The sequence below is a fragment of the Bufo gargarizans genome, chromosome 6, assembly GCF_014858855.1.
Source record: "Bufo gargarizans isolate SCDJY-AF-19 chromosome 6, ASM1485885v1, whole genome shotgun sequence".
Lineage (NCBI taxonomy): Eukaryota > Metazoa > Chordata > Amphibia > Anura > Bufonidae > Bufo > Bufo gargarizans.
Window position 1 is genome coordinate 110,382,175 of NC_058085.1, and position 144,179 is coordinate 110,526,353.

General features: G+C 44.2%; 3 protein-coding genes across 3 annotated transcripts; all 3 read left to right on the forward strand.

The window, feature by feature from the left end:
* The first annotated feature begins 14,657 nt into the window (after positions 1-14,657).
* On the forward strand, positions 14,658-15,434 carry LOC122942374 (heat shock protein beta-11-like). The gene has a single exon (XM_044299952.1). It carries the CDS (start codon positions 14,722-14,724, stop codon positions 15,346-15,348), a length of 627 nt encoding a protein of 208 aa, XP_044155887.1. The 5' UTR covers positions 14,658-14,721; the 3' UTR covers positions 15,349-15,434.
* Positions 15,435-29,437: 14,003 nt separating this feature from the next.
* Positions 29,438-64,025, forward strand: KAT2A (lysine acetyltransferase 2A). The gene is made up of 18 exons (XM_044297227.1): positions 29,438-29,723; positions 31,142-31,265; positions 33,633-33,778; positions 34,873-34,962; positions 36,895-37,076; positions 37,294-37,485; positions 38,159-38,265; positions 40,123-40,233; positions 41,803-41,939; positions 45,020-45,228; positions 45,336-45,462; positions 45,706-45,816; positions 52,205-52,348; positions 53,849-53,963; positions 54,556-54,592; positions 54,877-54,940; positions 57,217-57,301; positions 58,248-64,025. The coding sequence occupies exons 1-18, from the start codon at positions 29,475-29,477 to the stop codon at positions 58,439-58,441; spliced, it is 2,424 nt and encodes an 807-aa protein (XP_044153162.1). The 5' UTR covers positions 29,438-29,474; the 3' UTR covers positions 58,442-64,025.
* Positions 64,026-66,496: 2,471 nt separating this feature from the next.
* Positions 66,497-105,715, forward strand: LOC122940892 (probable ATP-dependent RNA helicase DHX58). Its single transcript, XM_044297784.1, has 13 exons — positions 66,497-66,635; positions 74,911-75,078; positions 85,405-85,609; positions 87,128-87,318; positions 87,402-87,518; positions 95,091-95,217; positions 95,913-96,104; positions 97,994-98,250; positions 99,702-99,851; positions 99,942-100,103; positions 100,369-100,556; positions 101,332-101,425; positions 103,561-105,715. The coding sequence occupies exons 2-13, from the start codon at positions 74,911-74,913 to the stop codon at positions 103,750-103,752; spliced, it is 2,043 nt and encodes a 680-aa protein (XP_044153719.1). The 5' UTR covers positions 66,497-66,635; the 3' UTR covers positions 103,753-105,715.
* The last annotated feature ends 38,464 nt before the right edge of the window (positions 105,716-144,179 follow it).

Below are 144,179 nucleotides of genomic sequence, written 5' to 3' on the forward strand. Positions count from 1 at the left end.
GACATTAATATCTGGATCTAATAACACTGAGCAACATAATTCTTGGATTAAACATTAGAAATTGACTCAACAAATTATAATGTCAAATTTTTATTTTGTCAATAAAATATTAAAATTACATACAATGTATACGTTGGTTCAAATGCGGAGCCCACACATAATAAACTAGAAAAGCTACAATTTCTGGGGAAATTGTGTGAAGTGTTTTTGCCTCCACCAGTCGTCTACAACTGGAGTGGTCGGAGTAACTGGGTGGAGTGGCTTGAGTAACTGTGGAAAGGTTGGACTGGGCAGAGTAACTTTATGGAGTGGGCAGAGTAACTGTTTGGAGTGAGTAAAGATAGTAAACATTACACTAACCAATTGATTGATCAGATTTAAAAAGTGCACATGGCAAGCTTGATAGATTGAGAAATGCATTTCAACTTTTATTTATTTATATAGCACATTTAATTGCAATGTTGTTTCCCAAAGTGCTTCAGTTACATTAAAACATACATTTATAAAAACATTAGCAGCCGATTTGTGTAGGTGGGCTTGGAAATGAGGGAGTGGTGGCAATTTAGAAATTATGTCCTAATTTTTCAGCTTACACTCTAGCTTTTGTCACTCTGCTGGCTGCTCACACACCTGGGTTCCTACGGCAACTCACTCTACAGCAAGGGCAGAGAAGAGCGGTTAAAAACAAACTGCTCCAACTTGCTTACTTCACTGGCGGTAGCCATCTTCAAACGGTTGTAGTTTAAAAATAAAATTATAAATCCGAAGAGCGAAGCAAAGAGCTTTATATTGTCAGAATCCAAAGACCCAGAGCTACATTGTGATGCATAGTATGTCTTTGAAATATTAAAAATGAAGGCACAGTCGCAGTTTAGAAATTGCCCTTCAAAGTTGAGGTGGCTAGAGTGGAGTTTCAATGAATGTCAATGGGCGTCAGGAGTTGCAAACAAATGGTCATATTGGGAAAACTATCAGGACTATGGCTTAGCCGTAGCTAAGTGGCAGCAGGGATAGCTGAACGTTTTGATATAAGATTTGTGTAGGTGGGCCTGAAAATGAGGGAGTGGTGGCAGTTTAGAAAGCATTTCCTGATTTTTCAGCTCCCACTCTAGTTTTGAACATTCCGCCATTCATTCCTATGGGACCAATTTAGCCACAAAAACGCTGATATTTCGTGAACCATTCAGCGAAACGTTCCACAAAGTATTAGCACACCAATCGGGAACAATCTGCACGTTTCGGTATAATACTATGTAGTGTAAAAACTGTGGGAGGAGTTAGGGTGGTAAATTTGGCTATAATAATAAGAATATATATGTGAGATAACAGTAAGTGGTCTTGCCATGCAAGAACACTTAACCATTGTATAAAAAAGCAGTATGCAATGTAATAGTGCCACTTTATTATATTATAGAACTGCACTATAGTGCCAAATAGCCATCCAAAACATAAAAAACAGTACAGTCTTAAAAAGTGTCCGTTTTTAGCTGAAATACCACCAATAATACAATAGCTTCTGACCTGGAGCAGTGAGTAATCAAGATGCTAAATGCCGATATCTGTGCTGACCGTTTAAAAATGCTGCTCACCAGCTCTCCTATGTAGCATAGATGTCCTTATGGGCCCAGTCACATGACCGTATTTCTGACACGCATCTGATCTACAAAAAAATGCAGACAGCACACCGTGTGCTGTCCGCATCTGGATGTCCATTCTGCAGCCCTGCAAAAAAGATCCTGGGATGTGACACCCTCTGCCTTACCTCACAAATGCCGCAATTAGCGTTGATCGTAACATCTGAAGGGTTAAATAACAGGGTTCGGCATCATCATCATTCCCCATCATTGCGGCCAGGTGCCAGCTGTATGATACAACCTGCACCCGACGCGTAGTAAGCGGGCTCACCATAGCACCCCGCTCCATACAAATGTGGGTGCATAATGCCGTACATGTACGGCATTATGCTTTAAGGGGTTAAAGCGGGTTTCTGATATTGATGACCTATCTTCAGGATAGGTCATCTATATTAGATTGGCGGGGGTCCTGGATGTTGGACAGCTGTTTGAGCACCGTGGCCTCCTCCTAGGCCAATGACGTCACGTTTTTTGGCCACGTGAATGGGGCTGAGCTGCAATACCAAGTACAAGGTTCTTGAGCAGTCACATGACACTGCTGGCTTGCCAAGGGGACTGAGCAGTGGTATCCATGTGGTACCACAAATTCTGCTCACTTTAGGGGTTTTTAGATACAGTTGTACACACTACTTATAGGAGTTGTCTAGGGCTAAAATACTGATGACGTGCTCCCAACACCCCCGCTGATCATGGTTGGTCTGCGGCCTCCTGACTGTATATCAGTCACAGTGGTTTCAGGGGTGCATTGTGCATAGAACCTACAAGGAAATTTCCTGTTGAGCCAATGCCTCCTCACGGCGACCATCCAGGTACTTAACGATTAGATACTCTGCATTAATTAAAGGGGTTATCCAGTTTCAAGAACCCCCCCCCCACACACACACACACACACATATGTGTCGGGCCCCTCGCCAGTAATATACTTACCCCACTCCCGTCGCCGCTCCTAGTCCCCGCACCGCCACTGGTGCTGCTTCTCCCTGCACATGGACAAAAACATCCGGTGTCGAGGATGAGCAGCCAATGACAGATGGGGACGAGCCTCCCTAGCATCATGGGGGATGCTAGGGAGGCCTGTCCCCACCTGCCATTGGTTGCTCGTCCCCGACACCGGATGTTTTTTGTCCGTGTGCAGGGAGAAGCAGCAGTGCGGGGAGCGGGGTAAGTATATTACCGGTGAGGGGCCCAGCACATGTTGAGGGGGGATCTTGAAATTGGATAACCCCTTGTATGCTAGGAGCATCAGGTACTTGTGTTACTGGCCAACAGTCATAGTTCCCCCTCCTGATTTCAACTGGATTGCCGTCTTTAGGATGGTGATCCAGTTGAATACTGTGGTGAGGGCGGCAGTATTCTGTGCTGCTCTGTGATAGTTAATTCTGCTGGGGCGGTATTTTGTGCTGCACTATGGTATACAGCCCCATCTACTTTCAATTTGGACTCGCCTAAAACATGAGGCAAATTTTAGTTTTTTTTTCCAGGGCCACTTTAAGTTTCCAGTCTGTCCCTGAGTGGTTTTAGTCAGTATTGCAGTTCAATACCATCCATTTGAGCGCCGTAGCCCCCTCCAACAGCTGATTGGCTGGAGTACCAGGAGTCCGACGCTGTTATAGACAGTAAAGTGCATTATTGTTCCAGATAATTCCTTTTCAGGGAAAGATCTGGACTTATCTTGGAGAAGTAATAAAGGGGCGGTGATCACTCCCCTCTGTAATTTGCACCTCACGGAGTTGTGACAGCTTGCTCAGAACCAGTGGAGATAAAAGAAGATGCGTCACTCATTAGAGTGTGTAAAGCCTATGTTTAACGGCAGTGACTAATGTAGAGGCAGCCTGCACAGGCTGATTATAGCTCTGATTAGGGAGCAGGCCAATGTTAACCTTTTCAGCCGCCACCCCCCGCTTTTAACCCAATTATTGAACAGACATAAAGAATGGAAGATCAGAAGCGAAGAGCTGGGTATTATCGCACAGTATCTCGTAATATTTTTATGCGCTCATTTAAGGCTCTCGTTAACAAACAAGTACTCATCATTCTAGTGGTCACTTATTATAACTCACTATGCCAGTTTCTAGCGTAAAAAAGTCGCATGGCCCTGTTTAGCAACTTTCTAATCATCTGTGCACCTAAATTTAGGTGCGCACAGGATTTTTACACCGCCTTTAATACTGGGGATTGGTGGAGATAGGGGCCATCCGCCCCCAGCAAAGTCCTTAGCATTTCCATCAGTTCACTAGCGTAAATGACAATTGAAATCTATTCCAGACAGGACACGGAGTAGATTTGAATCTAGACGCAGAGACTAGCGGAGGAGACGGCTAATTTATAACGAAACCTGTGTCTCGCCATGAATTTAGAGCATCATCAGGCAGTGCAGGGGATATCAAAAACCGGCGTAAAAAGCTAAATGACCCCCACTGAAGTTAGGGCTACACTAAGGGTCTGGCCACACAGCGCAGCCATTCAGTGGCTGAGACGCAGCCGAGACGAATGGCCACATATTTTTGTGGATTACTGCGCATCCATTAAAGGGCATCTGTCAGCAGTTTTGCACCTATGAAACTGGATGACCTGTCACATGTGTTCTTGGCAGCTGAGGGCATCTGTGTTGGTCCCATGTTCATATGTGCCCACATTGCTGAGAAAAATTATGTTTTAATATATGGAAATGAGCCTCTAGGAGCAACGGGGACATTGCCATGACACCTAGAGGCTCAGCTCTCTCTGCAACTGCTGTACCTACATCATCATACCTGGCCCTGGCTTCTCCTAAAGTCTTGTCCTATCTGGCACAGGCAAGAGGCTTGTTGGCAGTTCTCTTCAGTACTGCAAACCTCTTTCCTGTACTGCACCTGTGCTGGATTCTGAGATACACTGCGCAGCGTGAGACTTTAGAAGCCAGGGCCACACGTGATGACACTTAGGGCCAGTGGCGTATCTATCACGAGGCAAACAAGGCATTTGCCTAGGACGGCACTTGCCAATGGGGAGGCAAAATACCTTGTTTGCCCCCTTGTCCCATCCGTCTTATATTCCGGTATACTCAGAAGATCCGATGGTATATTCTAACCCATGGTGACGGGGACGCTTGCCTGGGGGTTAGAATATACCATAGGATCTGAGTTTTCATGTTCTCAGTGAGATCATGAAAACTCAAATCCGATGGTATATTCTACCCCCCAGGCATTCCCGTGGTGACAGGGATGCTTGCCTGGGGGTTAGAATATACAGGGCCACGCCGCTCACAGGAGTACATTTATAAACTAATCAGTAACTTTAACTTTAATCATTGCTGATCTCTCTTTACTTGGATACCTTACTCTGTCTTAGCTCCGGTAACAGCAGGCAGTGCGGGCGGGCGGCGCTCACTCACTGACGTCAGACGCCTGCTCCTCCCACTAGGCGGCGCAGGCGCCTGACGTCAGTGAGTGAGCGCCGCCCGCCCGCACTGCCTGCTGTTACCGGAGCTAAGACAGAGTAAGGTATCCAAGTAAAGAGATCAGCAATGATTAAAGTTAAAGTTACTGATTAGTTTATAAATGTACTCCTGTGAGCGTCGGGGAGGGGGATTTGTGGATGTTACTGTTTAGGGGAGGGGGATCTGTGGATGTCACTGTTTAGTGGGGAGATCTATGGATGGCACTGTTTAGGGGAGGGGGATCTGTGGATGGCACTGTTTAGGGGAGGGGGAATCTGTTGATGGAACTATTTAGGGGAGTGGTATTTGTTGATAGCACTGTTTAGGGGAGGGGGATCTGTGGATGGCACTGTTTAGGGGAGGGGGATCTGTGGATGGCACTGTTTAGGGGAGGGGGATCTGTGGATGGCACATAGGAAGGGGTGGGGTTTAGAGATAAAGGGGTTTGGCCTTGACAGGAAGGGGTGGGTCAAATTTATATTAGGGGGTGCCCAAGTTTAGTCTCGCCTAGGGCAGCACAAAACCAAGATACACCACTGCTTAGGGCTCTTTCACACGAGCGGATCCTGTGCGTGGAATCCGCTGCGTGAAAGAGTGCACAGAGAATTATCAATCATGTTAATGCTCCGTGTCTCTGCTGTCCAGAGCGCAGTTTGGCACTCTTTCACGCAGCAGATTCCACGCACGGCATCCACTCGTGTGAAAGAGCCCTTTCAGTGGCAGTTGCAGAGAGAGCTGAGCCTCTAGGTGTAATGACAACACCCCGTTGCTTCTAGAGGCTTATCTGCTTATGTTGAAACATTTTTCTCAGCAATGTGGGCACATATAATCATAGGACCAACACAGATGCCTTCAGCTGCCAAGTGCACATGTGAAAGGTCAGACAGCGTTACAGGTACAAATCTGCTGACAGGTGCCCTTTAACAATGAAGCCTGAATAAACTGTGTCTAATGAGTTAATAGAATACCGTCATGGCTTTGAAATTTTTGTAGTTCAAGCTGCAGCCTGTGGTCATACCCTTGGACTCCTTACAGCATGGATGTCAAACTCATGGCCCTCCAGATGTTGCAAAACTACAACTCCCATCATTCCCTGATAGCTGTAGTATGCCCAGGCATGATGGGAGTTGTAGTTTTGCAACAGCTGGAGGGCCACGAGTTTGACATCCGTGCCTTACAGTATTACTAATGTGTTAGCTGCAGTCCAAGATTTCAGACTCCTTGACGGCACACAAATACTAATGTGACTGCACATAGACCTTGTCTTAAAATGCACCAATTCAGCACAGTTTGGTGAATCTAGCTTTAGAAAAATCCACTGCATGTAACTCACAGGGTGTGTAGCTTGGTGCCCTGGGGTACCTGTCCCTCAAACCCCCTCTAAACATGCTTCTTCGGAACTTACCATTGCAGAAGTATGCTAATACAGTATACGTTCAAAGTAAATGTATAAGATGGTAAACCATTAAAGGTATAAATATAGTAACACCATCCATGCTGCTTCCAGGACGGATCCAGACCCATTTTTTGGCGGTGAATGGGCCTCCGTTCCGTACAGCACCTCCAAGTGAGCGGACCCGCTGTTTGGGGCAACGGCCGTGTGCATGATGCCTAATTCATTTGTACCTGCATACAGCCACCTCAGTGAACAAATGTAAGGCTGCAGAAAGAAGGAAAGTTAAAATAAAAAAGCTAAAGGGGTTGACCCAGCTCACAAATTGGTGGCATCTATTGCTAGGACATGCCACCAATGTCAGATGCCACCTCTGGGACCTGGACTTCTAGAGCATAGCCTCTAAAGCGAAGGAGGGTGTGCCACGCATGAGCAGCATGCTTGTAGGGCCAGTGCAAGCATTTTTGCCGCCCTAGGCAAAGATCCATTTCGCCACCCCCTCATGTCACTCACTGATAGACACACACACACACACACACACTGAGAGACAGACAGACACGCACTCAGACACTCACTGAATGACGTACACATACACTCACTGACAGACATACACCTACCCACTGAAACACACACACAGAAACTCACTCACTGGCAGACAAACATACACATATACTCACTGACAAACACACAGACACTTACTGACCGACAGACATCCACACTCACTGACATACACACACAGACACTCAATGACAGACACACATACATTTACTGACAGAAAGAGTTTGCCTATATGGTTGCACCGGCCCTGCATGCTTGCCATTCACTTCTATAGGAGTTCCAAAAAGAGCTGAGCGATCAAATCTAAGACAAGTCTCGTGACAAAAACATTTATGTGAATTGTATGTCGCATGAGTATGTCAGAGTTGTGATTTGGCCAAATCTCAAAAAAGTCGCAGGCAAGTCGCAGGTCACACACAACTTGTGTTGTGGTCTGTTATAACCAAGGTGGGTGCGACTTGCGAACATACAGTTGTGTTCAAAATAATAGCAGTGAAAAAAAAGTTAATAAAGTTCAAAATCCTTCTAATAGCTTTTATTTCCATACACACAAATGCATTGGGAACACTACACATTCTATTCAAAATCAAAACATGAAGAAAAATATATCAAATTTGTGTTTTTCCTCTAAAAAAAATTGAAAAGTGAATATTAGACTGTTCCAAAAAATAGCAGTGTTTGTATTCTTCTTTATAAACTCGAACATTGACTATATAAACTGAAAAATGTTTGAAGATTTTGCTTTGCTTTGAATCACTTTGCTAATATTTTGTTGTATAACAGCTGTTTCTGAGAACTGCTGTACATCTGTGTTGCATGGAGACAACCAACTTCTGGCCCCTGTGAACAGGTATTCCAGCCCAGGATGATTGGATTATATTCCCCAGTTCTTCTCAATATCTTGGTTTTGCCTCAGAAACTGCATTTTTGATGTCACCCCACAAGTTTTCTATTGGATTAAGATCAGGGGATTGGGCTGACCACTCCATAACGTCAATCTTGTTGGTCTGGAACCAAGATGTTGCACGTTTACTGGTGTGTTTGGGGTCGTTGTCTTGTTGGAACACCCATTTCAAGGGCATTTCCTCTTCAGCATAAGGCAGCATGATCTCTTCAAGTATTCTGATGTAGTCAAACTGATCCATGATCCCTGGTATGCGATAAATAGGCCCAACACCGTAGTATGAGAACATCCCCATATCATGATGCTTGCACCACCATGCCTCACTGTCTTCACAGTGTACTGTGGCTTGAATTCAGTGTTTGGGGGTCATCTGACAAACTGTCTCCGGCCACTAGACCCAAAAAGAACAATCTTACTTTCATCAGTCCACAAAATGTCTCTTTAGGCCAGTCAGTGTGCTCTTTGGCAAATTGTAACCTCTTCAGCACATCTTTTTTTCAACAGTGGGACTTTGCGGGGGCTTCTTGCAGATAGCTTGGCTTCACATAGGCGTCTTCTAATTGTAACAGTACTCACAGGTAGCTTTAGACCTTCTCTGATCTTCCTGGAGCTGATTGTTCGCTGAGTCCTTGCCATTTTGGCTATTCTTCTATCCATTTGAATGGTAGTTTTTTGCTTTCTTCCACATCTTTCAGGTTTTCGTCTCCATTTTAAAGCATTTGCGATTATTTTAGCTGAGCAACCAATCATTTTCTGCACTTCATTATATGTTTTTCCCTCTTCAATCAACTTTTTAATCAAGGTACCCTGTTCTTCTGAACAATGTCTGGAACGACCCATTTTCCACAGAATTTCAGAGAGAAATGCACTGTAACCAGCATGTACAACATTTGCTGCCTTCCTTCCTTAAATAAGGGCAATAATTGCCACCTGTTTTTGAAAGAATGAATGACCTCACTAATTGAACTCCACACTGCTATTATTTTGAACATGCCGCTTTCAATAAGTGATTGAATTACACAGAATCAGCAGCATGCATGTCATGACTGTTGGGTTTCTATTACTCTACTACACCCAGGGGCGGACTGACCGGTCGGGCACTTCGGACATGGTCCGAGGGCCCGCCGCAGAATAACATAACATCGGGCCCCGCTCACTGTAATACTAATATTCATATGTGAATAACTTGAAATCCTCTGCGATCCTCTCCCTCTGACTGGGAGCGTGTGTGACAGTTTAATTTTCAAGTTACTTAAATATTGCGTTCAGGGTCTCTTCACAGCAGCAGCGGTGACTGACCAGGACCCTTCACATGTGATCTAATTTTACTGTCTCCTAAAGTCTCCTGGTGTGTCTAGGATTCGAACCCACAACCTCCAATGTATCAGTGGCAAAGCATTAACCCACACAGCCATAAAGGCTGCATTGCAACTGATGAAAACTATGAGACTTCTACTGTTATAGCTGGCTAAATGTACATCTATACACATGACAGCTGCCCCAACACACCCAGCACTGCTATATCTCTATTTCTGAAATACAAGCGCTGTTGGCACTATGATACTGGGACATGGGGGGGAGGAGGCACTTGATACTGGCACCTGGGGGGGAGGGGGGGTTGGCACCTGATACTGGCACATGGGGGGGAGAGGCACCTGATACTGGCACATGGGGGGGGGAGAGGGGTTGGCACCTGATACTGGCACATGGGGAGGGGGGAGAGAGAGAGGCACTTGATACTGGCACTTTTTCTGTGGGGGGGGGGGGGGAGAGAGGCACTTGATACTCGCACTTTTTTGTGTGTGGGGGGAGATTGCACTATGATACTGGGACATGGGGGGAAGGAGAGAGGCACTTGATACTAGCATGTGGGGGGGGGGTTGGCATTTGATACTGGCACATGGGGGGAGATGGCACTATGATACTGGGACATGGAGGAGAGGAGAGAGGCACTTGATACTGGCACCTGGGGGGGAAGGGGGTTTGGCACCTGATACTGGCACATGGGGGGGAGAGAGGCACCTGATACTGGCACCTGGGGGGGGGGGTTGGCACCTGATACTGGCACATGGGCGGGAGGCACCTGATACTGGCACATGGGGGGGAGAGGGGTTGGCACCTGATACTGGCACATGGGGAGGGGGGAGGGAGAGAGGCACTTGATACTGGCACTTTTTTTTGTGGGGGGGGGGAGATGGCACTATGATACTGGGACATGGGGGGAAGGAGAGAGGCACTTGATACTGGCACTTTTTTGTGGGGGGGAGATGGCACTATGATACTGGGACATGGGGGGAAGGAGAGAGGCACTTGATACTGGCATGTGGGGGGGTTGGCACTTGATACTGGGACATGGGGGGAAGGAGAGAGGCACTTGATACTGGCACATGGGGGGAGAGAGGCACTTGATACTGGCACTTTTTTGGGGGGAGATGGCACTATGATACTGGGACATGGGGGGGATACAGAGGCACTTGATACTGGCATGTGGGGAGGTTGGCATTTGATACTGGCACATGGGTGGGTTTGGCTCTATGATACTGGCACATTGGTGGGTTTGGCACTATGATACTGGCACATGGGAGGGAGAGGCACTTGATACTGCCACTTTAGGGGGGGGGAGATGGCACTATGATATTGGAACATGGGGGGGAAGAGAGAGGCACTTGATACTGGCACATGGGGGGTTTGGCACTATGATACTGGCACATGGGGGTGGGAAGGAGAGAGGCACTTGATACTGGCACATGGGGGGGGGGAGATGGCACTATGATACTGGGACATGATGGGGGGGCATCTATGGGGACACTTACTGGCACATTATTGGGGGGCATTATGGGGGACACTAGGCCTGCAGCCTATCAGATGCCGGACACTGAGGGGCATCTACTGGGGCACTATATATGGGGCATTTTATACTGGTACATTATGGGGGGCACTAGCAGAAGGGGGGAGAGGAGCACTATGGGGGAATTTACTGGGGGCACTATATAGGGGTATTTTATACTGGCACATTATGGGGGCACTATGGGGACATTAGCTCAACTGGGGGCATTACAAGGGGGTATTTTTGCACTGTCACATTATAAGCAGAAATATTATTACTGGGGGGGCATTATGGTGGGCTTTATTACACCCCCATGGTATGACCCCCTAGTAGCAGCACAGCCTCTCCCTGCTCTGCTATCCCTCTGCCCCTTCTCCAAATCCTTATTATGAAATCTTTCTCATTAGGATAAAACACAACATCAGCTCCGCCGAGCCCCCGGCCAAAGTGTGGAAGTGGTGTCCGAGATCCCCAAGGGCCAAGCCAAGTAACTGTAAGTGTTCATGTGAAATATGTTTATGTTATACACATATAGCCTACACTGTGCCCCACAATATACAGTATACCACTACACTGTGCACCACAATATACAGTATACCTCTACACTGTGCCCCACAATATACAGTATACCTCTACACTGTGCCACACAATATACAGTATACCTCTACACTGTGCCCTACAATATACAGTATACCTCTACACTGTGCCCCACAATATACAGTATACCTCTACACTGTGCCCCACAATGTACAGTATACCTCTACACTGTGCCCCACAATGTACAGTATACCTCTACACTGTGCCCGACAATATACAGTATACCACTACACTGTGCCCCACAATATACAGTATACCTCTACACTGTGCCCCACAATATACAGTATACCTCTACACTGTGCCCCACAATATACAGTATACCTCTACACTGTGCCCCACAATATACAGTATACCACTACACTGTGCCCCACAATGTACAGTATACCTCTACACTGTGCCCCACAATATACAGTATACCACTACACTGTGCCCCACAATATACAGTATACCTCTACACTGTGCCCCACAATATACAGTATACCTCTACACTGTGCCACACAATATACAGTATACCTCTACACTGTGCCCCACAATATACAGTATACCTCTACACTGTGCCACACAATATACAGTATACTGCTACACTGTGCCACACAATATACAGTATACTGCTACACTGTGCCACACAATATACAGTATACCTCTACACTGTGACAAAGGAGTGGGGTTTACACAGGAGGAGGGAGGTGCGAAGCGCGCTGGGAGGCCCTTACAAATATTTGCTGTGGGGCCCAGTCACTTCTAGTTACCCCCCTGCCCTCTGAGTTCACTGTACTCACAAACTCAGTAGCAGGCCGGGCGGCACTCACTGAGATCACGCACCTGCTCCTCCTACTTTATTCATAAAGTGGGAGGAGCAGGTGCGTGACGTCAGTGAGTTGCGCTGCCGCCCGGCCTGCTACTGAGTTTGTGAGTACAGAGAGGGAGAGGATCGCAGAGGATTTCAAGTTGTTCACATATGAATATTAGTATTACAGTGAGCGGGGCCCGGTGTAATAGAATACAGTGACTGCAACGGGCCCCGCTGCCATTACAACCACAGATGCCGGCCCCCAGTCCCTGTATTGGGGATTATTCACTCACAGGGACACTGTTATGGGGGGGCTCTGTGGATGGCACTGTTATGGGGGCTCTGTGGATGGCACTGTTATGGGGGGATCTGTGGATGGCACTGTTATGGGGGTCTGTGGATGGCACTGTTATGGGGGCTCTGTGGATGGCACTGTTATGGGGGCTCTGTGGATGGCACTGTTATGGGGGCTCTGTGGATGGCACTGTTGTGGGGATCTGTGAATGACACTGTTATGGGGGGGATCTGTGGATGACACATATATAGCATAAGGTGCTATATATGTGTCACCCACAGATCCCCCCCCCCCACAACAGTGTCATCCACAGAGCCCCCATAACAGTGTCATCCACAAAGCCCCCATAACAGTGCCATTCACAAAGCCCCCATAACAGTGCCATCCACAGATCCCCCCACAACAGTGCCATCCACAGAGCCCCCAGGCTATTCCTCACCCCTCTTGTAATTGTTCCGCTACTTGTGGGCTGCGCGGGAATGAGTTCAGTCACTTCGGTGGGCAATCCCATCCTGCAGCGCGTGATCCCGCAAGACCTGCCGCTGTAGGTCACAGGTCTCGCGGGATCACGCGCCACAGGATGGGATTGCGCACCGAAGTGACTGAACTCATGCCCATGTAGCCCGCAAGTAGCGGATCAGTGGAACAAGGTGTGTGGGGGGATGATCTGTGGGGTTGCCCAGACGGCTAGGCCCTTCACAGTAGTTATTAACCCCTTTCAGCAGTCCCCCATTCACTGAAGGGGGACTGCTGAAAGGGATTAATAACTACTGTGAAGGGCCTCCCCCCCTTTCACAGTAGTTATGCCCAGATATGTGCCCCCTTCACAGTAGTTATGCCCAGATATGTGCCCCCTTCACAGTAGTTATGACCACACTGCTTCTAACAGAGGGTCACTAATGGACGCTGAGATTAGATCACCCCATACAAGAGCATTGAATCAATGCTTTCCTATGGGGAAAAATTTGACCCTGGAGGTCATCATGCAGGGTGTGAGGAGGTCCAGTGTCAGATACCGGACCAAAGGTCTGTTTTAATCCAGGAAGCCCTCAGGTGGCTGCCGGTCACTAGAGGCTGACTTATTGCTGGAACGTAAACAATGCCGTTTCTCTAGAACATTGCAGCTCGATTTGCAAAAGGGACACTGTACCCAGACCACTGCAATGAGCTGAAGTGGTCTGGGTGCCTTTTGTGTCACTTTAACTTTGAAATCTTATTAAAGATTGTGTAGGGTGTGGCTGGAGGTGGGGCATGGAGGCGGGACAAGGGTGGGGCTTGTAGCAGAACATGGGTGGGGCCTGTAAGGGGGCCCTTGATTTATTTTGCACGGGGGCCCTGAGAGTTCTCAGTCCGCCCCTGACTACACCTGCTAGTAAATTATTTGCCATGTAGAAATATCATTTCTACCAAAAACTGTGATTGATCAGGTTAGTGATGCCTGACTGCTATTATTTTGAGCACAACTGTAAATCCATCTGTGTTAGATTATTTAATACTGTCACATTTCAGTTGCATCGTGTGGCCTCGTGACCCGATTCACAGTCATTACATGTGATGTCATGCAACACATGTCGCCTGTAGCCTCAGCCTAGGGTTCAAACAGGCCTGGTCATTAAGAGGTTAATGGTCATTAAGGGTGCTGTTTAAAAAAGCAGTACCTACTCCATGCTGATGCCGCACGGTTCCCCTGTGCTCTCTGCTTCCTGGTCCAGAGATGATTTTTCGACACAAGGGCATGTGATTGCTGCAGCCAATTATTGGCTGCAGCAGTGACTTACTACAGTCAGTGATTAGCTGAACATCAACTCTGGACCAGGAAGCAGAGAGCACAGGGGAACGAGGCATAGTCAGTATGTGAGTGCAGGAAATCTAGTGAGTACTGCTTTGAAGCACCCTCAGCACATTACTGTATAATTTTTTTAAGTAATATCCCTTTAAAAAAAAACTGTATAAAAAAAATCTAATTCAATAAAAACCTATACACAATTATATAATTGCGATTTTTCTGTTTGACTTTGATATCTGTCTTTGGCACTTTATGTTGTGTGCAGTCACTGTGATATTTTAAGTTCAGATGCTCGCACAGTTGGCTGTGTTTAGTGTGCTGAGTAGTGACAGAAGACTTCACGTCTGAGTCATCATGGGGTTGTGTTGTGTACTAAAAATGGGACATGAAGACCATTTCTGAAGAATGTAAGAACCATCTGGAAGTGTTAGAGTCAAGTATAAAACCAGCCCTTGTAGTTTAACCCACCAGACTAGAAAGCAAGCACAGAATTTACTCTGCAAAGAATCAAGAAGCACCATGCTGAGCCTTCAGCTAGCTAAGAAGTCTTCACCAAGCCCTTTTAGGCCTTTCTTCCTGCCTCTCTGGCCACTGTCGATAGACATCTTTTCCAGCCTGGAGAAAGATATGATACGTACTGTAGGAGAAATAAAAGCCAATATGAAGCTGATGGACCAGTTTTACCAGCAGCTGCTTCAAGAAACCACTGAGAGCAAGAATCTACTTGTGCTAAATTCCAGCGATACAAAGTCCATAGATAATAAGGCTGAGATTGGTCCAGCCATCAGCAATGTAAAGTTACCAGAGGGTGGTCTGACAGTTTTCCTTGGAGTCCAAGATTTTACTCCTCAAGAGCTGACAGTCAAGCTAGTTGGAAGGAAACTGCTGGTGAGTGGAGCCAAGGAATGCAAGAGTGAAGATGGGAAAGGTTCATTTTCCTACAAGTGTCAGATCTTCAGAAAGGAGGTGGATCTTCCTGAAGATGTGCGAGCAGAAGACTTGAGCTGTACAGTGGACAAGGGCAAACTGCAGATAGAGGTTTCCAAGAAAGCTGCTCAGGAGAGGACTGTGCCAATACAGCATACAGCCCTGCAGGCTAAGACCAAGACCCCGGTCTCCGGCAGCAGCAAAGACTCTAGATCCTAACTCCAGCTTCGATATTTATGTCTGTATGCTTGATATATTACTTTGTCAAATCATTGAAATAAATGTGCATTTTTCTTAAACATTAACAATTGAAAATGTTTGCTTTTAAAACTTTATTCATAATTTTTTTAGTATTTGTTTGAAGGACGATGCACTCAATATCATGTATATTACATATGATGCCCATCATTTGTCTATCTGCCCCATCGAAGGGGTCGGTCTCGGGGCTCATATCGGGGATGTGACAATAGTTTTTTAGGGCAATCAAATCAGACCCTAGAATTCCCACTTCGCAGTCGCACACAACTGCCCCCAACATAGCGTAGGGACCACAGGTAGTTAATCTATCCTCACGTCCTCTTAGCCAGGATGAAATTAAGACCTTAGAACTAGGTCTATCCTTTGTACCTACCCCTAAATTTGACAGATTTACTACGGTGAAGGATCTTTCTTAACATGGTCACCAAAGAATTGGAAGACCTCAAGGTTTCTTCACATTATTCCAATTGCACTGAATCGGTGACCACTGCCATCTCCACATTATCTGATGACCCCCATATCATTATCAAACCCTCTGACAAGGGGGGCAATATTGTGGTCATGGACTTCTATTGCCTCCCTAAAATCCACAAAGGGATGTCATCCCTAAAAGGGAGACAGTTAGTGTCGGGTGTAGGCAATCTTAATCAAAATTTAGGGATCTACATTGACCGTATTTTGGCCCCCTTTGTTACCGCGCTGCTAACTCATACAAGGGATACTACAGACCTTCTAAAACGTCTGGAGGGTCTGGTATTGAAGGAAACTTGTCTCTTGTCAAGTATTGATGTGGAGGCTTTGTATTCCTCCATACCGCATAACCTGGGTTTGACAGCAGTTGAACATTTTCTTAGGTCTCGTGGTTGTCAATATCGCGCCCACAGCCAATTTATCCTCTGTATCCTTGAGTTCACCCTGACCAGAAATTTTTTCTCCTTTGACAACAAAATTTACAACCAGCTCAGGGGTACCGCGATGGGGAGCCCTTGTGCCCCATCGTATGCTAATTTATTCCTGGGCTGGTGGGAGGAGACTCTGGTATTCAGGGATGAGGAATCGGAGGATATATCAAAAACTGGTCTGTGGGCGCGATATATTGATGATATCTTCATTTTATGGAATGGCAACAAATCACAGTTCGAGTCCTTTGTGTCGCACCTCAATCGGAATGACATAGGGATGCGCTTCGACTGTAAGTCACACTGTGCTAGTTTGCCATTCTTGGATATCAAGATCACTAAAAACACCAAAGGTGAAGTAGACACTTCCATTTATAGGAAACCAAATTCCACGAATTCCCTCCTGAGGTGGGAGAGTAGTCATCCTCTCCCATTAAGGAGAGGGATTCCGAGAGGACAGTACCTTCGGCTGAGGCAGAACTGTTCAAACAAACAGGAATTTGTCACCCAGGCAGCTGACCTGAGGACGCGGTTTCAGCAAAGGGGATACCCCGACCACGTCCTCAGGTCCGCATACAAGGCAGCTTTGTCCCAACACAGACCTTCCCTTCTTACAAATTGTCCAACGTCATTGGGAGGTCCTGAAAATGGACCCTGACTTAGATGAAGTATTGGGTAAATACCCTCAGATCACGTACAGACGAGGCCGCAATTTACGTGACAAGTTGGTTCACAGCCATTTCTCCTCTAATATAATACATCCCACATGGTTGCGGTCTAACATCGTAGGGTGCCATAAATGTGGCAATTGTGTGGCATGCAAACACATACAGAGAACTAAATCCTTCACAAGTTCAGTCATGGGCAGACATTACTCCATCTCACAGTTCATCAATTGTAAATCAAAGGGAGTGATTTACTGCATCCTTTGTGAATGTGGGATGGAGTATATCGGCAAAACTATACTTGAGTTCAAAAGGAGGGTAGGTGAACACCTGGGAGACATTTCACACAAAAGAGACACCCCGGTGGCAAAACATGTACACATAACACATAATAGCAGAGCCCAACTGGTGTTTATGGGCATTGACTTGGTTAAACCTCCATCCAGAGGAGGTGACTGGGATAGCAATCTCCTCCAGCGCGAATCACGCTGGATATTTTATCTAAAAACATCTGCCCCTCTGGGTCTGAATGAGAGACTCGACTATGGTTGTTTTATTTAAGTATACATCTGCCATCGTAATTCTCTCACTATGCATAAAGTGGGGATTACAACAATATAAGATCAGGGGTTCACTATTTAGGTCCTTTGCCCCCAATATCATCTCGTGTGTCATTTAATTGCCTTAGACTTCCCTCTTGAAGTCCTCTTGTCGACAGTCCTGCAAGGAATGCCATTACTATTATGTCGTGGTTTGAATTCACAGCGTTACTATGGACGTGCTAGACCTATGCGTGCCCCATGTGGTTTCCTGTTTACTTGTTTCCATGCAACCATCTGCACCGCCTCTCCCTATCCGGTTATTGGCCGCCCGTCCCTTGTGTCTGACGTCATGCGCGGCGCTCGCGTCTGACGTCAGACGCAGATGCCGAAGGTGAGGGGGGGGCGTTTCCTTTAGGAGAGGCGCAGGCATGTACTATTTAAACCCCACAGATAGGTGCCTTATCGCGGCTGGTAGATTATTATGTTATTTATTCCGCCAACCATAGGGGATCTGCCATGTAGAGGACAACACATCCTCTTATACCGACCAGCATTGGATTACCAACTCCTCTGCAGATTTGCATCCCAGCACCTAGGGGTGGCAAATACAAGTTTATTCACTTGAACCAGTTATTACTGCAGGGTTTATACCTGCGTTTTTTTTGTCCTTCTTTTCCTTTTTGCACCGTCTTTTCTCATGAAGAGTCGACACAGACAGAAACGTGGGAGGTCATTAGGAATTCATTAACTGGCCACGTTCATTTTTAGAATTAGGGATCAGGTCCGGGGTAGCGACAGGTATCTGGACGGGGTTGCCCCTATCAGGGCGGGTGCTCTGTATAGATAGGCAGAATGAAACTAGTCCCCTTCCCCTTCCATAGGGTCATTTAGGGTATAGTTCTGCATTGCCTTTACAGACGCCACCCCACTGAGTGACCTCGCATCCGGCCTACATTTGATGTCCTTGGACAGACCCACCTAGAAACTCTCGCTGATCCCAGCATTTCCATTGGTCTGGTAAGACTGCTCGCATCTTTCACCAGGTGGAGCAAGTTTATTACTTCTCTACCAGTACTGGTGTACCAGGCTTGGACCCCATATGTTTTTAAGATATTGCATCTAAGTGGTGTGTTTTAGTTGCACATTGAATTAAAAGTTATATTTTAGTTAACGTTACTCCTCCCCCTCTGGGGGCTTATTTGCTATCTGTCCCACCGTCAAGCGTTTCTCTGCACAGTCAGAGGGAATGGAGACTTCTCTCAGGAAGATCTGACAGAGGAAGAGCAAAGTGACAAAAACAGCATAAATATCTCTCTTAAGAGTTTTCAAACCACAGATTAATACGATGCCTATAGGAAATGCTACAAATTGTGCAGTGACCCACTGGATCACTGCAAAAGGGTTAATGCTACATTACTCAGGTTAACTACTTTAAAATGTTTACTGTTATGCCTCGATTTATGCATCCTGTAATCTAGAACAATTAACTGTCAGTCTTTAGTTACAGTTGGCGGGTGGTGGGCGGTCCTGATCCCCTCTGGTTACTTGTGGCTAGTGTACAAACCAGTCTGAGCTCAGCCTTGGAGCCTAGCAGAAGCATGTGAGTGTGCCTGAAACCTGTGGGTTGTGTGAACATCTGACAAGTAGCTGAAGCAAAATTTATCCAGGGAACACATCATCCCTATGAGTTTAAATCTGCCAGAAAAAAAACTCTACTGAGGATTTACTTCTGAGGAAAGAAGCATCGAATTTGTATAGATGGCTGAGGACCAAAAAACGTCAAAAAGGCCATGTATGGACTGAGACAGTAAAGGTACGACTCAAAAATAGGTTTGGACTTTACTGCATGTGGTTAGGGTTACGGACTGACCATCCGTTATAGGACTGCACCCGAGAGTTAGGAACTGCAGAAATATAAAGGATTCCATAAATTGTCATTTAGCAGGATTGCACGGTATATCTATAGAGACAGGGGAACCCCTGCTCTGCTGTCTTGCACCCCGCAATCGATCCAACACCAGGGACACTCAAGCCACCACAAGGCAGGATACCCCAAATCCAGGGTGTGACCTGAGGAAAAGAATGGTTGTGCTCCTCCACTCACTGCACACGCGACCTGAGGAGCGCCAAAGCGGGATTAGCCACCGCAAGAACTAAGACCACCCTCATTGCCATTCTCTTCAACCCCAGCCACCACGCGTCCCCTGAGGGCCACCACACTGCAGACATGCAGTCCTCTTCATTATATACAGTCATGTGAAAAAATTAGGACACCCTTTGAAAGCATGTGGTTTTTTGTAACATTTTTAATAAAAGGTTATTTCATCTCCGTTTCAACAATACAGAGAGATTAAAGTAATCCAACTAAACAAAGAAAACTGAAGAAAAGTCTTTTCAAGATCTTCTGTAAATGTCATTCTACAAAAATGCCTATTCTAACTGAGGAAAAAGATAGGACACCCTTGCCCCTAATAGCGAGTGTTACCTCCTTTGGCTGAAATAACTGCAGTGAGACGGTTCTTGTAGCCATCTACCAGTCTTCGACATCGGTCTGAGGAAATTTTACCCCACTCCTCAATGCAGAACTTTTTCAGCTGTGAGATGTTTGAGGGGTTTCTTGCACGTACAGCCCTTTTCAAGTCACCCCACAGCATCTCAATGGGATTCAAATCTGGACTTTGACTTGGCCATTCCAGGACTCTCCATTTCTTCTTTTTCAGCCAATCTTTGGTTGATTTACTAGTATGTTTTGGGTCATTGTCATGTTGCATGGTCCAGTTCCGCTTCAGCTTTAATTTTCTAACTGATGGTCTCACATGTTCTTCAAGCACCTTCTGATACACAGTAGAATTCATCGTGGATTCTATGATGGTGAGCTGACCAGGTCCTGCTGCAGCAAAGCAGCCCCAAACCATGACACTTCCACCTCCATGCTTCACAGTTGGTATGAGGTTCTTTTCTTGGAATGCTGTGTTTGGTTTACGCCAAACATGTCCTCTGCTGTTGTGTCCAAATAATTCAATTTTGGACTCATCTGTCCAAAGAACATTATTCCAGAAGTCCTGGTCTTTGTCAACTTTATCTCTGGCAAATGTCAGTCTGGCCTCGATGTTTCTCTTGGAAAGCAAAGGTTTCCTCCTTGCACACCTCCCATGCAAGTTAAACTTGTACAGTCTCTTTCTGATTGTAGAGGCATGTACTTCTACATCAACAGTAGCCAGAGCCTGCTGTAGTTCTCGAGATGACACTTTAGGGTTTTTGGAGACCTCTTTTAGCATCTTGCAGTCTGCTCTTGGGGTGAACTCGCTGGGGCGACCAGTCCTGGGCATGTTGGCAGTTGTTTTGAAAGCCCTCCACTTGTAGACTATCTTCCGGACAGTGGAATGGCTGATTTCAAAATCTTTTGAGATCTTTTTAAATCCCTTCCCAGACTCATAGGCTGCTACAATCTTTTTTCTGAAGTCCTCTGACAGCTCTTTTGCTCTCACCATGGTGCTCACTCTCACTTCAACAGTCAGGAGCACACCAAACTAAATGTCTGAGGTTTAAATAGGGCAAGCCTCATTCAACATGCAGAGTAACGATCTACTAATTATGTGCACCTGGTGTGATATACCTGTGTGAGATCTGAGCCAATTTAAGAGGGAATACATGTGAGGGTGTCCTATCTTTTTCCTCAGTTAGAATAGGCATTTTTGTAGAATGACATTTACAGAAGATCTTGAAAAGACTTTTCTTCAGTTTTCTTTGTTTAGTTGGATTACTTTAATCTCTCTGTATTGTTGAAACGGAGATGAAATAACCTTTTATTAAAAATGTTACAAAAAACCACATGCTTTCAAAGGGTGTCCTAATTTTTTCACATGACTGTACAATGTCCACTCTGCGCTGTACCTTTTTATTACAAGGGTCATAGGAATTTAGCTGATCATAGGCTGCCCCACTGCGGGTACCCCAGAAATCAGCAGTAATCTGTGGAGGAACCAGAAAGCAAGTGTTCATTGGCCTTTCATTTTGGTAGGATGTGCCGTCATTTTATGATTGGCATTTTGTTTGACCTCTGAGACCCCCACTGATGCTGAGAATGAAGGGGCCGCAGTGCTGCTTTAGCTTTTTGTTGCACAGCTGAGCACCAGCTACTCACTGTGCCAGTAACTGCAGCATGGCCCTTTTCGCTTGAAGGGGATACAGCTGTAAAGTAGTGCAGGAACACCCTCCTTCTCAAGATCAGTGGCGATCCCAGAGGCCAGACCCCTTTCCTGCAAAAAAAGATGGCATATTCTAGCCACATGCCAATCTATATATATAAAGAAGGACGTATATATGTGTGTGTGTGTGTGTATGTTCAGCGATCACTCTAAAACGCAACCATCGATTTCAATGAAACTTGGTATACACATCCCTTGCTACCTGGAAAGAAATCTTGTGGGGGTCACAGCTCTCTAGGATGTACCATTCCTGAGATATTCCCATAAAATGACCTGCATTAGCCAATACAAGCCTTCATATCCCAACTGCCATACACACGGTCACATGTCCCTTATCAGCCAATAGAAGCTCGCCGGCCCTTAGTCTCCACATACACACAGTTTTACTCCAGGTTTCCATAACAACCCAGCCATTTTTATTCACTGCTGTAGGTCAGAAAACCCTTATGAGTACTCATAGAGAATAACTGATAACAGGTGCAGTGCTGTATACCAAGTATTTCTAAACTTTATTAAAAGAAAGCAGAGGTTAATATAGCGATATTCTGGATAATTTCCAACTGAAGACGTAGTTAAACATTTACATCATTAACTCATTAAAACCACAATCTGAAATGAGCATCTCTTAGCTATACACCCAGAGCGTCTTCCTAATCCTAAGACGGTTATTAATCACATACCAGTCTTCCTAGCACTTATTGGAATTCCTTACCAGACCAGGTGGTGGGGGCTAGGAGTGACCTTGAGGTTACAGTATCCTTAGCAAAGAAGTTATTAATATTTTTTTTTATTAAAGCGCCATTCATTCCATAGCGCTGTACATGTGATAAGGGGTGCACATACATAATACAGACAATTGCACTAATCATAAACAAGACGAGTTACAGACTGGTACAGACGGAGAGAGGGCCCTGCGGGCTTACAATCTACCTGGTATGGGAGAAGGACACAGTAGGTGCGGGTTAAGTTGGTCATGGCAGTATAGAGGCAGCAGGGTCACTGGTTGTAGGCTTGTCTGAAGAGGTGGGTTTTCAGGTTTCTTTTGAAGTATTCCACTGTAGGTGAGTTCACAGTTTATAACATAAAATGGCAGTATGAAGTACAACATGGAGGCTGAGGACACAATATGAAGTTTCAACCCTCACAATTCCCCCCTTTTGAGATATTCACTCACCACAGGTGCCAGATACACATACTTCAGCCGGACATTCCCCTTGCTGCTGGTTTCTCCAGATTCTGCATAGCTGTACCTGTGTGAGGGATCATCCTAACATGTCTCATAGTCTTTTCTACTACTATTCTTGTTACACACTCTGCTCAAGCACATCAATATGAGCTTAATTACAATATAAATGAATGCAACAATTAACAAAATCTGTATTATTCCTTGTACTATACCCATAAGCCACCCACCAACATTTTTAAACAAATGCGCTGGGTTCAAGAAGGAAAAAGTATCTGACCACTAAGAGTCATTGTCAGCACTATGTGCATCCAGCCATTTATCTCCCATCTCCTTCATTTTTTTCAATACCTGCCCTTATTTGAAGATTACCTTGTGGATCTATGTAATGACAGCAGGTTGGTCCTATCACCTGACACGTTAAGCTTATCATGTGACAGCATAAAAGTGGCTGAGTACAGGCTCCAGGTGGGATCAACTGACATGCTGCCGCCCCGCAAGCAAAATAAAGATCATCAGGAAGAGTATAATTATAGGTTACATGATAGAGGAGAGTATAAGCAACTGCAGTAATAGTTACACTTTTATTATATAAACACCATTTTTGACCACCATGGTTATCACTACCTATTTCCCCTCCCAAGCCGCAGGAATAACTGTCATGGGTTTCAGGAGTCAGTACAGCCCAAGGATTGTCCTTACCTATTACAATTTCTTCAAACTTATTATTATGTTCCCATGATGCATTATGAATAGAGATGGCCTTGCAGTTCGCCCGGCGGTCATTTCTCGGCGAACTTTGCTCATTCGCGGTTTGCCAACCTGGCGAACATATGGCGATGTCCGCCGGCGCCATATTCTTTTACATTGTGAAAAACTTTGACCCATGACACATCCATCGGGTGGGACAGGACAGCCAATTGAGACGTTTCAGCACATGGACATACCCCCTACCTTATAAATAAACCTGATCTGGCCGCCATTTTACATTCAGTAATTTGCCAGTGTAGGGAGAGGTTCCTGTGTGGAGCAGGGACACGCTGTTAGGGACACCAAACACTAGGTAGTAGGGCCACAAAAGTCCTTTTAAGGACTGGTATAAGTGTGCTATCGATAGGTGTGACTTTCAGAGGGGTGTGATATACTTATTATATACTTTCTAACATAGAAAGTATATTATAGTGCATTTGTATTGTGCAGCAGTTGTGTGCGGTTCTGCTGTGATACTGCAGCTATACAGAGGGACAAACGCTATTGGAACAAATAATTTCAACTGGTGTGATATAGCAGTTGCCCCCCCAAAAAAACTGATTGAGGCAGGGGTGTGATATACCAATAATATACTTTCTATATACTGCATTTAGGTAGTGCAGCAGTTGTCTGCGGTTTTGCTGCGTTACCGCAGCTATACAGAGTGACAAACACTATTGGAACAAATAATTTCAACTGGTGTGATATACCAGTTGCCCCCCAAAAAACTGATTTCCTGCCTGCACCGACACGCGCCATTTTTAGAAGGAACCAGGCAGTATACACCCAGCTGCACTTAAACTGGGGTGACACAGACTTGATAAAGGGGTCGTCGAGACCCCGAAATGCGTTGTCTCGTAATAAACCTTGTTGTGTCCTGCATCGGGTTGTGGTTATGCGCCTTACGATAGTCTATTGGCTGGATAACTCCACCGTGACAAGCTGAAATATGTTTTACAAAAAACTGATTGAGGCAGGGGTGTGATATACCTTCTTACATAAATACTGCTCCTCTATAGGGACTTTGTCACAAAGTCATTTTGAAAATGACAGGCAGAGGAAGAGACAGGCCATTCCGCAGGGGAGGTAGGGGTTGGGCAGGTGCACCAGGCCAGAGCCTAAGTGGGAAGTTGCAGTCAAAGGACGCACCAGAGTTGCTTGAGTGGCTCACTCAGCCTTCCGCTTCTGCACCCTCCTCATCCTCTCTATCTGCACCCTCTTCACTCACTGCTGGGTGCACCCCCAAAGACACCACCACCACCACCATATACCCTCCACTCGAGTCAGAGGAATTATTTTCCCATCCATTCCAAGACCTTACCGATACACAGCCATTCTTGGCATCGGATCAGGAAGAGGAGGTAGCAACGGCCACTACCCAGCGGTCTGACGGCATTACCCAGATCAGCCCAAGGAGGGTGGTCCCCGCTGTTGCAGCCTACTCCGAGGTCTCTAATGTCAGTGGTGGCGAAGGTGATGATGATGATGACGTGTCAATGGACATCACGTGGGTGCCCATAAGAGAGGAAGAGGAGGGGAGTTCAGAGGGAGAGACAAAGCAGCAGATAGGGAGGAGAAGGAGGAGAAGCAGGCAGAACTTACAATGCACAGGAGGCAAAAAGCAGACTGCTAATATATCTGGAACACGCCATCCACCATGCACAGTCACATCTGGTGCTCCCAGGACATCGGCACATGGCTCAGCAGTGTGGGCTTTTTTTAACGTGTCCGCTGCTGACAATAGTGTTGCCATCTGCAGCCTGTGCTGTCAACGCATAAGTCGCAGTAAGCCGAACACTCACCTAGGGACGACCGCTTAAGAAGGCACCAGGCCTCCCATCACCGAGCCCAGTGGGAGCAACGCCGTCAGAACCCACAAAGCCACACTCCCAGCACTCTACGTCCTGCCTCTTCTCCTTCTCTTCTGTCCTCCCATTTGTCCTCCACTCCACCTTCCACTGTGCCGTAGTCTCATTCATCTGGCAAAGGCAGAACTCCGTGGCCCAAATGTTTGAGCGTAAAAAGATGATGACGCCGTATAACCCTCTTGCCCAACGGCTGACTGCAGGCTTGTCTGAACTGCCATATAAACTGGTCGACTCAGAGGCCTTTAGAAAATTTCTGGCCATTGGCACACCACAGTGGAAGGTCCCCGGAAGGAAATATTTCTCCCAGAAAGGGCATCCCGGAGCCATATGGTCACGTTTAGCAGCAAGTGAATGTATCTCTGGCACACAGTGTCGGTGCCAAGATACATCTGACCAGAGACACGTGGTCTAGCAAACACAGGCAGGGAAGGTACATAACTTTTACTGCCCACTGGGTGAACCTTCTGACAGCTGTCAAGCATGTAACCCGTGGCACCCGTGTGGATTTGGTGTTACCGCCACGGATTGCATGCAGGCCTGCCTCTTCTTCTCCTCCTCCTACTCTATCCTCCGTCTCCTCCTCGGCTGAATCCTCCTTTTACACTGCTACCGCCTCTTCCGCTGCGCCCCCCAAGCTCCCCAGAACCTATTCGACGTGGCAGGTGAGACGTTGCCATGCTGTGCTGCGGCTGTTGTGCCTGGAAGCCAAGAGCCACACACCGGTCCTGCACTCCTTTTAGCTCTGCAGTCACAGGCCGATCAGTGGCTAACCCCGCTCAATTTGACAGTTGGTAAAGTAGTGTGCGACAATGGTGCCAAAATGACACACGTGCCGTGCATGGCACACGTCCTGAACATTGTTGTGCAGTGATTCGTTGCCAAATACCTCGCGGTCCAGGACGTCTTGCAGCAGGCCAGGAAAATATCTGGCTATTTTAGAAGATCTTACACGGCCATGGCCTGCCTTATTGACGTTCAGTGGCGACACCAGCTGCCCGTCAGACGTCTGATTTGTGACTGCCCGACGCGCTGAAACTCCACCTTGTATAGGCTTCTCCAGCAGAAACGTTAATGACTACCTGTACGAACTCTGCAACAGGACAGGTTCTGGGGAGCTTGTTTTTTTTCACCGCGCCAGTGGCTGCTCATGCGTGACGCATGCAGACTTCTGCGGCCATTTGATGTGATCACCAAACTGGTTAGTCGCAGCTAGGGTGCCATCAGTGACATCGTACCTTACGCCTTCTTTGTGGAGCTTGCATTGTGTCGTGTCATTGATCAAGCCGTTGAGGAGCAGGAAGATTAAGAAGTCGCAATGCTGGATGAATTCCCAGGGGGGGCTACTCCATCTGAGACAAGTCAATAGGAGCCTGAAGAGGAGTCAGAAGAGGATGGTGCCAGGGCGGAGGAGGAGCAAGAAGAGCATGCTTTAAACTTTTCTGGGATCCCTGGGGTTGTCCGTGGCTGGGGGGAGGAGACCAAGGACGACATTATCCTGGACGGTGAGCAGGAGCCAGGCCACTCCGCTTCCAGTTTAGTGCAAATGGGGGCCTTCATGCTCCAGTGTTTGAAGAGGGACCCCCGTATAAAAAGCATAAAGGTAAAGGACCTGTACTGGGTGGCAACCGGTACAAACAGAAAATGGCGGACATGTTATCAGCATCACAAAGGGCTGTCAGAATGCAGCACTTCCAGGCAAGGCTTAGAGAAATGATGCATTCTGCTTTTGCGGGCGCTGGCAGAGGAATTTCTACTCACAGAGAAACAGTTGCGGGTACCAATCCAACAGTGCCTGCAAGAAGAGGGCGGTTTAAAATGTGTTGGTCACTTCGAATATGAGATCATTCTTGCAGCCAACCCATCGACAGCCGCCCTCTGGATCCAGCCTCAGAGAACGCCTAGACCGACAGGTGTCCGACTACATCAGGTTAACGGCCGATGTGGACGCTATGAGAAGCGAGGAACCCCTGGACTACTAGGTGTGCAGGCTTGACCTGTGGCCAGAGCTGGCACAATTTGCCATGGAACTCTTGGCTTGCCCCTCATCCAGTGTCCTGTCCGAAAGGACGTTCAGTGACCATGATGAGAGCTAAAAAATCCATGAGTGTGAGCTCCCGGGCCTAGCTAGATAGTGTGTTGTGACTGTCTTTGCCAGGGCTCCATAGAAACATAGTGTAATTCTCATAGACTCCAATGCTAATGCATTAGAGTCTATGACTGGAGCCATAAAATGATTGCATGTTCAAATTCCCTAAGGAAACTTTAGAAAGTATAAAAAATGTTTTTAAAAATATAAATAGTTTAAAAAAATGTAAAAATTAAATACCCCCCCTTTTCCCCAATATGACCGTAAACAATAAAAATAAATAAACATCATGGGAATCACCGTATGTGAGAACGCCCGTACTTATCCCATACAGCAAACTGTAAGATGGAAAAAAAATCTAAATGGCTGATTCGTAGTTTTTTTTTCACTTTTCTTCCCCTCATAAAATTAAATACAAAGTGATCAAAAAGTCATACACACCCCAAAATAGTATCAAGGAAAAATACAGAACGCCTCGCAAAAAAAATGAGCCCTCACACAGTTCCATACAGATAACTACAAAAACATTACAGGGACCAGAATAAGCCAATGAAATAAATATTTTTATTTTTTTTCAAAGTATATATTTTTTCAGTATTATAACACAAAAAATGATACATATGTGGTATCTCCATAATTGTACTGACCCAGAGAAGGTAACAGGTCAGTTTTACAGCATAGGGAATGGGTGAAAACAAAACCCAGAAAACTTTGTCAGAATGGAATATTTTTTTTTCAATACCACCCAATTTGAAATGTTTCCAGCTTCCTGCTGCATCATATGCAATATTAAATGGCGCCATTAGAAAGTTCAACTTGTCCTGCAAAAAACAAGCCGTCATATGGCTATGTGAATGGAAAAATTAAAAAGTTATAGCCTTGGAAAGGCAGGGAGTGAAAAATGTAAACGCAACAAACGTAGAATCCTTCATGGGTGAAAGGGTTAGTTTGACTATTATGGAAGAAATAGGGGGCCAGTTGCTTCACAGCTCTGGGGCTCGTTCTGAGTGCGATCTTTCTACGTATATGTACTCCAGATAAGGGTCCATTCACACGTCCGTTGTTTCTTTCCTGATCTGTTCCGTTTTTTGCGGAACAGATCTGGACCCATTAATTTTCAATGGGTCCTGAAAAAAATCGGACAGCACAATGTCTGATTTTTTTTTTTTTGGACCATTGAAAATGAATTGGTCCAGATCTGTTCCGCAAAAAACTGAACAGATCAGGAAAGAAACAACGGACGTTTGAATGGACCCTTAGGCTCCATTCACACATCCGCAATGTGTTTTGCAGATACACGGAGACACGGATCCGCAAAACACGGAAAGCGGCAATGTGCGTTCCGCATTTTGCGGACCGCACATTGCCGACATAATAGAATATGCCTGTTCTTGTCCGCAATTGCGGACAAGAATAGGACATGTTCTATTTTTTTGCGGAAACGGAAGCACGGATGCGGAAGTGCGGATCCGCAAATGTGGATGCGGACAGCACATTCCGTCCCCATAGAGAATGAATGGGTCCGCACCCTTTCCGCAAAATTGCGGAAAGGATGCGGACCCATTTTGCGGACGTGTGAATGGAGCCTTTTAGACATAATGGGTGCGGAGAGCACACTATGTGAGCGCCACCTAGTGGCCACTACAATGTTTTCTCGCCCCAAGAAGAAGGCGTTCAGCGTCTACTCCCCTCTGTCTCTGGGCTCAGTAGAAGTCGCGTTGTCTGCCTACAAATAAGAAAAAAAAAACATGATATCCCGGGGGGAGGGGGGAACAAAAGAGGGGGGAAAACTACAACTCCCGGCGTCCCTTGTATAGTGCGCATGTGCGCTCTCTTCTTTGAACTGCACAGCTTTATTGATACAGCACGCGGCGTACATCGTTGCCATGGCTGAGCTGGTCCAGGCCTCGCAGTCCCGGAGCAGTGTGCAGTCCCCACCTGCAAGTGGACAGAGCGGAACCGCTGCAGCTGCAGCCGCCACCGCCGGGGCCACAGCTGGAAGTAGCGCGGGCAGCAGCGACCCGGCCAGGCCCGGGCTGAGCCAGCAGCAGAGAGCCAGCCAGAGGAAAGCTCAAGTCAGGGCCCTTCCCCGGGCCAAGAAGCTGGAAAAGCTGGGGGTGTTCTCTGCCTGTAAGGTAAGCAGCTGTGGGAGGGGCGGGGCTGCTGCTCTGTGCAGCCTTTGTCCCATTCTGTCCCTGCAGAGTGCGGCAGTGGTGCTGGGATCTGTATCATGGGCTGCAGTGATGTCTCAGCACCCATGGGTGCAGTGCCCCATAGAGGATGAATGGCGCGGCAGTGCACGCCTGGAACCCTTTTCTCATGATCAGCGGTTGGACCCCGCGATCAGATATTACCTTTCCTGCCAGTAGGTGATACGTTTCCGTAGTGCGAAGAGCCCCTCATTGCATGGGGGTGTGGTCCTCCAGCCGCTGTGAAACTACAACTCCCAGCGTGCCCCCATGCACTTCTGTAGGAGTTCTAAGAACAGCCAAGCAGTTGTGCATATTGGGAGTTGTGGTTTGACAACAGCTGGAGTGACGGAGGTTGCTGGTCCCAGTAGTAGACCGGCTTTTGAGCAGCACATTATCACTGGATGACAGATGTGCACCTATGACACAGGCTGACCTGTGCACTTGGCATCTGAGTTGGTCCCATGTTCCTATGTGCCCACATTGCTGAGAAAAATTATGTTTAGTATATGCAAATGAGCCTCTAGGAGCAACGGAGGAGTTGCCTTTACACCTAGAGGCTCTGCTCTCACTGCAACTACCGCGCCCTCTGCTGGCCCGGCAGTGTAAATGTCATCATTACACCTGGCCCTGTCAATCAAAGTGCAGAGAGAGCAGAGCCTCTAGGTGTAACGGGGCTCTATGATGGGCATGTGATTCTGGGTTGGCATTGTGCTGAAATTGACTCCTGGCAGCACAACAAGATATCCGACATCGTATATTACACTGACAGTGATTGGGTCCTGGTCATAGTCCTCTATAACAGCTACAATAGGGAAGAATGGAGTCACTCACTGCCACATGCTGAAACCAACAGGATTCTGTGAGAGCAGACGGGGCCAAGGAACCTTTCATTTAGGATTTAAAGTAGTATTCCAGGAATTCAAGATGATTGCCTATGTACAGGATAGATGATCAGTATGAGATCGGTGGAGGGGGGGGGGGGGGGGGGGGGGGGGTCTGACTGCAGGCTCCTCTGCCGAACAGCTGTATGAAGAGGCAGTCAGATGGCATAGGCGCAGCTCAAGTGGCCTGGGCTGCAATACCAAGCACAGATGCTTCCCAATGGACGGCGCTGTGCTTTGTAAGCTAAAAGGGGCCACCGCACTCGCCAGAACTCTGATTTGCACCGCAGCTTCAACAAACAGCTGACTGTCAGGAGTCGGACCCCTGTCTATTTTATATTGATAGCCTATCTTCAGGATAGGTCATTGGTATGAAAATCCTAGAAAACCCCTTTAATGGATCCTTGCCGCCCAAAGAAATGCTGAGTGACCTGCGGTTATGACCTCTGTGATTCACTTCTGTCATTTCTCTTACTTCAGGCAAACGATGTCTGTAAATGCAATGGATGGAAGAACCCCAACCCACAAACCGCACCTAGGATGGACCTTCAGCAGCCTGCAGCCAGCCTGAGCGAGCCCTGCCGGAGCTGTAGTCACTCACTGGGTAGGAAATGATCATGGCTAGAGATGAGCGAATTCCCGCTTATGAAATTCGTTCATGCTTTGTTTGGTAGTAAAAGGTGAATTACCTTAATTGCCTTATAGATTCTGTTACCACGGACCATAACGCAATTCTATGACGCAATGCCTTTTTCTTTATTCCGTCATAATAGAAGACTATGGGCTGCATAATGGTTTACGTTATGCAGGAGAGGACTCAGGATCAGACGAGGACTCCAGCATAACGTAAACTGGACGGATCCGCTATGCAGGCCGTAGACTTCTATTATGACGGAATGCCTCTAAAGGCATTCCGTTATGCAGTCCGTCATAAAATTGCGTTATGGTCCGTGGTAACGAAATCTATAACGCATCTCACCTTTTACCACCAAACGAAGTGTGAACGAATTTCAAAATATGAATTTTGCTCATCTCTAATCATGGCAAAAAAAAAATATGGAAAACTGAATCAATGTGATTTATCCCAGAAGGATCCGGCATATATTTCCTATTACTGCAGACAGTGGCATAGGGTAAAATGCCGAATGGTAGCGCCCAGATGTCAGTTTATTTATTCATTTCCAGTAGGAATAGCAGAGGGGCATGATGTAGAAAAGATGCTCTAGAATTATTTTCTGTGGAACATAAGCATTTACTTAACTTTCACACTGGCGTTTCTGGGTCCGCCTGTAAGATCCGTTTCAGGGCTCTCACAGGCGGCCAAAAACGGATCAGTTCAGCCCCAATGCATTCTGAATGGATAAGGATCCAATCAGAATGCTTCAGTTTGGCTGCGTTTGGTCTCTGTTGCGGTCACTAAAGCGCAGCTTGCAGCGTTTGTGTCCGCCTGGCGATGCAGAGCCAAACGGATCCGTCTAGACTTACAATGTAAGTCAATGGGGACGGATCCGTTTTCACTGACACGATATGGTGCCATTGAAAACGGATCCGTTTTGACTTAGACTTTTTTTTGAATGAATAATGCAAACGGATCCGTTCTGAATGGATACGAGCGTTTGCATTATTGGTGCGGATCCGTCTGTGCAGATACAAGACGGATCTGCACAAAACGCAAGTGTGAAAGTAGCCTAAGGCCTCTTTCACACTTGCGTTGTCCAGATCCGTCGTGTACTCCATTTGCCGGAATTGCACACCGGATCCGGAAAAACGCAAGTGAACTGAAAGCATTTGAAGACGGATCCGTCTTCAAAATGCGTTCAGTGTTACTATGGCAGTCAGGACGCTATTAAAGTCCTGGTTGCCATAGTAGTAGTGTCGAGCGGGGGAGCAGTATACTTACCGTCCGTGCGGCTCACGTCATCCATGCGCGTGGGGCGCCCTGACGTCACTCTGAAGCGCCCCGGGAGCCGCACGGACGGTAAGTATACTGCTCCCCACTGCACTTTACCATGGCTGCCAGGACTTTAGCGTCCTGGCAGCCATGGTAACCATTCAGAAAAAGCTAAACGGAATTATCGGATCCGGTAATGCGCCGAAACGACGTTTAGCTTAAGGCCGGCTCCGGATTAATGCCTTTCAATGGGCATTAATTCCGGATCCGGCCTTGCGGCAAGTGTTCAGGATTTTTGGCCGGAGCAAAAAGTGCAGCATGCTGCGGTATTTTCTCCGGCCGAAAAACGTTCCGGTCCTGAACTGAAGACATCCTGATGCATCCTGAACGGATTTCACTCCATTCAGAATGCATTAGGATAAAACTGATCAGGATTCTTCCGGCATAGAGCCCCGACGACGGAACTCTATGCCGGAAGAAAATAATGCAAGTGTGAAAGAGCCCTTAGCCAGATTTGTCTGGAGAGCGGACAGATCTTCTTGAAGGTGTCTTACAGGTGAAAGGAACTTTAGGCCCCTCTCAGACGAGCGAGTTTTCCGTACGGGTGCAATGCGTGATGCGAACGCATTGCGCCCGCACTGAATCTGGACCCATTCATTTCAATGGGTCTTTGTACATGTGTGTTGTTTTGCACGCATCACTTGTGCGTTGCGTGAAAATCGCAGCATGTTCGAAAAATGCATACGCAAGCAAGTGCGGATGCAATGCGTTTTTCACTGATGCTAATGTTGTTTGTAAACATTCGGTTTTCTATCACTCGTGTGAAAAATGCATCAATGAGCATTTCACCCACGCGATAAAAACTGGACAACTGAACGCAATCGCAAACAAAACTGACTGAACTTGCTTGCGAAATGGTGCGAGTTTTCCTGAATGTAACCGGACCTAATCCGTATCGTTCATGTGCAAGAGGCCTTACCGTGTAGGTATTGTCACATCTTCCATTAGCGATCCGCAGCATTGAGTCCGTTCTTTAGCTCTATATGTTGGTCTAAGAGCCTCTTTTCTCTCTACCTGTAGCGGACCACGTGTCACACTTAGAAAATGTATCTGAAGATGAGATCAATCGCTTGTTGGGCATGGTGGTGGACGTGGAGAACCTCTTCATGTCCGTACACAAGGAGGAGGACACCGACACCAAGCAAGTGTACTTCTACCTGTTTAAGGTGAGTTTTACAGGTATGCCTCTTGTAACACATCACTAGGATAAAAAAAAAGGGAAAATGTAAAGGATTATGGCACTTTCTGTGGTGATAAGTGAGCGCTCCGTACAGTATTAGGCCTCATGCTCACGACCGTGTGCATTACGTATTTTGCGGAACGGAACAGCTGGCCCCTAATAAACAGTACTATCCTTGTCCGTAATGCGGACAATAATAGGACATGTTCTATTTTTTTGCGAAAGGGAAATATGGACATATAGAAACGGAATGCACACGGCAGTAACTTTATATTTTTTTTGTGGATGTGGACCCATTGAAATGAATGGTTCCGTATACGGTCCGCAAAAAAACCCTGAACGGATATGGAAAGAAAATACGTTCATGTGCATGAGGCCTTAGAATGTATTGGCTCCGATGATCCGAAGTTATTACTTCGCAAAGTCTCACTAGACTTTGCATAATAACTTTAGAAATTGATTTGTACTGTAAAAAAACATTTCCCGAACTCTGGTTCGGTTTCAAGGTACCACTTGGAACCGAACCCAAGTTCGGGCAATTTTTTTTTTTTTTTTTACAGCATAAGGCTACATGCTCACGACTGTGTGTGTTTTGCAGTCCGCAAATTGCAGATCCGCTAAAAAATACGGATGACATCCGTATGCCATTTTGTTTTTTGCGGATCCATTGTAACGATGCTTAAAACGGACAAGTATGGGACATGTTCTATATTTTTTTTTTTTTTTTTTGCGGGGCTACGGAACAGACACGGTGTGCTGTCCGCATTTTTTTGGGAACCCATTGAAATGAATGGGTCCGCATCCTATCTGCAAAAAAAACAAAACTGAAACGAACAACGTTCGTGTGCGTGTAGCCTTAATCAATTTCTGAACTTATTATGCAAAGAGAGACTTTGTGAAGTAATAACTTCGGCTCATCAGAGCCAATACATTCTAATACTGTACAGAGCGCTTTCTCCATACAGTATTGAAACAAAGTTTTATGGGAATCGACTTCGGATGTTTCATCCGAAGTCGATTCGCTCATCCCTAATTGTAATATAACTGATCTCACTAATTTGGTTATTTTATTGCCTGCAGCTTCTTAGAAAGTGTATCCTGCAGATGAACCGGCCGGTGGTTGAAGGCTCTCTAGGAAGTCCACCATTTGAAAAGCCAAATATTGAACAGGTGATACTGGCATGGAGAAGCTTATAGGTGAAAGACCATCGGACATTATACAGATATGGAGTTCTAAGATGAAGCCCTCTGTAGAGTAGTTGTCTGCAGCATGTGGCTTCCTAGTTGTCGGAGGGACATGGTTAGAGTCCAGTTATTTTAAAGGGGGTTTTCTGACTTTTTTTATACTGATGACCTATGCTCAGGATAGGTTATTAGTATCCAGGGGCGTACATAGAAATCATTGGGCCACATAGCAAGAATCTGAATTGGACTCCCTAACTCCACCCTCTACCCATCCCTGTGCCCCACGTTCAGCACTCCCCTTGCAGGCCAGAGGGGGTACAAGCTTACACACAGACCCAGAGAATAAAAAGTTTAAGCAGTGACGTCACCTCCTTCTGCAAAACAAGAACTTATCTGAAGACTCGAATCACAGGACGGGGGAAGACGATGACAGCGCCCCCTGCCGGCCACAAGCAGAACAGCATGCCCCCGGATGACAAAAGTCAGCAGTGAGACTCCCCCTAAGAAGACTCACCTGTGAAAAATAGAGGTTGAGGAGACACAGGGTGAAGAACTGCAGGCAGATGGGGGCGCAATAGAGCAGCCAGAGTGGGAAAGGCTGCAGTGCATTGGCCTGGGCACAGTTCGTGTAGAAGGAGAAGAGGACGGTTCTGCAGACGGCCCAGAGTAGGAACAGGTTCTGCTAACTCAGCCGCTTCTGCTTGTAGCGGAGGAGCAGCCAGAGCTGCACGTAGACCGCCAGGAAGAGCAGGGAGCACAGCACCGTCAGCCCCAGCTCCACTGCCCAGGGGATGGCAGCGGGCATGGTGAGTCAGGCAGGACGGGGCATGTCACCGCACCCCCGCTCTCCTCTGCAGTTCTCCCTCCCTTCAAAACAACTCCGCTGGAAGACATCAGCTGAGCCCGACCATTTTAGGTACTCTGCAGCCAGCTGATTGGCGAATCATGCCCCCCAGCGTTTCTGCTCTCTTATAGGAAGTGATGTCTCAAGGGTCGGGACATCAGCGACGCGTGCTCCCTTTGTGTACACAATGGGGGGACGGGGAGGTTCGGAAGGGGGCCCTGACTGAGCATAGGGGAAGCAAGCAGGCCCGGCCAGGACTGAACAGAGGATAAGTGGGCGGGCTGTCTCAATGCCTGATAAACTAACTCTGAGTCTGCAGATGTAGGGTTGTGGGGCCTTCCACGTGCTCTGGGCCCCCGTGCCACGGGCCTCAAAGCAGCTGCGTTATCTGCTTATATTGGTGGTATGCTACTGTTAGTATCTGATCAGTGGGGGTGTTGGACTGGAGCACCTGGGCCTCCTCACAGCTCATCAAGCATAGCGCCGTCCATTGTATAGTGGTTGTGCTTGGTATTGCACCTCGGCCTCATTCACTTGAATAGGGCTGAGTTGCAGTTGGGCCACATGACCGATGAACGTGATGTCAGTGGCCCTAGGATAAGCTGTGAGAAGGTTGTGGTGCTCACCAAAGCGGCTTAAGCTGCTGACTGGTGGGGGTCGTGGGAGTTGCACCCCCACCGATCAGATACTGAGGATATAAAAACTCAGGAAAACCCCTTTTAATACTGACCATGTATAAGAAGCTTTTAGAGGATTTGTGTCATCAGAGGCAACTCCTTTCAGAATGCAGGTGCCAGGGTGATCATCCCCAGAAAACAGCTGATTTTGCAGGGGGTTGTCAGCTAGGCTTTCCCCTGTAACAACCGCTGCAGGTGAAATGTAATATTACATGGTGGCCATTCCGATAATGTACAAGGACAGGAGCTGCGTGTACAGAGCAGCACTCTCTTCTGAATCCTAGAATGGGGCATATGAGGAAACACCTTTAAGGGTGTTTCAAATGATTTAGCCTAAATCTGTCACTTTTATCTAACAGGTTTGACTTTTAAGCCTTTTTTTTGATCCGTCCTCAGGGGGTGTTGAATTTTGTGCAGTACAAGTTTAGTCATCTCCAGCCAAAAGAGCGGCAGACGATGTACGAACTGTCCAAGATGTTCCTTCTGTGTTTAAATTATTGGAAGCTGGAGACCCCTTCACAGTTCCGTCAGAGGTCACAAAGTGAGGATGTGGCCACGTATAAGGTTAATTACACAAGGTAAATATCCTGGGATACCTTCTGTAATGTCCATAGCACTCCGTTTTTCATGGTGTGAGGTTAAAGAGGCCTTCTACTTCAGGCAGCCTTTTTCCATGTATCTTGGGGGTTGCATAACTAAGCAGATGTGCCGTTCAGGAACCGCTTAGTTACAGGGACATCACAAGTTATATTTCAGTGTAAGGGAACGTCCCCTTATAATTCTTCTCTTTTTCAGGTGGCTGTGCTACTGTCATGTCCCGCAGAGCTGTGACAGCTTGCCCAGATATGAAACTACACATGTCTTCGGAAGAAGCTTGCTCCGCTCTATCTTCACAGTTACGCGTAGACAGCTGCTGGAAAAGTTCAGGGTGGAAAAGGACAAATTGGTTCCAGAGAAGAGGACACTTATTCTCACGCACTTTCCCAAGTGAGCGTACATGATGCTTCATTGAATGCTACGTGCATGAGACACGTTCATAGTGTGGGCCATGTGATAGGACATTTCAGGTAACCTGGCACATGGGCTGATGACAGAAGTAACTATTGGGACCAGTGCTCTAGTGCAGGGATGCCCAACCTGAAGCCCTCCAGCTGTTGCAAAACCACAATTCCCAACATGCCTTGACAGCCTACAGCTATTAGGGCATGCTGGGAGTTGTAGTTTAGCATCGGCTGGAGGTTTAGCATCCCTGCCCCAGTGCATGCAAAAACCCGTACTGACACATCTGTCATGTACTGTAGCAGACCAGACATTTACAGGTAGGCAGGGCTCGGGCACACAGTCTTGGTATGGATCCATGATTATGTCTTCTGTAAATTGCTATGGACCTGTACGATGTCTCCGATTTTACATGGTTCTGATTTACATTTTGCTATATACTCTTCTATGCTGCATTATGGTGATACTGCCCCCTAAAGCACAGCTTTTTGGCATGAGTGCCTCATAAAGACACCATACAGACTCCCATGAAGTCACCCGCAGGTTACTGACCCTATAGGGAGTTGATGTGCAGCTCTGGTGTTATCCTTGCCGTGTCTCCTCATCAAAGAGCAAAGAGGATGGGAGTTGTATTCATTCCACGCATACTTTGCCGTTGTAGATTTCTTTCGATGTTGGAAGAAGAGATATATGGTGAAAGTTCTCCTATCTGGGAAGCTGATTTTACTGTCTCTAACACCGAAGGTCCTCAGCTAGTGTCCCGCCCCGGTAAGGTGTAAACCAGTTGGATATTTGTTAATTATTCTATTATAATTCAGTTTAAAGTTCACAAATATACACTGGTCCTAATCACACTGCTAAGCTGTTAGCATATTACATGACGTTAAAGGGGTTGTCACATTGTAGAAAACCCTTTTATAGGGTCGCTCATGAAGGCGGGCCCACTTTTGAGACTTCTGTCAAATAGCTGATTTGCTGCGGCTGCCACAACCAGCCAGGGTCAGCAGCAGCTGCGGGGGAAATTTAGTATTACTAATGAATGGCCATTAATGTATTACATGGATAGCTCGAGTCCATCACATTGCAGACGGCTTTTGCTCATAGAGGTGGATTCCCCTCCTAAGGCCTCATGCACACGACTGTTCCGTTTTTTGCGGTCCGCAAAATACGGAAGCCGCCCGTGTTGCCTTCTGCAATTAACGGAACGGGTGCCAGCAATATAAATGCCTATTCTTGTCCGCAAAGCGCAGAGAAGAATAGGACATGTTATATATTTTTATTTAGCGGGAACGGAGCCACGGATGTGGACAGCACACGGAATGCTGTCCGCATCTTTTGCGGCCCCGTGGGAGTGAATGGGTCCGCATCCGAGCCACCAAAACGGCGGCTTGGATGCGGACCCAAACAACGGTCGTGTGCATGAGGCCTAATAGGGCAAATAGTCTCTTTAAAGATAACAAAATATTCTACATAACCAGTAACCATATGACAGCGCTTGTTATATCCAGTACAATGTACACAGAAGCATTTGTATCTCAAGCTGCCAGTCATACAATTATTAAAGTCGGGAATGAACCTGTTTTTCTGTTTTTGGGCTTTGCATGGGTAGAGAGATCCCATAGGAAACTGCTCACTATGCACCCTCAGTGCTTCAAGGCACCAGAGCTAGCCATTGATTGTATGTGGAATTCCTCCCTACTGCGGAAAGGAATTTCATACACAATAGACAGTATATTTCACTCCAGATCCAAATGTATACTTTTTTTTTTTTTTTTTTTCGCAGCATGGGGGAAGGGGCAACTTTTATGTACAGCAATAGTAATAACTTAAAGGGGATTTCTGACACTTTTTTCTACTGGTAACCTACACTCATGATAGATCATCAGTATCTGATTGGTGGGGGTCCAACACCCGTGCTGATCAGCTGTTTGAGAAGGCACTGGCGCTCAGAGTAGCACTGTGGCCTTCTTGCAGCTTTCCCTAGGCCATGTGACTTCATGGTTGGTCACATGGCCTTGTCACTGCTCAGCCCCATTGAAGTTAAAGGAGCCTGAGCTGTGATACCAAGTACAGCCGCTATGCAGTGAGTGGCGGTGTACTTCGTGAGCTGAGAGAAGGCAGGAGTGCTGGTGCCTTCTCAAACTGTTAATTAGCGGGGGTCCTGGGTGTCAGACTCCCACTGATCAGATACTGATGATCTATTCAGAGGATATGTCATCAGTAGAAAAGTCTCGGAAAACCCTTTTAAAGGGATTCTGCCGTCACTTCAGCAAATTACATTTATCATGTATAGGATGTTAATACAAGTCACTTACTAATGTATTGTGATTGTCCATATTGCTTCCTTTGCTGGCTTTATTGGCTGTAACACCTGCATATGAGCAGTGTATAATGTGATGGAAAAATGAATTAAGCCAGCACAGGAAGCAATATGGACAATCACAATACATTAGTAAGTGTCTTGTATTCACTTTCTCTACATGATAAATGCAGTTTGCTGAAGTAGGACAACCCCTTTTGAAATCAAGACTTGGTCTTGGACTAGTTAGTATGATCCTGTCATGTAATATTCCTCTGTGATACATGATTTTGTTGAGAGCTGACCGTTGCTGTTTGTATCCCTAGCTGCTGTGAATACCACCACTGCTCCCAGTACACCGCTCTTCAGCAACAGCCTGAACAACAACTCCTCCCTAACATCCAGTGGAGACACTGGGAACTCGGAACCCATGCCAGGTAGCATCCCAGCTCTCACATTCTGTGTCTCCAATTACAGCGCCTTTCATTTCTACTGGGTAGAATACTTTTGCATGTCTATAACTCTATTTTTTTATTTCTTCAAAATGCTCTCTGGTCTTGATGTACACTGCTTTTCTTCCAATTCACCGTAATTTCTTAAAGGGGTTTTCACATCTCAGACAATGGGGGCTTATTGCTATTACCTAGTAGATTTTGTGCAATTAGATGACAGATAAAACATAAAAAATAAAAAAATGTAAGGGAAAAACTGGAAATTATGCAAAAAAATTGTATTTTTCCTAATTGTTAAAAAAGATTTCAAGACAAAATACTTTTCCCAGAAAGCAAAAAGGAAAGTGTGTACGTTTGTACATGTATGTACAGGCAGGGCAAGAAGGGGTTAATTCACAGCCTGCAGGCTCTGTTAATTTTACAGCCATCTAGGGGCTCTCTCACATCAAGGAGGGCGCTCCCCTGCTGACTTTTACAATTTGCACTGTAGCAGGGTGCTACAGCGATGCCACGCATAGACTGCTTCTGCTGGTCTAAAGGCTTTATTACACCAGCAGATAATCGTGCAGATCACGGCTAACAAGCGTTCGTAGGAATGCTCGTTAGTGATGATCTACATGGGTAATATTGCTGATCATTACCCGTTGAATGAGCAAACGCTCGTTCATCGGGCAGTCGCAATTTTTAAGCTTGAAAATCATTGTTTGCCGGTGGCAGATAGTGCTGTCTAATCAGTCTGCTGCTGGCAAATAATGATTCTGTACAGAGACGAGCGATGGCATTAGCGATCACTCCTCCCCATACTGTGGAGGAGATTGCTGCATGTAATAGCAGTGTTATTTTCTGCTGATGAACAGGCGATTATTGGGATAGGAAGCATCGGCCACACCTGCTGATGTAATACCAGGCTTGGGCATACTCGCTGTGACTGCAGCTGTCTGATGCACCACGGGGTGCCGGGAGATCGCAGTGTAACCCAACATTTTTATACGTCGGGTTAAGGTTAAAGGGCATCTGTCAGCAGATTTGTACCTATGACACTGGCTGACCTGTTCCATGTCCTCTTGGCAGCTGAAGGTATCTGTGTTGGTCCCATGTTCATATGTGCCCGAATTGCTGAGAATTATTTTTTTAATACATGCAAATTACCCTGCCAATCAAAGTGCAGAGGGCGTGGCAGTTGCAGAGAGAGCTGAGCCTCTAGGTGTAATGATGACGCCCCCGTTGCTCCTAGAGGCTCATTTCCATATATTAAAACATAATTTTTCTCAGCAACGTGGTAACATATGAACATGGGACCAACACGGATGCCTTCAGCTGCCAAGTGCACATGCAACACGTCGGCCAGTTTCATAGTTGCAAATCTGATGCCCTTTTAAGAGCCTTGCGCCATGACTTATAAAGTTGTGTGGCAGTAGGCAGAAGTTTAAACAGTTTTTTGCTATGGGGTTGGCTAGTGTGACATGTACATATATTTTTCACTATGCAGATTTATTTCCATGCAGCTTCGGAGTGTTATTTCTCTGCCAACTGACCACCATTTATTTAATACAGGAGAAAAACGGAAATTATCAGACAGCCTAACTCTGGAGGACGCCAAAAGAATCCGGGTGATGGGCGACATTCCCATGGAGTTGGTGAATGAAGTCATGCTGACTATCACTGATCCGGCTGCCATGCTGGGCCCAGATGTAAGGCTACTGCTGGTCACCGTTTCACTTGCTGTGTAATTGTATGTGTGCATCTGTGCCAGTCCTGGTCTGGTCGCATTTCTACTTTGTGAATATATTAACCACTTCAACCCCGCTAGCTGAAACCCCCTTAATGACCAGGTCACTTTTTACACTTCTGCACTACACTACTTTCACCGTTTATTGCTCGGTCATGCAACTTGCCACCCAAATGAATTTTACCTCCTTTTCCTCTCACTAATAGAGCTTTCATTTGGTGGTATTTCATTGCTGCTGACATTTTTCCTTTTTTAGTTATTAATTGAAATTTAACGTTTTTTTGCAAAAAAATGACATTTTTCACTTTCAGTTGTAAAATTTTGCAAAAAAAAGACATCCATATATAAATTTTTCGCTAAATTAATTGTTCTACATGTCTTTGATAAAAAAAAAATGTTTGGGTAAAAGTTATAGCATTTACAAACTATGGTACAAAAATGTGAATTTCCGCTTTTTGAAGCAGCTCTGACTTTCTGAGCACCTGTCATATTTCCTGAGGTTCTACAATGCCCAGACAGTAGAAACCCCCCACAAATGACCCCATTTCGGAAAGTAGACACCCTAAGGTATTCACTAATGGGCATAGTGAGTTCATAGAACTTTTTTTATTTTTTGTCACAAGTTAGCAGAAAATTATTATTATTTTTTTTCCACTAACTTGTGACAAAAAATAAAAACTTCCATGAACTCACTATGCCCATCGCAAAATACCTTGGGGTGTCTTCTTTCCAAAATGGGGTCACTTGTGGCGTAGTTATACTGCCCTGGCATTCTAGGGGCCCAGATGTGTGAGAAGAAGTTTGCAATCAAAATCTGTAAAAAATGACCGGTGAAATCCGAAAGGTGCACTTTGGAATGTGTGCACCTTTGCCCACCTAGGCTGCAAAAAAAAGTGTCACACATCTGGTATCGCCGTACTCGGGAGAAGTTGGGGAATGTGTTTTGGGGTGTCTTTTTACATATACCCATGCTGGGTGAGAGAAATATCTCGGCAAAAGGCAACTTCCCAATTTTCTTTTACAAAGTTGGCATTTGACCAAGATATTTATCTCACCCAGCATGGGTATATGTAAAATGACACCCCAAAACACATTCCCCAACTTCTCCTGAGTACGGCGATACCACATGTGTGACACTTTTTTGCAGACTAGATGCGCAAAGCAGCCCAAATTCCTTTTAGGAGGGCATTTCTAGACATTTGGATCCCAGACTTCTTCTCACGCTTTAGGGCCCCTAAAAGGCCAGGGCAGTATAAATACCCCACATGTGACCCCACTTTGGAAAGAAGACACTCCAAGGTATTCAATGAGGGGCATGGCGAGTTCATAGAAATTTTTTTATTTTTTTTTGCATAAGTTAGCGGAAATTGATTTTATTTTATTTTTTATTTATTTTTTTATCACAAAGTCTCACTTTCCGCTAACTTGGGACAAAAATTTCAATCTTTCATGGATTCAATATGCCCCTCAGCGAATACCTTGGGGTGTCTTTCCGAAATGGGGTCACATGTGGGGTATTTATACTGCCCTGGCATTTTAGGGGCCCTAAAGCGTGAGAAGAAGTCTGGAATATAAATGTCAAAAAATTTTTACGCATTTGGATTCCGTGAGGGGTATGGTGAGTTCATGTGAGATTTTATTTTTTGACACAAGTTAGTGGAATATGAGACTTTGTAAGAAAAAACAAACAAAAAAATATATATATATATTTCCGCTAACTTGGGCCAAAAAAATGTCTGAATGGAGCCTTACGGGGGGTGATCACCCATATAGACTCCCTGATCACCCCCCTGTCATTGATCACCCCCCTGTAAGGCTCCATTCAGACGTCCGTATGATTTTTACGGATACATGGATACATGGATCGGATCCGCAAAACACATACGGATGTCTGAATGGAGCCTTACATGGGGGGGGGATCAATGACAGGGGGTGATCAGGGTGTCTATATGGGTGATCACCCCCCTGTAAGGCTCCATTCAGACGTCCGTATGTGTTTTGCTGATCCGATCCATGTATCCGTAAAAATCGTACGGACGTCTAAATGGAGCCTGACAGGGGGGTGATCAATGACAGGGGGGTGATCAGGGAGTCTGTATGGGGTGATCAGGGGTGATCAGTGGTTCATAAGGGGTTAATAAGTGACAGGGGGGTGTAGTGTAGTTGTGTTTGGTGCTACTTTGCACAGCTGCCTGTGTCCTCTGGTGGTCCCTTTTGTTTGGATCGACCACCAGAGGACCAGGTAGCAGGTATATTAGACGCTGTTATCAAAACAGCGTCTAATATACCTGTTAGGGGTTAAAAAAAAAAAATCACATCTCCAGCCTGCCAGCGAGCGATCGCCGCTGGCAGGCTGGAGATCCACTCGCTTACCTTCCGTTCCTGTGAGCGCGCGTTCACAGGAAATCTCGGGCTATCGCGGGAGGACGCGTATATGCGTCCACCCAGAAGAGCAGGGCCGCCGGCAGGACGCAATCCTGCTTACGGCGGTCCTGTAGCGGTTAAAGAAGGATATGAGGTCGAGATTGTATTTCATCCCAAAGTGCAGCATTAATTGGGGTATTCAAGGTAATGCATGGCATTAGGTACTAGTGCACGTTCATCAGCAGGAGGGACCTGTCAGCTTTCCTGACATGGCTGTTTTTAGTCAATTCTTTCTGCCTAAAGTAGCCCTGCTAGACCTCCTTCCTTAGAACTATGTGCCACTCCTCTGTTATCCCCCCAAGAAATGTGTGAATGAATTGATAACCTGTTAACTGCCTCTTTGTTAGCGGGGCATGTCTCTACACACGGCCTAATCCATGCTGGTAGAGACGCACACTATTAGTGTGGAGTATGATAATACGCAGTTATCAGTTTACTCATACGTTTCCCGGAAGGAGTAACAGAGGAATGGCAAGATGCAGTGTTGTAAGAAAAGATGCCCTGTTTTGTAGAGAATTCAAGAAGTAACCTGACAGTAGAGCTGACAGATCCGCTTTAAGATGATTTTCTATATCTTGACAGTGTTTTGACATTCAGCATTTCTTATTCCTACGTTAGACAAGCTTATTGTCTGCTAATGCTGCCCGAGATGAGACTGCTCGCTTGGAGGAGCGCAGAGGGATCATAGAGTTTCATGTGATTGGAAACTCTCTATCTCAAAAGTCCAATAAGAAGATCCTCATGTGGCTTGTCGGTTTGCAGAATGTCTTCTCTCATCAGCTTCCCCGAATGCCCAAGGAATACATCACCCGGCTGGTGTTTGACCCGTAAGTGGCAGTTGTAGACCCCGTATTTGTTTTATCGTGAAGCCGACTGTCAGATGTTATGTTCAGGTCTAGTAAGATCACATACAGCATGTTATTTTATTCGTCAGGAAGCACAAAACGTTGGCTCTTATCAAAGATGGACGTGTTATTGGGGGCATCTGCTTCCGGATGTTCCCCACCCAAGGCTTTACAGAGATTGTGTTCTGTGCAGTGACGTCTAATGAGCAAGTCAAGGTCTGTACTGCATTTTATTCTTCTTTAGTATCTCCTCTGCTGCTTTCACTTTCTTTGGTATCTTCTTACTTCACTCAAAACCTGAAGAATTCTGAACCAAAATAGAAACCATAAGATACAAGTGGAGATGGACATTGTGCTGCCACCCCTATGTTTTTTTTTTTTGGGTGGTGAGAGGAGTTAGACTGGGACACAAAAGTTCAGTTGATGTTATTTTAATTAGTGTTTTATATTCTTTTTCAGGGCTACGGAACGCATTTAATGAACCACTTGAAGGAATACCACATTAAACACAACATCTTGTACTTTCTTACATACGCAGATGAATATGCTATTGGGTATTTTAAAAAGCAGGTGAGGCACTCTGTTCCTTAAAGGGCAGGCGTTGCTGTGCGATCCGGTATGTTCGGTTAGTTAATGCTCTTATTTTCTTCTGTGTCCTCTTCTTGGACTTTTTGCTTAAATAGGTTTTCCGGATTCAGCGTATGACGACCTATACTTAGTATAAGCCATCAATATCAGATCTGTCGGGTTGTAATAATTCAATTAAGAATTATTAATTATGGTCATAAAAATAATTAACCATAAAAAAATAAAATTTATAAAATTTGTCATAAATTCTTAAGATCATGACCTGGTGAATTGTAGACAACCTAATTGATACAATTCACATCTGAGTCCGACTATTTCCTCAGATAAATAAGTTATTTTTGAAGTGAGATGACGTTAATGATAAAACATGTAGTTCTGCATTATACAATAATACACAGGTTTATAAAAATATGCAGATTTATTGGTTACAAGGTTATAAACATATATAAGTAAATAAACACAATGATACATGCAAATGAATATATATAGCATTACAAGCTTAACAATACATGTGAGTGGAAATAACTTGTCACATTATAACCAAGCTATTATTAGGTTAGGATATCAAAATATAAACATAAGTTATATACATTACTTCTGTTCAGAGAAAACCTCATGATATCAGGACGGGCATGTCTAATCCTAGACATCAATATGGAATGCTAAATACATTCCACCCCCCTCTAACCAACTACACATCACATGATTTCAGGCATGGGCAAATCCATTCAAGGATATAACTTAGTAGAGATAACTGTATCCTTCCGCCCCATCCTGGACTATTTTCACACATATAACTTTGGTAAGACCATTAAGACAAATAACAGGGATCTAGGGGCATTGCTAGATCATATCTTAAATGGGAAGGACTTGAAAATGCTTTGCTAAATTATGAGTCTTGATTCTTCTGCAGGTAGAATGAAGTCTCACAATATCCTAAGACTACATCTCAATATGGAGATGATTAATTTAATTATTTATTTATTCGCCAATCTAGATGGTATAATTTCGCCCACACTATCAAATTAGTCTTAATAAAATGAAATATCATTTTCTGTGTCTCTTACCAAGTCCTAGTAGAAATCTCACTTCTGCTCCTAGGAAAGCTGGGTGGTCCATCATAGCGCATCTCACCATGGCTTTCATCTTGATAGATCCCTCTAAAGAGCTTAACTTCTCTTTCCTCTTTCTTGTTTCTCCCCCCTGTGTATGGTTTATGATCACAAACTTATCAGTTAGACACACCTTCCTAGTTTGGAACTTTCCAATCATAGTCGGATGGGTGTGACTATTGATACGAAATATGACATCATAACCTTACCCAGAATGCACTTTTGCTACTGTTGTAATGTCACCTACTCATACCTAGGTGGCACTGCCGTGTAAGCTATTTGCATAATAGTATAAAGGGTTAACTTATGTAAGTCTGAATAAAACGTATTCTATACATTTTGACCGTTAAAAGCTTTAATTCAAAGCTATAGGGATTAATTCTGACACTTGTAGCAATTAGAGACAGACCTCTAGGCGTCTCTCTGAATGTTTCTCACACTGTTTATTTATGGATCATAAATAACTTCAATGGCTTTGCTTTCTCAGAGATATCAGTACCTCTTCTTGTCACACCGAAAGATGTGATTCACGGTTACAAAACACACATCTTCACAGACACTCTTTTAGAGACGAATATTCCCCTAATGAGAAATGTATATAATATACTGGATACATGTCTTCATAACATATAACAGTATAATATAAAGTGTGTGTGTGTGTGTGTGTATATATATATATATATATATATATATATATATATAAATAATCTATATCTCTATCTATCTATCCATCCGACTGATTGTCTGTCTTATGCTAAGGACTAAGACTCATTAAATGAATACATGAATATTATATATTTTGCTTCATTAATAAATGCCTAATTGTATAGGTAATTATCACCAGCTGCATAGAGCTTATCTTTATCTCCCATCATAAATTTAAAAGTAGACAAGGAGGATTCTTCTCAGAGAGAAAAATAACATTGAAGGGCAGAAACCTTAGTGCGACCTTACTCAAGACATACAGAATTGTAACTATAGTCGAGCATGGCTCTTAAAGGTAATGAAAATTTATCTTGACTAGAATGAATTGGATATCAATGCATTTACCTATGAAAAGGCACAACAGATCAGTGGGGTTAACTCCTGCAGATCAGCTGTTTGACAGGGCTGTGGTGCATATGAGAGCAGTGTGGTCTGATTACTGCTTACAATAGGCCATCTACCTTCACACCATCTATTTGGGCCTGCAGATGCCCGATGTAAATGATAAAACGCGGTGCTCACACGTATGCCACAGCTCATTCAAACAGCTGATCCTTAAGGGTGTTGAGAGTAGGACCCCCACCATTGATGTTATTGATAGCCTATACTCGGGATAGGCCGTCAATATTCTGATCTATAAAAATCCCTGTGATATGTTAATATGATACAGGGTAAGTCAGAAGAGAAGTGTTGAGTGACATTGGCTTGTTGGTGCGTTACACCATTAGTCATAGACTGTGGTCTCCTCTCCAAAATCAGAGGCTGAAGTTTTCCTGTCCTTTATACTTTTTTTGAGCTTTACAGGGCAACTCAGATTGTTGGAATAGACTGCTGTATGTACAGTGAGTTGCCCGGCATCCCCCAACAAGTCCAGCACAAAGTGTCATCCAGAGCATTGATTCCCATTACCGCAATGATCAAATAATTCTGAACAGCTAAAGACCTATATGAGATTATTAAAGGGTCACTGAGTTTCCAGAAAAAAAATTGTCATCGGTGGAGGTCTGAGTGCTGAGAGTCCGGCTGAATTCTAGAACAAGTAGAAATAAGAGCTCGCTAATGGAGAGAAAGCCTATGGGCCAGATTTATCATTAGCTCAGGTCAGAATAATGGAGTGAAAAAGTCCCCCAAAAAGTCCCAAACGCTAAAACTGCGCACAAATTTGCAACTTTTTTCTGCTGTGCACTATGCTCGCCAGTTTTCTGAAAGTGGGCGTGTTTTCTTATGTAAATGAATCTCTAGACAGATTTACTATTGGGACTATTTAAAAAGTCGCAATTTCACTCCAGTGAGGACCATGCTTATCTTATGAGACTTTTTAATAGAACGTTGCGACTTTTTCGTAAAGATGTGCAACTTTTGTAAAGCTGCTTACTGACGGATAAACTGCTACCGTCAAACCACATTTATTACAGTCTTAAAGGGCTGATCATAAATCTGACTTTAGCCATATGTTAAAGTGGAGTGAGCTGTCAGAGTTATGATAAATCTGGCCCTATATGCCTTTCTCGATTCCGTCCCTTGCAGTCTCTGTGAGTAATTCTCTCTTCTCGTTCTAGAGATCGGTGGGAGTGTCAGCATTCAGACCCTCACCGATCAAAACTTAGGACATATCAAAAGTATTTTTGAAAATTCAGTGACCCTTGAAGTATTCTTCACCAAACCAATAAAGACTTGGGATGGTTACAGCATAAAGTTTACGTATATAACTGGCAGACTGGAAACCCACAGGATTGTATCTGTTCCACTGACAAATAAGATCTAGGTTTGTCAGCTTGCTCGATCCAGTTTTGTTTTTTAACCCCTTCCTGACACATGACGTAATAGTACGTCATGGCGGCAAGTGACATGCCCCATTTGACGTACTATTATGTCATGGTAATCGGGCGGGCACCGGAGCTTTGCACGACCGATCACTGCAGGGGCCCGGCTTTCCCTGATAGCTGTATCCTCCGGCATCGCTATAACCGCAACATAGAAGGGGTTTGCAGCGGGTTAGGGAGCCCATCGGGTCCCCGCGCTGCTGTGGCGGGGACCTGATGGGTGACAAGACAGCCTGATGCCGTGCAGAGGCTGCCCAATGCCTTGCACAGCATCGGGACCTGCCTTCTACGGGGGCCCAGGAGATTCAGCCTCAGGCAACCTGTTAGTGTATTACTCAGTGTAATACACTAACAGGCAATGCATTACAATACAGATGTATCGTAACGCATTGCAGAGAGGCTCAGACCCTCAAAAGTTGAAGTCCCAGAGTGGGACAAAAAAAGTAAAAAAAAAAAGCCATTTTTTGTCACCTAACATCTCATAAAGTGCAACACCAAATGATCAAAAAGGCATATGCCCCCCAAAATAGTAAAAATGTAACTGTCATCTTATTCTGCAAAAAATGAGACCCTACCTAAGACAAAAAAAAAAAAAAAAAAAAAGCTATGGCTCTCAGACTATGGAGACACTAAAACATCAATTATTTTTTGTTTCAAAAATGCTAATATTGTGTAAAACTTAAATAAATAAGAAAATGTATACATATTAGGTATTTCCACGTCCGTAACAATCTCCTCTATAAAAATGTCACATGACCTAACCCCTCAGACGAACATTGTAAAAATAAATACATAAAAACTGTGCCAAAACAACCAATTTTTTGGTCCCCTTGCCCCATAAAGTGTAATAATGAATGATCAAAAAAATCATATGTACCCAAAAATGGTACCAATAATAACACTGACACACAGTAGGGTCAAAGCAATTTCTCCTTTTTTTTTTTTTTTTTTTTTTTTTAAGGAAGTAAAGCATTTTAGAAGTACATCAGAGGGGGTATCCCCCTGAGGCTTGTGACATTGTTCCATTGGTCAGAATACAAAAATAAGAAAAGAGATAATACTTCTGCACGTTGTGCAATGTTTTACTAACTTTGGTATGTGAGCTATGTAAATTTCTAACAACAAGTAACTTGTAACAGTTTTGAGTAACTTGAGCATCATTTATGGGGGTTTCCACTATGTAAGACGCACAAAGTGACTTCAGACCTGAACTGGCCCTTAAAAAGTGGGTTTTGGAAATTTTCTTTGTAACGTCCTAAAAAAATAAAATGACATTTACAAAATGATGCCAACATAAAGTAGACATATGGGGACTGTTAAGTAATAAATATTTTATGAGGTATTACTTTGTTTTAGGCCCCTTTCACACGGGCATTGCGGATTGGGGGCAGATGCGTTCAGTGAAACTCGCGCTATTTTGCAAGCAAGTTCAGTCAGTTTTGTCTGCGATTTGCGTTCAGTTGTTCAGTTTTTTCCGCGCGGGTGCAATGCGTTTTGATGCGTTTTTCACGCGCGTGATAAAAAACTGAAGGTTTACAAACAACATCTCTTAGCAACCATCAGTAAAAAACGCATTTCACCCGCACTTGCTTGCGGATGCAATGCGTTTTTCACGCAGCCCCATTCACTTTTATTGGGCCAGGGCTGCGTGAAAAACGCTGAATGTAGAACATGCTGCGATTTTCACGCAACGCAGAACTGATGCATGAAAAACAACGCTCATGTACACAGCCCCATTGAAATGAATGGGTCAGGATTCAGTGCGGGTGCAATGCGTTCACGTCACGCATTGCACCCGCGCGGAAATCGCGCTGGTGTGAAAGGGACCTTAGAGAAATGTAAATTTTTTTAAAATTTTTGGGTAAATTTTAGATTTTTTTTTTTTTTTTTTTATATAAAGGTGAACATTTTTTACTTAAATTTATGACTATCATGAAGTATAATGTGTCACTAGAAAACAATCTCAGAATGGCTTGGATAAGTAAAAGTGTTCCAAAGCTATTACCACATAAAGTGACACATGTCAGATTTGCAAAAAATGTCCTGAGCAGAAGGGCGAAAACTGGCCTGGGGTAGAAGGGGTTAAAAGAGGTTGTCTGTTTTGGACTGTCTCTTTTTTGAGAAGGATCCCTTGAGGATAAGCTGACCACACAGATTCTCAATACTGAATGGAATTTCCCTGCAGCGCTATCACAAGGGAAGTGTAGCATTATTCAGTACCCATGGAAGTCAATGGGCTGTTGCTGTCATGCATGGATGTTCCCAGGATCTCCAGAGCAAGACGTAATTTTATGTTTTCTGCAAAGTTTGGCTTTGACCATATTAACCACTATGTTTTTTTTATTCAGCCCCATCCTTGTAACGCTTTGTCCATGCACAGCCTGCAGCAGAGCTTGTGGTGTTACTAATGCAATCCGAGAATTCATTAACTAGCTTCTATAGCAAGCTGTATCTACTTGTATTAGTACAATGTGTATGATAAAGTCAGATTCTGGTTTACCTCCAGCACTCCATCTGTTGTGAAACTACAACTCCCAGCGTGCTCCCTTGACTTCGATGGGTGTTCTGAGAAGTGTGCATGCTGGGAGTCGTAGATTCACCACAGCTGGAGCGCCGAAGGTTGCTGATCCCTGTTGTAGAGGATGTTTGCAGTGGTGATACCTAAACCATTCTGGGTTATTTTTGTTTCCTTCTCTCGTCACCTTTTTTTTTAATTCTATCTCCCTTTAGGGGTTTTCAAAAGATATTAAGGTCCCTAAGAGTCGTTACCTGGGTTACATCAAGGATTATGAAGGAGCCACCTTGATGGAGTGCGAGCTTAACCCTCGAATTCCTTACACAGAGCTCTCCCATATCATCAAAAAACAAAAAGAGGTTTGTAAATTGGCACCAATATCCTTGTTTATCGTCTTATCTACCTGGTGTTGATTCTTATTGTGCCTCCTCCACATCCACCTTTTGTCTGAAATATTCAGCATGTTGCTCTTAATAAGGACTCCCTGATTCCTTCGCTTGGTGCCGTGTGAGTGACGGGCTAAATGCAGCAGGAGCATCTCACAGAGGGAAAGACAAGGAGGCAATGCTGTCTGTGCCCAAATAATTTTGTAGGCAGGAAGATGTATTGATTCCCAGCAGGGTAAGCTTCACACTGGAGGGTTATCCCAGAAATTATAAAACTCTTTTTTTTAAAACTCTTTTACTCGCCTATCTTAAGGCAGCCGTTTCTCACATGAGACAGTCAAGCATATAAAAGTAGGTCCTAGAAGCTGCAGAAGCCAGAGTGCAAATTTTGAATATAAACCTTTAGCCCAAAATATATATAAATCAATAATAAAAAAAAATGTCACTATTCGTTATCAGTGATGAGGCTCTATTTAGATCCGCCTCACACTGCTGACCCTGTGGTTGATAGTTTCTGCTTGGAGTTGCTAGTACTGGTTTGTCTTGGACCTCCTGCTTCTTTATACATCTCTAAGCTAAGTACTTGTTGCCTTCGCTGTTTTTTATTATTTGGGGTGTGTTTCTAGGCCTCGGGGAGACGCAGGTTCCTTCATTCTGGAAGGAACCAGCTGTCTCATCCCCTGCTACCTATTCTAGGGCTTGTCAGTTTTAGCAGGGCTTTAGGTATCCGGTGTATGAGTATTTCCACCATCAGGATCTGCTCATACTGGCAGGAGTTAGGGAAAGGCCTAGGGATTACTAGGAGGTCACCATCCCTCTTCCTCAGCTTTTGAGGCCTAGAATGTTGTTGTCTATTTGTTGTGGTGTGTATTTGGTGTTTTCCCTTCCCCTTAACCTGTGACAAATACTAGTGTTAAATTTCACACTGAAATATTTATCTGGAAATATTCGCTATTTTATGTTTTTTGTTTCTCCACATTCAAAATTACTCCCCTCATATTTTTGAATTGCCTGTTGCCCCCGCGCACCACTGAAGGTTGTTTGTGTAGAGCTACTTGTTAATGTCAGCCACTTGGGCTGTTCTTATGCCACAACTGCCAATATTGTGAGGGCATAGAACAAATCAGGAATGGGTAGAATATATTCTAAAGAAAAGGATATCAAGTGTTTGCAAACAGATTTTTTTATTTTTTTATTTTTTTTTTATGGTATGTTGTAACCACCAGTAATGTACTAGGTGGTAGGTTTCTTGATTTTTGCTTTGTCTGTAGTCCCAAGTACCAAAAAAACTATATGGACTACTTTACTTTATTCCTGTTCAGCATTACACAGCCGCCATTGAGAACAGTTGCCTGTCTGTGGAATGTACTGTATGTGACAGATCCTCCAAGTCTTATAAGACACCTCCTTCCGTATTAACCCAGGATTTCATAATCGCTCTCTATAAATTTTCATATTTCTAATTAAATTCAGATCATTAAGAAACTGATTGAACGCAGACAAGCTCAGATCCGCAAAGTTTATCCTGGGCTCACATGCTTCAAAGAAGGAGTGCGACAGATTCCCGTGGAGTGTATACCAGGCATACGTAAGTTTAAGCAGAGTGATATTCTGCCCGGTAACGAGCGCTGCTCCGTGATAAAAGCACTGACTGGCACTTGTTAGGCTAAGTTCCCATCTCCTGTAGTCTAATCCAGCAGGGTGTTCTGGCAGAGAACAGCCTGCCGAAGTTCACTGGATCTGGCGTTGGTGGATAATGGCTTTCACCGCCAGACCCCATAGACTATAATGGGATCCAGCCACTTTCCTGCATGAGTGCCAGGTTTCAACTGAAAAAACGTTGCATGCAGTAATTATCATTAGTAATGAGAAGTTCAATTGTTAATGATGGTTTATTCCCATACAGTGTTAAAAGGATCCGATCAGCTCACTGAGGGCAGAATAGCGTAGTGATGGACGCCCTGATTTCAGTGAACCGTCACTTGTGTGTACAGAAATTCTGTCCAGTAATATGTACACTGCCCTCCACCGGCTGATTTAAAGGATAGCAGTTTAATGCCGCATAACAGATGCAGTCATCTGTAATCGGTGACATTTTTACATGGGGCAGTGATCGGGGGACCGGGAGTCTGTAATAGAGGACTGTACTAATGCCGAACTGATGTTTTCTCTTGTTGCAGGAGAAACTGGGTGGAAACCATCTTGCAAAGAAAAAGGGTGAGTAAAATAAGAACTAACGCACACGGGTGTAGGAGGGGAGCACACATCCATAGCTTTATTTACCATACGTTAGTTTTTGCCGTCCTCCCGCTGGGGCATTTGCACACCTCTCTGCTTTAGGCAGCCCTCCTGGGAACCCCTTTATTAGCCTCTGTTTCGAGGGCCTGTCTTTCTGGGTCACCCAGTTTGTACATTGCAGCCTGGTAATTCCTGCGGGCACCAGGCCGTTTTAGTCCTTATACTATACTGTTGATAACCTCCATCATCTATTTCTTTTACAGGAAGGAAATAAAAGACCCAGACCAGCTGTACAATGTCTTGAAGAACTTGCTAGCACAGATCAAGGTGATAATGCTTGGCGGAGCTTGTGACGTCTGAGAAGTGCATGCTTTGTTGTACCTACTGCTTCTGGTAACATTTACAAGCAGAGATATTTACCTGGCGGCTGTAAATCCGCTCTAGACGGCATTATCTTATATCCTGCTGTGCTGCCTCCACTGAGAGGGCTGCTGACAGATTAGAGCGCTGCTAATGAAGGAGCTGTCACAGCCATGACAGATTCCTAATATCTCTAATCATATCTGCATACTGTGGCCGTCTTGTAATAGGTGGGTTCTTTTTACACAGTTGTAGATATACGAGTGTATATAATATGGCTTATAGGTAGTTTTAATAGATGATTTAGTGTTTGTTGTGCTCTAGATATGCTACATGCTAAAATGTTTGCAGCAAGTCTGACTTGCTATCTTTTATTTCACCGCACCTTTTTAGTAAGGTCACACTGCCATTTTCATAACCAGTTAAAGCTTATGGTGCTATTCACATGGCTGTTTTTTAACAGCCAGTGAATAGCGGCCGTCAAAAAATAGGGTGTTTTCATGGCCAAAGGACCCCATTGAAATCAATGGGCCCGTTTTTAACAGTCATTTAGACAGGAGTGCATCCATCTAATTGCCATTAAAAACACGGTTTAAGGGGAAAAAAGGGGGCCTTTTAGGGGTTAAATACTCACCTGATCCATTTGCTGTGTGCATCAGGTCTTGCTGCGTCCAGTGTTTAAAACGAGTGTTCCCTTGACTGCAATTGGATGAGACGAGTATTTTTATTTTTTGTTGCCAGCAGCAGAATGGGGGTTGTGATTTACAATGGGGGCCACTGTGGGGGACGTGATTTACAATGGGGGGGGGGGGGCCACTGTGGGGGACGTGATTTACAATGGGGGGGGGGCCACTGTGGGGGACGTGATTTACAATGGGGGGGGGGCCCACTGTGGGGGACGTGATTTACAATGGGGGGGGGCCACTGTGGGGGACGTGATTTACAATGGGGGGGGGGGGGCCACTGTGGGGGACGTGATTTACAGTGGGGGGGGGGGGGGCCCACTGTGGGGGACGTGATTTACAATGGGGGGGGGCCACTGTGGGGGACGTGATTTACAATGGGGGGGGGCCACTGTGGGGGACGTGATTTACAGTGGGGGGGGGCCACTGTGGGGGACGTGATTTACAGTGGGGGGGGCCACTGTGGGGGACGTGATTTACAATGGGGGGGGGGGCCACTGTGGGGGACGTGATTTACAATGGGGGGGGGACGTGATTTACAATGGGGGGGGCCTGGGGGGACGTGATTTACAATGGGGGGGGCCACTGTGGGGGACGTGATTTACAATGGGGGGGGCCACTGTGGGGGACGTGATTTACAATGGGGGGGCCACTGTGGGGGACGTGATTTACAATGGGGGGGCCACTGTGGGGGACGTGATTTACAATGGGGGGGGGCCACTGTGGGGGACGTGATTTACAATGGGGGGGGGGCGGCCACTGTGGGGGACGTGATTTACAATGGGGGGGGGCCACTGTGGGGGACGTGATTTACAATGGGGGGGGCCACTGTGGGGGACGTGATTTACAATGGGGGGGGCCACTGTGGGGGACGTGATTTACAATGGGGGGGGGCCACTGTGGGGGACGTGACTTACAATGGGGGGGGGGGGGCCACTGTGGGGGACGTGATTTACAATGGGGGCCACTGTGGGGGACGTGATTTACAATGATGAAAAATATCCATGCTGAACGCGGCTATCTTCAGAACTTCCATAGAAATGACTTAGAGCGGCCGCTCCGGTCATTTTAGGGGAGCTGCATAGGATATGATGCCCCCATTCTCGTGTTCGGTGGGGGTCCCAGCGGTAGGACCGCCACCTGTGGATAGGGGATACCTTGTACCCACCGGAAGACCCTTTAAGGTACCTTTTACATGGACCAAATAGCTGTCACATTTGTCAAAACTCGTGTCTGCCAGTGTAAAAGTTGCCGACAATTACCCAATGAATCGTGTTGTTCAGTCAGTACCGAAAATCATCATTCCTGTGCCCAGATTGTTCTCTCAAAACCACGATCTGCTGCGCATAAATAATGATTCTCTATGGGGACAAGTGATTGCTATATCGATCGCTTGTCCCCATACAGTGGAAGTAATGGCTGCAGATATGACGGTGATACTGAGCGTCCGCTTCCTTACTGATCATCTGACAGATAATCGGACCTTAATGAACCTGGACGTTGGGAGTCGCAAATAATTAGTATATGTGAAATAAACTGGCATTTCTATTTCCTCTTCAGACACACCCAAGTGCTTGGCCTTTCATGGAACCTGTCAAGAAATCTGAAGCTCCAGATTACTATGAAGTAATCCGGTTTCCAATTGGTAAGATCCCTGTACTGCTGATGAGAGCAATAGGACCTAGACGAGTAGTAATCAATAGCTTGCTAATTAATGCAAGACTACAGCTTCCGTCATGCCCCGGCAGTAAAGTTGGGAGTAGGGGAGTTTGGATGTTTAGGGAGTCATTTACTATTAGCCTGTATGCCAGAAACTGGTGTAAAAAAGTAGCAAACTGCAGGTGTACAACTTTTCAAATGGCATTTAGTCACAAGGTGTGTTTCTATGCCACCCTCGCCACATTTCAAAAAGGGGGTGCGGAGTGGCCGGGACCATTGACCCTGTCTTATTTAACATAATTTACGCCATTAAAGGGGATGTGTTTTTAGAAAATGACCTTTTATTTAAATAATGCTTTTATGTTAAACATTTTTTAGTTTTTTTTTTTTTCCATTTAATTTATATTAAAAATGTATATAATCCTGCAGTTTTCTCACTGGCCACTAGGCCTGGATCAGTAGCTATTATCCTCACCATAGGCAGTATTACAATGACTAGTAAGACCTCTGTATCGATAAGACAGGACCCACCAGTCACAATAAGTGATATCGCAGCTTATCTACTCCCAGAGCATGCCTAGAAAACTCTCCCATGGAAGTAAAAAAATTTTTTTTAACATGAATCAAATAGGTCATTTGAACTGCCTTCTATTTCAGCCTAGGCCCCAGGCCTGATGGAGGATGCGCTTAATTTAAGAGATGTGCGCAAGGGGGATATTACGTCCGGCATACAAATGCTGTTGTTTTTAATAAATGACCCCCTTTGCCTCTGAGTGAGGAGCAGAAACCTTCCTCAGCTTCCCCCCTTTCGTTAAGTTCTCAGATGGAGCCTCGTTATCTTTACCAGGCTGTTTATGGCATGAGTTATAGGTTATGTGTGCTCTGTGAGTAAGCGGACAAACCTCATACCTGTATTTGAAACCTCACTGTAGACCTGAAGACAATGACAGAAAGGCTGAAGAACAGATACTATGTGACCAAGAAGATCTTTATTGCTGACCTGCAGAGAATAATCACCAATTGCCGAGAGTACAACCCCCCAGACAGCGATTACTGCAAGTGTGCCAACACGCTGGAGAAGTTCTTCTACTTCAAGCTGAAGGAAGGAGGCCTGATAGATAAATAGTTGTCCTGATAATTCCGGCCCTACATCAACTATTCCATTCCAACTTCATGATCTTTGACTTGCTGTCAACTTCAGTGGCAAAATTTGCCTTATGAAATACGCAAAACTGTCTCTGATTATGTGAGTCTACCAACGGTGAGAGCTCCTTCACCAAACAGGGGAATGACACTGACGCCTAAGTGTGTGGCAGTCCTACCCCCTGAGGCTGAGGTGTCGGAGCCTTATTTCTGAAGCTCTCTGGACTTTTGGGGGCTGCGTCACTTTATTTTTTTGCCGCAAAACTGCAACTGTTTACAGGACTAATGGAGCGTCCATTCATTCCACAAGCTCCTTGATAAAATCAGAAAGAATAACTTATTAGGTAATCCACATAAAATACCTTATTTTTCTTTTTATTAATTTGCTGCATTGTGGATGTTACATTGTGATGACCTAGAACTTATCTGTGCAGTTTACAATATGCTAGGAGTCGCCTGCCATGAGAAGTACCTGAAGGTGCTCGGTCAGATCTGGTTGGAGTATTAGGTCTTACTGGCAAACCAGAAATGTCTCCTCTGGTTAAAAATAACAGTGCTGTGTTGAAATGAATTGAATTGGGGCATTAGAGGTTCATTGTGGCTTCCACAGCAGGGGCGGCTTTACAGTGGACTGGTTTGTGAATCAAAGCCAAACAACTCTCTTAATGGTAACAGTGCACCCATGTAGCTCTTATGGGATTACATTTTTCTGTAAAGTTGTGGGACAACCTAAAGGGGTATTCCCTTTGGCACTTTGCAGGCTCTGGGTCCTCTGGGACCTGCACCTTTCAGACATTGGGGGAAAAGCCTAGCCATATGCCCTCAATATCCATGATAGGAATAACCCTTTAATTGCGGCTGGCACAGTTGATTGAGTGGATTGATGGCTAGTGCTCCTGAATTCTATGATTCCTGGAGGTCTGACCCCTGGATCTCCCACAATCACAAGGTGTCCTGGAGTCTCATGTGTGAATGGAGTGGTAGTGGGTAGCCGTGACCACTGCTCCATTAACTATGTATGTCATTGATGGAGCTAGCCAAGTACAATGTTCGGGTATCTATCATTTCTATAGACGGTGTATGGATTGCTGGTCACACATACGCATTACCACTCCACTGAGACAGGGGACCCCAGACCAGTATTGTGATGGATAGGGGACCCAGCAGTCATACATTTATCACCTATCCTTTGGACTGGTGATAAATGTTTATGGGAAAACCACTTTAAAGAGGTTATGCACTAATTTCCAGATCTCTGACTGGTGAGACCCACGTTGATGATCATACTTGCCTGATCCCTGGCCTCCGCTGTTTGTCTTGGGTCATTCCATGTAAACTTCCGGTTTGAGACCGCTGCATTGGTGATCCCCTTGTGTCATGTGGCCATTGGACATGACGTAAGGGGAGCAGCAGCCAGTGATTGGCTGCAGTGACATCAAACAGAAAGTTTACATGGAGGGATCCAGTGCAATGGATCAGACAAGTATGATCACTAACACTGGTCCCACCAGTGTGACCGGTCTGGAAATTGGTGCACAACCCCTGAGGGAGTAACTTAAATTTTACATTCCAGCAAAACTATGTAGACCTACCTACACTGGAAGTATGTAAGTGTATTTTATATATTATTTCTGCATTGCTGTATCCTGCACAGTTGTGGAGTTGTCTGAGCTGCGGCCTCTTGCTAGGCCTGCGATGTCACGTTCATCGGTGACAAGGCCTTTCTGCAGCTCAGTCTCATTCAGGTGAATGGAATTATGCTGCAATACCAGGCACAGACACTACAGTATACCAAGGACAGCGCCGCACATACTGTAAAGTGCCTACAGCACTTATCCAAGCAACATGGACCCTTGAGAGAAGGGTGTCAGACTCCAACAAGTCTGATATGGGTGACCTATTTTAAGTATAGGTCTTTAGGATGTAAGCGACAGAAGAACCAGTAGAAGGTGTCACCATATGTAGAATTTAATACGCTGTGTCATGTTATTGAGCGTCCGCACATTTTCAGGACAGTGAGGGACTATTGACAGTAGCGTATGAAGATTACACTATTCCTGGTGGTGTATGATCCATAAAGCAGCGAGCCAGGGTTGTGGGTTGTCACTGCTCTACTTTTCATGCATTATATTGTATTACACCTTACAGTATTACAGGTCAGAACTAGTGAAATATACATGTACAATTTCAGCTTCTTCCATATGTATAGGTGACATGGGCTGTTTTATATGCAGTCTTGCCTATTTTTTAAATAAATCAGGAAAGTACAAATGACTGGGGAGGAGGAGAACGCCTTTTATGGAAACCACAACAGACACACTACAGGTAATGAATGAGCCCAAAAGCTTCAGAAAGACTGCAAAGCCAGAAGTGACTCCAGCAGGAAAGCGCAGTAAAAGGCTTTCCTATATATTTCCCATTTCTCTGACTTCAAAAAATAAATAAAAACTGCACCAAAAACTACGTGTGATTCCTGCCTAAGGCCCCATGCACACGACAGTTTTTTTTTCCCATCTGTGTGCTATTTGTGTTTATTGCAGATTGAAATTAATGAATCATGTATTTTATTTTTGTGGATCCATGTGACCATTCTACAAAATATACAGCAGGGCCGTATAGCCCTTTCTATTGATGGGAGTGAGAAATATATGTCATGCACATGGAAGGTATCTTGTGTTTTCTGGTCCGAAATACAGAGATGGTCGTGTGCATGAGGGCTCGGTGAAATAAAAATCTCTGCTTGTTGCCCTTTCTTTTTAAATGTATTACTCACTCATATGGCGGTGACCTATTCTGCTTTACAGACATTATCATCACACTGTCCCCAATGGAGCTCTCAATCTAAAAACAACTTGTCTCTTTGACAAACCTATTAAAGGGGTTACAATATTAATGGCCCTTGGCCCAATGCTCCACATCCCTACTGATCAGCTATTTGCACGCTGCAGTACTGGAGCGAGCGCAGAGCCCTCTTCGCAGTTTACATTTTTCCCTACACTGAGGACTTGCAGCTTTGTCCCAGCTGATCATTGGGGGGGGGATGCTGAGCTTTGGACTCCTGGCGATCTGATATTGATGGGCTATGCTGAAGATATGCCCCTTTAATGTGTAGCCATCTTTGTGATGCTCTGTAGTTAAAGTGCCAGCAAAGGCTGCTAAGAAGTACTGATAACTGGCTGCAAGGGTAATGTACCATGTGACTTTACAAAGCCAGTGCTCTCTTTTCACCTCCTGCTCCACTTTGGCTCTTGAGGCTGTTTAATGAGTGTTTTGTACCCACTAGTAGAACTTGCTTGAATTGGGCGTAAAGCGGTTATCCGGTATTAGATCGGCGGGGATCTGACTCCCAGTACCCCCGCTGAGCAGCTGTTCAAAGAGGCATTTGATTGCCCATAGTATTCAGTGATGGCTAAATAGCCATCATTGAAGACTTCAATTGCACTATATCAATACAAGGCTGCCACCTAGTGGCCTGTATTGATATATACATCTAATTGACTCTGAAGCCGGCTTGGGGCTTCGGTCAATTAGATTGAGGTAACAGGTCGCCCGATCTCAGCCGGGGAACGCTGTTCCTGGACCGGAAGCGTGCAGCATCTGAAAGGTAAGATGCATGCAATCAGCCTTATGGCTGATCGCATACATGTGCCGTGAGTCTCTGCTATTTAAAATGGCAAAGGCGGGCGCCATGTTTAGGGATCGGACCCATGACGTACAGCTACGTCCTGGGTCCTTAAGAGGGTTAAACAGCTGATCGGCGGGGCGCCGGGTGTTGGTCCCCTGCCAATCTGATATTAATGAAATATCCTGAGGATTGTTAACAATAGAATTACTTATGGTACCTCCCAAATGTGCCAAGCCTAAACGTGTAGCCAATATGGTCAGCCAACCATACTGGAAAATGTTATAATTTACAAAATAGAGGACCAATCAGCACTGTGTATGACGTTAATAACATTGTTAATTTATGTGCACCTAGTCTTTATCACTATAGAATGTCTATTTACATGTGCTCCAGTAACTAAGACATAACTTTTATTTTAAATTGCTTTTAAAACTATAACTCGACATACAACGTGAGACTAATTAAAAAATCTCAGTAGTTGGCAGACTTTTGGCCTGTATTTTATCCAGTCTCTGAAAGGTTAATTCATCTGCTGTTTTCACCTTCACTGGTTACATAACTATCTTGTTTCCTACTCTTTCCCTATATACTTAGGGCGGTCTGTACCTAACTACTGTATTTAAAATACACAAACACCTTTACTGCCTCCCTGTAAACGTGAAGGCAGTAAACCTGTTTGTGTATTTTAAACACAGACAGCCCGCATCATGACCTAAGTACCGTATATAGGGAAAGAGTAGATAACAAGATGGCTATGTAACCAGTGAAGGTGAACAACTAGCTCGCTACTTTGTTTCCCATTCAATAAGCTGCTTGAGAGAAACTAAAAGCAGCTGAATTAACCTTTCAGAGACTGGATAAAATATAGGGCAAAAGTCTGGCAACTACTGAGATTTTTAATTGGTCTCACTTTGTGTGTTTAGTTAACTTTTTTTAATTTATATGGATTTTAAAACATATGTCTTAGTTACTGGAGCATGTGTAAAAAGACAAACCGCACTGGAGTCACATGTGAGGTCCAGTCTTAGCTGCACTCTTAATTCATCCCATCAGAGGCACATGGTGGAATGTATTACTATGAGGAATAAAAAATGTATTTGAATGATGCGATCCCACAAGTCAATAGGACAGATTTACTAATCCTGTAGGCAGCATAAATTTACACAAGCAGTTCGAAAAATGCGCCAAATTTATCACAACGGCTCCTGCTGGATGACTAATGGGGAGTATGCCTAGACACTTTGATCCACCTTTATACCACCTGTTGGTTTGCTGACTTTTCCGCGGTGCCCTTGTCTTGCTAGACCTGTCCCCTTGGTGAGCAAGGTGCGGTGGATTTATCTAAAACTAGATGCACCACATTTTACCACCTGGTCGTTGTGCAATAACATTATTAAATGTGGGCAAACGTTGTAGCTTGAACAACCATTCATGATGGACAAGGGGATAGGATACACAGTATGTTGGTCTACCGTGGATGGTTTCGCTTCCATTTTGCTAAGGAAACGTGGGACCAGATCCCAGAGAAGGGGATTAATACATTTAATTTGTAAAGCATTACAGTTCTCTTCTCTCTGGGATGCCTTCCTGCTGTAAGAAAAGCGCATCTAATGCATTGTGTGAACCCGTCCTCATAGGAATCTATGAAATTGTTCCATGAATATTAATTATTACTTTTATCAATTGTGATGACTGCTCGGAGTGTTTTTGTCACCTCTGCTATTTGCACTTTTGTATGTATGTGGCACTGCACCCCTTACACACCATATACCAGGGGACATCCGTGCATTGGTTGCCTGTTCAGTATTTTGCCTTGCACCCTTTGGCATCAGTGTCCTTGTGGAAATGTATCCTTGGTCACATACTATGAGTACGTAGGAATGTCATGCTGTCCATACTCTTCAATAAAGATTGCTGTAACACCTGTTACAGAAAAATGGTACTAATATGGTACATGTCTTCCTTTTTGTGGTACATGTTTTACTCGTTTCCTACTTAACATGCAAGGTATATTCACAGGACATGCTATAGAAGTGTGATGTGTGGGGGTCCTTCCTACATATTAGAGGAGCATGGTCCTCGAGGTTCTGTATGGCCAGAGGTGGACAGCCCAGCAAAATCGCTTGGATGCTTTCGTACATGATTTCAAAGGAGAGAGACGTACGGCAACCTCTCCATGCAGTACCTACCTGTGGGTATGTTCACATGGTTAAAATCTGCATAATCCGCAATCAAAGCGGCAACAGTTTTCCATTGACTTCATGTGCACATGGTGGTGTTTCTTTTTCCACTGCTGATTTCCAATCCACTTCAGAAGTTACTTCTTTGAAGCAGATTTTAGATGCATTCCTCATTGAAGTCAATAGGGAAGGGCTAAAATGGCTAGTGTTTGTTTTTTCTTAATTTTTTCACATTTTGGAGGCATTTCCTAAGCCACTGCTCAGACAGGCAGATCAACCTACTGATCTGCCACAGTTTTTTTATATTTTGAAATTATTATATTGCTGTTTGAACATAGCCTAAATGTTCAAAGATTACCCCCTTTTCGATAAGTGGAGGTCCTACCCCTACCCAATCAGACATGTACAGCATCTTTGAAGGATAAGTCCCATTGAATTGATATGCATATGAATAAAAAATGTACGGTGATGTTTTTTTATTTTTATTACAGACTGCACTATCTGTCATGGACTTGCCATTAAATCTGAACCATTTACCTGCCAAAACATCCTATAGGAATATATTACACACAAAGCTGTAATGCAGTTGTACACAACCGAGTCACATTATTATGACAATTTCCTACTTTCGATGTTGGCGGCACGTAGCTCATGAACGTGATCACGTGTCGTGATATGGCTTGGTGGGTATATAAGGTGTGGATATGCTGTCTGCACACACATCCCTGGTTGCTGTCATGGGTAAGAGGGGTAAATTATAGGAGTTGCAAAAAGGGATGATTATTGGCTTTTGGGTCATGGGTGGCGGTATTTCTGAAACTGCGCAGTTTGTGAACTGGTCATGTGCTGCTGTGGTGAAAGTCTATCATGAGGGGACAAATGGCACAATTGTGAATAAGCGACTTGGAACTGCAGAGCAGGTTGCTCTCCACCAAAATTAACCATGGGGCTATATTATTTTTTATTTTTTTTGCTATATTCCGCAGTGCTTTACAGACATTAACATCACAATGGGGCTCTCAATCTAAGTTCCCTATCAGTATGTCTTTGGAAACCGGAGTACCCAGGGGAAACCCACGCAAACACGGGGAGAACATACAAACTCTGTGCAGATGTTGTCCTTGGTGGGATTCGGCTAGGACCCCAGCGCTGCAAGGCACCAGTGCTAACCACTGAGCCACCATGCTGCCCGACGTGGCTATCAGACATGTCTAAAACAATAGTGAACCCTACTGTGCATGGGGCTCCAGAGCAGACAGATGGTCACTGCACCTCTCCTTAGTTGCATCGGCAGTAAAGGCTTCAATTTTTGCGGCAATATCGGAATTGGACCTCCTTTGGCAAAGGGTTGCCTTCTCTACATCTTCTACTTCATCAAATAGATGTTGGCGTGTCAGGCGAGAAATATCAAAGAACTAACACCCTGCAAACATTGCTGGAACAACACACGCTAGTGGTGGCAATGTTATGGTCTGGGGAATGTTTATGTGGCATTGTCTGTGCCCACTCATCCATGTAACAGGCGCTCTCAACCAATTTGGGTATGAATCCATCTTTTGTAGATCACATACATCCTTACACGATGATTGTCTTGCCTGGAGTGGATGGGATCTTCCAGCAAGACAATGTGACATGTCCCATGACTAGGAATGTCTGACATTGGTTGGAAGAGCATGACCAAGACTTTCAAGTACTACCCTGGCCCCCTAATTTCACAGGCTCAATCCCAACTGAGCATCTGTTGGACCACCTCAATCATCGTGCTTTCTCTATGGATCCTTACCTATGCACCCCCCAACAAAGCATGGCTCCAGATACCTGGGACAACCTACCAGGACCTTATTGCGTCACTCCCAGCCCATCTAACTGCTGTCCATGGAAGTTACTCTGGATATTAGCTGGTGGTCATAATAAAGTGACTCAGCTCTGTATAATCACATGCAATGAATCAGCATTGAGCCCTGGCTATAGAGAGTTGCACCCCAGCCTGGAGCATTATTCTGTCGAGTATATTTGGACGTAAGGTTTCGCTTATATTTATGTCATTATTAATAACACAAACTACATACTGTATGTAGGAAAATGTCAGTTTCAGTTTCGATTTTCTGCTGTGACACAGCAAGGCAGGGGTGCTCTGGGTGGATTCCTGCGCTCTAGTCCTATAGCATTGACAGACATAAAATGTGTATCCTATAGACGTGTTGATGCCGTACCTCACAGAGTCCCTAAGGACCCACTCTGCTTGCCTTTTCATTTAGTAAGAAGGAAACTAAACCAGGCTCCTGGTATATAAGTGGGGTCAGAGGCAGGGAGATCAGAAGACTTCTGGAACAGTCACAGAGACTACTTACTGTGACGGGGACCAATTAAAGGTGAGTTAAATACAATGCAAAAGCTATAGATTGTATATGTTTACCTGCTGTGTTGTAGAGCAGCCAGATAAGTGAACCGTGGCTGTATACAACATGGGGAGAGGGTAGGGACTCAGTGATATCACCAGGCTGGACAGTATAAATCTAGAACCTGTACAGCAGTAGTCACTAGTCACTACCTGTTCCAAAACTACAGGTCCCAACTCCTGGAGAGTTACAGGTTGGAGAACACCTGCTATAGACAACTCCCAGCATGCACACTTGCTTAGCTGTTTTCAAAACTCCAATAGAAGTGAATAGAGCATGCTGGGAGTTGTAGTTTCACCACATCTGGAGTGCCGAAGGTTGCTGACCCCTGCTATAGACACTTGTTTCTGAAGTTATTGGTGACTATCAGATCAGCAGTTGGGTTAATGTAGGAAGAAGGGGTAGAGGGAAAAGTGCCATGGAGGCTAGTTCTGAGCTGGAACACCCTAGTAAATATGCCTGTTTGGCTGATATTAGGGATGAAAGCCAAGGGCCAGCAACACTGCAGCGGGGCGTTTTTCCTAGCAACCAGGAGGATGCCCCCTGCAGGGAGGATGGAAAGGAGTGCAGCAAAGGTTAGACAGATGCTGGTGGTAGGGGACTCTATTATTAGGAGGACAGACAGGGGTATCTGTCGCCGAGACCGTGAATGCCGAACAGTGTCATGTTCTCGGGTACGGCATATTGCGGATCGGATTAACAGATTGCTGGGTGCGGCAGAAGAAGACCCGCCGGTCATGGTACACATTGGCACCAATGCCAGAGTCAGGGGGAGATGGAGGGTCCTTAAAAATGATTTTAGGGAACTAGGAGAGAAGCTCAAGTCCAGGACCTCCAAGGTAGTGTTTTCAGATATACTACTAGTGCCACGAGCATCACCAGAGAGACAACGGGAGCTTAGGGAGTTAGATAAGTGGCTCAGAAGCTGGTGCAGGAAGGAAGGGTTTGGGTTCATGGAGAATTGGGCCGACTTCTCTGTCGATTACAGGCTCTACAGTAGGGATGGGCTGCACCTTAATGGGGAGGGTGCAACTGCCCTGAGGAAAAAATGGTTAGACGGCTGGAGGAGCTTTTAAATTAGGATCTGGGGGGGAAGGTGACTTGGCAGAACTATACACCAATGAAAAATAGAACTGCTGGTAACAAGAACCTGTTGCATACAAACATCAACCAAGGTAACCCAAAAATGCCAGATATTCACTTTATAGGTAATAATAATTTAAAATGTATTTTCACAAATGCCAGAAGTCTAGCTAGAAAAATGGGGGAGCTGGAGGCTATGGTACTAGAAGAACACATAGATGTAGTTGGTGTGGCTGAGACATGGTTGGACTCTTCGCATGACTTCGCTGTTAATATTGAGGGTTTTACACTATTTAGTAAAGATAGGGTCAATAGAAAATGCAGTGGCGTGTGCCTGTATGTAAGGAGTGATCTGAAGACAAGTGTGAAAGAGGCAATTGTGGGTGCGGATTGTGAGGATATGGAAACCTTATGGGTGGAAGTTCAAAGGGATATATACACTGAAAAAATAATACTTGTTGTAATCTATAGACCCCCTAACATCACAGAGGAGATAGAAATGCAACTGTATAACCAAATAGGGCAGGGGCGGCACAGGCTGGTACAGTGGTCATAATGGGAGATTTTAACTTCCCAGACATTGACTGGGGTCATGGTTCTGCCTCAGCCGCAAAGGGGAGAAAATTCCTCAACTTGCTGCAGGACCACTTTATGGGCCAGTTTGTAGAAGCTCCCACTAGGGACAATGCTCTGTTGGATCTGGTAATTTCTAATGATGCAGAGCTTGTTGGTAATGTTACTCTTCGAGAAACACTAGGTAATAGTGACCACAATATAATTATATTCCCCCTAAACTATAAGAAGCAAACGTCAGGCAGAGCAAAGACACTGAATTTTAAAAATACAAATTTCCCTGGGTTGAGGGCAGCATTTCAGGGCATAGAATGGGAGCAGCTACTGTCACATAATAATAATACTGAGGATAAATGGGAGAGCTTTAAATCCACATTGAGTAATTGCACTAAAAAATGTATTCCTTTAGGTAACAAGTATAAACAAGTAAAATTAAACCCCCTTTGGCTTACAGCTATGTAAAAAGGGCAATAAAAGACAAAAAAAAATACAAATCTGAGGGGTCAGCTGTAGCGTTTAAAGATTACAAAGGGCTTAATAAAATCTGTAAAAAGGAGATAAAATTAGCAAAAATACAAAACAAACAGCAGGTGGCAAAAGAGAGCAAAACAAATCCCCCAAAAATATTTTAATATATAAATGCTAAAAATAAACAAGGTCTGAGCAGGTAGGTCGCCTAAATAATGGTAAAAGGGGTGGGGAAGGTAAGGAAAATGCAGAGTTACTAAATAGTTTTTTTTAGCTCTGTATATACAAAAGAAGAGAAAGGAGTTGATATCTGTGGCGCTGGGGCTGTTAGTACATCCAGTAATATACTCAATTGGCTAACTGTAGATATGGTCCAAGAGAAGTTAAGTAAGGTAAATGTGAACAAGACTCCGGGTCCAGATGGATTACACCCAAGACTGCTTAAAGAGCTCAGTTCAGTCATTGCTGTGCTACTGTTTATAATTTTGAAAAATTCTCTAGGTACTGGTACAGTGCCAAGTGATTGGCGCAAGGCAAATGTGGTGCCCATATTCAAAAAAGGACCAAAGTCCTTCACAGGTAATTATAGAACAGTTAGTTTAACTGTTAATTAGTCGTAGGAAAATGTTTGAAGGACTCTTAAGGGAGTATGTGACTATAAATAATATTATAAGTGATAACCAGCATGGGTTTACCAAGGACAGAAGTTGTCAGACTAACCTGATTTGTTTTTATGAGGAGGTGAGTAGTAGACTGCAGTGGCGTAGGGATTGCCATAGCAACCATAGCAGTGGCTATGGGGCCCTACGCCACTGGGGGCCCGTCCCGGACTGCATTCATTTTTTATTTTTATTTTTTTACACAGCCAGGCAGCCAGGTGGGCGGGGCTTGGGCGGTCCGCGGCTGTAGTGGGCGGGGCTTGGGCGGTCCGCGACTCGGGCCTGGCTGGGGGGGGAGCCAAGGAAGGAGTAGTCAGGTCAGGACTGGAGTAGGCGGGCCCGAGGCGCACTGCTGCACGAGCAGAAGATGAGGTAGGCGGTGGAGAGGGGGCCGGAACTGGGGCGTATAACATGTGCATGTAAGTTAAAAACCAATATACAAATCCATAAGGGACAGACCACAGAGATCAGCATGTATTGTCACTACACTATGGTGTCCTTAGAGTTCCCTTTATAGTCAGAATACTTACTACTATGAGAGCCTGGCTGGTATCCATGTCTTATTTTATGCCCAAATTAACAGTCAACGATACCTATAATATTGTTCATGAAGCAGATCTGCATTAGTGGGACTGTGGATTCCCATACGCTGGTAACATGGAAGTCATCCTAACAATCAGATTTGCACAATGAGAGAATGTCATATACTGCACTAATGTACATAAAATCAGCAAGCGGATTTCCCTCTGTATATATTCCACTGACAGAATACTTCATCCTTGTACCCTGCTCTGATGGTTCCTACAAAGAGTGAAATGTTACAATGCGATGCCTATCTGCTCATTTCCATGTCTGTTCTTGGCCAAGCTAACAATGCATATGTATGGGAGGATAGGGAGAGATAACTGTTGGCTGAATGATCCTTCAGCCAACATTAGAACTCAACAGAGTTACATCACACATATACAGTATAGTACAGTGATGCCCAACCTACGGCCCGTGGGCCAAATGCGGCCCGCGAAGCCGTGTCATGCGGCCCACGCAGTGACCGAACTTTATCAGCGCAGGGCGCGCTGCGAACGGCACAGGCAGCAAAGCGATGCTGCCTGTGCCTGCAATCTCCCCGCCCAGCGCCGCCTCCTAGCTAATTTATTCACTGCACTTGCCTCTGTGAAATTCAAGAGAAGCGCCGTAATCTCGCACAGGAGCACTGGCAGAGGCCTCGAAGTGCGCATGCACCGTCTTCCTGGCCTTTGCCAGTGCACCTGTGCGAGATTACGGCGCTTCTCTTCAATTTCACAGAGGCAAGTGCAGTGAATAAATTAGCTAGGAAGTGGCTCGAGGTGGGGGGGATATCTGTGGAGGACACTGAGGAGGGATCTGTGGAGGACACTGAAGGGGGTGGATCTGTGGAGGACACTGAAGGGGGTGGATCTGTGGAGGACACTGAAGGGGGGGGATCTCTGGAGGACACTGAAGGGGGGGATCTGTGGAGGACACTGAAGGGGGGGATCTGTGGAGGACACTGAAGGGGGGGATCTGTGGAGGACACTGAAGGGGGGGATCTGTGGAGGACACTGAAGGGGGGATCTGTGGAGGACACTGAAGGGGGGGGGATCTGTGGAGGACACTAAAGGGGGGATCTGTGGAGGACACTAAAGGGGGGATCTGTGGAGGACACTAAAGGGGGGATCTGTGGAGGACACTAAAGGGGGGATCTGTGGAGGACACTAAAGGGGGGATCTGTGGAGGACACTAAAGGGGGGTCTGTGGAGGACACTAAAGGGGGGATCTGTGGAGGACACTAAAGGGGGGGAATCTGTGGAGGACACTGAAGGGGGGGGAATCTGTGGACGACACTTAAGGGGGGGGGAATCTGTGGACGACACTTAAGGGGGGGATCTGTGGACGACACTTGGGGGGGATGTTGGGGTGGGAGGTCCTGGAGGGGTGTTTGGGTGGGAGCTCTGGAAGGGGTGGGAGGTCCAATAGGTATGTGGGGGTGGGAGATCCGGGAGGGGGGGCCCATAATTTTTTTTGCTATGGGGCCCAGTCATTTCTAGCTATGCCCCTGGTAGACTGGACAGAGGGGTGTCTGTGGAGGTAGTGTTTCTGGATTTTGCAAAGGCTTTTGATACTGTCCCTCATAGACGCTTAATAGGTAAAGTAAGGTCTATAGGCTTGGAAAGTATAGTTTGTAATTTGAATAAAAACTGGCTGAAGGACCGTGTCCAGAGAGTTGTGGTCAATGATTCCTATTCAGAATAGTCCCAGGTTATAAGTGGTGTACCCCAAGGATCGGTGCTGGGCCCTCTATTATTAAATGTATTTATTAATGATATCGAGGACGGGATTAATAGCACCATATCTATTTTTGCAGAGGACACTAAGCTGTGTAGTACTGTACAGTCTAGGGAAGATGTCGATAAACTACAAGCTGACTTGAACACACTGAGTGATTGGGCATCAACTAGGCAAATGAGTTTCAATGTGGATAAATGTAAAGTTATGCATCTTGGTAGTAATAATCTCTGTGCTTTATATGTCCTAGAAGATTTAACACTGGGGGAGTCACTTATAGAGAACCAGCTGCTTCTAAGGCCACCAGGATATTGTCATGCATTAAACGAGGCATGGACTCGCCAGGCAGGGATGGAATGCTACCACTTTACAAAGCGTCGGTGCGGCCTCATCTGGAATATGCAGTTCAGTTCTGGGCACCAGTCCATAGAAAGGATGCACTGCAGCTGGAAAAAGTACAGAGGAGAGCGACTAAACTAATAAGGGGCATGGAAGGTCTTAATTATGAAGAAAGATCTTGAGAAGAGACATCTAAGGGGGACATGATTAACCTATACAAATATATAAATGGGCCATACAAAAAAATATGGTGAAAAACTGTTAAATGTAAAATGCCCTCAAAAGACAAGGGGGCATTGCCTCCGTCAAAGCGTCTTTAGGGTAGATCTAAAGGCGGGGGCACATCAAGATTAAAATAAGAGTGCCGGCACACGGTATGAAACATTCAAAAGAGAGAAAGAATACCGAGACAAAAGCCGCACATCTAAAAAGTATTAAATGTATTCAAGACAACAGAGACAGCTTAAAATCATTGTATACAATAAATCATGGCTGTGTGGACCGGATGCATACCACACGCCACCCTGGCTCTACTACAAACCCATAAACATCCTCCCACATGAATGGGTAAGATTCAATTAAAGTGCATAAAATCCATCAACATGAATGATATAAATGAAATACTTATCATGGAAGTAACATGGTGGGAGTATGCGTGGTGGTCAGGGAGAAAAAAGCCCAATGCGTATCGCCAGGCTCTGCTGGCTTCTTTACTGTAAGAACTGTGAAGCTGTGGAATAGACTTCCTCAGGACGTGGTCACAGCAGGAACAGTGGACAGTTTTAAAAAGGGTTTAGATGAATTCTTAAAAGTAAACCACATTAATGCTTATGAAAACGTGTAGAAATCTGAGTCTCATTTCCTTCTGGGATTTGCATCCCCGCCTATCCCTTGGTTGAACTTGATGGATTTTTTTCAACAGTATCGACTATGTAACTATGATGCTCTCCCTTGCCCTGCGCTGAAAGGCATTTTTTGCAGATCTGGTGACGTACCAGGCTCTCCATAGGGACTGCTAGGTGGAGGCTTCTGCCTAGCAGTGAGCCCGGTGACGTCACTGGCACTAATGGGCGGGCTTTGGCGTTGCCCTAGCATGTAAAACGGCTAGGACAATGCTAAAGTCCCCCCATCAGAGGCAGTGACTAGGGATGAGTGAATTTTATATTTTGAAATTCGTTTTCGGGTTCGTGTTGTGGTATTTACTGAATTGCGTTATGGACCATAACGCAATTCCATGACGGAATGCATAAAGGAATGCCTTTAGAGGCATTCTGTTATTCATTCCACCATAATAGAAGTCTATGGCCTGCATAACGGATCCGTCCGGTTTACATTATGCTGGAGTCCTCTTCTGCATAACGTAAACTTGACAGATCCATATTGCAAGCCATAGACTTCTATTATGACGGAATGGATAACGGAATGCCTCTAAAGGCATTCCTTATGGAATTGCATTATGGTCCGTGGTAACGGAATCCATAATGCAATTCAATAAATACCGCACCTCCACCTAGCACTATGCTTTGTAAACAAAAAAGCTCTTGGTTCTAGGTAGTCTAAAGGTGGGTTCATATTACGTTTTAAGCCTATGTTTTAAGTATACGTTAGAAAAAAGGATACAAAAACGCAGCACACCACATTCTTGTATCCTGCACAGTCCGGTAAAAAACAAATGTATAATTTATTTTTAATTTTTTTTTACAATGGGATATTTGTAAAAAAAAAAAATAAAAAAAAATAATTATACATTTGTTTTTTACCGGACTGTGCAGGATACAAGAATGTGGTGTGCTGCGTTTTTGTATCCTTTTTTTTTTACATTGGAAGTCTATGGTGATCGGATGCCACTGTCCGTTTAACTTTTTTGTATACATTAAACGGATGGGAAAAAACATGATGTGAAGCAGCCTTAGTTGGGTTTAGTAGATGCATGCGTATCTGCCACTCCATTCAAACAGGAGACCCCAGCAGTCACATCCCCTCAATCAGGCTCTTATCTGTAAAGGGTCAGACATCCAAGTTATGAATATTTTTAAGGCTGGGTTTCAACAATGAGTTTTTGTTGTGTTTTTGAGCTATCAGAAAAACCACATCAGAAAAAGCGCAAGCGGGTTTAAATAATGCGTGTAGTTTTACTGCTGTTTTACAAGGGGAGTTTTCAACAGATGCAACCACTATTTCCACCTGCACAGAAAATTGTTACTGGTAACACAGCAGAAAAAAAACACATGCCGCCTCATAGGGGTTTTCCAAGGTAATTAAAAGTCTCGGACAAGCCCTGTAATAGCATAAAATAAAAAGTCATTCTTATGCTTCCACTATTCTCTGCAGCGCTTCTGCAATTATCCTGTGGCGCCTGCATGTTTGCAACCTTGTAAAAGTATATGGCACATGACTGCTGCAGCCAATAATTGTCCTTAATGGTCTAATGCTGAGGACAGTGATTGGCTGCAGCAGTGACTCTCCATACACCTGCACATCACTGTGCACACCGCATTACCGGTGACATGCAGGCGTACAGTACATGATCGATGCAGCCAATCACTGACCACTGCAGCGTCACATGCTGTATACTGGCATGTTCCCGCTGCAGTTTGTAAACAAGCAGGGGCAGGAGAACCACAGCAGTGCCTCAGAGAACAGCGCTGGAGAAGGGGGTCGGTATAAGATGATTGCCAAGAAGCAGTAAAATAGGTCTTAGGTGTAGGATCTACCTTCTCAAACAGGTTTCCAAAAAGGTGCTAATCCTATAAATTTTGTAATTTGATGTGTATAGCCGCATATTACGAACTATATTGCCTAAAAGTTTGCATTATGCTTTACAGATGGACCTGCGAGACTACCAGTGGGAAGTCATTGGCCCAGCCCTGGAAGGCAAAAACACCATAATCTGGCTTCCAACAGGGACCGGTAAAACCAGGGCAGCGGTGTACGTGGCAATGCGTCATCTAGAGATAAAGCGTAATGCCAAAGTTGCCATGATTGTAAACAAGGTCTGTGCCATTTTGCTGTCTGTAATCCATGGCTGTCACTCCTCTTGCTGTATAGTAGTTAAAAGGGACTTAGATATTGTTGACCAATCCTCAGGCCCAACACCTGGCACCCCCACCTATCACCTGTTTTGGGCAGTGATCCACCATTCTGCAGCTCAGCATCTATTCACATGAATGAGAGCTCAGCTGCAGTACACAGTGGATCGAACCTTGTGCTTCTGGTTCCATCCACTGGTTCCAGTTTCTGGTGCAGTCAGTGTAGTGGTGTCGGTTGTGTGACCTCCACTGATCTTATTGTGATAACATATTATGAAGATAGCCTATGTATAAGTATCGTAAAAGCCTGCCTCTGTAAATAAAAGATTCATACTTACCTCTGATCCTCCTCACTGCTAGAGTTGAGTGGACATCTGGATGTTCGGGTTCGGCCGAACTTGAAAAAAAAGTTTGGGTTCGGGACCCAAACTTGACCCCGAACCCCATTGAAGTCAATGGGGACCCGAGCTTTTAAGCACTAAAATGGCTGTAAAAATGTCATGGAAAGAGCTAGAGGGCTGCAAAAGGCAGCAAAATGTGCTTAAGAGCATGGCAAATACTCTGCAAACAAATGTGGATAGGGAAATGAATAAAAAAAAACATAAAAGACCTTAAAAAAATAAAAATTTGAAATGATGTAGGAGTAAGAGGTTGAGGAGGCGGTGAATGGGTGGATGTGGCCGTGTAGGCTCACGTGGCGGTGGAAGCGGCGGCGAAGGAGGAATAGGTAGCCAACACAGATGTGTGTTATTTTGCATTTTTACTAAATATTGGGTCATATATAAAAAAAAAAAAAAGAATAAGTGCACTTGAGTACAAGGATGGATAGTTGGGCCTCTGGCCATGTGGACAATTTGGAGACCCAGAAGTTGAATGGGGCAGAACCATCAGTCAGTACATGTAGGCGTGTGCACAGGCACTGTTCCACCATGTTGTTCAAATGCTGCCTCCTGCTAACACGCTCCCGGTTGTTGCAGCAAGGTAACAAAGCTTTTCCACATGTCTGCCATGCTAACCCTGCCTTCTGAGGTGCTGGCGCTGACACAGCTGCGTTGGCGACCTCTTCCTCCTCTCCTGCCTTCACCTTGTGCTTCCACTTGTCCCCCGGCGTCAGTTGGGAATGCCTGTAGTCGCGCATCTACCGATCACGCTCCAGTGAGGGAATTAAGGACGGCACATTGTCTTTGTAACGGGGATCCAGCAGGGTGGCCACCCAGTAGTCAGCACACGTTAAAACGTGGGCAACTCTGCTGTTGTTGCGCAGGCACTGTAGCATGTAGTCACTCATGTGTGCCAGGCTGCCCAGAGATAAGGACAAGCTGTCCTCTGTGGGAGGCGTATCGTCTGCACCCTCCATATCACCCCAGCCACGCACCAGTGATGGGCCCGAGCTGCGTTGGATGCCACCCCGCTGTGAACATGCTTTATCCCCCTCCTCCTCATCATCCTCCTCCTCCAGTAGGGGGCCCTGGCTGGCCAAATTTGTACCTGGCCTCTGCTGTTGCAAAAATCCTCTTTCTGAGCCACTTCTAAAAGACTGGCCTGAAAGTGTTAGAGATGACCCCTCTTCCTTTTCCTCGTCCTGGGCCACATCCTCTTCCATCATCGCCCTAAGGCCTCATGCACACGACCGTATTTTTTAACGTCCCGCAAAACGTGGTTCCGTTGTACCGTGATCCGTGCCCGTTTTTTCTTCCGTGGGTCTGCCGTGATTTTTGGAGGATCCACGGACATGAAAAATGAAATAAAATTCTAAGTCAAGTTTGCCATTGAAATGATAGGAAAAAACGGACACGGATCACGGACACGGATGACAATCTTGGGTGCATCCGTGATTTTCACGGACCCATTGACTTGAATGGGCCCGTGAACCGTTGGCCGTGAAAAAAATAGGACAGGTCATATTTTTTTCACGGCCTGGAAACACGGGTCACGGGCGCGGTGTAAAAACGGTGCAGAAGCCGAGTTTTCAACGGACCCATTGAAAGTCAATGGAGCCGCAGAAAAACACGTCTAACGGCACAACGGCCACGGGTGCACACAACGGTCGTGTGCATGAGGCCTAAGTGTTTTCTCAAGGAGACATGGAAGTGGTATTGTAACGCTGATAACGGCGTCATCGCCACTGGCCATGTTGGTGGAGTACTCGAAACAGCGCAACAGGGCACACAGGTCTCGCATGGAGGCCCAGTCATTGGTGGTGAAGTGGTGCTGTTCCGCAGTGCGACTCACCCGTGTGTGCTGCAGCTGAAACTCCACTATGGCCTCCTGCTGCTCGCACAGTCTCTCCAGCATGTGCAAGGTGGAGTTCCACCTTTCCACCTGGTGGGCACGTCACATATGAGGCGGTGAGCGGGATGGCCGAAGTTACGCTGTAGAGCAGACAGCCGAGCGGCGGCAGGATGAGAACGCCGGAAGCGTGCACAGACGGCCCGCACTTTACGCAGCAGCTCTGACATGCCGGGGTAGTTGTGAATGAATTTCTGCACCACCAAATTCAGCACATGCGCCAGGCAAGGGATGTGTGTCAAACCGGCTAGTCCGTCAACGCGGCAACGAGATTTCGCCCATTATCGCACACCACCAGGCCGGGCTTGAGGCTCACTGACAGCAAACACTCGTCGGTCTGTTGTTCTATACCCCGCCACAACTCCTGCGCGGTGTGGGGCCAGTCCCCCAAACACATCATTTTTCAGAACGGCCTGCTGACGTTTACCCCCGGCTGTGCTGAAGTTGGTGATAAAGGTCTGTTGCTGACCGGATGAGGAGGTGGTAGAAGAGGAGGAGGAAGCCGAGTAGGAAGAGGAAGCAACAGGAGGCAGTATATCAGAGGGTTTATTCACCCCAGTGAGCACAAAGCCGTATTTCTGGCCTAAATGTAACAGTCAGTTATGCATGTCTAATCCCAGATGTGCACTATATGAAACAGATGTATTTTTTTTCACCCCACTAAACAAAAAGCTGTATTTCTGGCCTAAATGTGACAGTCACACTTATGCACGTCTACTCCCAGATGTGCAGTATATGAAACAGATGTATTTTTTTCACCCCAGTAAGCACAAAGCTGTATTTCTGGCCTAAATGTGACTCTCACTTATGCACGTCTAATCCCAGAGGTCCAGTATATGAAACAGATGTATTTTTTTCACTACAGTAAGCAAAAAGCTGTATTTCTGGCCTAAATGTGACAGTCACTTATGCACGTCTAATCCCAGATGTGCACTATTTAAAAAATATGTATTTTTTTCACCCCAGTAAGCAAAAAGCTGAATTTCTGGACTTGAAGACATGCAGATATCCTGTGCTGGTGCACTATCGTTGCATAAAATGGCTGCCGATTGTGTATTGATATTGACTAACTGAAGTAAAAAAAGTTCCTTATCAGTAGTAGTTGGCTCAGGGCAGGCTTAAAAAAATTGTGCACTGCACCCACAAAACACATTTGCTGTAGATCGCTGAGTAAAGAAGCAGTTCTGAAGCTCCATAAGATTTCTCCCTGATCTCTCCCTCAAAGCAGCTGCAGCCTCTCCCTACACTAATCCGAGCAGAGTGACAGGCGGTGCTACGAGACTCCAGCTTAAATAGAGGCTGGGTCTCATGCTGCAGTTGGCCAATCACAGCCATGCCATTAGTAGGCATGAATGTGATGGCCTTTTGGGGCAAGTGGTATGATGCTTGTTGATTGGCTGCTTTGCAGCCTTTTAAAAAGCGCCATAAAAATCACTTTTACATAAATGTTCGGGTTCGGGTTTACAGTTCGGGTTCGCTCAACTCTACACACTGCCTCTGCTGTGTCCACATTCTGGTCCCTGGATTGTTTTCTTCCATTTTTCCATCACTGCATGGGCATGGTTACATGCTCTGCTGCAGCCAGTGACTGGCTTCAGAGGAGACGTGGCCACAATGTTGGCTTAATGATAGAAACCATTGTGACTATTACAATAGCTATTTCACCATATGTGTGTTTACATGTCTGCCTGTTTCCAGGTGATTTATAAAATGGTTGTCTGTCTCTAGGTGATGTTTTCATGTTGTTAATAAAGTTAACTGTGATGCTGATGCTGCAGGCAGTATTGCCATATATACTGTATTCGTATGTTCCGCATCTCAATAAGCTGCTATTCACCTGTTAAATATCTGAACAGCTAACTGAATGCCAGAGGTCACATGACTAATGCCATCTTTAGACTTATTCAGATGCCCTACAAATGATTTTACAGGACTAAAATGGGCCGTACAATATTTTTTTCTTTAGAGAGGGGATATTGTGGGGATATAATAAGAGTCTGCAAGCAAAATTTTAAATACATGTATATTAGAAAATTGTATAACTGCCTATTCTCTAAACTACGTGATCATTAAAACTGGAAAACCTCTTTAACCCCTTAAGGACACAGGGCGTACCGGTACGCCCTATTTCCCGAGTCCTTAAGGACCAAGGGCGTACCGGTACGTCCTGACTTAAAATCGGCATTCCGGCGCCGCGGGGGTTAATCGGAACGGGATTTCGGCTGAAATCATTCAGCCGGCATCCCGTAACAACGCAGGGGGGGGTCATTTGACCCCCCCGTATCGGCGATCGCAGAAAACCGCAGGTCAATTCAGACCTGCGGTTTTCTGCGTTTCCGGTCCATTCGGGTGTCCGGTGACCCGATGAACCGGAAAAAGACTGCGATCGGTGGCGTAATTATACACCACCAATCGCAGTCCGAGGATTTGAGGAGGCGGTGCTGGCCCTGGTGCTGAACACTGCTGTCCAGGGTGCTGATTGGTGCAGGGGAGAGAGGCGCGAGATTCAAACTTCCTGCGCTCCTCTCTCCCCTCCTCTTCCTGTTCTGCACGAGCACCCGGCAGCATCGTCCAGCACCAGCTCCTGTGTCCCCCTAATCGCCATCCATCACCCTCCTGCACCCATCGCCACCCAGGTAGGTTAGGGTCAGTGAGGGAGAGGCATCGTTAGGCAGGGAAAGAAGGGAAAAGTTAGTTAGGAAAAAAAAAAAAAAAAAAAAACTTTTAACTTTTACACAAAACTTTTTTTGATCAATCTATCAGACCCCAGACCCCCCCCTGCCACTTGCCCCCCCCTACCAGCCCCCCACCACCACCAGCCCCCCCACCCCCTCCACCCATCCCCCCACCACTCCCCCCAACCCCCCCCCCCCACCACCACCACTAGCCCCCTCACCACCACTTTTTTTTCTGCGTTCGCTGACTGGTCGGCACTTTTTAGCGTCCGTCCACTGTTAGCGCATCGCCTGCCCCACCGCTGATCAGCGTTGTACCGCTAATCAGCAACTTTTTTTTTTTCCTAACACTTGCCCTTTTTTCCTTTTTTTAGTACGCGAACACCCGTTGCCCCCACACACACGCACATATAATAAAGTTTTACACACACGCACACCTACACGCACACACACCCATGGCCCGCCGGGTGTTCTCGGCCGAGGAGGCATATGCCCAGATTGCCTCCGACTCCGAGAGCCCCAGTGAGGATGAGGATGACCCCACATTCCTCTTATCATCAGCATCCTCCTCATCATCATCGGATGACGATGAGCCACCAAGGCGGCGGAGACGCCGCCAGGCGGAGCCAGGGGCCGCACATGCTAGGGATCCTGTGGCCCACCCTAGTACGAGCCGCCCTGGGGTTCGTACTGGTTTCCCGGCCCACCAAATAAGTTCACCGGAGACCCCTGCCGATGAACTTAGCTGGTGTCCCCCAGTGGACTTTGAGCCTGAGATTCCGGATTTCGCTGGCAATCCTGGAATCCAGATTCCCACAGTGGGGTTTACTGAAATTGACTATTTTAGTTTTTTTTTCAGTAACCCACTGGTGAATTTGATGGTGGAGCAGACGAATCTGTACGCCCAACAGTTCGTCGCTCAAAACCCAGGCTCAGTTTTGGCTAGACCCGGTGGCTGGACGCCGGTCAGTGCAGCCGAAATGAGGACATTTTGGGGCCTCGTGCTGCATATGGGTCTAGTCCAAAAACCCAGTGTCAGGCAAAACTGGAGTGGGGACGTCCTGTACCAGACCCCACTGTACAGTATGGTCATGACACGCTCCCGGTTTGAGGCCATCCGGAAATGTCTGCATTATTCCGATAATGCAGCATGTCCACCCCGAGGTGATCCTGCCTATGACCGGCTGTATAAGATACGGCCTGTCATCGATCACTTTGGGGCCACATTTCAGCAGGCCTACGTACCTGGAAGGGAGGTCGCGGTTGATGAGTCGCTCATTGCGTTCAAGGGGAGACTCAGTTTCCGCCAATATATTCCCACAAAGCGAGCGAGGTATGGCGTGAAGCTATACAAAATTTGTGAGAGTACCTCAGGGTACACTTACAAATTTCGTGTGTACGAGGGGCGAGATTCCCGTATTCAACCCCCAGAATGTCCCCCCACTCTGGGTGTTAGCGGGAAACTCGTGTGGGACCTTATGTACCCACTGCTGGATAATGGTTACCACTTGTACGTGGATAACTTTTATACCAGCATTCCCTTGTTCAGGTCCCTTGCCGCCAGATCTACGTTCGCTTGTGGGACCGTGCGGAAAAATCAGCGCGGCCTCCCTGCCTACCCCCTCCAGGTACCTATCCCCAGGGGTGAGACCCGTGCACTTACCAGTGGAAACCTGTTGCTGGTCAGGTATAAGGACAAGAGGGATGTCCTTATGCTGTCCACAATCCACGGTAACGGCACCACCCCAGTCCCTGTGCGAGGTACCGCGGCAACGGTCCTCAAGCCCGATTGTATCGTCGACTACAATCGGTATATGGGAGGAGTTGATCTCTCGGATCAAGTCCTCACGCCATATAACGCCATGCGCAAAACCCGGGCATGGTACAAAAAAGTTGCGGTCTACTTGGTGCAGGTTGCCATGTACAACTCTTTTGTACTATCCCGAAGCGCTGGCAGCACAGGGACATTCCTCCAATTCTATGAGGCAGTCCTCAAGGACCTGATCTTTTCGGACCGGGAAAGAGCAGGCCGGAGTACCTCGGGAACTGGAGGCGCCCGGATCGTCCCTGGCCAACACTTTCCAGGTGTGGTCCCCCATACTGGAAAGAAGGGACGAACCCAAAAAAAGTGCAGAGTGTGTCGCAGGAGGGGGATACGGAAGGACACCACCACTCAGTGCGACACGTGCCCCGATCATCCGGGCCTCTGCGTTATCGATTGCTTCAGGGAGTATCACACTTCCATGGAGTACTAAATTTTTATAATCCCCAACAGTTCACTAGAGAACATAAAACACTATGGCTCTCAGACTTTGGAGACACGAAAACTATTTTTCTTTCCCCCAAAAATATTAGTTTTAGTGCAGGCATCCTCAAACTGCGGCCCTCCAGATGTTGTAAAACTATAACTCCCAGCATGCCCAGACAACCTACAGCCATCAGCAGGGCATGGTGGGAATTGTAGTTTTACAACATCTGGAGGGCCGCAGTTTTAGGATGCCTGCTTAGTGTCTCCAAAGTCTGAGAGCCATACATATTGGGCATCGTCGCGTGCGTAAAAGTCGTCGCTATAAAAATAACTTTTGACCAAACGCCTCGGATGAACGGTGTTAAAAATATAAAATAAAAACGGTGCCAAAACACCTATTTTTGGGCAAAATTTCAATTTAAATCCATTTTGCCGGTAATAAAGCAAGGGTTAACAGCCAAACAAAACTAAATATTTATTGCCCCGATTCTGTCGTTTGCAGAAACACCCCATATGTGGTCGTAAATGGCTATATAGCCGCACGGCAGGGCATAGAACGAAGGGAACGCCATACGGTTTCTGGAAGGCAGATTTTGATGGACAGTTTTTTTTTTGACACCATGTCCCATTAGAAGCCCCCCCTGATGTAGCCCAGACTAGAAACTCCAAAAAAGTGACCCCATCTAAGAAACTACACCCCTCAAGGTATTCAAAAGTTACTTTACAAACTATGTTAACCCTTTAGGTGTTCCACAAAACTAAATAGCGAATGTAGAAACAATTTTAGATTTTAATTTTTTTGTTACATTGCCTCAAAAAAGAGTAATATAGAGCAACCAAATATCAAATTTACCCCAAAAATAGTCCCAAAACAACAACCACCTTATCCCGTAGTTTCCTAGATGGGGTCACTTTTATGGAGTTTCTACTCTAGGGGTGCATCAGGGGGCTTGAAAGGGTACATGGTGTAAATAAACCAGTCCAGCAAAATCTGCCTTCCAAAAACCATATGGCGTTCCCCTTCTTCTATGTCCTGCCGTTTAGCCAAATAGTAGTTTACCACCACATATGGGGTGTTTCTGCAAACTACAGAATCAGGGCAACCCATTTTGAGTGTTGTTTGGCAGTTAACCCTTGTTTTACTCCTAGAAAAAATTGATTATATTGGATAATTTTCCAAAAAATTGAAATTTCATAATTGTTTCTCCATCTGCCATTAACTCTTGTGGAACACCTAAAGGGTTAACAAAGTTTGTAAACCCAGTTTTGAATACCTTGAGGGGTGTACTTTCTTAGATGGAGTCACTTTTTTGAAATTTCTATTCTAGGGGTGCAACAGGGGGCTTCAAATGGGACATGGTATAAACAAAACCAGTCCTGCAAAATCTGCCTTCCAAAACCCATATGGTGTTCCCCTCCTTCTATGTGCTACCGTTCGGCCAAACAGTAGTTTACGACCACATATGGGGTGTTTTTGCAAACTACAGAATCAGGGCAACCCATTTTGAGTGTTGTTTGGCAGTTAACCCTTGTTTTACTCCTAGAAAAAATTTATTATATTGGAAAATTTTCCAAAAAATTGAAATTTCATAATTGTTTCTCCATCTGCCATTAACTCTTGTGGAACACCTAAAGGGTTAACAAAGTTTGTAAACCCAGTTTTGAATACCTTGAGGGGTGTACTTTCTTAGATGGAGTCACTTTTTTGAAATTTCTATTCTAGGGGTGCAACAGGGGGCTTCAAATGGGACATGGTATAAACAAAACCAGTCCTGCAAAATCTGCCTTCCAAAACCCATATGGTGTTCGCCTCCTTCTATGTGCTACCGTTCGGCCAAACAGTAGTTTACGACCACATATGGGGTGTTTTTGCAAACTACAGAATCAGGGCAACCCATTTTGAGTGTTGTTTGGCAGTTAACCCTTGTTTTACTCCTAGAAAAAATTGATTATATTGGAAAATTTTCCAAAAAATTGAAATTTCATAATTGTTTCTCCATCTGCCATTAACTTTTGTGGAACACCTAAAGGGTTAACAAAGTTTGTAAACCCAGTTTTGAATACCTTGAGGGGTGTACTTTCTTAGATGGAGTCACTTTTTTGAAATTTCTATTCTAGGGGTGCAACAGGGGGCTTCAAATGGGACATGGTATAAACAAAACCAGTCCTGCAAAATCTGCCTTCCAAAACCCATATGGTGTTCCCCTCCTTCTATGTGCTACCGTTCGGCCAAACAGTAGTTTACGACCACATATGGGGTGTTTTTGCAAACTACAGAATCAGGGCAACCCATTTTGAGTGTTGTTTGGCAGTTAACCCTTATTTTACTCCTGGAAAAAATTTATTATATTGGAAAATTTTCCAAAAAATAGAAATTTCAAAATTGTTTCTCCATCTGCCATTAACTCTTCAGGAACACCTAAAGGGTTAATAAAGTTTGAAAAAACAGTTTTGAATACCTTTAGGGGTGTAGTTTCTAGAATGGGGTCATTTTTGGGAGGTTTCTATTATCTAAGCCTCACAATATGACTTCAAACCTGAACTGGTCCATAAAAAGTGGGATTTTGAAGATTTCTCAAAAATTTCAAAATTTGCTTCTAAACTTCTAAGCCTTGTAACATCCCCAAAAAATAAAATATCATTCCCAAAATGCTACAAACATGAAGTAGACATATGGGGAATGTAAAGTCATCACAATTTTTGGGGGTATTACTATGTATTACAGAAGTAGAGAAACTGAAACTTTGAAATTTGCTAATTTTTCAAAATTTTTGGTAAAAAATGTATTTTTTTATGCAAAAAAAATAACTTTTTTGACCCAATTTTAGCAGTGTCATGAAGTACAATATGTGACGAAAAAACAATCTCAGAACGGCCTGGGTAAGTCAAAGCGTTTGAAAGTTATGAGCACTTAAAGTGACACTGGTCAGATTTGCAAAAAATGGCCCGGTCCTTAAGGTGAAAATGAGCCCGGTCCTTAAGGGGTTAAGGAAGTGATGAGATGAACCAGTCTGTGTCTTGAGCAATCTTGTAGATGGCAAGTTCCAAATGTGTATGTTTTTCTTCTCAATCTGGCAGGTACATCTGGTCCATCAGCACTACAGCAAGGAGTTTCAGCCATATCTCGAAGACAGGTTCAAAATTATTCCCATAAGTGGAGAATCAGAGACAAGGAGCTTTTTTGCAAATTTTACGAAAAAATCTGACATAGTTATTTGCACTGCGCAAATCCTGCACAATGCACTCAAGAGTGACAGTGAAGAAATGCATGTGGAGTTGACAGGTGAGGTCTTCTTCTTATAAAATCTTATAGAAAAGAGCCATTGTTACATCTCAGTAAAGTAGCCAACTTATTGATCCAGTGATTGATCCTTTGACCAGCTGTTGGTAGCTGCAAAACCATGATATTTTTATTTACCTTCGTTGCTGGACTTCAGTATGGAGAGCAATGTGTAATAGGCAGTCAATGGTGAATTAGAAGATGCTCTTATCCAGGTTCAGTGGCTCATAGCAGTGGGTGTGGATCCACTGTTACAACCAACCGGTTTGATTCAGGGCAACTTATAAGGGTGTTATCCTGCTAGTACTTCAGTATTTACGTTAAACCCTATACAGGTCTCTGCCTCTTGAAATAGTCCTGGGGTGGTTGATGGCTGACCCACTGGATCAGAGATACCGGTGCGAAGCAGCAAGAGGACAGGCATTAGGCACAGTCAGGAGATGGCAAAGGGCAGGGCAGGCAGCATACAAGCGAATTTGTGAGACAAGTCTGAGGTCAGGGCAGGCAGCTAGAATTTGGATGTGTGCTGGTTCTTTAATAGCGAGCACACATGCCCTATAGAGTTGGCCTAACAGGATGCATAGGCCACAGGGAAGAGCGGGGCAGCAGCAGGCATGGACCACCAGCACAACAGTAATGGCAAAAAAGAGCGGTCCAGCACTCAATGGGAGAGAGTTATCAAAACTGGTGTAAAGGAAAATTGATTTAGTTGCCCATAGCAACCAGCCAGATTCCACCTTTCATTTTAATATCTCTTATATGATTGGTTGCTGTGGGCAGCTAAGCCAGTTTTCTTTTACACCAGTTTCTATGAATCTCTCCCAATGAGTTCATAAAACATCTTCTTTATTAAAACCTATACTGGAAGCTGACCACTTTTGAATCGCTCCTTAATTTTAGCATGCACACAATTGTATGATAAAAGAGTTGTTTCACAAAAAATATTCTACATTTTTCAAACTAGCATCTGGATCGGAATACTTTTGTAATTGCAAGTAATTAAAAATTGACACAGCCCCTGGGTTATTCAATAAAACTGTATAGCGCCACCTGCTGTTTGTTCTTTTCCTTATTTCCACCTCTCTAAGGTGGTCGCACACGCTCAATATTTTCAACTGTCACCAGCCATATCAGCTACAGGGAAAGAGCTACAGCAGAAAGGACTCACCCCTAAGCTGCCAGCTTGATATAAATCTAGCAGAACAATTGGAGCAATGGATGGGGAGATCTCTGGATCCATGTGAGGTACAGGGCTGGTTCTCGCTTTGTTAGAAAGAGACCATTATGTACTATATGATGTATGATTTTCGTTTTTTACATCAGTCACGGCATAAACCCTTTAAGCACTCCAGCTGTCTAAAAAATGGTCCGTTTTCTGATTTGGTTTATGGTATTTTGTTACAAAGAAGATGTTTAATGGACATCATGATTGTAGCAGGATGTGAGCCAGGTCTATCAATGAAACAGTCCTACTCAATTTGTCCATGTTTCCTTTAGAACAATATTTGTTTTATTCTACAGATTTTAGTCTAATAATCATAGACGAGTGCCACCATACCCAAAAAGATGCCGTTTATAACCTGCTGATGGAGGTATACCTTGAGAAAAAGTTCACTGGACACAGGAATCTTCCACAAATTTTGGGACTGACAGCTTCCCCAGGGACAGGTGGAGCTAGCACCTTTGAAAATGCCGTAGACCACATTTTAAAGGTGCGAATAATTATACTGTGTGTGTTGAAATGTAGCCTTACAACTTGATTCTGTATCTAAAATGCTTGTATATTTTTTTTCAGATTTGTGCAAATCTTGACACATGGAAGATAATGTCACCCCAGACTTCCATCGAGGACCTTGAAGCCAAGGCTAAGCAGCCTGTTAAACAATATGACTTGGTCCCAGAAAGGGACGAGGTAATAAATTATCAGTATAATACTATTACCTGTGCCGTCTCAAAGCTGTTGTCTAACTTTAGAAAATAATTTGGTCTCCTTATTTTCCATAAACAGCACAAGTCTTGATAGCCTTTCTAGTTTTTGTACTATCCTAAAATGTATGACCATGACTCATTTTGGTTGGAGCGGCAATCAAACCCGTTCCAGTCGTTAAAGGTATTGTACCAGGGTGGGATGTGACTTTAAAGAGGACCTGTCACCAGTGGCGTAACTAGAGTTCTAACTTTGAATTGGGCCCCTACCTCCCTCCCAGTAAATTTTTTGCCCACTCTGTATACATTCCATTTTTTGCCCACTCTGTATACATTCCATTTTTTGCCCCCTCTGTATATATTCCATTTTGCCCCCTCTGTATATATTCCATTTTGCCCCCTCTGTATATATTCCATTTTGCCCCCTTTGTATATATTCCATTTTTAGCCCCCTCTGTATATATTCCATTTTTAGCCCCCTCTGTATATATTCAATTTTTGGCCCCCTCTGTATATATTCAATTTTTGGCCCCCTCTGTATATATTCAATTTTTGGCCCCCTCTGTATATATTCAATTTTTGGCCCCCTCTGTATATATTCAATTTTTGGCCCCCTCTGTATATATTCAATTTTTGGCCCCCTCTGTATGTATTCTATTTTTGGCCCCCCTGTATATATTCCATTTTTGGCCCCCCTGTATATATTCCATATTTGGCCCCCTGTATATATTCCATTTTTGGCCCCCCTGTATATATTCCATTTTTGGCCCCCCTGTATATATTCCATTTTTGGCCCCCCTGTATATATTCCATTTTTGGCCCCCCTGTATATATTCCATTTTTGCCCCCCTGTATATTCCATTTTGGCCCCCTCTGTATATATTCCATTTTGGCCCCCCTCTGTATATATTCCATTTTCGGCCCCCTCTGTATATATTCCATTTTCGGCCCCCTCTGTATATATTGCATTTTCGGCCCCCTCTGTATATATTCCATTTTTGGCCCCCTCTGTATATATTCCATTTTTGGCCCCCTCTGTATATATTCCATTTTTGGCCCCCTCTGTATATATTCCATTTTTGGCCCCCTCTGTATATATTCCATTTTTGGCCCCCTCTGTATATATTCCATTTTTGGCCCCCTCTGTATATATTCCATTTTTGGCCCCCTCTGTATATATTCCATTTTTGGCCCCCTCTGTATATATTCCATTTCGCCCCATCTGTATATATTCCATTTCCCCCCCTCTGTATATATTCCATTTTTCTCCCTCTGTATATATTCCATTTTTCTCCCCTCTATGTATATTCTATTTTGCTCCCTCTGTATATATTTCATTTTTTGCCCCCACAGAATATACAGTTGTGTTCAAAATAATAGCAGTGTGTTTAAAAAAGTGAATAAAGCTCAAAATCCTTCTAATAGCTTCTATTTCTATACACACAAATGCATTGGGAACACTACACATTCTATTCCAAATCAAAACATGAAGAAAAATATATCAAATGTTTGTTCCTCTAAAAAAAAATTGGGAAGAAAAGTGAATATTAGACTGTTTAAAAAAATTGCAGTGTTTTTATTCTTCTTTACAAACTCAAGCATTAACTATATAAACAGAAAAATGTTTGAAGATTTTGCTTTCCTTTGAATCACTTCACTAATATTTAGTTGTATAACCACTGTTTCTGAGAACTGCTGTACATCTGTGTTGCATGGAGTCAACCAACTTCTGGCCCCTGTGATCAGGTATTAAAGCCCAGGATGATTGGACAACATTGCACTGTTCTTCTCTATTTTTGATGTCACCCCACAAGTTTTCTATTGGATTAAGATTCGGGGATTGGGCTGACCACTCCATAACGTCAATCTTGTTGGGCTGGAACCAAGATGTTGCACGTTTACTGGTGTGTTTGGGGTCGTTGTCTTGTTGGAACACCCATTTCAAGGGCATTTCCTCTTCAGCATAAGGCAGCATGACCTCTTCAAGTATTCTGATGTATTCAAACTGATCCATGATCCCTGGTATGTGATACCGTAAATAGGCCCAACACCGTAGTATGAGAACATCCACATATCATGATGCTTTTGCACCACCATGCTTCACTGTCCTCACAGTGTACTGTGGCTGGAATTCAGTGTTTGGGGGTCATCTGACAAACTGTCTCCGGCCACTAGACCCAAAAAGAACAATCTTACATTCATCAGTCCACAAAATGTCTCTTTAGGCCAGTCAATGTGCTCTTTGGCAAATTGTAACCTCTTCAGCGCGTCTTTTTTTTAACAGTGGGCCCGTCACGGCCACGGTTATGCATGTGTGTGTGTGCACTAGGACTCTTCCCTTCACTGTGGCTGCCCGTGGCAACGTTTGGTTGGATGTGTACATGTGGTGGCAGTGTCCCGGCCTTCGGGCTGACTCCCAGGACATGGTTGCCACCCATGTCGTTGCCTGCGGCAACAGCCACAGTGTGATCTTGGTTTGGACACTTCCCCTTTAAGTGGTGTTTTCCCTTCCCTGGTGTTGGAAGGGTTAACTCCCTTTCTGTGTGTGTGAGACACTGGATGTGTCTGTGTGGGTGTGGCCTCTTAGGCCTATATAGCCTCAGTGTTTGGCATGTGTCAGTGGGTTGCTTCAGCCATGCTTAGCTGGAGCAGCCTCCTGTGTATATCATCTGCCAGTGGGGGCCACCCTTGTGGTCATACTTTCACGGCTGAGGATGGGGAAAACCCTCAGCCGTGCGATGCCAGAAGCTGTTAGGCTGCTCGGCCAGGACGACAGGATTAGGGAGCAGGTGACCTCCTAAAGCGTCCCTAACCTGACCCTAACTCCTAGCTGCATGGGCCGACCTTAAAGGTAGGAGGGCCCATGCTCAGGAACCTCGGATCCCTAACTCGCCCTCCGACCGGTCCCTGAACTAGGAGTCAAGGTAAGACGGCCTGTTCCTTCTGGACAAGGAGGAACAGGGGTCTCACTGGCCAAGCTACAAGGAATGGGGAAACACATACAACATACAGATATGACAGGGGAACAACTAGTTCCACACGTACCTGTCACAGCCACGCTGACTGGAATCCATGCATGCACTACTAATGTCCACAGAACAACTAGAGGACACAGCACACATAACACACAGGTAACCAGGACATCCGTAGTTGCAAATAAACAGAGACAAAGGAAGACATCAACTGAACATCAAGACATAAGCTTCACAGATAAACCTATGACCACAAGGGTGGCCCCCACTGGCAGATGATATACACAGGAGGCTGCTCCAGCTAAGCATGGCTGAAGCAACCCACTGACACATGCCAAACACTGAGGCTATATAGACCTAAGAGGCCACACCCACACAGACACACCCAGTGTCTCACACACACAGAAAGGGAGTTAACCCTTCCAACACCAGGGAAGGGAAAACACCACTTAAAGGGGAAGTGTCCAAACCAAGATCACACTGTGGCTGTTGCCGCAGGCAACGACATGGGTGGCAACCATGTCCTGGGAGTCAGCCTGAAGGCCGGGACACTGCCACCACATGTACACATCCAACCAAACGTTGCCACGGGCAGCCACAGTGAAGGGAAGAGTCCTAGTGCACACACAACACAAAACGCAGTGCACACCAGACAAACAAACACAACACCCAACATGAAGATTGTTAGGTGCACTGCGAGTTGAGGAGTCACGACCATAACCGTGGCCGTGACAGGGACTTTGCGGGGGCTTCTTTCAGATAGCTTGGCTTCACATAGACGTCTTCTAATTGTAACAATACTCACAGGTAACTTTAGACCTTCTTTGATCTTCTTGGAGCTGATGGTTTGCTGAGTCCTTGCCATTTTGGCCATTTTGGTAGATTTTTGCTTTCTTCCACATCTTTCAGGTTTTGGTTGCCATTTTAAAGCATTTGCAATCATTATAGCTGAGCAGCCTATCAGTTTCTGCACTTCTTTATCTGTTTTCCCCTCTCCAATCAACTTTTTAATCACAGTACACTGTTCTTCTGAACAATGTCTGGAACAACCCATTTTACTCAGAATTTCACAGAGAAATGCACTGTAACCAGCATGCACAACATTTGCTGCCTTCCTTCCTTAAATAAGGGCAATAATTGCCACCTGTTTTTCAAAGAATGAATGCCCTCACTCATTGAACTCCACACTGCTATTATTTTGAACATGCCCCTTTCAATTATGATTCAATTACACAGAATCAGCAGCATGCATGGCATGACTGTTCGATTTCTATTACTCTACTACACCAGCTAGTAAATTATTTGCCATGTAGAAATATTATTTCTACCAAAAACAGTGATTTATCAGGTCAGTGATGTCTGACTGCTATTATTTTGAACACACCTTCTATATCCATTTTGCCCCCTATATATTCCATTTTGTACCCTCTGTATATATTTCATGATTTTGCCCCCGGGCCCCTCAGTATTAAGGATTTGCTGCCAGTGCCCCGCCCTCATATGGCTGGCCCCGGCCCCCCCTTTCTGGATTCAGGCGGTGAGTAGTCGACCATTAAGTTTAGTCAATTGTGTTATGCCACTGTGAAGCACTGCCGCCACTGCCAGGTGAGTATAAATCCGGTGTGCACACATTGCACATACAAAAAAAATAGTTACCTACTTCAGTTCGGTGAGGTGATGATGATGCGGTTATCCCATTAACCCGCGTCATCCCGTGAGACCCGGTGCTGAGGTCACGGGTCTCGCGGGATCATCACAGCACGAAGTGTCTGATGGCGCAGCATCGGAGAGGGTATGGGTGGGGGTGTGTTAGGTAACTGACTTTGGTTACTACTATAGTACGCAGCACTGCGCAGGTAGCACCGTGGGCCAGACACAGAGAGGCACCGACTGGCTGTAGCCCCCCCCCCCCCCATCGTTACGCTCCTGCCTGTCACCAAAAAATGCAAGGCAATTTGAAAGCACCATGTTATAGAGCAGGAGAAGCTGGTCAGACGGATATATACAGGGAGTGCAGAATTATTAGGCAAGTTGTATTTTTGAGGATTAATTTTATTATTGAACAACAACCATGTTCTCAATGAACCCAAAAAACTCATTAATATCAAAGCTGAATATTTTTGGAAGTAGTTTTTAGTTTGTTTTTAGTTTTAGCTATTTTAGGGGGATATCTGTGTGTGCAGGTGACTATTACTGTGCATAATTATTAGGCAACTTAACAAAAAACAAATATATACCCATTTCAATTATTTATTTTTACCAGTGAAACCAATATAACATCTCAACATTCACAAATATACATTTCTGACATTTAAAAACAAAACAAAAGCAAATCAGTGACCAATATAGCCACCTTTCTTTGCAAGGACACTCAAAAGCCTGCCATCCATGGATTCTGTCAGTGTTTTGATCTGCTCACCATCAACATTGCGTGCAGCAGCAACCACAGCCTCCCAGACACTGTTCAGAGAGGTGTACTGTTTTCCCTCCTTGTAAATCTCACATTTGATGATGGACCACAGGTTCTCAATGGGGTTCAGATCAGGTGAACAAGGAGGCCATGTCATTACATTTTCTTCTTTTATACCCTTTCTTGCCAGCCACGCGGTGGAGTACTTGGACGCGTGTGATGGAGCATTGTCCTGCATGAAAATCATGTTTTTCTTGAAGGATGCAGACTTCTTCCTGTACCACTGCTTGAAGAAGGTGTCTTCCAGAAACTGGCAGTAGGACTGGGAGTTGAGCTTGACTCCATCCTCAACCCGAAAAGGCCCCACAAGCTCATCTTTGATGATACCAGCCCAAACCAGTACTCCACCTCCACCTTGCTGGCGTCTGAGTCGGACTGGAGCTCTCTGCCCTTTACCAATCCAGCCACGGGCCCATCCATCTGGCCCATCAAGACTCACTCTCATTTCATCAGTCCATAAAACCTTAGAAAAATCAGTCTTGAGATATTTCTTGGCCCAGTCTTGACGTTTCAGCTTGTGTGTCTTGTTCAGTGGTGGTCGTCTTTCAGCCTTTCTTACCTTGGCCATGTCTCTGAGTATTGCACACCTTGTGCTTTTGGGCACTCCAGTGATGTTGCAGCTCTGAAATATGGCCAAACTGGTGGCAAGTGGCATCTTGGCAGCTGCACGCTTGACTTTTCTCAGTTCATGGGCAGTTATTTTGCGCCTTGGGTTTTCCACACGCTTCTTGCGACCCTGTTGACTATTTTGAATGAAACGCTTGATTGTTCGATGATCACGCTTCAGAAGCTTTGCAATTTTAAGAGTGCTGCATCCCTCTGCAAGATATCTCACTATTTTTGACTTTTCTGAGCCTGTCAAGTCCTTCTTTTGACCCATTTTGCCAAAGGAAAGGAAGTTGCCTAATAATTATGCACACCTGATATAGGGTGTTGATGTCATTAGACCACACCCCTTCTCATTACAGAGATGCACATCACCTAATATGCTTAATTGGTAGTAGGCTTTCGAGCCTATACAGCTTGGAGTAAGACAACATGCATAAAGAGGATGATGTGGTCAAAATACTCATTTGCCTAATAATTCTGCACTCCCTGTATTTTTGTGGGAAAAGATTCAGTAAAACTTGTAAATTTTACGTTTATATCTGCAGCCCTGTGAAGAGCTATCGGTACAAGAGTGATTGATAGCATTGTGGGTGTGTGTCCATACAGAGATAGCTGTCAATCACTGATAACCCCTCCTTCCTGTACCGATAGCGCTTCACAGGGCTGCAGATATAAATGTAAATAAAGTTTTACTGAATCCTCCTCCTGCTCTATAACACAGTGCTGTCAGATTGCACTGCATTTTTCGGTGACAGGTCCTCTTTAAAGGGATCTAGCCAACATATGAGAAGTTGTAGCTATTGTTCTACCCATACTGCATGATTAGAACCAATTTAGGTAGACTGTTTCTTCTAGGCTTGGGCAGTACAGTATGATAATTTTAAGTTTGCAAGTCACATGAAAGTTGGTGTTGCAATATGACTTCTGTTATTTCATTTGGGGAAACAGTTGACCATGTTCTTATCACTACAGCAACATTTCTAAGCATGTTACATTTTTCTGCAGGAGCATTTAAAAGACATCCATGTCCATCTAGCTTTTAACTTCCTCCTAATATACATTTAGTAGGCTACAAGAAGTAGAAGTCAAATAGGAGAGAGTATGATGGCAGGATCAGACTGCACAGGATTATTTGTAGTCTGTTGCTATGGAGACACATAGGTGTGTACTCAGCTGTAGACATCAACTAGAAGGACATTTTTATTTAAGACTGTTTGTGCCATTCCTTTATTTAAATTTTTTTTTTTAGATGTCACAGAATAAGGGGGGGGGGGGGGGACGGACGGACGGTTGTAAAGGTCAACATAAGCTTTTAAGAGGGCACATGAATTTAGGAAGCCAGCTGGCCCAATTCCTTACTTATAGTTCCTCCATGTTTTATTTAATACTGATACAGCTTCATAACCTTACCGTCTACTAGCATCTGAATGCAAACCTCCTCAGTGCTCTGAGCTATGCATGTGCTTTACAAATGCCAACTATTGATCAATGTTTTCCAATGGCCTAGGATCCTTTTGGAGATAAGCTGAAGGAGCTCATGGCCACCATACATGAGTATCTTGGTGAATTTGAATTCACCAGAGATTTTGGCACCCAAATGTATGAACAGAGAATAGTTGAGATGGAGAAAAATGGTGAGTTTTATTTTATTGAGCCCATTACTATAACATATATGGTGTATATTGTACATACTTTGGATTAGTATAAAAATAAGTCTAATTAAGAGAAAAGCAGGTCAGGTCAGGTTTCAATTTATTTCCCTTCATAGTATACCAGACTATGCAAATCTGATGCATTTGCCGTCAGAAAGAATCTACTGGACTGTTTTGTAACAATGCAGTTTGCAGAGAGAAAGCTTGTGTGAGCAGATCTGAATACAGAAAATGTAATATGTAGGTTATTTCAATGTTCTCATTCATGATTATTTTTACAGAAATATACAGTATAATTTCATATAAAGAACCTTGTATGTAATAATAAACCAGTCTATAGATGGCCCCACATCTACAAGGCAAAGTATTAAAGGGTATATGTCACCAGACAGACCTCACATTTTTACGATGTCCTAATGAATAGTAGGTGCAACCAAGAGGTCTCACATGCCAGCTTCTTGTAGATTCAAAAATGACTAAAAGTTTATTCACTCTCGTAAGAAGCTGTCCGCAACTGGTTTCTCCAAAAAACTACTACTACTAATCTAGGTCTAGTATAAATGTATGCAAAGCGAATTTCATTTGGAAGTCGTACACTGGCATTGGTGGTGCGGCTTATAAGAATTCATATGACTTTTATTGGTCATGTTCCCTATGTTATGTTGGTCTATTTTCAGGGGCAGAGTCTGCCGACAGGATAAGAAGAACTTGTGCAATTCACCTCCGCAAATACAATGATGCCCTCTTACTCCATGATACAGTAAGGATGAAGGATGCTTATGACTTCCTGGAGGAATTCTACATATTTGAGAAATTTGTAAAAGATTCCAGAGATGAAACAGACGTCTTCCTCTACAGTTTATTCAATGGTATGGACTACAATATGAATAACACCCTCTCAATTTTGAGACTTTAGATATTTAAAATGCATTATGTGACCCAAAGTTAATTGAAGGTGTACACTATCCACTACATCTGCAAAAATACAGACCTGAACCAGGTTGTAGAAGATCATAAGAGAAAAAAAAAACTAAGGTGAAAAAGCAGGGTTTATTCTGATTTCAAAGTAGAAAGTAAGATAGAAGGGGTACTTTTTGCTTTCCAGAAGCAAGATATATTTATGTGGACTCCTAAGTGTTAAAGGGATTCTGTCATCAGATTTAACCCCTCTAACTTAAACATATGCTCATGTCCAGACTAATAAGAAGAATCCTAAGTTGGCCTTACTAAACCTCACTGTGGCTCTATTTGCCCAAAAAACAGGTTTTTATAACCTGTCAATCACTTACTTAAGGTGCCCAAGGGGAGGTCCATTAATACAGGGTGCCCGGCCACACCCCTCGCCATCCGGTGCCCAGCGCCACCTTCCCTGTCTTCAGCGCCGCCTTCACAATCCTTCCCGTCCCTCTGCCAGATCCCACGCCTGCGCACTAGGCTCAGCCTGATGCGCCCGTGCGGACTCCTGGCAGCGGCTTCGTTGAGCGAAGTGCGAATGCGCCGGCCTGATGCGCACTTCGATCAACCCTGATATGACCTGCAGATTGGCTGAGCCTAGTGCGCAGGCGCAGGATCTGGCAGAGGAACGGGGAGGATTGCGGAGGCGGTGCTGAGCTGTAGAAGGCGGCACTGAAGACAGGGAAGGCGGCGTTGGGCACCGGGCGGCGAGGGGTGCGGCCAAGCACCCTGTATTAACGGACCTCCCCTTGGGCACCTTAAGTAAGTGATTGACAGGTATTAAAAACCTGTTTTTTGGGCAAATAGAGCCACAGTGAGGTTTAATAAGGCCAACTTAGGATTCATCGTATTAGTCTAGACATGAGCATATGTTTAGATTAGAGGGGTTAAATCTGATGAAAGAAACCTTTTAAAACTCAGGAGAAAGAAACCATTGTACAGTAAGTGAAGTCCAATTCTAGTCAACTATGAAGAGACTTTACCAGAGGACATTCTTGTTTCTCCCTGTTTCTTAGATCAGGCAGCATAATTGCCAGTATCAGTAGATATTGGAAAGACTATTTTTTGGCCTCTGACTCCTGGCAGCGGCTTCGTTGAGCGAAGTGCGAATGCGCCGGCCTGATGCGCACTTCGATCAACCCTGATATGACCTGCAGATTGGCTGAGCCTAGTGCGCAGGCGCAGGATCTGGCAGAGGAACGGGGAGGATTGCTGAGGCGGTGCTGAGCTGTAGAAGGCGGCACTGAAGACAGGGAAGGCGGCGCTGGGCACTGGACGGCGAGGGGTGCGGCCAAGCACCCTGTATTAACGGACCTCCCCTTGGGCACCTTAAGTAAGTGATTGACAGGTTATAAAAACCTGTTTTTTGGGCAAATAGAGCCACAGTGAGGTTTAATAAGGCCAGTTTAGGATTCATCGTATTAGTCTAGACATGAGCATATGTTTAGATTAGAGGGGTTAAATCTGATGAAAGAATCCTTTTAAAACTCAGGAGAAAGAAACCATTGTACAGTAAGTGAAGTCCAATTCTAGTCAACTATGAAGAGACTTTACCAGAGGACATTCTTGTTTCTCCCTGTTTCTTAGATCAGGCAGCATAATTGCCAGTATCAGTAGATATTGGAAAGACTATTTTTTCTTAAAAGAGAAATACTATCTGAAAGCCATGAAGATTATTACATGGTCCCAACCGTCCAGCAATGCTATCTGTTATCATCTTTTTTATTTTTAAGTCTATAGTACTTTTAGCATTTTCCTCAATGTAATCATTGTTCCTCATTCATACTTCCATCTGTTTTTACAGACAACACTAATGAACTTTTAGAATTGAGTAGAAACATGAAATATGAAAACCCTAAGTTGACGAGGCTGGAAGAGATTCTGAAGGAACATTTCCAGGACTCCTCCAATTCCCAAGGGATTATTTTCACCCGCACACGACAAAATACCCACTCTCTGCTTGGATGGATCAACAGCAATGATTCTCTTAAGAGTTTCAACATCAAGGCTGAAGTCTTGACAGGAGCAGGTTTCAGCAATCAAAGCAAACACATGACACAGGTGAGAAATATACCTGCATGATGAGAAACTGTCTTGAAGGCAAACTTTTTCCAGCAAGAATTTTCCAGCTGATATTCAGTATTTTTTGGCCCATCCATCTCCGGGTATGGTCATACTGAGCGAAAACTGGTGTCACGGCCTGAGGTGTGCATTGTGACACTTTTCTTCACTGGCGCTTGCCCGTGGCAACGTGTGGTGTTGTGTACATGTGGTGGCAGAGTCTCGGCCTTCTGGCTGGCTCCCAGGACATGGTTGCCACGCATGTCGTTGCCGGCGGTAACAGGTGCAGTGTGATGTTGTTTGTTCACTTCCCCTTTAAGTGGCTTTCTTCCCTTGCCTGGTGTTGGAAGGGTTAACTTCCTTCCTAGAGTGTGAACACTGGGTGTGTCTGTGTGTAGGTGTGGCTACTTGGGCTATTTAGCTTCCGCCTGATGCCTGTATCTGAGGGGTACTCCAGCCATGTGTTATGCTGGAGTCATCCTCCTGGTCATATACCATCTATCCAGTGAGGGCCACCCTTGTGGTCATAAGTTTATGTATGATGCTATAAAGATGTTTCTATGGTCTCTTTGTGTTTATTGCAGCTATGGTTTCCTGGGTTCCTGTGTGATGTATGGTGTGTGCTGTGTCCGTTTGTGTTGTTGTGAACAGCTGCACTTGTACATGGGTTCCAGGCTGTGTGTCTGTGGCAGGTAGGTGTGGTTCTTGTTTTACTTACCTGCCATTGCCATATGCTGTATATGTTCCCCTTTCCTTGCAGCTTGGCCAGTGAGACTCCTGTTCGTCCGTCTCCAGGAGGAACAGGTCGTCTTACCCTGCTCCTAGTCCAGGGCTACTCTGAGGGCTAGTAGTGACCCTAGGTTTCCGGAGTATGAGCCCTCCTACCATCAGGGTTGGCTCATACAGCTAGGAGTCAGGGTCAGAATTAGGGACATATTAGGAGGTGACCTGCTCCCTGATTTCTGTCCTGGCCTAACAGTGACCAATATCTTCTGTCATCGCACGGCTAAGGGTTTCCCCCATCCTCAGCCGTGACAACTGGATTCTGAAGGGCATCCAAGAGGGGGCCGCAATGCAGCTAAAAATCCTGCCAACATGCCACAAAACCCTCTACTAGTAATATTCATTAGTCATTTATTAATTTATAATAATCATTTTTTATCAGTCCAGAAAGTCAGGAAACGTCACCCCCATACAAATAGCAACCGAAATAAAAGTACACAGGTGACTAATTTTGATGCTGGTAACTGTTAGGTGATAAAAGGGGAAATTTTTTCAGTGCTTTGGTTTCACAGCTGTATTGCACTCTATTACCAACCACCTTGCTAAATAACCGATTTTATTACTTTAATTTTTATAGCTTTTTGCAACCTCAGCATATCTGCTGTCTCTAAACCTAAATTGTGCTGTACATTTTGTCCTTCATATTAGTTCCCTGTTTATATCCTCAGAATGAGCAGAAGGAAGTAATTGAAAAGTTTCGTCGAGGCCTCCTGAATCTGCTTATCTCAACCAGTGTTGCTGAGGAGGGATTAGACATCCCACAATGCAACATCGTTGTTCGGTATGGTCTGATGACCAATGAGATATCCATGATGCAGGTAAATTTTTTTATTTTACAGGTCTGTGCCTGTGTGTTTTGATGCACAACCTTGTCATATTTGCACTAACATCTCTCATGCTGTTCTTAGGCCAGAGGCAGAGCCAGGGCTGATGACAGCTGTTACTCTTTTTTGGCTAAATCTGGAGGTAGAGAGAGTCGAAGAGAAATGACCAATGAGTGTTTGGAGGACCTGATGAAACGAGCCATAAAATATGTGCAAGATATGCCTGAAAGAGAATATGAGGATAAGGTGGGTAACACTTAAACACAGGGGTTCATCTAGCCTTTCTACTGCCTGAGGCGAAAACTGAAACCGCACCCCCCAATGCCAATTTCTTAACATAACCCCTTTGCCACAATGAAAGCGCTTATTGGCCATAGCCTTTCCGCTGCCTCCCTCTTGCCCCTACCTGGTGCTGCCTCACCTGGCCTCCTTGGTGGTGCACCCCTGCTTACACTCTGCTATTTTACATATTACTCTGTCCTATTATTAATGTTCTGGATTTCTGATACAGATTAAAGATCTGCAGAGGGACTCGCTCACTGAGCGTTTGGTGAAAAAAAACAAAGAAGAGAGCAAAAAGAAGTTCTTGCCCTCGGAGGTCCGTTTGGATTGTCGGAACTGCTCTGCTGCTGTTGCCTATGGGAATGATTTGCGTGTGGTAGAAGAGTCTCACCATGTAAATATTAACCCAACCTTTAAGTAAGTTTATATTATGAAACTGTACAACTGGCATCTTATAAACCTGAAGTGTATGTGGCGCCTATACATTCACCTCTTGTGCCCAACATAAACCCAACATATACCACAATGTATTTAATTGTTTGCCCAATCTTTTAATTTCCACTCCATAGTGTCATATTTTTTTTATCTGCAAACCAACTCATGAGCTCATAGCAATGATATGTCCTAGCTATAGGAATAGCAATTACACCAGGGCCATGGTGGCTTAGGGGGCCTGAAGACCTCTCCAACACATATAAACAAAAACACCGGTATTATAAATGGGCAGTGCAGAGGTGTGACCATATATCATGAGAATTGTACAAATTTGTTGGCAGACACAGCTATCCGTATCACTTCCCAAGGCAAGTCTGTTAGTGTAGGTCCCATCTGTTGGAAACCACCTTCTTGTTGTTACATGGGCATAAAAAGCTTCTAATTTTCATATAGTAAGTATAGCGTAATGTAATCTACGTTGCTTGTGTCTTTCTGCATAAAGCAGTGTGCTGCTACTTGTAGTTCTTGTTTTCTTTTACATTGCAGCCATGGTAGCTTGCACCTGAACCCTCCTTTTATACACAGTTTGGAGGTGCTGGTCTAACTTCATTTTCCAGTTATTATAGTTTCTGATAACTAATGAGCTTTGTATAGCTCTGCTTACCAGTTACACATTACCATATAGTTTATTATCCTATGACTTTAGATGGTTCCTCTAGTTCTTTGACCCGATGTTCATTTTACTATAACACAATAGGGTGTACTATGAAGAATATACAGGACCTGTTGTCCTTGGAAAAAAGATGATGGATTGGGTTCCTGGAAGTGCAATCAGATGCCGCTTTTGTAAGGTGAGAAATCAATAGCACATGCAATTTGTTATTTAAAAATGTTCATGTATGTGGTATGGGGATTCGCTCTAGTAGGCAGGGTGAGCAGACGCAGTACAGAGGCACCACAACCGTTCTTTACCAGAATTCAGTGTTTATTCACACTAGCCAGGTTTCACAGAACAGAAAACAACTTCACCTTGGCCGTGGTCAGTTCACACCGTGCTGTGGGTACCGCATACCAAGATCAAGTCCTGGTGTTCAGTCAACACCGTGCTGCAGGTACCACGTATAGTGATCAAGTCCTGCTGTGTGTTCACACCGTGCCACAGATCTGCTGAACATAGTCAACGTGTCCTCCCAGACAGGTCGCAAACATGCAACCAGGCACAAACACCTTAACACAGACTGGCCTTCTGCACTTCAGCTGGTATTTAAGGCAGTTAGGTGTCCGTAAAGACCAGACCGGCACGCGAGATCCGGTCCGCTGCTTGACCTCATCTGCCTGTCAATCAGTCTCAGCAGCACATGCTGGGAGGAAAATATCTCCCATCTAGCAAGCAACCTCTCATGTGTCACAGTAGGCAGATAACAAGGTCTACAACAGAAGGGGCAGATTCATGAGCGTTGAGCTTGTAGATAAACAGCCTTTGCACTGTAGGCATTGGAGTACCTTGGCCCCACCAGAAGAAAGGATTCTGAGTGCTCACATTTATTTATAATGTGTTTATACAGAAAATGCCCCCTAACTGCATCCTACAACACTGCTGTTAGCATTGAGCACACAGGTCACACAATTAATACATTTATTTGTGTTACATGATAGAATTTTCCCTAGCAGCAAGACATGCCAGTTTCAGTCCAAAATGTTCTGGAGTAAGATTTGACAAATCTATTAAGAGACACAGACTTATTAATAATATTTGCCACACCTTTACTTGTTCTTGCACAAGAAAATTAAATCTACACCGTCTATGAATTGGGGAAGATTTTCACTATAAATCTGTCACCCTGATTTTTGGACCATTTTTTACAGTAATACATAAGTAGTAGTACAGATAAGGAGTCAAGATCATTATTTTTTATTCACCTACTGCCCCTCGTTTCTCCGCTGTCAGCACTCAGAGCTGCATTGAAATACATTGTCAGGACTGCTCTGCATGCACACAAGAGTCCCCTGCATTATGTTAGCACCGCACAGCAGTCCTGACTGTGTACTTCACACAGCTTTAAACCCTGACAGCAGGGAACCGAGGGCTGTAGAGAAATAAAAAATTGTGATGTAGACTCCTTATCTGTAGTACTACTCATGTATTACTGCAGATAATTGTCCAGAATGGTGGTGGTAGATTCCCTTTAACAATAGTTTCTGGCATAAATTATAGTAAGGATGGTTTCAACTGGCTGTGTGTGCTTGGGGAAAAGGGTGTACGTGAGTACTCTACAGTAGATCCGCTGCAGGCAGGAACTTACAACATCATAAATCACTATGTGCCAGTTTGGGTCAGACAAGCCGTAGTCGGTCTGGGAAATGCAGCCATCAACGGACTGTTTTTCCCAAATCACATATGGCCATCTGAAACCAACCTAAATCTGTAAAGCCGTGAGAGGCCTCGCCCCTCACACTAAGCCAAACCTACTTTATGGGCAAAAGTCAAAATTTTTGTGCAAATGAGACTTCTTCCATTAAAGGGGTATTCCAGTTGTTTCAAGTTATCAGCTATCCACAGGATAGGGGATAACTATTAGATCAGTGTGGTCCTACCACTGGGACCCCCACTGATCACAAAAATGGAGACTCCATACTCCCTGCAGCCCCCCTGAAATGAACAGCCCCCCTTTAACTCCAAATTGGGGTTGTGTTCTGCTGCATCTTTGGGCCCATTACTTAGTTAGAACCTGGGCCCATCGGAGGATTCTCTGGTACTCTTGTGGGTCTGTCTGAACTCAGCTTAATGTTTTTAAATTAAAACTGGAAAATCTGCTCTGTCTATTCACATGCCATATTGACCCACACTCTCTCCGTCAGAGAACAGTGGACATTGGCATGCTTGGAGCTGACTCCAATGTTGTGGTGTTAATAAAGCTGCTTTTACCGATTAAATGTCAGAAGAATATTACTTGTCATTGTCTAATAATTTTATTAACTTCTGCAGGCACATTGGGGATTGATAATGATCTATAGAGGATTGACAACTCTTCCCATTATAAGCATCAAGAACTTTGTGATAAAAACTCCTGAAAGCTACAAAACATGCAAAAAATGGAAAGATGTGCCATTCCCTTTGGAGAGATTTAAGTACAATGAGTACTTTGAAGAACACCAATCAGATACAGAGGATGACTAATCAATTTTATTTCTGAAATGGACAATTTGCTGCTCAGAACACCCCGACACTGGAGATGATGACACTAAAATAAGTTTTCCATCATTCCATAACTTTAGATTACAGTGCTCTTTCTATGATCCTAAAGCTTTGAAGGCATGAATTTGGCAATTGTAGTCCTTCAATTTTTCCCTCCTAAAATACTTCTTGGCTGAAATGCTTTACTTGAAAAATAATGGCTGAAAAACCATGTACAGTATGTTGGGTACCACTGAATTGTCTTAACATCGCAATGTCTTATCGTAATATTCATGGGTTATCATCAAATCTTAGGAACATCTACTTGAAGATTCTTGTAATTGATAACCAAAAAGAACTGAATGGATTTTCTTCCGCAGGCAAGGGACCAAAGAAACATGTCTGTGAAGATTCTCATTCATGCAGGGCATGGTTGTATTTTGTCTTGAAGACATTTCACTAGTTATCCAACTGGCTTTCTCAATTAGAATGACTTGTACAAGGAATCTCCGGCATTAAATAATGCTGAGTCACGCTTCAGGCAGCATAATCAGTTTATCATAATCAACACGAGGTCCTCAAGGACCAAAAGAAACCTCCATTCATGTACCAATCTGGAAGGAAATATGGCAGACAATGCTTGGCCTGAAGAAGGTCTCTTGCTCAAAATGTATTAGCTCTGGGCATCTAAAAAATATTGAATTTATAACTGAACATTGAAAGATAAGAACCATAGACAACCATTGCAGGCTTTCACTTTTCCAGAATTTTCTCCAGAACTATCTAATCCTGGTGTGTATTGTGAGCAGGCAAAGAAAAACCCCTGTGCTCATGAGAGCTCCTGCTTTGTCTCAGAGGTCATGTCCGATTGTATTTAAACCACCGTCAGTACTGTAGGTTACGGGTGTTGTAGTAGATGGAGGGATTTATTCAACAGACTCCTCTTCTTCGTGTTTTCTACTTTTATCAATGCACTTTATGTCACTGCTGACATTGCTCTTTTGGTCTGGCTGGCATTAATGCCATGCTAAATGTGAAGATCAGAGTGCTCAGTGGAGCAATAGTCATTATGGGGGTCATTTATGACCAGGTATATGCCACTTTTGTGGCGTATATCTGGCGCAGATTCTGTCGCACTCCATGGTGCGGCAGAATCTGCAACGTATTCCCCGCTCACACCAGGTCTAAAAAAGCGGGCGTGGCGGGGATGGGACGGGAGGCCCGTCTTATTCATCATTTTCTATGCCTGGTTTAGGCATAGAAAATGGTCTCAATGTAAGCCAGCAAGGAAGCTATCTTACATTTAGAAGCAGTGGTGGATACGCCAAAGTTATGTAAAGGCCGGCGCCTCTACATAACTTTGACGATCCACCGCCAGCTATAGGGATTATTAAGACTGGCCTCTAAAACACTGGTCCCCTATATTTCTGGACATGTCTTCCTTTTACATTACTTATCAGCAGTAATGCCTTCAGTAGCATGGCGCAAATGTACTTAAAATAATCATTTGAGCTTATTTCTATTTGTGAATGTTACAGATTCAACACACTTTATGTCATTTAGTTTATTCCTTTTGCAGTACCTATGTTATTTTTTTTTCGTATCCTTCTTGTTCAGAACATAGAGAAAGCTGCTTGATAATGAACTGTGGCGGTACTGCTTAATAATATTCATTACTAGCCATTTTAACTAGGAAATACATCATCTGAATTTCCACCATGTAAGGCTACATTTCTGGGTCTATGTCTAGCTGCCTGCAGCTTCCTCCTGCCGGCTCCAATATGAAAGGGTTTTAACAGAACCGTATAAAAGACTTTCATGTGTGTCCGCCATCCAGCAACGAAATCTGTACAAACCTCCCAAGCCAGAACCTTTCTCCCCGGTGTTCTCTTGCTCCTGAACAGGTCACAGTCTTTTGTATTTCTTGTTGTATATATTGTACTTTAATTAAAGATTTCTAACAGAATTTTTGTCTTGTATTTTTTGTGCCGCTCTGTTTTCAGCCTTTTGGTCCTTGGCAATGTCTGGAATAAGAGAAGAGGCGCTCATAGGGTAAATAAGTAAGAATGCATGATCCCCCAAGGGAATATTTTATGCTCACCTGTTTGCATTTTGCAAAAGTACGGGAGCAGATGTTGGCGCTACCTTAATTCTCCAGAGGCAAAGGCCGATTGACCAAAGGGGCAGGAGAAAACCAAGAAGAGAACTGGTAGACTACTTGAGTCTCACTATAGGGTCATGGCTGGCAGACGCAAATCCACAACCAAAGTGGTAACGAACTGTAAGACCTTTATTTAGTATTTCACATGGACAACGCATTTCGGGGTATTCACATGTTCAGTGCCTGCTCTGCTCCGGCCCCAAGCAATGAAATCCAGTAGACATCTACCTCCTAATCAGACTTGATAAAGGGGTCCTAAGTACCCTAAAACGTGTTGTCCATGTTAAAATTCTTAATAAAGGTCTTATAATTAATAACCACATTGATCGTGGATTTGTGTCTGCAAGCTATAACCCTAAAGTGAGACTCAAGTAGTCCACCCGTTCTCCAATGTCTGGGATATGTCAATCAATTCAGACATCTTTTTTGCCACTAATATGATAATGTATGAAAAACATTATATTTTGTTGCCTATTTACAGTTGAGGAAATGGTTGAATATCGGTATTTTCAGAACAGGGATACAAGCTGGAATGTACCTTTCATCCTATGAAGGGGCTAATCTACGGATTAACTGATCTCTATGCTTTGCTCATAATTGATACAAATTCTGGAATCCGTAAAGAATAGATCTGGGCAGTATTAAAAAAGTATTTGGGATATCACAGATTGTCAGTAGGGGGCAGCAAATGATAATTACAAATGGTTGTACAAAAAGTAAATTGTGAAGAACACATAGCTTTTTTTCAGGAATATCTAAATAGGTGTATATGATGAAACGTATTAAAATAAGAATAAAAAAAACCTTGCCTTTTTTTTTTTTACCTCACTGCGATTGTCTGCCGCAATCATATGCCAACGGACACAAGATGGGAAGCTGGAATTCAGAGGCTGGAAGTGAAATCAAATTTTTCCTCTAATTTTTTTGTTTTCTGATTATTTTCTGGTTTAATGGATAACTTTAGGCATAACCTCCAGCTAGTGATGAGCAAAGTTATGACAAATTAGATTCGTCTGCTTCACTGAATTTTGCAAAGAAACTCGATATGTGATTAATTACTTTGTCATGAAACGCATTCCTTTGTATGTAGCGAGGAGCAGCGATCATGCCCGCCCCCATCAATGAACGCCTCAGATGCCATGTGATGGTACAATTGAGGCCCTTAAGGGGTTAAAAAAATACTCACCTTATCCATTTGCTCGCGGAGAGGCTGTCGTGGCCATCTTCATTGAAGAAAAAAAGCGCAAAATCTCGCGCGTTGACGTGATGACATCATAACGTCGTCACAATGGACGAGTACGGTGACATCATCACTGATTACATCACCGCGCCAAGCCAGCGTGCGAGTGAGGTGACGTTTATGGTACCATGGCCGCCACAGCTTCTCTGCAAGCAAATTGATGAAGTATGTTTTTTTATTTTACCGCCGCTTCAGGAAAAATAGATTCGTTACCACGAAGCAAAAGGAAATTCTGTTTCGCGGCAAATCAAATTTTTCCTGAAATTCGGATCAAAGTCAACTCATTTAGCTTTGATTCGCTCAACACTACCTCCAGCATTTCAGGTACACGCGCATAATGCTCGTCATCCATTACCATACCAGACACAGCCTATGGTGGAGCAAATCACGGATCCACAAGACACAGACCCTGGCTGCAAAACAGATAAGAATAGGACATGGTCTATTTTTCTTGCGGGGCCACAGAGCGAACATATTGTGTACTGTCCGCAGCTTTTGCAGTCCCATTGAAGTGAATGGGTCCGCACCGAAACTACGGTCGAGGCCTTAATCTGTCTCAGTGAACATATTACATTATCTGCGCTTAGTGCTATTATTATTACACCTGGATTCTACAGATACAGCATTTACCGGTATATTTCTGCCGATGTGATCTCCATTGCAGGTTTGACCTCTGCCGTCTGTCTCTTTGGGATATGCTCCGTGTCAGTCTGTTTTTGGATCACCTATTACAGGAGTGTGTTGGAAATATATGCAGCTTGCAGTAAAAGTGTCATTTCGTAGCGCGAGGGTTATTCTCTCTTCTTTCCGCTAACAAAACCTGCTCCCCCCAGGCTTCCCTGCTGACAGCTTAGCTGAGAAGGCAATCAAGAAACTGTCTCCGGCCCAGGCAAAAATTCACAGCTTTGCTGCTGATTTTTGTGCCATTCGATTTCAGATTACCACAGTCTATTTTCAGATGCTTATAAAGCGCCTCTGCCAAGAACAGCAAAATTGAGCTGACGGCTAATCCCGGGTCACCTTTACGATTCAGGACTTACGCTCGAAAAACGTGCCCTGATTTACAGTCCGATGCAAGCAGATGAGGTTTGGGGAGGAAACGCAACAATCTGAGCGCAATGCTAATCCAGTGGGACATTGAACAGGTTAAATATGCCTATCAGTGCGCCGTGTAATCTCACATTCTCCAGAGGACTATCTCAAAGTCACTAACACCCCCAATATCACCGACCCATCCAGCGACAGCAACACATTTGTTCACGAGAATATAAAATGATCTCATGGAAAACCTATAATTATAAGCCCCTGAATTCTTCACCCATATGTATGTTTCATACATGTTACTTGGAAAGCTAGGTCGCGACAACCACCATATCCACTATATAAATCTGACACTACGGGTATCACCTAGCTTCCTCCTGACCCCTGAATGGCAAATATTTTCCATTGTGAAAAAAGTCGGGATATATTCACTAACTGACCAAAACCAGTAGGGGAGGCTGGTTGTAAACCCCTCTTGGAGCAGTCATTTCACGTATGACCAAGCGTTCTCAGAATCAGATGCAAATAGCTACTGTACACTTATTTTAAGGGGTTGTCTGATCAAGACAAACATGTCCCCCAGCAGTCAGGTTAGTTCCACTTCACTGTCTCCTGGAACCCGCGGTGATGGCTGTCATTTCTGCCAGGGAAGTGTGGCAACCACGCAGTCTAATGTAAGAGCAGAAGTTGGCCTCCACTATTTAGAATGGGGTACTGAATGGAGTCATATGACCCAGCAACTTGACCCTACAGCCTGATTCAAATGGCTGTATATTAAATATGTGTGCTATACATGTACGCAACAGACAGCACCGGGAGCGTCGTCAGGTCAGAACATTCGGGGCTGGAGCCCCGGATGTTTTGCCCAGTGCCCCGAATGCAGGGCCGACGGGGGCGATGCTCTTGCCGCAATAGAAGTCACAGCGCTCTCCGCTCTGACTCTCCTGCGCTACTCTACACCGGTCCTGCCGCTCACAGGAGTATACATTTATAAACTGTAATCCGTATCCTGCAGTAACTTTAAATCAGTGCTCATCTATTTACTATCTTACACTCAGTTCCGGTAACAGGCAGTGCCGGCGGCGCTCACTCACTGACGTCACGCGCCTGCTCCTCCGACTAGGCGGCACAGGCGCGTGACGTCAGTGAGTGAGCGCCGCCGCCCGCCCTGCCTGTTGCTGTCTGGAGCTGAGTGTAAGGTAGTAAAGAGATGAGCGCTGATTTAAAGTTACTGCAGGATGCGGATTAAAGTTTATAAATGTATACTGTGAGCGGCGGGGGGGGGGAATCTATGGATGGCACTGTTATGGATGATCTGTGGGGTTGCCTAGGCCCTTCATTGTAGATATTAACCCCTGCTGAAAGGGGTTAATAACTACTGTGAAGTCCCTCCCCTCCCCGGTGGTGATGAGTGTGTGGCTTCATGGGTTGGGGGCATGGCTTCACGTGGGCTCATGCCCCGGATGTCTCCAGACCCTAGCAATGCCCCTAGACAGCACACAGATCTATTAAAATGGTTCGTACTGAGAGACTTACAGCACGTGCTATTCTTGTCGGTTTTCCATTCGACGCTCATTCATTCCAGTGTATGGGTGCACATACAACATGTCCATTTTTTGCATATGTAAATCAGAACGTCTTTCTGAGTCAGGCTAAAAAGGATTGTACCAAGTAAAAATATTCTACATTTTTCAAACCAGCACCTGGATCTGAATACTCTAGCATTCCATCCTACAATTCCGTTATATTCTGTTATAACAGAACCTATAACGGAATTCCGTAACGTCAATGTGAACCCGCCCTTACTTAAATATTTACATAGATAACCAACTTTTCTTGAATCCCAAACGGTTGGCAAAAAGTAGTAATGTCCTGTTGGATTGCAGAATATATTGTTTGCTGGAATCTCTGCAGTTATGTGAGTTTTTCCCCAGAAACAGTGCCACTCTTGTACATAAACTATGCCACGTATTACATCTCATGTTCATCCAGGTGAATGAGGCGGAGCTGCAATACCAGATATAGCCCATGGACAAGAGTGGCGCTGTCACTATAAACAAAACAGGCCCTTTAAGGCCCTAATAATAAAATGTAAACATAAAATACACAGATATACGCAGGAATAAATATGCAGTTTGTATGTGTCTTTCTCGTGTATGAATGAGTCTACAGAAGTACATCCCTGCTCTAGCTGAGGGCTTTATCTGGGGAACATACATATGACTGCAGAGCTCGGCTGTGTCCTAATGAGGGACTGGCGATCTTCCTAGCCTCTGCTCATCCGTACCACTGAACAAATCTCTCCAGGCCATTGGGGGGAGCCTCTTTTAGGTTTCATTTGTGGAAGGAAGATGTGTTAACCCTTGGTGTGACATTGCAGAAATGCTTTATCTAGTAACCTTACATGATTAAGCCCTGAACTAGCAGAACTGTGTCATACAAGGAAGAAAGGGAAGCAAATGAGCTCTTAACAAGCTCAGCCTCTAATGCCACCAGATGTATGGCAGCTATATTCCAGAGGAGCATGTATGGCCTATAAGTCTCCTCACGCCGATTAAGGCGCTCTCTCCCCAAGGAGAGATAGTATCCCCCAAATCCTGACAGGCCTCTCACCTGGTTAAACCAGTACTCTCTGCACTGATGAGGGGCAAGCACCCCGAAACAGCTGTCTGCAGATGAGGTCTCAAGGCTTAGGCTACATGCACACGACCGTGTGCCCCCCGTGGCCTTATTGCGACTCGCATACAGCGTGTCCGCAATACACGAGCACCGGCCGTGTGCATTCCGCATCATGGATCGCGGACCCATTCACTTGAATGGGTCCGCAATCGCGGAGATGCAGAACGGAGGCACGGATCAGAACCCCACGGAAGCACTATGGAGTGCTTTCGTGGTGTTTCTGGCCGTGCCTCCGCACCGCCAAAAAGTAGCACATGCACTACTTTTTCGCGGTGCAGACCGCAATTTGTGTTCTGCAGCGCGGGCACGGAGCCCTAACGTTCATGTAGCATTATTTAAAGGGTGGAACATTGACTTATAGGATAGCTGCCTTACATCTGGTGGCATTAGAGGCAGAGCTTGTTAAGAGCTCATTTGCTTCTCTTTCTTCCCAGAATTCCAGAGGAGCATGAATGGCCTATAAGTCTCCTCACGCCGATTAAGGTCCTCTCTCCCCAAGGAGAGATAGTACCCCCTGTGTCATACAAAGGATGATAAGGGACAGAGGAGACTGTGATAGAGTTGAAATATGAATATGTATATCTGTTCATATGAGTATAATACAGGTACATTGTTCCTCTCATGCTATGGCCACAAATCCCTGGCTAACTGGAGGTCTAATGACCCAAACTAAGAGCATCATATATGCCATGATGATTTTAGTCAGGGTCATTACACAGCTGGGATTTGCAGCACATGTGAAATCAGCCTTTTCAGCAGTCATGGACAGCCACCTCTGTAGTCGCTTATTGGTGTCACGGTCCCTCAGGTGACTGATGTCAGGAAATCAAGGAGATTGGCTGAGCGTGGAGGAATCTAACAGCCTCCTTGATTTCTCTTGATTCAGTGTTGTTAGGGTTAATGACCACTTCCCTCTTCTCAGCTGTTGCTCAGTGGTCAACACTTCTACCCTTTATAGTGTGATCCCACCCTTCTGACTATGCGGTAGATAGCTTCATTTGGGTTTGGCTGAGCAGGTGTGAGTTTGTCTCTGGTGTTCCTGCTCGTCCATCTCTACAGAAGTTAAGTGTCACGTTTGTTTGTGTTTGTTATATTCCCTGTTGTTTGTATCTGGGCCTGAGACGGAGACTTCCATTCGTCCATCTGGGGAGGAATGGGTTGTCTTTGGTCCTAACCTTTTCCAGGGCCTTATAGGGATATAAGGCCTACCTAGGCATACTGCATATGAATATTCCTACCTTCAAGGTCAATTCATATTGATAGATAGTTAGGGGCCGGATCAGGGTTGTCTAGGAGGTGACCTGTTTATTCCTCAGTTTCCAGGCCCAGTTACTGTTCCCATTTCCTCCTGTGTTCAGTGTGGAGTTTCCCCCCCACTGATCGTGACAATTGGTTTCCATAACTATTCATTTCACTGACCATGACTGCAGTACACAGCAACCTCTCCACCAAGAACGAGGAATACAAATCAGCTCATGTAAGTCAAATCAGATACTCCTCCTGTGGGTACAGCAGGCATCACAGCATCCATATGGGGCTGATGTACCGGTGGCATAAGAAGGACAATGAGCACACAGTTTTGAAAGTAGAACTCAGATACTACTTTCAAGATCCTGCTGCTATTGGCCTCCACATGTATCAGAACATCTGCCTGTACCCTAAAGTAAGAGAGACCCATCTGAAGACATCTGTGTCTGGGTTCTTGCTTCTTGTCAGTACAGAGAAGGGTTCTGGTTGGCTGGATGAGGTGCCTTAGATCAGGGTTTCTCAACTCCAGTCCTCAGGGCCCACCTGCCGGTCATGTTTTCAGGATTTCATTATTATTGGGTAGGTGATATAATTAGTGTCAGTGCATTAGGACTTACCACAGGTATTCATTCTGTCAGATATTCTGAAATCATGACCGCTAGGTGGGCCCTGAGGACTGGAGTTGAGGAACACTGCCTTAGATGCAATACTCTTTCATTTGAAGGTGCTTTGGTTTGGCTGACATTATCAAATTTGCAAACTCTTTTCCCATGGAGCTTTGCTTTAAAATAAGTCTCTATACACTCTTCAATGAGAAGCATTACTATCCCTGAAGAAGTTGAAATTGAACTTATCTGGAAGACCTAAACAGTCATAAAACTCCTTTAGGCCTTGTTCAGGTAGATACATATTCACTTTCTAGTTCGCCTTTGAATGGGACATTTTTAGGGCAGTCAGTCATGAATACTTTACTAAGCTTGTTTAAAGTGTCTAGGATGTTATGGGAACAATATATAACCACTGATTCCCTTGCAACAGTCTCTCTTCCCCAATCTCTCCAGCCTATGTGCAGCGGGCAGCCTCCCCCTAGGGTGCGTCCCAGGTGTAGGAATGCCGAGTGGTATAGTGCGGCCTATCTGTGTCTTTATGTGTGTCACGGTGCTCCTATCTGGATACCGCTGGACCCCAGGCTTTGGCTCTAAAGCAATAAATAATGGGAATAATTGAGGAATAAAAGAATAACTTAAGTCCAGATCTTGAGATGAAGTTAACGGCAGCTTTACTTCAAATAAACGTTTTTCCAAAACGGTTTACAGGCTTTGTCTTGGTTCCAGCAGGCTTTAGCATTAAACTGGCAGGCAAACTCAATTCTGCTCTCTTTCTCTTTAAGGCTACTTTCACACTTGCGTTCGGAGCGGATCCGTCTAAGGTGTCTGAACAGACGGATCCGCTCCTATAATGCAAACGATGGTATCCGTTCAGAGCGGATCCGTCTGCATCATATTTCAGAAAAAAAATCTAAGTCTAAAAGTTAGTCAGACGGATCCGTCCTGACTTTGCATTGAAAGTCAATGAGGGACGGATACGTTTGAAATTGCACCATATTGTGTCAATGTCAAACGGATCCGTCCCCATTGACTTACATTGTAAGTCTGGACGGATCAGTTTGGCTCCGCATGGCCAGGCGGACACCCGAACGCTGCAAGCTGCGTTCGAGTGTCCGTCTGCTGAGCGGAACGGAGGCCAAACGGTGTCAGACTGATGCATTCTGAGCGGATCCGCATCCACTCAGAATGCATTGGGGCAGTACGGATCCGTTCGGGGCCGCTTGTGAGGGCCTTCAAACGGAACTCAAAAGCGGAACCCCGAACGCTAGTGTGAAAGTAGCCTGACTCTGTTGTACTGACAAGCTGAAATAGTGTCTTTGCTTTCCTCTTGGTGCTGCAATTTCTCTCCGTAGTCTGTCTTATGGTTGGGCCAGGGAACTTTACTCCTGGCTCCTGAGGCTTCAAGCTTTGGCCTCCATGGCCAGTAGTGGTTAGGGTGCTCTGGCTGGCGTGGGCACGTGGGGGGTTATAATGGAATGGAAGGTTCCATTCCATATAAGTACAGCTCTGCCGTGTTTGCTGCTACCTGCTGGTGAACCAGGCACATTACATATAAACATTACAGTTGCATAACAAAATAGGAATGCACATTGTGGAGGACTTGGAATAAATATACAAGATGAGGTTAGACCAATAAAAACAGTAGCAAGGTGCAGAAGTGGTAACACCACTCTGGGGTGTTACATATGCAGCTCTCCTCCACCAGCATGTGTGACCTATCGGAAGGCTTCCTGTTCCAGGACCTGTCTCTCTCTCTCACCATTCTTACCCGATGGTAACTTGGGTTCTTCTCCTCCTCAGGCTTTAGTCACTCAGTCTTTGCCTTTTGCTCATCCCAAGGGCATGGCTTGTCCTCCACTCAGTCTCTCAGCAGGTTTCTCTTTCTCTTATTAGTTTCCTGAACTCATCAGGTAATATGCAATGCAACCACATCTCATACAGTCTACAGAAACATCACTTAAAGGGGTTGGTCCATGAACAACATTAATCTCCTATAGGTAATAAATAAATGATCTCTGGGGTCCAATCATTGAGACCTCAACCAGTCATAAGAACAGAGATTGTTGGAATCCCCTGTGTGTCAGGAGCAGTAATGATCACTGATCTCTGTACGTGGCAGCCCAATAGAATGGAGCAGTAGTCATGCATGCACTCTACATTGACACCCGTTCTTGTGATCAGTGGGGCTCCCAGAGGCCAGATCCCCAGCGTTCAGGTTGCCCAACCTCTTTGACAGTATTTCTCATAATGGTTTGTCACTTACTGACAGATCTTTTTTCCTGACATCATTGTGGTCTTATGTGGGAATAGTAGGTCCACTTCACATGGAGGAATGACTGCAAAACTTACATTACTGTATTATTTATTACTATGGTAAAGCTGTACAGCTTGTCTATAATTGTGAAGATGCATTTTCACGTTACAGAGATTGTAAAAGTGATGTAGGAGAGGAAGGAGAACCGGATCACTGTAAGGCATCCTGGGGCGATTCATAGGGAGGGGGCCTGTTTCTTTCCTTTACCTGGGGGGCACATCACGTCGCAATCTGCACTTACAGCAATACATCAATTAGTCAACACCTTCACAGTAAAGGACTGCTGTTAGAGTCATAGGCAGGGGTGGTTTGGTGCCTTGGTTACACATAAACCCGTTCACTGCAATAACCCTTTCATTTTTGTTTTTTTACTCCCTGTTTTCCCACAACTATAACTTTTTTATTTTTCTGTTCCCATAGCTATAAGAGATTTGTGTTTTGCGGGACAAGTTGTGCTTTCTAATGGCACCATTTAATATTGCATACGATTTATTAGGAAGCTGGAAAAAAAAAATCGAAATTACCATTGCAGCCTACGGGACATTCAATACATTTGCTGTGTTAGCCTCAGATCAGAGAAACCAAGACTATCACAGCCAATAAATAGCTTCCCCCAACTCAGTTCAGGGAAGTCATTCAGACCACGGGAGTTCAGCGCTCTCGGGGAAAAGGCTCTGAGATGCCCTAGTCAAAATTTACTGTGGCATTTGCAGGGTTAAATGTCTATGATCAGTGTTAATGGTAATCACTGATATTAGCCCTAGGTGTCTGCTGTTTAAAACAGCAGAATCCCAGTGTGTGGTGCCCACAGCGCTCTAGAGCAGGTGCCATCTTTAAAGATCTGACTTGGAAGGGGTTAAGAAGTTCAATGGTCATTTGCCTTCCTTCCAAATGAGGCTCATTCTCTGTTTATTTAGCACAATCGTCTTTGAGCGCCATATCTTTTTTGATTCATACATGGGACTTTATTTTTAGTATTTTTTATTTTTGTTAATAGCACAGTTCAACTAAAATACTTTTTAAAATTATGTCACCTTTCTGTAACAGCTATTGATATCGAAGATATATAGTTTATGGTCACAGGGGTGGGGCTAGTGGTGTGGCATGTAGTGGCATTTTTTTAATGATTCTTTTTATTTATTTATTTTTTATTTAGTCTTTTTTATCATAACACTTTTTTTTTGTGATTGCTCCTGTTACTGGAGGAAACCTGTCACCTCTACTATGCTACACTCACTGAGCGTTTCTAAATGTTCATTGTGTTACCCTAAACATACAAATTACACTTTTCATTTCATTTGCAGGCAAATTCAATAAGTATTATTCATTTTTGTACTTCCCGCCTTTTATGCAAATTAACATAAGAGAGTCATATCTTACTTGTGTGACCAGAGAAGAGTCATATTTTCAAGCTCTGACTCATCTCAGGTTAATTTGCATATGTATCAAATCGTTTTTTTTTACAATAAAAGCACACAGAGCTATGGGGACTGGGTATTGCGGATGTGCTAGCGGCCATCTAGCAACCCATGTCCTCAGCTCTATACCCAAAATCCAGGTGACAGGTTCCCTTTAAGCCTCGTTACAAGGTTAATATAGCCCCCAGAAAGGTTGTAAAAGGCTGTTCGGCCTCACTGCAGAGCTATGTGAGTCTGCTGAGACCCAGCAGCTTGTGAAGTTAGTTAACCCCCAGTGATCACATGATTGCTAGGACCGGGGAAGTAAGGGGCGTTGCTTCCTTATCTGTATATACAGTGCTCATCAAATGCTGTGGATACAACAATGGAGAAGGCAGGGATGGTATAAATGTCCCCGCTTTCTCTATGGGGAGCCCTGCCATCACTGACAGCAGGCTTCCCGCTCCTGCACGATTAGCATGCAGCTGCTGACTCTGCAAGGATGTTCAGGAGCATGCTTGCAGTTGTGTGGGCCGCCTGGACATTTATAGTTAACGGGCAATCCTGAAGAAGTTAAAGGGATTCCTTGGGACTTAAAGGCCCCTTTCACACGGGCGAGTTTTCCGTGCGGGTGCGATGCATGCGGTGAACGCATTGCACCCGCACTGAATCCTGACCCATTCATTTCTATGGGGCTGTGCACATGAGCGGTGATTTTCACTCACTTGTGCGTTGAGTGAAAATCGCAGCATGCTCTATATTGTCAGATTCTCACGCGACGCAGGCCCCATAGAAGTGAATTGAATGGGAAGCGTGAAAATCGCACATGCGGATGCGGTGCGATTTTCAGGCACAGTTGCTAGGAGACGATCGGGATGGAGACCCGATCATTATTATTTTCCCTTATAACATGGTTATAATGGAAAATAATAGCATTCTGAATACAGAATGCATAGTAAAATAGCACTGGAGGGGTTAAAAATTTTTTTTTTTTAAAAATTAACTCACCTTAGTCCACTTGATCGCGAAGCCCGGCATCTCCTTGTGTCTCCTTTGTTGAATAGGACCTGTGGTGAGCATTAAATACAGGTAAAGGACCTTTGATGACGTCACTCCGGTCATCACATGGTACGTCACATGATCTTTTACCATGGTGATTCACCATGGTAAAAGACCATGTGATGACCGGAGTGACGTCATCAAAGGTCCTTTACCTGTATTTAATTCTCACCACAGGTCCTATTCAACAAAGGAGACACAAGGAGATGCCGGGCTTCGCGATCAAGTGGACTAAGGTGAGTTAAATTATTTTTTATTTTTTTTAACCCCTCCAGCGCTATTTTACTATGCATTCTGTATTCAGAATGCTATTATTTTCCCTTATAACCATGTTATAAGGGAAAATAATACAATCTTCAGAACATCAATCCCAAGCCCGAACTTGTCACGAGGGTGTCAAGAGCCACGTCTGACTCCGTTATACCCGGGGTCAGGAAGTCGCAGCGGGTGGCTGCGCGCTCTATGTCTAAAGATCACGGTGTTTCTTAGTGTTTGTTTTCTGTGTTTGCCTTTTTATCCTTTTTGTCTCACTCAGGGATCCGTAGCTTCTCCTCCTCAGCTGTTTCTTGTCTGCCACTCCCAAACTCCTTATATTCTCCTCTCACACTTCTCTTGTTGCCAGTTATAGAGCTTCCTGCCTGGACATCTATGCTGACCCACTGGAGCTGAGAATCTGGTTGTTGTTCCAGAGTGCTACCCTCCGGATCCCTGTTGGGCTTTTGTTGTCTCCTGTTGTTGCCCACCTGGGATTATATGTTTAGTTTGTATTGTCTGTCCTCCCCTTGGTGTTTTCCTTTAGAGCTAGTGGTGCGGACTAGTGTTCCCACCGCCCTGTTCACTATCTAGGGCTCATCCTAGGGAAAGCCAGGGTTTTAGGCACGTGATCGGCGTACGGGTGAGGAACCCGTCTAGGGACGTCAGGGCAGCCAGGTGCCAGCCGCAAGGTGAGTCAGGGGTCACCACCTTCCCTCTCACTAGGGCAGGGCCTCCCTCTTTTCCTCCCTCCGTGTCACGTATGTGACAGTTACGCCGATCGTGATAGAACTTCTGTGAAGAAGTTCGGGTTTGGGTACCAAACATGCGCAATTTTTCTCACGCGAGTGCAAAACGCATGACAATGTTTTGCACTCGCGTGGAAAAATCGCGCATTTTCCCGCAACGCACCCGCCTCTTATCCGGGCCAAAAATAAGACGCCCGTGTGAAAGGGGCCAAACACTGATGGCCGGTCCATCCCCACACAGATGGCTGAGCCTGCTACTGCAGCTCAGTCCTATTTAGTAGAGACTACCCTCAATTGTGCTGATCAGTGGGAAAACCTCTTTACCTTTGAGGGACAGAAGATGCTGGATACCAAGGTCTGTGTATATAAAAAGGATTGTTGTTCTAAAATGCTATTGAAATTGGAATATATTATTGTATATTCGGCAATAAGTTATATGTAGTATGGCACTACTGATGGAGCTGATGAGTAACAGATTTTATTATATTTAAGAGCTGTATTCACAATTCTGCTGGTTGTCATCAGCAAGCTGGTCCATGCAACCTTAATAGGTTAGCTGCATTCCTGTAGGAAAATCTAGCAGTTCCTCTGCTTTACAAGAGATACCTTACTGTACAGTAACCACCAGAGATAGCTCTGTGCAGACAGTCTACATGTACATGTGTAGTGGCTGGGTTTGGGGTGGTCCCAACGCTAAGCTGGGTCTTCAAGACACTGTCCACTGGAGTGTATGGTATGGCGTGGTGCACTCCAATGGGAAATAAGTCCAGACATTCAGGGTTTGCCATACATCAGTAGGCTTCTTTACTGAAGAAATTCAAGGGCAAAAAATTACAGGCAATGCCCTGAGCTGGCTTCACCAGTCTCCTCCCTGTCAGAGAAAGGTTCTGTGCTGACAAAAGGCCTGAGCTAGCTGCCCCCACCTCTCTCTCTCTCTTTCTCAGAAGACTGGCTACCTGGCCAAAGGGGAGGTGGCTCAGCGTCTGTGGCTTGGACATCTAGCTGGCTCCTTGGTCAAAGGGTTGGTGACCTAGGGTCTGTGGCTTAGAATCGCCATCTCAGTGTCTTCTTCTGGTAACTCGTGTAGTTCCTCTTACTAAGCACTTGTCCCTATCTGCAGACTGGCAGAGTCTGTTCTACTAAATATTGGTCCTTATCTGCAGACAACTAGGAGCTCTGACTGCTCTCCTTTTATACAGTTTCTGCTTGAACTAGAACCTTCTAGTGGAAGGGGTGGAATGGAGAAGCACAGCCTAACAGAAACATTGTTACAATTCCTGTTTGCCATGTGTCTCACTACAAGTCAACAGGAATGACTCAGTCGTGTCAAAAGTTCATTGTCTGTTTTTTACCCTCCAAAACTCATATTTTCTTATAGCAGGGATGCCCAACCTGCGACCCTCCAGCTGTTGCAAAACTACAACTACCAACATGCCTGGACAGCCTACAGCTATTAGGGCATGCTGGACGTTGTAGTTTTGCAACAGCTGGAGAGCCGTAGGTTGAGCATCCCTGTCTTATAGTAATTGTGGAAAATGACTGGCTTTCTGCATAGGTAGAAAGTCTCTCAGTATTAGCTGGCTGTATATTAACCCTTTCCACAGTGCAGTGACAATAAAGTGCAGTAACAGTGCAAATGAACAGGATATATTACAATAAACATATAAAATGCAGTTCAACAATATAAAACCGTGCACATAACAGCATAAATCACAGTGCAAGTTAACCCTTCAACGTGCAACAAAGTATGAGTTGATGGCTTGATGCACAGCAGCAATAGGGGTAAATGTCCACAAACTTCTATACTCAAAATTATCCTTGCTCCAGGGTAGATTATGACCCATCCTCAGGATAGGTTATCTATATCAGATGGGTGGGGGCTGACACCTGGGACCTCCACTGATTAGCACGTTTTGGCAGCCCCTAGTGTTGGAAACAGCATAGTGCAAAGAGTCATAAGCAGAACGTTTGGGCAACTGTGTAGTGTCACTGCATCTTGGCTTCTATTAACTTCAATGGGAACTAACCTGCAGTTCGCCAGCATGGCCACGACACAGGAATCTGCTTCCAGCTTTATCCAATGTATTGTTTCTGGCACTGGTGGCTGCCAAAAACAGCTGATCAGGGAGGATCTGCATGTTGGATGCCCTGCAATATGATATTGATGACCCACCCTGGGGATGTCACAAATATCTGGAAATTAAAATCTCCTTTAAAGGGGTTATTCCATGACTAATGTAAAAAATGAAAATCAGACATTATATAGAGCATGACAAACTCTCTCTAACACAGCTAGAACCAGCCCTGTACCCCACATGGGTCCAGAGATCTCCCCATTCATTGATCTGCTAGATTTATATCAAGAGTTTTAAGTAGAGGTGGCTCACTCCCTGAACAATGAGTAGGATGGGTGCACCTACAGAAAAAGATTTCACCCAATCTTCAAAAATAGTAACAGTATAGAAAGAAGTAGTAGGGCACACCTACAGTTGGGTACACATGGAAGATTTAATAGACGTTTATTCGTACAACGGTATATAATATCACATAAAAACAAATTAAACAAATATTGGCATGCGGTTACTGCGTATGTAAAAATAGTAATAAAAATAAATTAATAATATAAAATTACTTGAAAATTGTGCAAAATGTCACTGAATAAAATAATCCTGAAATAGAGTCTTTTTACTGAGTAGTTCTCCAAGTTATGGATATTATTATCGCAGGTTTAATTCCCCAGTCTATATAGAGTGAAGTTCCCAGAGCAGTTTTCAATACAATGGAAGAGTAATTTTACTACTTATATTTCCTTTACTTGATTCACTTTCTGTGTGTATATCGATTAAACATTTACTTGTCTACTCACACTTGTGCTGGCTGTATTGCGGTTTATCGTGGCATCCCACGTATAGTCTGCTTGTAGTCAGCGGTATTATTTCCAAAGTGTGAATCCAGGGATCCTCAGTAGTGAATTGCAGAGGTGCCGTGGATAAGGATCTGTATGTGAGAAACACTGCCAGGTGCTTGAATCAAGCTGCAGGTTTGTACTCACTCCGGCAATCAAGCTGTGCTTACTCCTGCCAATTCTTTTTAGTACCGATCCCTCTCCTGGTAGTTGATTTAAAGCGCTTCAATGTTCAAAGCTGCATATCCAGTCTTATGGGGTCCTCTCTCACCAAACGCGTTTCGGAGTTGGCTGTGACTCCTTCATCAGAGGATCCCTGGATTCACACTTTGGAAATAATACCGCTGACTACAAGCAGACTATACGTGGGACGCCACGATAAACCGCAATACAGCCAGCACAAGTGTGAGTAGACAAGTAAATGTTTAATCGATATACACACAGAAAGTGAATCAAGTAAAGGAAATATAAGTAGTAAAATTACTCTTCCATTGTATTGAAAACTGCTCTGGGAACTTCACTCCATATAGACTGAGGAATTAAACCTGCGATAATAATATCCATAACTTGGAGAACTACTCAGTAAAAAGACTCTATTTCAGGATTATTTTATTCAGTGACATTTTGCACAATTTTCAAGTGATTTTATATTATAAATTTATTTTTATTACTATTTTTACATACGCAGTAACCGCATGCCAATATTTGTTTAATTTGTTTTTATGTGATATTATATACCGTTGTACGAATAAACGTCTATTAAATCTTCCATGTGTACCCAACTGTAGGTGTGCCCTACTACTTCTTTCTAGATTTATATCAAGCTGACAGCTCAAGGGGAGTGTCTGTTCTGCTGCAGCTCAGGAGGCGTGTCCATGCTCTCCCTATCAGCTCAGAAGAGGCGTGTCCATGCTCTTCCTATCACAACTCAGAAGGTAGCTGGTGGATAAAAATGAGCATGTGTGGCCATCTCAGTGAGCAGGACAAAGAAATTAGAAGAAAAAAAAACTGCAGGTGGCGCTATACAGATACATTTTATTGAATAACTCAGTGGCTGTGCTAAATTTTTAATTACATGCAAATACTAAAGTATTGAGATTCAGGTGCTGGTTTGAATACTGTACAATATTTTTCGTTGGACAACCCCTTTAACCCAGCACTCTACTTTACAGTTCACCACTATGTAGCAGGGTACAGACAGACTTCCTTGTAATGGCGGTAGACGCGGTATCATTATCGTCTCCTTGATTTGCAATCATAATCTATTCACACTGCTCAAATAAGACTCTCCAGTCTGAATGAATCACAAATCTAAGTGTTCCTGTAAGTGTCATTCACAGCCATATGTTAGCTCTGTGTCAATGGAGTATTAATCTAGATTTGGGCAGAGCACACAGCAGTGCCAATGTCCAGCACACGACCGCTGATCCACCACAACTGCCTTTACATTTACCATAGCTGCTAATAATTAGTATATTTAGTTTATTTTGCCCTAAGGCTTGTATAATAATTTACATAATTGAGAGTTCTCCATCTCAATAACTATTTGTGCTATCAGAGAGTATAATTTATTAAAGCTGCTGTTTATGGAGGTGTTTTCCTTAACCACTTCCCGACCGCCCATTGACTATAAACGTCCTGAGCGGTCGGTTTATCTCTGAATGGACGTTCTGGAACGTCCTTTCAGAGATGCCGAGCAGGGGGCCCGCTGTCAGTGACAGCAGGGCACCCCAGAGAGAAGACAGGGACCGTTCCTAGGTGTCTCTGCCTTCTAGATCGCTGTATACACAGCACTCAATGAACGCTGTGTATACAGCTGAGGAAGCGATCTGCCACTTAAACGACGGCTCTAAAATAATAATCATATGATCTACCCCATCAGGTGAACGACGTAAAAAAATAAAATAAATAAACATTGCACCAAAACAGATTTTTTTAGTGAGCTCACCTCCCAAAAAACATGTTAATCAATCAAAAAGTCGTACGTACCCCAAAATGGTAGCAATAAAAACGTCACCTCGTCCTGCAAAAAATGAGCCCTCACACAAGACCATAGCCAGAAAAAAAAAATGTGGCTTTATAAAAATTGCAACACAAAAACATAATTTTTGTTCTAAAAATGCTCTTATTGTGTAAAATGTAAAAAAATTAAATAATAAATAGACATATTTGGTATTGCTGCGTCCGTAACAATTGGCTCTACAAAAATATTACATGATCTACCCCATCAAGTGAACGGTGTAAAAAAAAACTAATAAAAATTATGCCAAAACAGCTTTATTTAGTCAACTCACTTCACAAAAAAACATAATATCAATTAATCAGAAAGTTGTATGTATCCCAAAATGATGGCAATAAAAATGTCACCTCGTCCCGCAAAAAACAAATGAATGAAAAAATATGGCTCTAAGAAAATGGCAACACAAAAACATGATTTTTTTTTAAATGTTTTTATTGTGTAAAACACTAAAAAGAAAATGAGACATAGTTGGTATAGTTGCATCCGTAATGACCGTATCTCTAAAAATATCACATGGTTTACCCCATCAAGTGAACGAAAAAAAATAGAGAAAAATGACACCAAACAGCTTTCTTTGTGACTTCACCTCCCAAAAAATTAGATAAAAAGCAACGAGAAAGCCAAATGTACCCAAAAATGGTGCCCAAAAATCTACAGCTTGTCCCGCACAAAATAAACCCTCATTTAACATAAAATAAAAAAAGTTATCACTCTTAAAAACCATGCCAGAAAATTCCATGTTAGAAAATCCAGATGCCGCTTCTTCCCTTCTGAGCCCTGGCGTATCCCCAAATAACAGTTTACGACCACAATTGGGGTGTTACTGTATTCAGGAGAAAGTGAGTAGCAAATTGGGGGGGTATTCTCCTGTTATCTTTTGTGAAAAAGAAAGTTTGGGCCTAAAGCACAATTTTCTTGTAAAAAAAATAAATAAAAAATTGCATTTTCACACCCAATTATTAAAAAAATCTATGAAACACCTATTGAGTGAAGTGCTTGCTACACCCCTTAAAAATTCCTTGGGTGGTGTAGTTTACAAAATGGGGTCACTTTTTGGGTTTTTTACTGTGAGATACCTCAGGGTCTCTTCAAATGCAACATGGTGCCCAAAGACCATTCCAGCTAAATCTGCCCTCCAAAAACCATATGGCGCTCCTTGCCTTCTGTGCCCTGCTGTGTGCCCATACAGTGGTATACGACCACATATGTGGTGTTTATATAAACTGCAGAAGCAGGGTAATAAATATTGAGGTTTGTTTTGTTGTTAACCCTTGATGTGTTCCAGGAACAAATTGATTAAAATGGAAAATCTGCAAAAAAGGGACATTTTGAAATTTCACCTCTATTTTGCTTTAACTCCTATGGAATGCCTAAAGTTTTGAATAGTTTGAGGGGTGTCATTTCTAAATTGGGGTAAGATTTGGGTTAGTTCTATTATGTAAGCCCAACAAAGTGACTTCAGAACTGAACCGATCCTTAAAAAAGCAGACCTTGGAAATTTTCTTAAAAATTTCAAAAATTGCTTCTAAAATTCGAAACCTTCTAACGTCCTAAAGAAAAAAATTACATTACCAAAATTATGCCAACATAAAGTAGACATATGGGTAATGCTAATTAATTATTATTTTATGAGGCATCACTATCTGTCTTAAAAGCAGAGAGATTAAAATTTATCTGCAACGGGCGGGGTTGCCAATGTCTGGGGTATCCCTTACCTTTTAAGAGGTTTTTATGATATATGTCCCTCTGGGTTGAAGCAACGAGGACATGGAGTCCCCTTTAAGTATAGTGATGTTGGTACCCAGATGTAGGATTGCCAGAGTGGTGTAGAGTGACTTACAGTCTCCCTGAAGGTGTTGTATGCACATGTCACGGTGCTCCTACCTGGATATCCTTGGATCCCAGACGTGGCCACCCGAAGAAGTGCAAAAGGGGTGATTAACTTTGATTATGAAGGAATAGTTGAGTCCAGACTTATATACGTTGAACACAGCTTGGTCATCAGCAGGTCTTGGCATTACTTTTGGCAGGCAAAAACTCTCAGCACTGCTATATCTGTACTCTCTCAGCCCTGCTATATCAGCTGGATTAAATAGGAACTTTCCCTCTTCTGCTGGAACTTAGCTTTCTGTAGTCTGACTCTGATCTTTATCTGGATCTGGATCTTTCTCTTTATCTATATCCAGGGAATCTTTCTTCCTGGCTTCTGAAGCTTGTAGCATGTGCCCTTAGGCCCAGAAGAGCAGACTATGCTCTGCTGGCTGGAACACAGCCATCCCCTTACGAGGGGTATGCTAGACTGACTTTTGCAGTCTCGTCCAGGAGGGACGAGGGCCTGCTGCTTCCCCTTACAGAGGGTAAGCTACACACAACCTCTCCCCAAGATGGGGTAGGCTAGACTGACTAACACTAACTAAAACTCCTCCCTCCCTAGAGAGGGCTGGACTGGAATAGAAAGTTCCACTCCAGGGAAACTAGTTCTGCCAAGATTGCTGCCATCTGCTGGTAGACCAGGCACGCTTAAACATAACATTTGCAAGGAAATATAAATATACATTGTGCAGGACATGGCAATATGTATGCAGGATGACACAAGGTACACCATTGCAGATAGTGGGGGCCAGAAAAAGGTGGTAAGGTCACTCTGGGACGTTACATATCCAGAGGATAGGTTATGAGTTTAAAAAAAAAATCCCAAAAATCCCTGTAACTGGTCTTTTGCACATACAGAAGTAGGGCTCATGCACACAAACATATTTTCTTTCTGTGTCCATTCCATTTTTTTACAGATCCGTATGCAGAACCATTCATTTCAATGGGGCTTGGAAAAAAATAAAAAATTACTGCGTGTGCATTCTATGTCCGTATGTCTGCTCTGCCAAATAGAACATGTCCCATTCTTGTCCATTTTGCGGACAAGGACAGGCATCGTTACAATGGATCCATAAAAAAAATAAAAATGCTGCAACACAAACGTCACGCGGATGTCATCCATTTTTTTCAGATGTGTTTTTGTGGACCACAAAATACATACGGTAAGGGCTAATGCACATGAACATATTTTCTTTCCATTTCCGTTCCAGAAAAATATAGAACATGTCCTATTATTGTCCGCATTACAGACAATAATAGGACTGTTCCGTTCCGCAAACTACGGAATGCACACAAACGTTATCTGTATTTTTTGTGGATCCGTGTTTTGCGGACTGCAAAAAACATACGGGCATGTGCATTAGCCCTTAACAGTCACAGTCACAACGTGTTAACTAGATGTGATAATTCTTCACAGTCCCTTTAGGGAACCTCGGGATATAGATACAAAATACTTCCTTGGTCACTGAGACCAAAACAAATCCCTTTAGGGGTCCCTATTAACAGTTAAAATATAATTTTTATTGACAATAGTATGGACTCACAACATAAATTGAAGAAAGAACAAAAAATTTTTATTTTAAAACTCTCAGTTGTAATGAGGTATGAGGTACGGTTGGATAAACCAGGTTGCCTATTTGTTGCAACCTTTTGTTGCTATGTCTTTATTATGTAGCAAAATAATACCTATTTAGTCATATTTAGTCATAGCGTAGAGGCTGCTTATGTACAGCAGACAGGCCTTAAGATGTATTTGGAATTTGTTTTATCACTTATGCTGTGGGCTTGTTTGTATTATTTATTTATTATTTAAGATGCCCTGCAGGGAGCCTTTATTTCAGGCCTCCCTGACATAGTTGTTGTTGAACTCTAAGTATTCCAGTACAAAACCTGTTTGCCTAGTTGGTGACAATGCTTCTACTAAGCGGATAGGCTACAATGTTGCCCCTATTTATGTCATAAGGGTCAATGTAGCCGTATTCCTGCATTCATTCGATTTTTTAGCGTTCCTCTCCCTGCTAAGCAGGATATCTACCACTAGAGGTTGCTTATCACATGTGTCGCTACCTTCCTAGACCTCGCTATGGTTCCCTAACAACTCGGTATCGCTACATTAAATGTCCTCTCAATACAGACTGCCTAAAACAGGATCGCATTCTCTACACCCCTCCCGACATGTTTCGCCGCTGTTGCGGCTTCGTCAGGGGATGCGGGGTATGTACGCGCGCGCTTCTTATGACCTCCCTTTATGCATTCCATATACCCGCCCCTCTAGGTACGTCAACCAATGGGATTAGTGCACGTGACTTCTGGCCCGATGTCAGTTTGGTGACGTCTATACCCAGCGTTAGGCCTTCACAGTCTCATGTTGATGACGTCTATTACAGGCGCGTCCTTCACAGTCTCAAATTAATGACGTCCGGTCTCGCCTCACTGACGTCAAGCGATGTTTACATAGTAACAGTCAGCATAATAAGAGTGAGGATTTGACACTTACCTCACTCAGCCATAACGATGTAAGTTTCTTCTATGCAGACAGGATCTAAAAAGTTCCACTGTGTATGCTGGTGAAGGTGCAGACGGTAATTGATTATTCTAGTTAGTGATTATAGATCGGATGATTATAACCCCCATGATCCATCTAATTATTTTGAGGTAAAGCAAAATATCAGTAATCGATTTTTATATGTTCATTATTTCACTACATACAGTCTCTCTTTTATGAGTATAATGTCATTCTCTCTTATTCTAATTACATTAATTTTGTTTAATGTTTTAAATAGTTATTGGTATTCCTTATCTGTTTACACTCATATAGATGGATTAGGTAGATATGACATCCAACCACTAATGGGAATATTTTTTATCTATTTTTATTCCCATTAGTGGTTGGATGTCATATCTACCTAATCCATCTATATGAGTGTAAACAGATAAGGAATACCAATAACTATTTAAAACATTAAACAAAATTAATGTAATTAGAATAAGAGAGAATGACATTATACTCATAAAAGAGAGACTGTATGTAGTGAAATAATGAACATATAAAAATCGATTACTGATATTTTGCTTTACCTCAAAATAATTAGATGGATCATGGGGGTTATAATCATCCGATCTATAATCACTAACTAGAATAATCAATTACCGTCTGCACCTTCACCAGCATACACAGTGGAACTTTTTAGATCCTGTCTGCATAGAAGAAACTTACATCGTTATGGCTGAGTGAGGTAAGTGTCAAATCCTCACTCTTATTATGCTGACTGTTACTATGTAAACATCGCTTGACGTCAGTGAGGCGAGACCGGACGTCATTAATTTGAGACTGTGAAGGACGCGCCTGTAATAGACGTCATCAACATGAGACTGTGAAGGCCTAACGCTGGGTATAGACGTCACCAAACTGACATCGGGCCAGAAGTCACGTGCACTAATCCCATTGGTTGACGTACCTAGAGGGGCGGGTATATGGAATGCATAAAGGGAGGTCATAAGAAGCGCGCGCGTACATACCCCGCATCCCCTGACGAAGCCGCAACAGCGGCGAAACATGTCGGGAGGGGTGTAGAGAATGCGATCCTGTTTTAGGCAGTCTGTATTGAGAGGACATTTAATGTAGCGATACCGAGTTGTTAGGGAACCATAGCGAGGTCTAGGAAGGTAGCGACACATGTGATAAGCAACCTCTAGTGGTAGATATCCTGCTTAGCAGGGAGAGGAACGCTAAAAAATCGAATGAATGCAGGAATACGGCTACATTGACCCTTATGACATAAATAGGGGCAACATTGTAGCCTATCCGCTTAGTAGAAGCATTGTCACCAACTAGGCAAACAGGTTTTGTACTGGAATACTTAGAGTTCAACAACAACTATGTCAGGGAGGCCTGAAATAAAGGCTCCCTGCAGGGCATCTTAAATAATAAATAAATAATACAAACAAGCCCACAGCATAAGTGATAAAACAAATTCCAAATACATCTTAAGGCCTGTCTGCTGTACATAAGCAGCCTCTACGCTATGACTAAATATGACTAAATAGGTATTATTTTGCTACATAATAAAGACATAGCAACAAAAGGTTGCAACAAATAGGCAACCTGGTTTATCCAACCGTACCTCATACCTCATTACAACTGAGAGTTTTAAAATAAAAATTTTTTGTTCTTTCTTCAATTTATGTTGTGAGTCCATACTATTGTCAATAAAAATTATATTTTAACTGTTAATAGGGACCCCTAAAGGGATTTGTTTTGGTCTCAGTGACCAAGGAAGTATTTTGTAACTAGATGTGATAACTCACCAAGTGCGACTGTTAACTCTGCTACATCTGTAAGTATTTTTCTCATTGGCATTGGAGCAATGGAGGACAGAGTAAAAGGTACTGTTATATTATGCTCACCAAGCCCTACCAGGCATTGTACTTGGGTTAACACTTAATTTCATGGTAACAGGTACTTTTATACTTTCCTAGTGCCTTTCCTTTTTAACCAAATGCTTTTCATCACAATGATCAGTTTGCAGTCCCCCGATACTGGTGTGCACTCCACCTACAGATCAGGCTTGACTATGGTCTGTAGTTAATTTTAACAGACCCTTTCACATTTTTTCGTGTCATCAGGGTTCAGTCTCTTGCGGAAACTGGGCGCTCAGTATTGGACTGAGAGATCAGAGTGTTAATATGTCTCTGAGCCAGTGAAATGAAAAAGAGATTTGATTGCAAGAAGTAATTTAAAAGAGTTTCAAATCAATCTTAATCGGGTAGACATGTAGATCCTGCTCCCGCTTCTCCGTCCTGCTCTAGAGATAATACTGTGATGTGACAGTGCCCATCTCGGCATTCTCATTAATCAGCACAGGGTATACAATGTAAGGGTTTGCAGTGCAGCTATAGGGAACTGGGGTTGCCTGATTTAGGCTACTTTCACACTAGCGGTAAGCTTTTCCGGCAGTAGAACAACCGGCCGGAGCCGTACTACTGTTTGCACACATGTGTTGTTGGAAGTCCGCCCAGCCCCATTCACTATAATGAGGACCAGCCGGAGATCCAGCCGCAGCACGGCAAACATGCTGAGAGGCGGCCAGACAAAAACCGCAGTGTGCAGCAGTTTTTGTCCGACTGCCTCTCGGCATGTTTTCTGTGCTGCGGCCGGATCTCTGGCTGGTCCTCATAATAATGAATGGGGCCCGGCGGACTTCCGACAGCACACGTGTGCAAACAGTAGTACGGCTCCGGCAGGCTGTTCTCCTGCCATAACAGCCTGCCGGAAAAGCTTACTGCTAGTGTGAAAGTAGCCTTAGAAAACTTTTCTTATACTGTATTGTGTTAGGCACTGCAGGTGTGGAGAAAAATGCTGCAAAGCAAGAATGCTTTCAAAAATAATACCTCTTAAATGTATATATGCTAATGCAAAAAGCCTGACTAAACCTGGGGAACTGGAATTAGTGATGTGTAAGGGAGACTATGACATAGTGGGAATAACTATAACGAAGACATGGCTGGACAATAGCTATGACTAGGCAGTTAATGTACAGGGTTACAGTCTGTTTAGAAAAGATCGCCAAAACCGGAGAGGGGAAGGGTCTGCCGTTATGTAACATCCTGTCTAAAGCCCACAGTCCAAGAAGATATAAGTGAGGGACATGAACATGTGGAGTCACTGTAGGTAGACATACTGTACATGGAGGCATAAACAATAATAAATTACTAATAGGAGTTTACTATAAACCACCTAATATACTAGAGTCCACAGAAAATCTACTACTAAACGATATAGACGAGGCGGCAAATCATAATGAGGTGGTTATTATGGGGGGCTTTATCTACCCAGATATAGACTGGGAAACTGAAACATGTATATTTCATAAAGGAAACAGGTTCTTGGCAATACCAAAGACAATTACCTCTCCCAACTGGTTCAGGACCCGACTAGAGGGACGGCCATACTGGACTTAGTATTAACCAATAGGCCTGACAGAACAACAGATGTGCAGGTTGGGGGACACCTGGGAAATAGTGACCATAAAGTAATAACGTTCCAATTATCATTCAAAAGAGCGTTTCTACAGGGAGGAACAAAAATACCAAACTTCAAAAAAGCTAAATTTAGCCAAGTAAGAGAGGCCATAGGCCTAACTAACTGGAACAAAATCCTCAAAAATAAAAATACAGCCACAAAATGGGATATTTTTAAAAGCATCCTAAAATCTTATTGTGAGAGGTACATACCTTATGGGAATAAAAGGTTAAGGAACAAGAAGAAACCAATGTGGATAAATAGAACTGTAAAGAAAGCAATAAATGGAAAAAAAAACAACATTTAAATTACTAAAACAGGAGGATAGCGAGGAAGTGATGAAAAACTATAAGGAAGAAAATAGGATATGTAAAAAACTAATAAAAGCAGCCAAACTAGAGACCGAGAGATTAATTGCCAAGGAGAGCAAAACCCTAAAATGTTCTTCAATTATATAAATAGTAAAAAGTATAAATCTGAAGGTGTCGGCCCTCTTTTTTTTTTTTTTTTTTTTTTTTTGTATTTTTATTTTACAAACAATATAAAAGCAAATTTCTAATCACATATAATAGCCGCATATAGAACAATGTATCATATCCATGCCATAGAGCAGACACAAACAACAAAACATCTGTAGTCAGGACAGTCCAGCTCTAATAACAGTTCACAGGCATAGAATCCAAAGCCCCCCCCCCCCTGGCCCCCCACCCCCATTTCCACCTGGCTTGGTGTGGCCGCCGCGAGGGGCGGCGGAATATTCTTGCCCCCCTCATAAAAATTTTCATTCGAACCTTTACAGTTTCACACATGTTTTAGCGTGGGCTGTGTTGATAGAGTTTATCTTTTAGGAATATATAATGGTTTGTTAGGGTATATTTATGCAGTAGTCTCCACTAATTAATAATCATCAATTCTGATCAGAAATATTGCTGCTAGCTATTTCCCTTCTCTGTAGGCCCATTCCTATGGCGTCGTTTAATCCGCGTCGTTTCATGCCCTCAAAGTGTGTTATTCTCGTCATTAAACTTTGCCAATCATTCATTGTTGGGGGTCTATCTTTCACCCACTGTCTCAAGATTATCACTTTGGCCAGTAGAAACCCCTTTAACCAGTATGCCTGTTCATTTTTGGTGGTTTTGTTTTTGTACTCAGGAGGGAACAGTCCAAGAACAACTACTTGAATAGTCATGGGGGGACTATTCCTGCTGTTTGCCACCATTGTCTGAAATATGCAGCCCCAAAAGGTCCTAATAGCAGGGCAGTCCCACAGCATGTGTACAAGCCCTGCGGCTACACAAGAGCATTTAAGACAGCTAAATTCTTGACCCTTATTGATGTACATTTTAGATAACAGACTCGGAGTAACGTATAGGCGATGTATTATTTTAAATTGTATCAATCGGTGTTGTCGTGAAAGAGAGGCCTTCTTAATATTTTGATATATTTCCTGCCATTGTGAGGGGTTACATTCCCCGATATCTGTCTTCCATTTATCCACACTTTTAAATTTAGTGATGGTGCTTATTTCCTCGATGAATCTCCTATATATTAGTGAAATCTTAACTTTGTTCCCTACTATGTTATAACAAAATAATAAAAATCCCGGAGTAGCTTTTATCAGAGGTGTTTTTTTGAGAGTGTATGCTAGTGCGTGTTGTAGTTGACAATATCTATAGTGCTCTAGTGCAGTTATTGGTGCCTGTTGTATCAGTTCCCGTATTGGTTTGCTATTCCCTGTTGTGTATATATGTGAAAATAATGTAATACCTTTTCGAGTCCAGAATTCGTTTTCGTTAAGTGTCAAGAATTCAGTTAGGGCGGGGTTGTCCCATAGCGGGGAGAAGTCCAAAATTTGAGGGGCATGGATCAGTACCTTGATTTTATTCCAAACTTTCTGTAGCGCGGCTCCGATGGGGCAGGAGTAATCTGCACGCTGAAACAGCCCAGATTCCAGTATACTAAAAATGTTATTTGCGTGTAGTGGGCGTTGACCTAGGATATGTGATATTAATACTCCGTCCCCGACATTGACGCACCATTGTAATTGTGCACACAGATAATAGATTTGAAAATGGGGCAGGCCTAGGCCCCCGTTACTTACGGCCATTCGCAAGTATTGTAGTTTAATGCGGACCCTTTTTCTGCCCCATATCAAATCATTTATCAGGCGATCAATCAGATTGAAGACACTATCCTCAATCCAAGCGGGGCAGGAGCTAACCGTGTACAATATCCAAGGTAACAAAACCATTTTAATCAGCGCAATCCTATTGATCTGCGAAAGTGGGAGTTTCTGCCACACTCTTATTTTGTCTTTTATTCTCCCCACTAAAGGGGAAATATTTAACTGATTATATTCCCTGATATTATTGCTGATTTTTATCCCGAGATAATCTAAATGATCTGTTGGGGGAATAATTCTGATCCTAAGATCGTTAGGGGGGGGCATCCGGTTCAGGGGGAAGAGTACAGACTTAAGCCAGTTTATCTCATACCCAGCAATTCTGCCGAATTCCTCTGTTATCCGCATAACATTGGGGACGCTTCTCCAACCATCATTCAGGTAGAGTAAAACGTCATCTGCATATAAACAAATCTTATCGTCCGTCCCTCTCCCCCCGAAACCGGATATACCAGGTTCAGTCCGTATCCTGCAGGCAAGGGGTTCCATAAAGATTGAAAAGAGGAGTGGAGAAAGGGGGCAACCCTGACGTGTTCCCCGCTTTAGGGAGACGGCAGGGGTAAGCACCTCGTTAACCTTAATTCTAACAGTTGCTTCACTATATAACAGTTGGTGTCGGCCCTCTACAGAGTAATGAGGGGGGAGTTGCAGAGAGCGATGAGGTGAAAGCAAAGCTATTAAATATTTTTTTTTCTCCACTGTATTCACTGAGGAAAATAAACTGTCAGATGAAATCCAGAATGTAAAAGTTAATTCCCCAGGAAGAAGTACAGTACGTCCTAAAAAGATTAAAATAGACAAATCGCCAGGAACGGATGACATACACCCCCGTAATGTCAAAGCCAGACCCTTATTTCTGATATTTACAGTCTATAATGACGGGGAGCGTTCCACAGGTATTGGTGCATAGCAAATGTGGTGCCAATATTCAAAAAGGGTCCAAAAACAGAGCCTGGAAACTACAGGCTGGTAAATTTAACATCTGTCGTGGGTAAACTGTTTGAAGGTTTTCTAAGAGATGCTATTTTGGAGGATCTCAATGAGAATAAGCAAATAACGCCATATCAGCATGGCTTCATGAGGGATCGGTCATGTCAAACTAATTTAATCAGTTTCTATGAGGAGGTAAGTTCTAGACTTGACAGCGGCGAATCAATGGATGTCGTATATCTGGACTTCTCCAAAGCATTTGACACTGTACCACATAAAAGGTTAGTATATACAGTAAAATGAGAATGCTCAGACTGGGAGAAAATGTCTGTATGTGGGTAGTAACTATCTCAGTGATAGAAAACAGAGGGTGGTTATTAACGGTACACACTCAGATTGGGTCACTGTCACTAGTGGGGTACCTCAGGGGTCAGTATTGGGCCCTATTCTCTTCAGTATATTTATTAATGATAATGTAGAAGGCTTGCACAGTAAAATATCAATATAAAACTGTGTAAAGTAATTAACACGGAAGAAAACAATATACAGCTACAGATGAATCTGGATAGATTGGAGGCTTGGGCAGTGGTAGATGAGGTTTAACACTGACAAATGTAAGGTTATGCACATGGGACGGAATAATGCAAGTCACCCGTACATACTAAATGGTAAAACACTGGGTAACACTGACATGGAAAAGGATCTAGGAATTTTTGTGAACAGCAAACTAAGTCTACTTTCACTCTCACGTTTTGGCTTTCCATTTGTGAGATCCGTTAAGGGCTCTCACAAGCGGTCCAAAATGGATCAGTTTGCATTCTAATGCATTCTGAATGGAAAATGATCCGCTCAGAATGCATCAGGTTGTATCAGTTCAGTCTCTATTCCGCTTTGGAGATGGACACCAAAACGCTGCTTGCAGCCAAACTGATCCGTCCTGGCACACAATGTAGGTCAATGGAGACGGATCCGTTTTCACTGACACAATCTGGCAAAATAGAAAATGGATCCGTCCTCCATTGACTTCAATGGTGTTAAGTAGGGAAAATTGGCTTCTACCTCACAGTTTTTTTTTTTTGCCTTCCTCTGGATCAACTTGCAGGATAACAGGCCGAACTGGATGGACAAATGTCTTTTTTCGACCTTATATACTATGTTACTATGTGATAACAGTTTATTTTATCTAATTAACAAAATGCTAATGAAATCAGTATTTGGTGTGACCACACTTTGCCTTCAAAACAGTATCAGTTCTTCTATGGTCACTTGCACACAGTTTTTGAAGGAACTCGGCAAGTAGGTCATTCCAAACATCTTGGAGAACTAAGCACAAATCTTCAGTGGATGTAGGCTTGCTTAAATCCTTCTGTCTCTTCATGTAAGTCCAGACAGACTTGATGATGTGGGAGCCATATCATCACTCCCGGCGCTCCTTGTTCTTCTTTACGCTTAAGATAGTTCCTAATGAAATTGGTTGTATGTTTGAGGTTGTTGACAAGCTGCAGAATAAGACAAATTGAAAAGGTACAGGCGGCTTACCTAGTCCAAATGGGAGATATGTGCTGGTGCTAGAATCCAACTGGTGGCACTCTCGCAATATGGCGATTATGTGCATACATTTTATGTCTTACTCTACTTTTTTTTTTTTTTTTTTTTTTTTCGTTACTTGTGTAATATTTTGGGGGGAATTGTTTAATAAAAGAATCAATACGAATAATCAATATTCATCCATTTTGCATTGTTCATATAATTGCCAAGCGAGTGCCAATCCATTTTATTATTTTAATCTGCTGAATAAATGTGAAGCCAATTACATTCCTCTCTGCTGGTATTGTATAATAGATAAGTATCTGCCTGTGTGTATCAGCATTGAGAACATCATTGATCCTTACCAAATTCCCCAATTCCATTTGCCGAAATGCAGCCCCAAACTTTCAGGTAAGCTCCACCATGTGCAGTACCCCAGACCTGGGGGTATCTGCAGTTGTTTTGTATGTATTGTTATATAACATAATGTTATGTCATATTTTGGGGTTCATTCTGGTAGAGAAGGTAATGGTTGGCAATGGTTGGTAGGAACAGGACAAACCACCCTGTTCCTCTCCTCTTGGTAGGAGTGGGCTGGTCCTACTTCCTGCCAGGAGGTGGTGGGTTCCTGAATAGATAGCAAAGGGAGATGAAGCATATGCTAGAGCTTCTTCCTGTCCAATTCTCCTGTGAGACCAACACTCCAGAGAGATCATCTGTATCAAGAATACTGCTTCCAGAAAGCATCAGTTTGACAAGACCGCAGAGTGATCAGGGAAATAAAGCTTTACAGACACTACTACAAGGCCAGGGGCTATTGCTCAAACACCCATCATCCAAACCACCAGGCCAGGCAAGCATCAAGTCTGTATCACAGAGTGGACACCTATATCCACAAGTGTCATTAAACTGCCATCCAACCAGCCACCACACCTTCTCATCTGGTGCCAGAAACTGCACTTTGCACTTAATACTGCTGGATGTGCCAAGTTAAAAGTTATATTTTGCACAAGTAAAGAGAGACCTTTATATTTTAACTACCTTTCCACTGCACCAATCCCCAGAGTGCAACGACCTGAAGGAGTACACTGTGACACAACACCTCATCAGGGCCACTACCACTCCCATCCTCTGCAGCGGAGGGGCTCACTGCACATGCTTCACTGTTGCCTGCAGAGACTTATTATTGTACCTCTCTCCAGCCCTTTAATAAGCAAACTGCCTTCTGTTTCAGTCAAATATTAAACATTTTTACTCATCAGTCCAGAGCACTTGCTGACATTTTTTCTGACCCCCAGTTCCTACAGTATGTTTTGCTTTTTGGCCACAATTTGTCCATGAATCCCACTTCTGGATGGATTTCTCTGAACAGTAGATGGGTGTTCCTGGGTCCTACTGGTTTCTGTCAGTTCTGAGCTGATGGCACTTCTGGACGTCTTCCGATTTCGAATAGAAGCATGTATTTGGCTATAACATAAGGCAGTTTGTCGAAGGGCTAGAGATGGAAAATAGAGTTGAGGATTTAGTCAGGATAAATTGTATCTTCAATGCTGGTAAATACAGAATACTTATCCATCATACCATACCATCAGGGAGGCATTTGATTGGCTCCAAATTTATTCTGCAAGACAATGACCCCAAACCTACTACCACTAATCAACTGTTTAAAGAGGCTGTGGTGCTCTGGTGAGCGCTGTGGTCTCCTCTCAGCATACCAGGCACTGTGCCATGCATTGTATACCTGGTCAATTGACTGGGACTAAGATATGCATAGGCCATTTGACCAATGAATGTGATATCACTGGAAGAAGCTGCAGAACTCACTGGAGTGCCGAGGGTTGCTGGGAGTCAGATCCCTCCCCCCTAATCAAAGATTTATGACCTATCCTGAGGACAGGTCATCAATATTTTACTCCCAGAAAACCCCTTTTATGCATTGATTTGTAAGCATTTTGTCACGGAAGGTGTACAGGAAACTAGAAGACACAAAATGAATATCCGACTCACTGGATCCAAAACTAAGGAACAAAAGGGAGAACCCTGCATCAGACCTGGCTCTCTCCCTGACTGCTCAGCCTATGCGAAAACCCCAATGGTAGATGATCGCATATCCTCGTACCTCGACTGTATAACACCTGAACACCCTATAATAGTGAGGGGACACGGCCACCGGCTCCCTACACTTGATACGGAGGGAGTCAGGGTCACCTGGGATCCAGCAAACAGAAAAACACAAATGAATGAACAAAACTTATCTGTAGAAGACTCAGAAGTAGGATCAGCATGCACACACTCCAGGAAGGAATATAAACCGCAAAGTGAAGCAGTCTGGGAAGGGATTTAAAGGGATGCAATCAGTGCAACTACATGACAGCTGAGAGAGACTAACGAGATGAGAAAATGAAAGCAAAACAAAAGGAAGCTCAAGGAGGAGGTTCTGAAAGACATCTGTCAGAGCTACTCAGATGTCTGGTGGTGACACATTTTCCATGTTGTAATCAATCTTAAAAGAAAGCCATTTTAATGAGGGTAATGATATGTTTGCCTCTTCAGTTTCAGTTAAATTTCAGTTTCTGGAACTCGTGTTCTATGGAAGGAGACCACTTATTGGGTCTGAGCACTGAAAAGTTACCTTCTAAAGCAGTGTTTTAAGATTTTAGGAGGAAGTTCAGATATGCGTCCCTAGACTTTCCAGGATGCCCTTAGTTTTTATTTTTCCCCTCAACATGTTTAACCTTATAAAAAAGTTATACTCACCTAGACCTGTGCTCAGTGATATTCCAGTCCCAAGCTTGTTTACTTGCGGCCGAGTTACAGACCTGGTCATGTGTGCCGCTAGCCTCAGTGGTGACATGTGTCCAAGCGGCATGTGAGCCTGCAGTGACGTGTCCCCAAGAGGCCAATCATGGCTGTATCGGACTGATGTTACTTTGACAGTAGCCCGGCGGGAAATTAACAAGCCTGGGCCGGAACACTGCCTAAAGCAATCAGCTTGTAGAACCAGGTAAGTATGAATTGTGTATTAAATCAAGTACACAAAGCGGCTAAGCAAACAAGAGGATCCTGGAAACCCCTTTTAAAGGTGGATCTGTCACCAAGGGTGCACCTAGCCTTTCTGCTGCCTGAGGCGGAAAAAAAACCTGAAACAGCACCCCCCCATGCCAATTTCTTAACCTAACCACTTTGCCACAATGAAAGTGCTCATTGCCCATGGCCCTTCCGATGCCCCCCTCTTGTCCCTACCTAGTGCTGCCTAAGGCGATTGCCCGACCTAGCCTCATTGGTGGTGCGTCCCTGTCTATCACCATGATTTTGGACATACTGCAGATAATGAATCCAGATCACTATTTTTTACTCTCCTGCTGCTCCCTGTTTCCCCACTGTCAGCGCTAAGAACTGCACTGAAATACACTGTCAGGACTGCTGTGCATGTGCACAGGAGTCCTCTCCACCATGTATGGTACAACAGTCCTGACTGTGTATTTAATTGCAGCTGTGAGTGCTGACAGTGAAGGAATGAGGGGCAATAGGAAAATAAAAAATAGTGATCTGGACTATTCGTGTATTACTGTAGATAATAGCCCAGAATCATGGGGACAGATTCCCTTTAAATCACTGACGTCCTGGATGTTATGGCCTTAGAAGTCATTAAATCCTATAATTGGAAAGTTCCAAGGGACAAGAAAATGTGCTGTTCCGGTACTACCAAGTTTACTGTACTTTATGAATGTTTAGGTGCATATCCAATTCAGTTATAGGACTCATCGAAACTTGACTATTCCACCACATGTCTTGCCCTTGGAATCCAATTTCACAAAGTGCTCCTCCTGTCACCTGTAAGTTTAATGTCTGGGAAGAAGGACTTCCTGTCAGCAATAGGGATGGAGATTAGCATCTGAAAGGGTCAATCACAGCACAGAGATTGTACTGATTGCAATCACTGCTTAATGAGCCTGGCAATGGGACGACGCCAGCATCTTGCAGGTGCTCGGGTGCCACTTGATGAGGAGCAGAGTGACCTAATTAGTAACCCTCTTGTACATAAACACTTAGAGTTCCTGCAGAAGTGTGTTAATGAGTTTATATGTGGTCCTCTCCTATGTAAATCACTTTGCAGACAGCAGATAAATGATATTCTCCAGACATTGGTAGAATAAATAAAAAAACATATACAGTATATGATACCATATATGAAGTGAAATATATATGTTAATTCCGGAAACGACATCCTCTACCTCTGCCTGGGACAGGACGAGACAGCTCTGAGACCCCACACTGGAGCTAGTGATGTCACCATACATGGCATGAGGACATCAATTAATGTGAAACACTCAGCCATTACACTCACACCTTTAAATTGGTCTCCCTTGCTTGAACCTATTCTGTGGAGGGTAGACTGTGGAGCCTCTCGTCGGTCAGGCCCTTAGTTGCTGCAGTGGATATACAGTACATCTATCTGCCAGATGGTGTGCGCTCTGTGGCCTCTGTGAAACAGTTGGAGAAGATGGGAATGGTGTTGGTGGCAGTGAGGGTGTAGTCCTATTCCCTCTAGTGCTCCCCAGGCCACAAATGTAGTGTTTGGAGGGTGCATCCTTTCTTCCCTTGGGTCACACCCTGGTTTTTGTGGGGCTCTCATCTGGTGGTGGCTGGGCTTCCCTTGATGTTGCATAAATGGGTACAAGGCAGGAAGACAGTTAGGTGGGGGGACAGTGTATGATGGTGGAGTCAATGACCAGGCCCATTTGGTTGCAATAAAAAAAGTATTTTTCTTTACCGAGGAGATGATGGGAATTGCAGTACATATAGAAGCAAAAGACACAATTCTGAGATGTATCACATAGTAGGCTTTTCCCAATAGCTGCATATAGGCAGTAACAATGATGGTAGTAGTCTTCCCTGATTCTCTCTCTAGGTACACTTTGCAACCTTCCCAAATAACCACAGGTGTGCAATTCTGTTCTCATTAACACTTTCTGCATTACCGGGGCTGCGGGAAGCAAAACTTAGATCCTGATGGCCAGCCTGCATGGGAAGTGTGTAGATTGATGAGCGCAGTTAACCCTTTATACAGCAGTAAAGTCTTTTGCCATATACGAGCATAACCTTACTGTCTTTATCCAAACATGACCTTGAAAGTAGTTCTCAACCATCAAAAGCGTGTCCATTCTCTTTCTCTTAAGGGGTAGTCTTTCAGCTCAGTTGTTTCTCTGGCAGCTCTTCAGTATACCATTGACACGTCCGTAAAATGGATCCGCTTCCATTCCGCAAATTGCAGAATGGGTGCGGACCCATTTATTTTCTATGGGGCAGGAATGGATGCGGACAGCACACAGTGTCCGCATCCGCATTTCCGGAGCGCGCCCCCGATCTTCCGGTCCGCGGCTCCGGAAAAAAATAGAACATGTCCTATTCTTGTCCGCAGTTGTAGACAAGAATAGGCAGTTCTATGGGAGTGCCGGCCGGGTGTATTGCAGATCCTCAATACACTACGGACGTGTGAATAGACCCTTAGGGATGAAGGATCCCAGGACTATGCTTAGTTATCTAGAACTAGATATCAGGCGCTCTCACACATCCTTCCTCTAGGCCTGCTCAGCGAAGCACTCTCTAACCAGGGGGTGGAACCAGTCCATCCCCCAGGCAACTGCACTAAAAAGCTGCTATTTAACTATTGTTGCCCATACACAACCATTAAAGGGATTCTGTCACCAGGATTATGCCTATAGAGGTGTTTATATGTGCAGTTAGGTCTCCTTCAGCATGTTTTTTTAAATATACTTGTGTTACTGCCATCAATGATTTAGTTTATAAAAAAAATCTATTTTATTTATATGCTAATTACCTTCTTAAGGAGCCCAAGGGGCTGTCCCTATCGCCGTTTTAACCTAGCCGTGCCCCTTGTACTGGTGCCCAGCACCGCCCCACATCCAAAAATGCCCTCCTTCCAGTGCCAAGGTCACTGCCCAGATGCGCCACAATCCCTTGTGGTCTTCTTTCCCTGTGCTGGGAACAGCCTCTGGGCAGTGACGTCGGGGCTGGAAGGAGGGAATTTTTGGATGATTTTGTTCTAAAATATTATTTTCTGTCCTTAAAATGATTTACTGGTACTAGGTTAAACTTTTACAAATTACTACTAGGTGATTATATATACTACTACTAGGTGTTAGATATACTAGGTTAAACTGTTACAAATAAAAATTAATCAGCTCACCACCCCTCATGGTGAGCTAAATATATATTTTTTAATTTTCCTTTTTTTTTTATTTTACTTTGGACCTATTATTTAAAATCCTCACCTCCCTCCTCCCAAAAATCCCTTTGAAGAGGTTTTCCAGTTTTACCTTAAGACTGGGGTCACATATGCCTGATTAGCTGCGGATTTGCCATCGCGGATTTACATGTGGAAAATCCCCAGCATTGTACAGTACCAGCAAAGTAGACAAGAATTTCAGAATTCTCAGCCACATGCTGCCTTATAAAAAATGCAGACGAAAAACTGCGGTATAGCGGCTATCCAGATGATTTCTCTTGCAGATGTCACCCTTTCCTCTAGGGTAAAATATGCTGAGTAATATACACTCACCTAAAGAATTATTAGGAACACCATACTAATACGGTGTTGGACCCCCTTTTGCCTTCAGAACTGCCTTAATTCTACGTGGCATTGATTCAACAGGGTGCTGATAGCATTCTTTAGAAATGTTGGCCCATATTGATAGGATAGCATCTTGCAGTTGATGGAGATTTGAGGGATGCACATCCAGGGCATGAAGCTCCCGTTCCACCACATCCCAAAGATGATCTATTGGGTTGAGATCTGGTGGCTGTGGGGGCCATTTTAGTACAGTGAACTCATTGTCATGTTCAAGAAACCAATTTGAAATAATTCAAGCTTTGTGACATGGTGCATTATCCTGCTGGAAGTAGCCATCAGAGGATTGGTACATGGTGGTCATGAAGGGATGGACATGGTCAGAAACAATGCTCAGGTAGCCCGTGGCATTTAAATGATGGCCAATTGGCACTAAGGGGCTTAAAGTGTGCCCAGAAAACATCCCCCACACCATTACACCACCACCACCAGCCTGCACAGTGGTAACAAGGCATGATGGATACATGTTCTCATTCTGTTTACTCCAAATTCGGACTCTACCATTTGAATGTCTCAACAGAAATCGAGACTCATCAGACCAGGCAACATTTTTCCAGTCTTCAACAGTCCAATTTTGGTGAGCTCGTGCAAATTGTAGCCTCTTTTTCTTATTTGTAGTGGAGATGAGTGGTACCCGGTGGGGTCTTCTGCTGTTGTAGCCCACCTTTCTTTCCCATTCTGACATTCAGTTTGAAGTTCAGGAGATTGTCTTGACCAGGACCACAACCCTACATGCATTGAAGCAACTGCCATGTGATTGGTTGACTAGATAATCACATTAATGAGAAATAGAACAGGTATTCCTAATAATTCTTTAGGTGAGTGTAGGTTGTTTTGTTGCTTTTTTTGCTGCGGAAATGGCAGTGGATTTTCAGTCACTTGTGAACTTACTCTAATTTTTTATTATGCTGTGGAATGTGCTCTATCTAGAATATGAAATCATTCACCTACTACTCCCTGACACTCGATCCAGCACAGAGGATCCGTTCATCAATCCTTCCAGCCTTTGGTCTTGTAAAATTGCAGTCATTCACTAACCTCATCGGTGGAATGTCCCTAAGCAACATATAACCTAGCAGTGACGTGCCACTTGGGAACACATCTTCACTGAGGCCAGTGAATGGCTCCAGAGGACACATGAACCCGTCTGGATGTTTACAGACCGGGCCCAGAAGCAATGCAGAACAAATCATGGAGCACACATGGAGCACATTCCAGGGCATAATTAAAACTTTAGGTAAAGCTAAAAAACTCTGTGATCATTTCAGAAAATGTCTACCATTTGCACATCTATTCCTGCATTTATAAGTTTTCCAGGAGTATAATATAGATGACATTCCCAGTATAGGTCATCAGTATCTGATTAGCAGGGGTCTAACTCCCAGCACTACCATCGATCAACTGTTTGAAGAGGCAGCGACGCTCGGGTGAGTGCTCTTCATATGACTGATGAAAAACAGCAAATAGTGGAAATGAAAGTTGGGATCCGTTTGAAAACATATGTTATATGTTATGCTGTTTTTCGGCACCAGTAAAGAGTCTATCCTCAGGAAAGGCCATCAATATCTGACC

Coding starts and splice junctions, on each gene's coding strand:
- LOC122942374 (XM_044299952.1), top strand. CDS start 14,722: ATGCTGAGCCTTCAGCTAGCTAAGAAGTCTTCACCAAGCCCTTTTAGG.
- KAT2A (XM_044297227.1), top strand. CDS start 29,475: ATGGCTGAGCTGGTCCAGGCCTCGCAGTCCCGGAGCAGTGTGCAGTCC. Junction 34,963..36,894: donor AAAAGCCAAATATTGAACAG/GTGATACTGGCA, acceptor ATCCGTCCTCAG/GGGGTGTTGAATTTTGTGCA. Junction 57,302..58,247: donor AGTAATCCGGTTTCCAATTG/GTAAGATCCCTG, acceptor ACCTCACTGTAG/ACCTGAAGACAATGACAGAA.
- LOC122940892 (XM_044297784.1), top strand. CDS start 74,911: ATGGACCTGCGAGACTACCAGTGGGAAGTCATTGGCCCAGCCCTGGAA. Junction 87,519..95,090: donor TGGTCCCAGAAAGGGACGAG/GTAATAAATTAT, acceptor CCAATGGCCTAG/GATCCTTTTGGAGATAAGCT. Junction 99,852..99,941: donor ATGAGATATCCATGATGCAG/GTAAATTTTTTT, acceptor TGCTGTTCTTAG/GCCAGAGGCAGAGCCAGGGC.